At 33.0% G+C, this 124,773-nt stretch overlaps 1 protein-coding gene across 4 annotated transcripts; it reads left to right on the forward strand.

Moving 5' to 3' along the window:
• The first annotated feature begins 9,624 nt into the window (after positions 1-9,624).
• LOC140439383 (lipopolysaccharide-induced tumor necrosis factor-alpha factor-like) lies at positions 9,625-119,407 on the forward strand. Of its 4 annotated transcripts, XR_011950616.1 has the most exons (5): positions 9,626-9,787; positions 82,873-82,994; positions 89,507-89,657; positions 110,183-110,369; positions 110,459-110,646. XR_011950616.1 is itself a non-coding variant. In XM_072529247.1 (4 exons), exons 2-4 carry the CDS (start codon positions 82,874-82,876, stop codon positions 112,240-112,242), a joined length of 375 nt encoding a protein of 124 aa, XP_072385348.1. In that variant the 5' UTR covers positions 9,625-9,787; position 82,873; the 3' UTR covers positions 112,243-112,295. The 4 variants fall into 4 exon arrangements, 3 of the variants coding, with proteins under 3 accessions (XP_072385348.1, XP_072385347.1, XP_072385349.1); XM_072529247.1 differs by lacking the exons at positions 110,183-110,369; positions 110,459-110,646 and adding an exon at positions 112,140-112,295 and having other exon boundaries at positions 9,625-9,787; XM_072529246.1 differs by lacking the exons at positions 110,183-110,369; positions 110,459-110,646 and adding an exon at positions 119,038-119,407.
• The last annotated feature ends 5,366 nt before the right edge of the window (positions 119,408-124,773 follow it).

Below are 124,773 nucleotides of genomic sequence, written 5' to 3' on the forward strand. Positions count from 1 at the left end.
ATGGTTGTTATCATTATACCAATATGTATAACGTTAAAAGTAAGAGAATACGTAAATACGTAGCAAGTTTTGGAAAAACCATATAAATGAATGCCGGCCATAAAAACAGAATATTGAATTGAGAAAAATATAAATTGATATGATTTCGAAGAAATCCTTTTGACTTTTTTTTTGATACTGGGCTGTTTTTCCTCTAATTTTCCCGAAAATGTTCACCCGTCAGACAGGAAATTCGGAAAACAAGTTCCGTCAGACAATATATACTTTTAATTAAATAGCTTAAAAATTATAAGAAAAATACGAAAATAAAATTGTCTGATGATAAATACAGTAAAACTTCTGTTAACGGAAAGCTTTCCACAACGGAAATTTCTGTTGAACGGACTGTTTTTAGGTCAGGGAACATTTCATATGTGGGTAATTAGGAAAACACCTCCGAACAACAGACCCTCTTCACAACGACTCCGGACAAAATTTGCCTTCAGTTTTTCTAAGAAATTATTGTAATTTTACCTGCCAACAACGACCAGTCAGGTAAAGACGATTAAAAGATTAAAATTGGGGCTCTGGAAATCCAAATATGTATAGTTTGTTTCACGAAAAATGGTTGAGTGCTTAATGGTTACCTGAGTTGATCCTATTGTGTATACAAGAGTCTCTCAATAAACTAGCGAAGTACTTCAGAAAGTTTGTTATTTAATATATTTCATTGGTAGCTGTGTAATACACGATTATAAAAATTTATTAAATTATTTCATATGGTACTTTCAGGTTGTTCAAGTGAATATACTTGATAATTGAACAATTTTTAACATAAGGAAAGTAGTTTTTTTGTTCTACGTGAATAATTGTAGTATATGGATCTAAATTCAGATAGGTACTTTGCTTCACACTTTTAAAGGCTTAGGACTGTCAGCAAAAAACTGGCGTGTTTAAAAGTTTTTGCTCTTCCTAATCGGATATCGTTAAAAATGTACAGTAATAATAGTTCTATTTACAGTATATACATACAAACGAATACATAATGTAAAAAAAATAGATGAAATGAAAAAAAATATAGAAAAATATATACAAGTTAATATTTACAAAAAAAATACCCAAAATAACCAAAATATATTTATGAATTCCTAAATACCTAATTTTGTTTCGCTGTCGCTATCCTATTCAAGATTAATAACAATTAGTTTAATTATGTGATTCAAAGTAACATGAATTTTCTACGTTTACTACATGGCGTAGGTACTGAATTTTTCCAACTTTATGGGGAGATCATCAACACATTTCCTTATTAATTCGACTACACTACCACTTAAAGTCGGAGAAACATTTTGTGACCTAACATTTGACTTTAGTTGGTGCCACATATGCTCTATGGGATTAAATAAACAATAGTAGGGCGGAAGCCGTAACACTGTATGTCCCATGTCCTCGGCCAATGCATCACAAACATATACTTTTTAATAGAAAATTATTTTAACACTTCTAACAGTTCATTTTTTAAATAACGTTCTTCAAAATATATATCGTTTTCTAACAGGTAGTTTTGAATTTCAATTTTCGTGTTATTTGCACTTGGAGACTTATGTAATTGACGACTGTGGTAACTTGCATTGTGCATTACTATCACACTATTTTGAGGAAGGTTAGGTATAAGACATCCTTTGCAGAAAGCCATAAGGCATTTGGGACCCAACCATTTTTTGATCCTGCATGTAAAATTGTTATTCTTTTCCCTTTGTTTGATGGAGCTTTTGTTTGATACCTGTTGGAAGAATCGGACCATCCTTTGGATGGTGTTTCATGAGTGTCAAACCATGTCTCGTCCAGATAAATTATTGGTCGATCTTCTGTACGGTACTTTCTTATGGAAGTTATATATTCAGTACGCCACTTTTGTAAACGATGGGACTCCATAAGCACTGGCCTTTTGTCAATTGTACGATATCTGAAGCCCATTTTAGAAAAATCCACCAAAGACTAATGCGGCTACAGTTTATTTGTGTATCATCATTAGTAAGCCGTTGTTTTAAAGCATCTAATGTAGGTATCCGTTGCTCTTCGTACATTGTGTAAATTTTTTGTCTTATTAAGTCCTTATCACTTTCGTCAATACATTTGGTAGAACCGGTATCCTTACTCTGCCTTCTTGACTTAATGGGATTTGATGTAATTCTTTTCACTGTGGTTAAAGGTATTTTCGTTAAATCAGATATTTCACTGGCAGCAGCATTAGCAGTAAGTCCTCTCGTAAGTAAAGAACTATATATTGTTTTTACGATTTCTCTAGCGTCAGCAGATAAATGCTTTTTCTTTGCTGGAACACTGGAAGAAGCACCATCAATGTTTTTCCACGGATGCCACATAATGCTGTTTTATAGGTATAAATAGGTATAACACTGGTAACACTTGTACCACTTTCAATTAAATGAAACAAAATGTATATTTAAAAATTTCTCATCGGTTTTATATACTTTTACAAATTATACAGAATAGAGGAAACCTGTATACTTATTTCAGGAAATACTTAACGATCAACAAATTTATTGTGGTCATTAAAAGATCAACCATTGATAGTGAAACTCACTGTTAAAATGTTTACAACTTTATGAAATAAAATGTATTCTAATCGTTTTCATAATTTTATACGATTTTTTAATCGTTTTTATATTACCAGGAATTTATTATACAAACAAGATAACGACACTCCACAGTAGCTTCAATTTTACCTGAATACTTACCTGCTCAACTAATGTTGACTAAGCTGGGGTACTTGCGGTCAGGTTTTATTGCAATCATTAAGCATTCAACCATTTTTCGTGAAATAAACTACACATAACTTATTGTAGCCATAAAACTAATAATTATATAAGTAAGTACTTATGGTCATAAAACTAGATACTAGGTTTGATTTGAAAAACCCATTTTAGAATTTATTTATCATTTGTACACATTTCTAATTCTAAGGATAACAATGTCTTCGACTAAAAGAAAGTTTTTAAGTTTGGAACAAAAAATATCGGTAATAGAAGCATCTGAAAAAAATAATTATAGTGTTCGAGTTTTTGCCGAAAAGTTTCAAATTGGAAAAACTCAAGTTAGTGACATTTTAAAGAAAAGGCCGCTTTTAAAAAGCGGTATAGTGAAAGTGGAAATGTTTAACAGAAAAAAAATTAAAACTGAAGGTGTTGCCATCGATACTATAGTGTACAATTGGTTTTGTAAAGTGAGAAGTAAGAACATTTTATTATTTGGACCGATAACAAAAAAAGAGCTTTAGAGGAGGCAAAATAACTCAACTTGAATTTTAAAGCTTCCAATAGTTGGCTTGACAAGTTTTGCTTAAGACATAACATTAAATTTGGAACAATTTCTAGAGAAGCTGCAAATATTAACCTTGACGACGTTTCAGAGTTGCAAAGAAAACTGCCAAATTTATTAAGTGGCTATTTACTTGAAGATATTTATAACGCTGACGAGACTGGTCTGTATTATCGAGCCTTACCAAGTAAAACTTTTACATTTCGTTATAAAAAGTGAACTTGAGGTTACTCTGTTAAGGAACGCTGACCGTATTATTGTGTGCAAATTTAAATGGGAAAAAAGAAAAATCTTTGGTGATTGGTAAAATTAAAAATTCTCGATGTTTTAAAATTATATTGATAAACTCCAAGTCGACTGGTACTACAACAAGAAGGTCTGGATGACCAGAGATATCATGACAGATTAGCTTTACAAATTTGACAGAAAAATGCAACGTCAAAAAAAAAAGAAAATTCTCGTATTCCTAACGCTACATTCCATCCCGATATTCAGTTATCTAGCATATCGATAATATTTGTGCCACCTAATGCTACAGCACATTATCAACCGTTAGATTAAGAAATAATTAAAACCTTTAAATTCCTGTATAGAAAGTTTTTGATGAGAAGAATGTTAACATCTATAGAATGTTCTCTATCAACATTAATACCTTAATTTGGATTATGGCAGCATGGAGAGACGTTTCAATCAATACAATTGAAAAGTGTTTCGTTAGGTGTGGTTTTTTAAAAACAATAGTGCTGGAGAAGAAATTGTGGAAAATCCGGAGCTACAAGATCTGGAAGATGATTTGCCATTGTCAATCTTTTGCGAAATTCAAGGAGTTAAAAATTTTTTGAACTACCCAGGGATAGATGCAGCCCTATTGACGGAAAATCTATTACAAATTTATACCGACATCAGAAAGCCATAACACGAGTAGAACAACAAAAATCTAAAGAGATACCTATAAGAAGGAGGGTATGACAAGGATGTGTTATCTCCTCTACTTTTTAATATGTGCTCAGCAGAGATGTTTAAAGAGGCACTTCTTCTTCTGATTGCGCCGTCTCCTTTCGAAGGTTGGCGATCCAAATGGCAATTGTAGTTTTGGAAACTGCTGCGCGAAAGATCTCTGCAGATGAGCGGTCGAACCATCTCCTCAGGTCTTTCAGCCACGAGTTCTGGCGTCTTCCTACTGATCTTTTGCCCTGTACTTTTCCTTCCAGTATAACTTGAAGTAATTCATATCTTTCGACTCTCAGCACATGACCCAAGTATTGCATTTTCCTCTCTTTGATTATTCTTAGTAATTCTTTTTGTTTACACATGCGACGAAGTACCTCAACATTAGTAACTCTTTGTACCCATGGAATCCTCAACATTCGTCTGTATATATACAAAGAGGCACTAGAAGATATCAATAAAGGCATATCAATTAACGGAGCCCTAGTGAATAATCTCAGATATGCAGAAGATCCAATACTCCTTGGAGACAGTAGACAGGGGCTGCAAATTTTGGTTGATCGCACTACGCAGTACTGCGAGAGGTATGGAATGGCTCTAAACACATAAAAAAATCATGAGTGTCAGTAAGAACAAGATTGAACTACTTCTACGTTAAGGTAGAAGCTTTAGAGGAAGTATCGAGATACAATTACTTGTGATGAGAGCTAAATGAACAATAGGGCAGCAGCCTTGAAATAAAACAACCCATTGAGATAGGTAGAAGCATTTTCAATAAAATGAAAGTAGTATTATGCAATGGAAAACTAGAGAGTATTGGGATGCCACGTATTCTCTGCCCTTTTATACAATTTTAGACAATTACGGACGCAACTAAAAAAAGGCTTGCCAATTTTAAAATGTAAAACACTTAATAAACACGGAAACGTTAAAGGTGATAAAAGAAAAATGAGCTACTTTGGTCATTTACTGAGAAATGAAAAATATTGGCTAATAAGCTAATGCGATTGGTTATACAAGGAAAATTGGAAGAAAAAAGAGGACTGGGAAGACGACTCACGTCCTGGTTGAAAATTTTAAAGCAGTAGAGTGAAATAATAACAATAGATCTCTTCAGAACTGCTGCAGACAGAGTAAAATGACTAAAAAGGATAAGGCATACGAAGAAGAAAAAGATGATAACGACACCTGATATGAATAACATTGTAACTCCACTTACAATGTTTTTTAATTATTTCTGAAATGACAACTATAAAGGATATCCTTCATTTTGGTCTAACAACTTGTATCCTATCTTATGTAAATATAAAGTTATTTACCAAAATAATCTCATTGTAAACGTTGTAACCAATGTTATAATATTGTAATTTTTTATTATTGGTGAATATTTTTAAAAAAACATTGTAACATTTTATACAATGTTTTTCTCGAAAAATTTATTGAGTAACTTTTTATAACTTCATTCTAAGTTATGATGCAAGAAAGCAAGGTAGTGGAATATTACTATGAATACTATTGTAACTTCCAGTACTTAACATTTTGTGGAAAAGACGAAAACTTTACATGCACCAGGTTCATAATTAGATACGTCTTCTAAGAAAAAACAATAACCAATGAAGAAAAAACTTAATAAAGGGGAGATAAAGGGATCCAAGTGTTTGGAAAATAAATGACTTGAAGAAACTCAGGAACTCTGGCTAAAAATATACTAGCAAAACTGGAAAATTAACGAAATTAAGAGAATTGGGACCTAGAAGTAACGATAAATGTAAATCGAAATTATCTGAATATGACTGACAAATAGAGCGCATATTTATGTAGATATGTTCTCAGATAAGAGAGAAAGGTAAAGCTGGGTTTATAGTTTGACTGTAAACGTAGACGCACTGGAAAATAATCAATATAAAATTTTGTGTACTCTTATTTATAAATGAACGTAAACGCATGACGGAACGTAAGGGAAACGGACTGGAAAGGAAGAGTTAACCAATTTTCATCTTTTACAGTGCTTTACTTGCATCTGGCCAATAAAAAGGAAGAATTTTGTGCTGTCAACCAAAGTGAACTGTTTGGCCTGCACACCATTTTGTGAAGTTGTTTATCAACATATTTGAATTTTGATTTTGTTGATTATTTGTTATAATGGACGTTCAGAATTTATAAAATAATAATAATAGATAATAAAAGGATATTATAGTATCATGGTCACCAACTCTAGCCACTGATTCTACTCATGCGCAAAAATTCGACCCCGTCGTTTTATAAACTGAAATAATATTTACAGTCCGTTTGTTATGTCTCCAGTGCGTCCACGTCTACAAATCCGTCAAACTTTAAATCCAGTTTAATGGTTGCATAGTTAAGAGTCAAGAAGAAACTGGATATATGAATATAATTTGCAGTTAGCAGAACACCGACGCCAAGTTTGTAATAAAACATTTTTGGACACTTTTAACATAACAGATATGTGGTTAACTACGCTATAATATTAAAAAAATTGATGGTCAAGATGATGGGAGGGGGGCACATACCTGGAAATATGCGTGGTTACCATAAGAACAGAGCAAATGCTGTGGACGAAAAATATTAAAAATTCCATTCATACGTATATAAACTCTATTTCAGCAAAAGAATTCCACTACGTAAAGCAAAGAACAACTAAGATGTATTTTGATGAGTCTTTAACGTTTCCCAAATTGTATTCACTGTATAATGAATGGATGTTAGAGAATCACTCATGAGCTAAGCCAGCCACCAAAAGTCAATACAGACACATATTCAGAGTTTAATATCGGTATTTTGTACCGAAAAAGATTAGTGTTTTGCTTGTAATCTACATAACACAATAGAAAAGGAATATGCTTTACACATTGCAAATAAATGTGTTGCACGTGAAGACAAAAATTGCGATGAAGAGGTTCCTAAGAAAACAGCAACAGTTGTAACTGTCTGCTTTGATTTGCAAACAATATTAACTACACCCTAATCAGAGGTATCATTGTTTTATTATAAAAAGAAGTTTAAAGTGTATAATTTTACAATCTTTGATATAGGATCTGCGGCAGTTTGTTGTTGTGCATAAGATGAAATCACATTTAAAAAGAGGCCTAATGGAATAAGTAGTGCGCTATTTGATTTTATAAAGAGGAAAGTTGATGGTGGAGCATTAGAGTTTAGATTTTATCCAGATTATTTTGGAGGACAAAATTAAAATCGAATATTATTTCTAATAGTAAGCAGCTAAGATCATAAATATTAATATAACACATATGTTTTTTAAGGTGGGTCACTCTCAATCTGAGGGTGACTCAATCCATGTCCTTATTGAGCGGAGAAAAAAGAACCAAGTTTATATTACTAAAGTCACAGGAAAACCATACGATTTAAAAGATCTAAGTCAAAATAATATATTGGACTTACCCACTTGAGATTTCTTCTTTTCATGACGTCGTTTTCTTTCGAAGGTTGGCGATCCAAATGGCAATTGTAGTTTTGGAAACTGCTGCGCGAAAGATTTCTGCGGATGAGCCATCTACTTAGGTCTTTCAGCCACGAGTTCTGGCGACTTCCTACTGATCTTTTGCCCTGTAATTTTCCTTCCAGTATACCTTGAAGTAATTTGTATCTTTCGCCTCTCAACACATGACCCAAGTACTGCATTTTCCTCTCTTTGATTATTATTAGTAATTATTTTGTTTACACATGCGACGAAGTACCTCAACATTAGTAACTCTTTGTACCCATGGAATTCTCAATATTCGTCTGTATATATAAATCCCAAAGTCATCTATTCCTTTTTCTATTTCAGAGTCCATTGTCCAACTTTTACAGCTATACAGTAAGACAGAAAAGACGTAACATCTGATCATTCGGATTCTAAGCTGCAGACTAAGGTCTGATCTTATAAAAAATGTTTTTATGCTCATGAATGCTTTCCTTGCTTGTTCGATTCTTAATACACTGACTATTAATATGTGTTCCCAAATATTTTATGGAATTTACCTGTTTTATTATTTGACCCTTGGCATACACATGTACGTTTATTGGTGTCTTTGAAAATACTAAAGTTTTAGTTTTGGAAACGTTTAGATGTAAACCAAACATTTCGCTGTTGTGAACTACCGCATTTATTATATTTTGTAGTTGTTGTGCGTTGCTTGCTATTAAGACGGTATCATTAGCATATCTGATGTTGTCTATGCTGATTCCGGTAATCTTAATTCCGCCTTGGACCTTGTTTAATGCTTCTCTCAATATAGACTCTGAATACAAATTAAACAGTAGTGGTGATAACACGCAATCCTGTCTTACTTCTTGTCGGATTTATATAACTTCGGATGTTGTGTGCTCTATTTCAATTGTTGCCGTTTGGTGCCAGTATAGTTCTGAGATAATTCGCAAGTCTTGTTCGTCAACTCCAGTTGTTATCAGAATTACGATCGTCATTTGATGGTTAACGCAGTCAAATGCTTTTAGATAGTTAATAAAACATGCATTTACATCTACATTCATGTCATTGCATCGTTGCGTTAACACATTTAAAGCAAAAAAAGCCTCTCGTATTCCCAATCTGTTTCGAGTGTCGCTCATCTGGAGCTCACACTTCTTGTAAATTCGTGTATGGATAATTCTGAGAAAAGGTTTAAGGACATGAGACATCAAGCTTAATATTCGATCTTAGGTGACTTTTTGGAGTAAAAAATCACGTTTGAGTAAAATCAATAAAATAACTAATAATAATCTCTTTATTTTATTATTTTTTCATTAGTTACCATTTATATGCACCTGATCCAAAGAACATACTTTGTCAAAATATCATTGTATCAACCACTTACAATGATATTCACCTAAAATTCTTAAAAAACTTGAAAGTGTCGAAAAAGACACACGAAGAAGAAAATTCCCCATAAAATAAGAATTTTCAAATGAAAACAGTTATACTTTTTATGTTAGCGTACAAATTGTATAATTATTTGTAATAAAGTTTATACCTATCTATTAAATTTGGTTTGTTTGTTGTACAAATTTTCACCTAAAACATATTTTTACGACTACAAGAAAGAGTTGGCAACTTAGTGCTTAGATCTATATTTGTTTTCAGTGAAATCACACAGTGTGCTAAATCGTTACTACACTTTTAGATGTGGAAAAAACAATGTTAAGTACTAAGCTTTAAAAATTATGATTACGATAAGAATAATTATTCTCCTTTAAAGATTTTAATATGTGTCGATAATAAGATGGTTCTTGCAACAATGACTCATTCAGTTTATCTCAGTTTATCTCTTATCCCAACCCCAGTGTAAACTCATGTATTTTGTGATGTAATATTGTGTGCGGAATAAATGAACGTAAAATTTATACTCTTTTGAATTCATCAAGTCGCCAGGCAATTCATTCGAGGCCACCAAACGTTCAGTTCGCGTACCATCAACGTTCGAGCCGGCAACATTTTGGTGTCGACATCAGTTGGTGAAGTTTGTTAATTTTTTCAGTTCAGGGATCTAACTATATATTCAAGGTTGGTATTAATTATTTTTTTAATGCAATTATTTTTTTAAATGCGCTTTACTGCCGACATAAATTAATATTAATTATTTGATAAACTTTAGATATATTCCAAAAATCGGTCTTTTTCAATCAAAGTCTTTTTGAAATTTTATAACATTGTGAAAATTATTGTTTTTCAATATAATAGACCCACGTTATTTAAGTATTTTGAATACCATACGAGAAATATTGTGCGTATTTTTAACGCCACTCCTACCTTGTCAAGAATTTAGGATTTTAACAAAAATAGTTGACACACATTTTTCGCATCTAAAATACCAGCGCTGAATATTTTCTTTTTTCAGTTTACATGTTAAGAATAATTTATTACTATGTTATTCATTGCATTAATATTTTCTTACAATTTCGTATCGTATATGTACATTTGGAACATATTGCAATAAACGGTTTTATCTAAATATGGGTTTATAAGAATTTTAATATATTAATACAAGATACTATATTTATTTTCCTTTACTTGTTGGATTTGTTAGGTGTGATTATTAAACATTTCTTAAAAAAAATTATGGTCAGCTATCTGTACAACGTTTTGGTTTTTTTTCTCATATTTTTTAATTATTAGTAAGTTATGATCAATTTTACCAAGTTTGGTTTTTTGATCTACCCTCTTCTCCATCTCTTGCAGGTTTCGTCATTTTTTTCAGTCATTCCTTTTTGTATTTACTTGACTTGTCCGTCCTACAAGTTTATTTTTATCACAAATATATATACAAAATTTATCTTATCATTTCTCTCCACATTTATTCCTTTGATGATCCCTTTAATTGAATATACAATATTAATTATAATATAATATTCATGCTTGTTTTGGTTTTTATGGTTGGCGTACATTCTTTAGGTGAAAGGTTTCAGGATTTCTTCAACTGATATTGCTTATTGTATGTATTCTGCACTTCCATTTTCTTCATCTGCAATCTGCGTGTTCCAATTTTGTCACAAACAACCAGATTATATCCAATACAATTATAGTGGAAAAAGGCGTTCTTCTTATAAATGTCTTCCTTGCTTAATTCAAGGTCTGTTGCTTTCACGAATTTGTTTGCAGTTGCGTCTGCTTTTGAGTTGATTCAGGGTCAGGTGACTGGTTTATCCGACTCTAAATATATCTATGGGTTTACCCCAGCATGTTCGCTTTTAATACAAAACACAACTGATAAAAAATTTATAAACCGTAAGATATATTTTTTCATGTTTCGTTACCCACATTTGGATTTTACAACTTCTCTTAACCTGAATCAAAGCATCTTTCTTTATTTTTAGCAGCAGTGCTATCTTTCTTTTTTATTCGGATATCTAAATGGCTGATGATGACCTTTTAGGCATACCCTAACATTCCTTTCTCGATATATTTTTAAATTAAAAACTGCTTGGAAATCACACAGGCATAAATAACACTGGCGATCTTTTGCATGCCGCAAAAGACAGACGTCTGGCCTTAAGATAATACGCCAACTCACTATAGGTACACGGCATTATAAGAAGAAGGAAATCACACTGTTAAACAAATTTTATGGACCACTTAACTGTCAAAAAGTTCATTTATGTGTATATCTAGCACGCCCTCTCAAAAATCAACTGGTAAACTTTACTTTTCAAAATATTTCTGAATTATCTGGACATTCTAACATTGCCCTCAGAATTTCAACTCCAAAAAATGGTTATTTGCTTACGAGATTGAAGCAAAGTAAGTCAACTATCAAATCGGCTGCGGCAATTTGTAGGGACACATAATTGATTAACAATTTCTAAATTTAATATATTTTTTGAAAAGTATTTCCGGATTGGAAATCAAAACGTCAAAAAAATGTAAAATTTTTATCAAACGTGCTCATATTTTGTAATAGTAATGTCCTTATTTCGTTCCGGCGTTTAAGAACGATTCTTATCCGCTAATTGCGCATGTGTGCGCAAAAAAAATCATTCAAATTTTACTTTTTTACTTTTTCATAAAGTGCAAGAAAATTCCCTTTTTTAAAGAGAACTTTTTAAAGAACTTTTATTTTAAGATATTTTAAAGAGAATATAATTTATGTTTTTTATATTTAACTTTACAGCAGTTGCATATAGATATTTTAATTAACGTTTTGTTCTAAGAATATAATAGTGATGCTAAAGATGCTTACTATTTTTTTATTTATTGGGATATTTTTCATTCAGTTATTAAGGATAAAAAAATAAATACTTAAAATAAGAATGGTAAAACTGGATAAGGGACTTATTACTGCATTGTGTGGTAAGGTGTTTGAGGTTCATTTATTTAAACATTCTATTATTAATTTACTAGATGTGACGTGCAAATAAACATAATAATATACCTAAAATGATACAAAAACCTTAATAATAACTTAAATATTAACATTTATGTATTACATAAGGGGACAGGGAGATTAGCTTGGGACAGGGATTTTTCATTTAAAGGCGGATTACCCGAATACTCCTAATAACTTAGTAGTCTTCATTTTTATGAAAAATACTGCAATAGATTTAATTTAAATTTATTTTTCCACACACCAGATTTAAAAAATTAACTTAAACTGACTCCCAGTGAGATTGTGCCCCTCCGCCATTTTTTGGATTACGTCATTAAAACAAAAATATTAAGTGCCTTTGAACCAAAGATCTATTAATTCAGGTTTTAAGGCTCAAAAAATAGTAGGAGCGGACTTTAGACGCTACGTAGAGACATTTATTGCATAAGTATTGTTGATAATTTATTAGTTGAGATTACTACACTTCATATAATAAATATAATACTTATCTCCATATTCTTTATCAGGTCAATATTTTTATTTTTCACGGGTATTTGTGTAAATTTTCTACTACGATTACATGAACTTTTTTTTAAACTGAAGTATATATAATATATACATAAATATATATATATATATATATATATATATATATATATATATATATATATATATATATATATATATATATATATATATATATATATATATATATATATGAGAAATCAGAACTACCAACAACTGACATTTCAATCATATTTTGTTCTTAAAACGATACTGTTGATTTCTTGATAATTCATTCTACAAATTGATGATTCAAATATCCTTTCTCGAAAATTTTACTTCATCAGTAATTAATTTTTTCGCAAAATTGCTAAAATTATAGGTTACTATAATTGTAAGGTAAGGTTTACATAGGTACATTTACATATACATTATAAAAATAAAATGAAGTTTAACAAACCTCAACCTTTTACCAAAATTAAATTAAATGAAGATTAAATAAACTTAAATTAAGGCAAATACAATTAAATACAAAAAAAAATAAATCACGTTTAAGAAAATTAAATCACTTTTAACACAATTAAATCAAATTAAAAAAAAATAAATAAAATTAAACAAAATTAAATAAAATTAAACAAAATTAAATAAGACAAACAAAATTAAATAGAATTAAATAAATAAAAAAAAATGTAACACGGGTGTGGCAGTCCAGTGCTACTGCCGGTAGAAGTCATACTTTTATACACGCGTTCTCCGTTACAAATTTATATGGAAGTCAACCTGCACAATCATTACATATGTAATGCTATAGGTAAGAGAGAGCAGAAAGAGAAACAGAATTAGGTATATAGGTATATATTAGGAGTTTTGGAAGCAAATGTAAATTTGAAATACGCTTAAAAAAACGCTAAATTTAAACTTTCACATTACAAACGATCTAAAACATTTAAAACTGTTCTTTTTTAATTACACTCGTACGTTTTTCAAAACTACTAATTTCTGCTACAAATTACACTCAAAACCATCTTCTTGGAGGCATTTCCCGTGACGTGCGATCGTTTGTAATGTAAAAGTTGAAATTCTGCGTTTTTTAGTCATATTTCAAATACCTCATATTTGTTGCTACTACTCAAAATTCAAATTTCATGAAGGTTTTGAAGATTTGTTTTTATTAATCAAAATTTCACTATAAGCGGTCAATTAAAGTGATAAATTTTATTGATCTCTCGTTAAACTAATCAATTCCTATCTCTCTCACCGGATCATCAGAATCAAAGTAGCTGACCATTTATCCACCCCCTTTACTCCACAAGCTGGAGTACCTCAGGGCTCAATACGCTCCAGTATTACAACAGTGGCATCGCCCGCCCACAGCAAGGATCGGAGTCCCTCCTACTTTTCGCGGATGATACGGCCCTCCTCATATCGGGATCTTACAGAGAATGTGAACAACAACGGTCTGTATTCGAACGATCACAAAACTACCTTGACAGAGTTATTAGGTTGTGCAACAAATGAAGAGTGACTATAAATCCCTCCAAAACACAAGCCATTCTTTTCAAATCTTCAAATTGTCGCGATGCCCAGGGCCGGATAGCACTTTTGGGAGAAGACCTTATTTTCAGAAACTCGATTTCCCACTTAGGAGTTCGTTTTACAAACCGCATTCAAAGCCCGTCGGCAAACCGACGTTCGAGCAACCTTAGATAGGATGAGAAAGAGGTTTAACCTTCTGAAAGTGCTGTCTGGTAAAATGGGAGGAACATCTTCTAAAACTTTGTTGCACACCTACAAAACATTTGTTAGACGGATCGTCGAATACAAGGCATGCGTCCATGTCTCTCTGAAGCTCCACCAACTTAATGCCATAATGGCAACTGAACGTAGAATCCTCAGATACTGCATGAGGACTGACTGGTCGTATCCATCAGCTCATATATACATATGGGACAACATCACCAATCAATGATAGAATCCTATCCCTCAGCAGGAAGTATGTCCTAAAAACCGTGGCTGGCTCGAACAATAGAGCCAAACAAATACTAAAGACGCCTTGCAATCACCGAGGGCTAATACTCACCAGGCTTCCTACGAGAAAAACTTCTTCACAACACTGGACATGAACTTCTTGATGAGTATTTTGATATCTTAGAATCATTCCCCGTTAAAAACTGCGCGCCAAAACGCTGATAAAGAGCCGTTCCTACTGTGTGGCTGGTAACCCCTGAAGTACCTGAACTAGTATGCTAGGCAAAGCTCCAAACTTCCTCTTGTGCGCTCCACATTCGTCCACACACATACACCACCTTCTACTTCCCCCTGCTCCTTAGTAGTTCACTACTTCTTAAATATTCAGAAATTACAGTAATTGACGTTTATCACACCCCCACTGCTTCGACAAAAAAAGGAGTACCCGATTCCTTAAAGAGGCTCAGGCCTAAACAAGGATAAAACTCAAGTGTTGTTGTAGCAACGTTTATTTATTGAACAGGTTTATACAACACTGACTTCATTTGCAACAGGATGCAAAAATTGCACAAGAAATCTGCACTCTTCACCTATAAAACGCTTTAAAATGATTTTTGTCGATAGGACACTCTGATCAAAAGATATCGAATTTTTAACGTCTACTTGATACACATTTTGAAGTCACTTCAGTCGTTGTTTCCGAGAGAACTGTTTATTCTACAGAAAAAGTGCTAATTGACATTTTTGTTCAAAATCATCTCAGCTACATTTTTTATTTGAAATATTTGTTTCTACCGCGTACAAGTTCTTGGCAAATCGATTTTTTTGAGTTTTCTTTTGAAATTTAGGGGAAAGCGTAGGGGAAAAGTGGTAAACTTTTTTGCATCTTTTTTGGAGTCACAAAATTTATATTCTCGGCAAAATTCAGATTGTTCATATGATTTTTAGGGGTCAAATCTCTGGCGACTGGAAAAATTGTTTACACCAAAATACTGAAGTAAATAAAATTACAAGTTTTGTTTTTTATCCAAATTGTAATAAAATACCACGTTAATCTCGTAATGACATTTTCAGCTAATGCATAATGCAATCTATATTATTTATCTATTTATTAAATTCAGCTCAAGTTTCATGCGATTTAGTAATGGCTCCGATAAGAACTATAGGTATATTATTTCATCATTTTATTAGTCATACTTCAGACATTCGCTGTGGCTTCAAAATTGTTCCCTCGTAGAAATTGTAGATAAAAGTAACCCACAACTTAAGAGATTGTTGAGAAAAGAGATCTTTATGATATGCTTAATCTAGAAAACGTTTGACAATTAACAATTTTGACAGTACTAAATCAGAAAAAATACAATAACCATGAAATATTCAGTAGAAATATTCACAAGACGCTGCTTAAAAGTTAGATAAAGATAGTCAGTAAACATTAATTCTGCATCTAAAGTTTTGACCATTCTAGACAAATACATATAATTCTAGACATATTTTTAACATATCATTTCATATTATATTAAATTCCATTCACTGTAAGGGTAACTTTATATTTATTGTTCCTTTTAAACATAGTGTGAATCTTCACAATATGCCCCTAACATTACCTTGACCGTACAATCGTCAATACATTCAATTTAGTAATTTTCTTAATTTGTTTTACACGATTATCTTTTTCAATCTTATTTAGTTTAAACATTCCTATTGTTCAGAAATAGCACGGCACTCTTGAACCGTCTGTTTTTAATCAATTAGAGCTCATGTAAAGCCGTCATCCATTATATGACTTCAGTCATTGAACGCAAACAAAAACAAGGTGAACGCAATGTGAACTGAAATGTTTCACCTGTTTATTGGATAATATCGTTTTTGTCTTAGAAACTTAGTTTGAAATAATTGGTAATATATATATATATATATATATTATTATACATATTTTGGATTGGAGTTTTTTGTGTTATTGTTTATGTTAATTGTGTTAAATTATTATAGGCTTTATTACATTATTAATAATAGACGGGTATATTGTTTTTGTAATAGGCCGAAAATATATTTGAATTATTTTTAAACAACATGCAATCAAAGAGGAATTGTAAAGATTATTTTTAAGTATTTATTCTACTCCATATTCCGCCCTCCTTGATCATTAATTTCTGTAGGCTAGTTTTCTCTTATTAAACTAAAGAAACTCTAGTAAATTAAACAATTTTTTTTTCTCTTCTTCTTCTTAACATAGGCGAGGCAATACTTGTCACTGACGTAATACATATATGGTACAATACAATACAATACAATAATATGGTATTGGATTCCATCGCTTAAAATTTAATTGCTAATCTTGTGAATGTTCAGCTTATTGGCGAAGTGTGAAGTTTCTTCATTGTTAAGGTTTTGATTCATTATGTGCGTAATTATAATATTTATTTTTGTTTAACAAGATTCCAGCTAGTTCAATTCTAGCCCAGACTTCCTGTCGACCTGAACACTCTATAGTCCTTCATCTGTGGTCAACTTGGAGCCCAGGATTGATAAGCGCTACACCCTGAATCCGTTTGTTTGTTTGTTAAGTCAAGCTAATGTTAACCTTGAGTTTTATCTACTAGTCAGGCTAATGTTACCTTAAGATCCTTACTTTTGGTCTCTGAAACGTACCCGCCAGCAAACATTTGGATTTAGAAAGTTCGTTAGCTTTAACAACTTTTCACTAAGTTTTTTTCAAGAAAGTCACATACTACGTATAAGTTTTACTTCCGTAACGTTTTCGGCATTAATATTCCATCATTAGTGTTATCTGGACATACATGTTTGAAGCCACTAAATACATGGATAAAAACCCTTTAAATGTTGGTAAATTACCTTGTTAAATTAAACATGTATTTAGTGGCTTCAAACATATAGCACTGATGATAGAATATTAATCCCGAAAATGTTCTGTGATGTAGCCCGATAGGGTTTTTAATACTCTGCCTTTTATAAAGGAATTTTTAACTAATTTTTTAGTGATACATGGTATACAGCCAGCTACAGAAATTTAGTTCCATTGTGGATTTTTGTGATATGATGACCTCAATAGTAAGTAAGTAGCTTCTTGATGTTCCTGGGTTTCCTTCTTTGAGCTGCGGATAAACATTACCGAGATACTTTGCAGTTGCATGGTTTTTTCTGTAGGAGTACATAATCGTCCAATGTTGTCCTATGTTTGAGATTTAGACATCAAAGGGGATGTCTAAGAGACATAATTTTTGAGTTTTGTAGGCAGTTTTTTAATTTTATGTTTGTCTTGGAGTCGACTATTTTTTAATTGTTTTTCAAATTGGTGTACTTTGTTCCTATGGGTATGGAAAAATAAAGGATCCTTGTCTTACTTGGTATAAGATGTACTATAAAAGGAAGTGCAACCGGGTACCTACAGCAGTACACCTTTCCTTTTAGGGGTCTAGTTTAAATATGGTGAAATATTGTTTTACATTTTACGTTACTATTTCCTGTGTCCTCTGATAGCAGTATGCTCGGTTTAAGCTCTATGATCACGTCAAGGTGGTATAGTACTATGGAAGAGAAGCTTTCATTCGGGCGTTTAATGCAGCTGCAATTGTTGGCTTCACTATTTTCAGCCTATTGCGTTTAGTTTGTTTTATGTCTGAAAAGTTGCAGTCCAATTAAGGTTTTATTTTTTTTACATGAAAAGAACTATGAAACAAAACACGTGCCGTCCTATTTCAATCATTCTTTTCCGTAAACAAAAAAAAACACTATATATAAAATGAAATTTTATGAAAATTATTATTATATTTATTTTATTCTTCTCTGCTCCAGCAAATCAATAAGGCATAAAAATATTTAAAATTCGTTATTTCTCAAGCTACAAATTTTTTTCATTTTGTTGGGCTGTGTTATCCTACCTGTTTCATACCATGCAAGTTAAACGTTTACTTCGTATTCCAGTTCTTTCTTTGGTGAAATTTTCAGTGTTTTTATTGAAGCTTGTAAAATGGAAGTATTTGTTTCTTTGCGTAGTTACAGCCATCGTTGATTTAGCTGCTATTTTAGTTGTTAATTCATCTGTTGTGCTTTTATGTTGCTGTGAAAACACATTTCGACATAATGTCAGAACATTGATTAATTCTGCTATTAAATAGACTAACTCGGCTATTTTGAAACTCAAGAGAATTAAATTTTTCTCAGAAATAACTTCGAACCTTGATAATTGCCTTTTTTTCTGTTTACTGCCGAATAGGTAAGATCAATTGCGGGGAGGATTGTATTTGTAACAATATCATTCATGAACACCTATTTTTTAAACTAGATCTAATGTATTATTTTTATTATTATAAGCAGAAATATAATATTTTATTGTTACAATGTAAAGCGATCCGCAAGGAAATATATTTTCCTACGTGCCACCAATAATCGAATTAAAAATTTCCGAGAATTTAGGATTGACACGTAATTTCAACTATTTTTGACCAGCTAGAACCCTTTTTTGTTAATGGCTAATTTCATTTTTGTTTGCTAGAGTATAAATGGCAATATACTCCATTCAAATGCCAATAATATTGATACAGAAATATCATTTATCCACACTCAACATAATCGTCGTCTTTCTTCAGTATTTACTCCCTAGAGGGAGTATAGTGGTAAGTATAGGGAAATATTTTAAGTCTTTTCATCATCATCATTCTGGCTTTAAAACCATCCCGTCTTTTTTGTTTTATTATTGAACATGATTGGAAGTAACTTCCAATTTCATAAAGAGAACATATCAATATTATGCTGGAAATTTTTGAAGAAATGCTTAGTGTATGTATAACGTGGGCCATTTAATTATCCCATAAACTATTAATTTTTGTGTATTCATTTAGAATATCAACTGTAATGATGTCTTCGTTCATTTAATTAAAGATAGTGTTTAAGCATACATATTTGGGACATCAGAGTGAGGTTAAATAATTTAACATTGTCTAGTTTGTAGCTGGTAGCTAGTTTAATTAGTTGGTACCTAATCGTTTTTTCTTGATATCTCGCTTTAGTTCAATTACTGAATTACGGGAAAAATATTAAAATAAAATCCAGAATATTCATATAAAAATTTGCCTCAACCACCGACAAGAAAATATTTAAATATTAACTACATTAAATGGAGACATTGTTTAGAAATTATCATCTCTTTTTACACTACAACAAAATATACTAAGTGACTTAAAAACCCTAAAACTCATTATAAATTATTATATTTTAAAAATATTTTGTACAATGATATAAAATAGCAAAATAAAGAAACGATTAAAATTTCAATGTGATTAAAACAATTTACCGGACTAAATCGATTAATAATGTGTTGATGCACCTCGGTGGATAAAACACACTTTTGAATGTGCCTAGACTCGCTTCTAATTAGGTGATCAATATCTTCGTGGAGTATCTCGTTTTATGCTCTAAATATCTAATCTGGGGATCTTGACGGCCTGGGCAAAAGTTGACTCCAGCCTGTTCAAAGAAGTCCATGGTGATTCTCGCAATGTGTGGCCTTGCATTACCCTGCTGAAAAATTGGATACTAGAGCTTGAAGGTAGGATATGAGATAAGGTTCCAGAATTTCTTCAATGTATCGCTTAGCTGTCATATTTCCTATGTTTCCTCTGGCGAAGCTAAGAGGCGACATTGCATCATAAGCGATGGCACCACACACCATAAGTGTTGTGTGAAAGATTGTAGATGATTTGTTTTTCTTTCTTTCTTTTGTTGTTAACTTCTTCTTTTAGTATTGGCAATCAAAGACGGCTACATTCTGCTGATGGGTTTGCTACGCATTTTTCTTCGTTGAGTAGGATGAGTGGTTGCTGCTTCTTTGAATTTTCTCTTTTTCCTGTCTGCTTCTTTCATGGTTTTTGATGCATTTTCCATTGTGGTCTGATATCATTTTTTCTCGGTAATTTGTGGATAGTATTTTTATAATTCATGCATGTTTCATCATTTTAACTAACCTTTGTACTGCGTCTTTGTAGCATGTATTAACCTTTTTAAATATTATCACGTCGTCTGCACATGCCATTTATTGTTATTGTTTAGGATTTAACACTGACTTCAAAAATTTGCCGCATTATCATAAAGAGATTAATTTTATTCCCCTTTTTTATTTATACGTTTAATTACGACGTTATTCTAATTATTCGTTAGTTTTCTATCAATCTATAACATAAAATATGCTTAACAAAATATTTATGTACCCCAATATTTATTTTCATTAACCTCAGGTTATCTGTGTGTTAAATATTCATATGTAATTAAAAAACGTTGTAAATAATGATTTTTATCTTTTAATTAAAGGTTATTTATAATTTTTTTTTTATATTTTATTACATCAGATCGCGAAATAATATTTTTTTTATCTTTATCAAGTATTAGATTATCACCAGGGTTACTTTAAGTATTTTTTTAACTAAACTGATCTGAAGAGTTTTTGTGACTCAGCCATAAACTATTTGAAATTTTCCAAAAATTAATATTTTTCTATAACCTGACTGAATCTGATGTACGATATCGTAATCTATATCGGAGAGCACTATTTACGTATATGTGAGGTATTGTATGGTCAAGGTTAGTGTTGCCCAAAATCGGTCTTGGTCTTGCAGTCTTGGTCTTGTTCTTGCGTTTTCGCAAGACCAAGACCAAGACCGCCTAATTTTAGCAAGACCAAGACCAAGACTGACCGTGCAAGATTTACGCAAGAACAAGACTAAGACTGCGAGACTCTTGCGTCTTGCAGTTAGGACGGAGTGTCGTTTTAGCGAGTATTGTAGTTCGGGTATATGCTTAAATACTCTGAGACGCAAAAAAATATGTATTAAAAATTTAAAAAACTGGACTTATGCGCATTACGAACAATACCATAAACATACATCAAAATCATCAATCAAAATATTCATTAAAAACAACACATTTGACACGTGCTCAGAGATAATATGTAAAAATAAAATATTTTGTACATTCTTTTCCAGCAGACGACTTCTACGCTCTGAAATAAATTGTTCAGATTTATAGCCGCCCTCTAATCATAAAATAATCTTGCATTGATACGTCGACAGTAATATCGAATCGAAATTTTTTAAAAATATGTCACCTTAGCTATAAAAAATATAACACATTATAATTTAGTTAGGAGGAATCTAAATAAACAAATCTTATCGGCCTAAGACTAAACATTGTTTCTGCTGAGTGTGCGATGAGATCATTCGGTTAAACCAAATTTGCTGAAAGAGCGCGATAATATTCAAAAGTTTATTAATAACAGATAATGTAGCTTACTGCGTATACAAAATAGCGAAATATTTAGAATAACGAAGTAACGATATATTTCTCGGTTTGTTATTAGATATTTAGGGTATTGAATGGTAACGAACATTTATAGTAGTACCAGGTACTTTTTCGACATCACTAAACTTCATTTGACAAGTTTACATTTTGACATGGGGGACAAAGATTCAAATAGTTTTAAAATAGTCGGAGTAGTGAGCGTTGGAATTATCGATATAAAAGACCTAAAAGCAAATTTGATGAGTTTTTCGAAATAATTTATGCATCCCAAATTGCTTTGTTTGAATTGTGCCTACATAGAAAGGTTAAAATGAAAATGAAAAACAGAAACACTTCAGGTTTAAGGAAGCATCTAATATCTTTTCACTAAAAAGAATTACAAATATTTCGTCCTGAAAAACCAAAATTCTGGTTCCTAAAAAATATTCCTACTACTTTATTTTGGTAAATTAATGTATTTATTAAGTAGATATCTCCTTAATTTAAAATAACTTCTTTTGATTATCATTGCTTTCTTAACTATTCTTTATTTTTTCAAGTTAGTTTTTTATATAAAAGTAGAGCTAAGATTGTTAATAACATTTATGTTGCTTTAATAAGTGCATTATAGTTTGTTATCTTATCACCTAAAGAATATGTGCCCTTGATACCTGTATTTGGATTTTTGCCACGTACCAATCTTTTTTAAGATTTCCATTTCATATATGGTGGAGGTCTATCAATACCTTTCTAGACAGAAAATGTTCTTTAAAATACAGTCAAGTTTATGTCATTAATTTGGTTTTTTGTGTTTTAACCATGTTTGATTGACTTTCATGGGGCATGGTAGATAGCTGGGTTAGTTAGAGTATAGGCACGGATCGCTTAGATCGTGGCTTCAAACTTCCCTAGTAACGTTTAATAAATAGCAATATGCTAATGGGTAACTGCAAGACTTGCAAGACTCTTGCTGCAAGATCAAAACCAAGACCAAGACCGGGAGTGCAATACCAAGACCAAGACCAAGACCAGGTGTATTGGCGCAAGACCAAGACCAAGACTGTCTAAGTCTCGTCTTGTTCTTGCATTTGGGCAACACTAGTCATGGTAGATCGGAGTAGGGTCCATTTGTGAGCATTTTAGACACTTAGACCTCCAGTGGGTCCATTGTATCATCATTATCATACGGACTAGGCCTATAAGGATAATTTTTTGGGATCTTGGCGTTTCTGGGGCCCAGGCTGCTGCGTGCTCCCATATCTGCTATAATCAGCAGCAGGGGCTCCAAACGTGAGCTCTACCTGCCGTTCGGAACGAAAGTTGGGCTGTAAGAATTTTGGATGGCCCCGCTATGTTGAGCCTAGGCTGCCTCATACCTCCACAACTGGATCAGGAGTCCTGGAACCTTCGCAGAAGAAGCTCCTTGAGACTTTCGTTTCCTTCAACGTATACAGCAGATACAGTCAGTCCTGCCGAGCAAGCCCTATCTATTATCTCCTGAGCACATATCAGGTGATGAAACTTTGCCGTAATCTTCTCCAATTGTGGGGAAAAAGCTTACTAAATTCTTTTCCCTAGAGGGTACAGTACCAAATATTTTAGGACCATGGACTGTTAAAGATATTTCTTCTATATACGTAAGCAGACTTCATGGCGATGATTTCTTATGTGTTTGGTTTTATCGGGTTGTAGTTAGGGAAGAATAAAGCGTAATCGATCGATACTACACATTTAATAACGAGAGAATATTTATAAAACAACTATTACTACTTAAAGAGTTTGCTTTACTACATTGTTTTCCGAATACCGCACACAGCCGTGCATTTTTCTACCAACTTGAGAACACAATCACGTCTTCGATTATTTTCTTTTTGTCAATTCAAGCCAATATTTGTAAAAACGAAAAATAAACCAATATAAATACAACTTGTTGTTTTTACAACACCAGGATCTCAAAGATCTCAGTATATGTGAAGTAAATCCTTGACGGATTTTTGAGGGCTTCTGAAACAGCGATGTTGCTTCGTTCCCGTCTTAATTTGCTCTCGATTTTGTAGGCGGTTTCCTGGTGTTTGGGTAGTCTTTTTTAAAACTAGATATGTCTTTTATGCACACAAAACACTAACACTGTTGTCATTGAAATCATCTTTGTCATTGGAATCTACGACAATCATCTGATTTTCGTAGATTAAATTATATTTGTCATCCTTACTTTTTTTTGCATTATCATCAACTTTTTGTATTTTATCAAGATTTTAAAATTGGTGTTGAGCCTTTTCATATTATATTTTAACTTGTTTAGTTTTAGTCATTTTACTTTTCCATTGTTCTTTACAAAGATCATACATATTATGGATGGTCCCTAACCCCGGGATTTACTTTACTATGAAATTACATCATATACCATTTTACAATGAAACGATACGTTCGATACAGTTTTTTTTTGGTTATTGGCTTTGGCTTGGAACCTTTAGCCACGTAATTACATATGAATATTAGTTGAAGGGGTGAGTGGATGAAGGGAGTAAGTGACATTTTAAAAAAAAATGAGTTATCCGCATGTATGAAGGTGGTGCTAAATTAAATTTTCCTCTTATCCCCAGCCTTCTATGATTTAAAATAACTGAGATAGCCAGCGTATGAAGGAGGTAATTGACCATACTACTTTAAATATCTAGTGGATGAAGGAGGTAAGTAACAAGATAAAGTACTTCCTTCATCCATACCAAAGAGAATAAAAATTGTGACATACCTCCTTCATGTATTCGTCAGCTGCCATAATAAAACGGCAACATTAGTGATATCATTTTTTTCTGATTCAAATATAGCCAAAGAACATAAAAACCTACGGGAAGACCTAAGGGATGACCTACATTTCTAAAATAGGCCAAGTAAAACCCGCTAAAACCGTTAACTCTGGGATTTTGTGCAATGAAAATTGCCGCTACAAGTGTTTTGTGTATTGCTATAGTCAATAACTGTAGAAGAAAGAGAATCAATATTCTCTTCCTACTACAAACTAGATGTAAATGCAAAAAACTGCCTTCTTTTTAAGAGCATTAAAAAAAGGGAACCAATGACAAAGAAAACTGGAGCCTTAAAGCATAAAACTGCCACCTACCAATACAATGTAACTTGTAGTGGCCGGCAAACTACCGTATGCAAACGGGCTTTCATTTCCTTGTTTACAATCAGCTTAAAAAAGGTTGACCTGATTCAAACTTCAATAAAATCAGGGAAAAATGCCCCTGAACCGGACAGAAGGGGAAAACACGCAGTCAGACCTAACAAGACCCCTGCTTAAGTTGCTGCTTACGTCATTAAGCATATTTCCAGTTTCCCAGCAGAAGAGTCGCACTACTCCAGGCATTGTAATATTCACAAGAAATATCTTTCACCGCAACTTTCGATCCCTAGAAAGCATAAACTTTAAAGAAGAAATGAAAAATTTCAAATAAAAGAGGCTACATACCGATTCATTTTTAATGATGAATTTAATCTGTCTTTTGGTTATCCCAAAAGCGATACATGTAGCACATGCGATTCTGGCAAAAGTAATGAAGAGCACGCTGAAAATTACAAATCAGCGTTTGAATCTCAAAAAGCAGATCGAGAATTTGCTAGCAAATCAGAGAACACTGTGTATGTAACATTGGATCTACAGACAAATGTGGTTTTACAACTTAGGAATCTACATAATAACCAAAAATGTGGAAAAAACTGTTTTCTGCTCATGGACGGAAAATCAAGCTTCCAGAGGTAGCTCGGAAATTTTTAGTTGTTTTCTACGAACAATCGAAGTGGATCCAGCCTTCAAAGGAAAAGATCATCTAATTTTGTGGACGGACTCGTGTGCCGGGGAGAATAAAAATTTTTTTGATCGTATATCTGTTTCAGTATCTTGTGGGCCAAAGCATCTTTAAAACGGTTGAGCACAAGTTTCCAGAGGTAGGACACTCGTACTTAGACTCGGATAGAGCATTTGGACATATTAAGAAACGACTAAAGAAACATCAAAACATTTACATCTCTGATGAATATCGTGATGCGATTGTTTCTTCAACCAAGAAAAATATGGTGATAGACATGCACCATCACTTTAGACACACGGAAAATATCAAAACTGGAATCAAGTGGATTCGCGTAGATGTCTTTGGATCATACCTTTTCAAGGAGTCTTACGATTACTACACACCTTTCAAAATGGTATGTATCCTCAAGCAGAAAAATTTCCCATCCCTTCTACCTGAACAATTCAACATTCCAAGACATATCCAAAATACTGGATCCTTAAGCAAAGAAAAGGTAGACAACCTAAAAGAACAGCTTTGCTTCATTCCAGAAAGGGATAAGTGGTATTATGAAGTCATCATAGAGCAACAAACATTTTAAGAAGGTGGTACAATATCCTTAGACTGATTAAAAAGCTGCTTAGAAATTCAGTGTTTGTGATTCCTTTGTAAAACCAAAAATATAAGTGTTTACTTGACATCCATGTTATTTTTTTCCTGATTATAACGTTTATTCAAAAGAAAATGCAAATATTTATCCTAGATAAAGGAGGTAAGTCCACATACCCCCTTCATTTTGGCATAGACATAATTTCTAACACAAAAAAGTTTTTGGATAAAAGAGGTAAGTACAAATATATATTTTTCAAATAAGTTTTTAAAAATCGGGGAGATTTTTGTTTTTACAATAAAATTTATACATATCCTACCTGTGAGAATAAAAAAAAATCGGTTTAATAAATCGATTAATAAAAAAGTTCCAGCGATAAAACTTTGAAGTTAAATTTCTCAAAAACTCAGTTTTGTTACTTACTCCCTTTATCCACTCACCCCTTCAGTTATTCATTCATACAGGATTGTACAAGGAGGACAATTCACGCTCAGGGATTCATCAGAGCGACTTTATTTTAACAAATAAGACATAAACCACGGTTAGGTAGGTGGGCAACATATATGATAAATATACAAAGGAAATGTTCATGAATAAATAGTAAGGCCATTATAGACAAATTTAACAAAACGTGACATCACCATCAACGTAACGATATAATTAATATTTCATTTTAATCAGTTCCATCACGGTCTACAATGAGTTTCCTTTTTCTATCATACTCACGTAAAACAAAATATTTATACGGTTTAACAGCTAAACATTTCGCGGAGTTACTTATTGGTTAAACTGGTAAGGAAAATATTTATATTAAGGTATTTTTATCTCTATTATACGGTTGAACGTACAAGAAAACGTTTACCCAAAACTTATTATAATGATCTACTTTTAAATCAGAGAGAATTTTTAAAAGCTTGATTTACACCCAAAAAACTTACTAAAAATCTCACTAAATTCTACTTATCTACGAGTATATCGACTTTTCACTTGCTAGATACCTAAAAGTTTAGACGTTTTGGGCAAACTAATAACAGTATACTTTTATAAGCTTTAAAGGCTTTAAATGTAATATTTAAAAAAAGTATTTCTGTTTTATTTTAACTTGAATTAATATTTTTAACTTAAATGATATATTTTTGAGTGACGTTTAGGATTGCTATCGGGGGTTGCTATATAGGGACAGCACATCGCACAAATGTCTCAATATTGACAGAACTCGACATCAATACTAGGCTTACCATAATCATCAACCAAAATATATTGAGGTACTTTGGACACATTACCACACGAATGAAAAGCATGGAGAGGTTGGTGGTTGAAGGCAAGGTAGATGGTAAAAGAACTCGAGGAAGATCGCCACTCCGATGGTCAGACCAAATAAAGTGCGCTACCGGTTACTCTCTGTCTGAAGCAGCACACCGCGCCCAGGAGAGAGAAGAATGGATAGCAACTATTCGTCAAATACCATAACGTCACCTCATCCTTACGAAGGATAAAGGATAGAAGAGGAGAAGGGTTGCTATCTGGCCGGTTTTATAAATGGCATTAATAAAGCCAGCCGTCGATTTTTCTACTAAGTCTTAGTGTTGTGGATGTCTCTTTCCCCTCCAACATAACACGATGGTCAAGATTCTAAAGTGGCTAAATATGAAAGACACCAATATTTCGTCGAAGCAGGTACTAGTTCGATGTTGAAGTAAATTGTAGATTATTAAGTTTTAAACTTTATTTGTTAGTCACAAAAACACTTATTTTTACAAAACTCGTGTTCAATAAGGTACCTAATTTAAAAACTTAACTTCTTGCTATGTCTTGTTGCGTGCATAATATTGTGTGGTGAAAACTTAATGAGTACTTATACGTGAATCGCGTTGAGACTGCCCACTTGGGACTTTGAGAACAGAATCCGTATATATAACGGGATGACTGTCCCACACGGGACACGAAAACTGAATGAAATGTTACTTCCCCAAAGCGGCGACAAATTACATATAGGGAAATTGTAGCGACGGTTCGTAACTGACGCTGTAACGAACTTTTTAATGGGTTTTTTGATTGCCTTATAGCTTGTAAGCTCAAAATAATAAAACATTTTTTGTGATAGATTTTAAGAAACCTTTCAGTAAAATATAAAAACAAAAAATAGAAATGTGTCTGATTTATAGCTTACAATTACATATTAAAAGTTAATATGTGATTGTAAAAAAACGAGAGATAGATATCAAATTAATGTAGGCGTCAAGGGTCGGTTCAAATTACTTGTTTTTGTAGATTTATTTATTTTTTTATTTATCGTATGGCATACAATAAGAACACATATTTAAAAAGCAATATAAAACATTACATGGAGTATTACAAACGAACATCTAATGCATTAATATAGTCTAAAACATTTTCGGTCGCATTCAGGAACTCGTCAAAAACTCCAGGGAACCGCCTTCGGGGGCATTCTTCAACAATGTGACGGACGGTCTGTCGTTGCGCACCACAGTCACACTCCGGAGTAAGGGCTTTTCCCCATTTATGTAAGCTGTCAGCACATCTGCCGCTTCTTGTTCTTATTCTGTTTAGCGTTGTCCATGTACTCTGGGTCAGTTCAAAGCCTGGCGGTTTCTGAGTCGCGCTCCCATTGTCTTCTCCAAGCGTTGGTGAGGTCGAAATGTTCCTGATGTAAGGAGGTGGCCCTTAACATGACAGGATATCTGGAGCGCAGTCTGTTCATTTCGATATCACGCTCATCATGGTGGATGGGTAGTTGATGGTTAGACTGGATTTTTATATACCAATAGTTGGGTGTTGGTCTAATTGTACCTGAAATCATTCGCATTGTCTGGTTTAATTGGGTGTCAATAATCTTCGTGTGTTTGCTATTGAGCCATACTTTGGAAGCATATTCAGCTGTCGAGTATACAAGTTCGATAGCAGATGATCTGAGTACGGAGGCTGAGGACCCCCATGTGGTACCACATAGCTTTTGGATTATATTATTTCGCGTTTTCAGTTTTGCTGCCGTTCTTTGTAGGTGTTCTTTTAAACTTAAAGTTCTGTCAAGAGTCACTCCAAGATATTTTGGTGTTGAGTTATGAGTTAGTAGTCTGTCTTCTCGTCTCTCAAATTGAAAACAATTTGAGAGATTTATGAGACATTTAACGAACTATTTTTCAATCCATTTTTATTGTAAAATGCATTTAGAAATAAGTGAATTGCAAATAACCATGATGCAGAGACGCATTCTGTGTTATTTAATAAAGACATATATCAAAACCGTATTAAATTTGATTTCGCAAATGATTAAATTAAATTTAGATGACTTCGTATACATCGAAGAAGTGCAGAAAATCCCGCTCCATTTCGTTTAACTGGTATACATTTCCCAACAAAAATTGCCTCAAAAAACCAAAACGACTCGACAGGCAGAAAAAGATGTTTTGTCTGTAGCAAAAATAAATTGCGGAAAGAAATAGTTTACATGTGCGAACCATGTGATGTTGGGCTGTGCGTGATACCTTGTTTCGAAAAATATCATACTCTACGAAATCTATAATCTTAGATAAGTTTAAAAATATTTTATATTTGTATTTTTTGTTTTGATATTAAAATTGATTTTTGGGATATTTAGTTTTTTTTCTAGCCTACAATCCTTTATTTTTCATATTTATGGTAAAATGATTGGCAATAAATAGTTTAAATGAAATAATAAAGTAAAAAAAATGATAGAATTCAGAAAATTAAGTCAACTGTAACCTAAAAGACAAAAATATTTGCTTTACTGCGGGAGAATTCTATTTGCGCCGCAGTGACGGGATGCAAATCCTCCCAGCCGCTCCGCAGTGAAAGGGTTAAAAGAGAAATATGTTTTGGCAATATGTTACAAGGCTGTAACACACAGAATTTAAGAAATCTGCTCTGAGCAATAATGAAATAGCCCAAGCAGGAAAACCTGACACAGTCTGTCTGTGTAAGTTTCAATTTTAAGAAAAATTAGATTGACTGTTGTTAAAATAAGAAAAGCGAAACTTTGTATTAATTCCAAATTCTATCTTTCATGATCGAAGTATTATTTAACATTAAGTGGCAATGTAGACCTTATTAAAGCGGCAAAATCAAACACCAAGTACCAAATAAATAATAAATTTATTTGCACTTATTTTAAAATACGCACCCAACATTTTAAAAACTAATATTGAAATATTTTGGGTCTCATAAAAATAAATTAACAGTTTTTCGGCAAAATTTAGGCGAGATCTGAAAAAACACCCAAGGCTGCTTTTTTGTTATCGAAGGTGGCAACCCTGGTGACAACATCACATTATTTGCATATCAACGAGGGAAAACCGCAACAAGTATAAAGAAAATAAAATATTGAAATGGTATTTAGGTTATTTGCGTAGAAGCTTATGACTGATAACGATAAAGTAGTTTTTTAGTATTCCTGTTTTAAGACGCGAGACCGATTTAGTATTCTTGTATGACGTAGAAAAGATAATCTTTTCTAGTGGGGATTATCGTTTCGACCATTTACCTACACTCTTTCATTTTACATTTTAGCATCAACTGGCGTACACCTAACTCCTAGAGTACCCCTAATATCCTAATATACTAATCCTTATTTTATTATTTTTTTTTCTCCCCACTCATTCAACTATTGTTTCTTTTGTTTTTCTCGTTCTACCATACAACACAACACTTGTTTCCTTCCACTTTATACATCTCGCACTAACTCTACTGTATGCTGTACGGCCGTAGTTCAGCGCCCAAGATACTGGCCTTCTAAGCCAGAGTGCACGAGTTCGATGCTCAGCACCAACAACGATTCACTCATTTACTACGCTTAGTATACATCGACAGTACTTACCACATGAAACAGGGTTAAAGATGCAATTGGTGCTGAAACAATTCGAAAGGATCTCCCTTATAAAAAATGCAATACAATATCATTATTTTCTACTGTATGTTCATGTATGTATCTTCATGTATTTCCTCATTACGCTGTGATATCGATATTCGATATTTAAAACTATTACTTTTCACAATAATTTCACTATCCAAAGTTATCATTTTATTTGTATTATATTAATTATTATTATTATTAATATTAATGTACCAAAGGAGGCTAGCACAGAAGATACAGCTGAAACAAATAGACGACAGCGAAGATATAAACGTGAGCTGGGAGAAAATTAAAAAGAACATTGAAGAAACAGCAACAGAAGCTCTAGAAAAACGCAAAGTCATACCGAACAAAAAAAATAACAATACACCATGGTTCAGAAAAGAAATAAAAGAGAAATGTAAAGAGAAACGAGAGGCCTACACGAAGTACAAAATATCAAATACTCCAGAATCCCGAGACACCTATAGAAGAATACGAAATGAAACAAAGCAGTTAGTAAGAAGAACAAAAGAACACTGGGAACAGTTTACACAAAAGGATGGAAAGCGACTTCTACAGTACACAAAAACAAATACGGAGATTTAAGGAAGAATTGAAGGAATACAATAACATAGCAGCAAACGAATGGGAAAGATACCTGACGGAACTGTTTAAAGGAAAGGAAAATAATAATCAACACAATAACGTACCTGAATTAAGACACGACATAGAAATCAGTTTTCAGGAAGTAGAGATAGCCATAAACTCACTTAAAAATAGAAAGTCACCAGGACGAGACGGAATAACCAACCAGCTTCTAAAACACGGAGGGGAAAGTATAACCATAGAGATGACAAAACTTATACAAAAACTAATATTGCACTGCAAGATACCAGACGCATGGAGAAACAGCATAATGATACCAATGTTTAAGAAAGGAGGTAAAGAAGGAGATATAGCAATATTAGTAGGCGGGACCAACAAACAAATTCGCAAAAACGTTTTAATTAAAGATATAATTGTACACCATTTTAGTTCAAATTTATTTGTTTATGCTACTCCATTTTATGGAACAGATTTTTATTCAAAATAGAAATTAGTAATAAAAGCGGAAAAACAACAAACTGAACAAATAAAATTGCTTTTATAACCTTAAATACAAAAATGACACTATTTGAAATTTAAGTATATTTAGCTTGTGTAAATCTGGCCGTCTTTGGACCAATCACAATGAAACAGGCAGGCAACTTTAGTACATCGTAGTGTTTAGAAAGCCGGCAAACGTCATAAATTTCATCATATTGCCACATTCGAAAACAAAACACGACTATAAATAATATATATCGATCGTAAAATAAAAAATCCAAAATTATCTATACTCATCTGTGAAATGATGGATTAAGTTTCTTGTGAAATTATATTTTTAATGAAGCTGAAAATATTATTAATAATGTTTAGTCTCTATATTCAAATAATTTAATACTATCAACATGTTTTAACCTTTTGTCTCGTTTTTATTTAAATATTTAAACAATTTGAAAAACAATATCTACATTAGAACAGACCACTTTCGATATGTAATCAAGTGGTTCGTATCGAGATTTTCTTTTAAGTCACTGACGATTTTGTGTAAACTATGTAAATATGTTTAATGTTTATTATTGATAAACTTGATAAATAAAAATGTCCTTCGCCAAAGCTTTTGATACATTACCATGTCTTGAAGTTCGAAGGTAATTTACATTTTTAGAAATAGCACACTATTTTATAAAGAATATCAAAAAAGTACAACCACAAATGTAGAAATCAACAGCCTGGCGAGTATTTTTTTTAATTTGGTATCTTTGTCGTTGACACAACGAATTTCGACCACCAAGCAGTGATGACGGAAACAAGATAATGTAAAAATTTTTTAGGGGCAAGCTTATCACGTTGTGTTTAAATTATTAAATTATTCCTTATCACCGAATTTTTGAATTTTCACTAAACAATAATGATTTTACGGTCACTTTAACCACAAGCCCATTATGTGATGTTATGTTTAATCTATCCAATTCTTTCTTATCACCAAATTTTTTGAATTTTCGCTAAACGATTGTGGTTGCATGACTTACGATAACGATGGTAAAGCGCTGTAAGTACGCGCTTACACAGTTCTTCTTCTTAAAGTTCCTATCGGAGGTTGGATATCATAACGGCTATGGTCACTTTGTTGGCTGCTGCTCTGAAAAGTTGTAGTGAACTACAGTTAAACCATTCTCTAAGGTTCTTCAGCCATGAGATGCGTCTTCTTTCTATGCTTCTTCTTCCTTGGATCCTTCCTTGCATAATAATTCTCAGCAGCTCATCACAGCTCTCACAGTACTCTGGTATAAAAAACAGTTGTCCTGTTCTTGGGCTTCTCTGGGACTTCTCAAGAGACACTTTAAAAATCAACAGTGATTGACAACTGTTCAAAGAATGGAATGGAAAGAACCCACAACTAAGAGACTGATGCTTTCTATAGTTCAGAGTATACTTGAACCTGTTGGTTTTACCTGTCCTTCTTCTTCTTCTTTTTTTAGTGCATATTAGTTTCGGATGTTGGCAACCATCATGGCAATCTTTATTTTGCAAACTGCGGCTCTGAAAAGATTTGTGGTTGTTATGTTGAACCATGTACGTAGATTTTTCAGCCAGGAAATTCTTCGCCAACCTGGTCCTTGTTTTCCTTCTTCCTTTTACTTTTCCTTGAAGAATTAATTGCAGCAACCCATATCTTTCGCTGTTCCTCATGATGTGACCAAGGTATTCAATTTTGGCTGTTTTGATTGTGATTAATAACTCTCTTCCTTTTTGCATTCTAAATAAATGTCCTGGTTAGTAACGTGGTCGGTATAGGATATTTTCAGGATTTTATGATAAAGCCACATCTCGAAAGCCTCAATTTTTTTATAGGTAGCGTCTGTGAGAGTCCACGAGTCAACTCTGTACTACAGTATAGGAAAGATATAAGTAACCTAATTTTATGGGTACTGATAAATCATGGCATTTGAATAGCTTAGCCATTTTTTGAAATGCAGATATTGCTTTCTCTATCCTAGATATTATTTCTAGGGAATGTCCCAATTTTCATTGACGTTTGTACCAAGATATGTGTGTTTTTATTATTTCTATTGGTTGACCATTCACACTGATTCTTTTAATTTGCTGTTCCTTCTTAGAGATCATCATACATTTTGTTTTCTTAATGTGACAGTCCACATCTGGAGGGGTTGATAACTGTAAGCGAATACCACCGTGTCGTCCGCGTATCTGATGTTATTGATACATTCTCCGTTAATTCGAATTGCGGCTTCAACATCTTCTACTGCTACATAAAAGATTTCCTCAGAGTATATGTTGAACAGCAGGGGTGATAGTATACATCCCAGCAGGGGTGATAGTATACATGTCCAGTATCTCTATTCCTCAAACTGTTGCTACAGAAACTTTGAAAGAAGCGCCAGAGAGGGGATACTCCAGCCGAGAATGATATGGCCGGGGAATTTTGTAAATGTGTTACTCATCTTTCTGAACTGTCGAATATTGAGATTCCAGGCTGGATTCCGGCTGGACCCATGGATGTTGATCATTAGTAGTATGTTTAACCGTTGTTCGGAATGATGATTTCTCAATTTTCCTTGGGTCGTGAGGCTCCTTTGAAGAAGATTTCTATCCCAGACTTTATCAGTCAGTAAAAAAGACAATTTTCTCAATGTTGAGTCTTATTTTCGGAGTGGTTCCAATACGTTCTTTCTTGGATTTAACATAAGGATGACTGGTCTGTTTTTGTTTTTAATAGAGTTCAGGGGATTTAGCCAATGCTAAGCGTTGCAAATATGTACTTGATTCTTTTAATCCTGCCAATCTTCCATCAAGAGGCTGTTGTTACGTTTAAAAAGTCACGCAGTTTACTTTCCACGGAGTCCTCTGGATTCAAAATATTAGAAAAATAATATTCCATGTACAAAATTTACTTTCATTATTAAAATACACAAATATGTGGTTTTAAAGTTTTATTTCAATAACAAGAGAAGATAACGCCCAATTAGCAATACACAATCTAAACTAAATACGTACTCAACATCTTAAACTTTTAATAAATATGAAAGTTTAAACATTTCAACATTTATAAACAAAATTATTTATTCTCCGTTCACAAATTGTTGATAGCACGAAATGTGCCTCAAACTCATAAAACGGTCGTAAATCATAGGTGTTCCTAAGGTGTTTATTCATTAAATAATAATATAATGTTTTAATACTGTTATATATATTAATAATATTTTAATACTAATATATTTAGCAAAAAAATAATTAAAACTTTCACGGCTAATGTCGGTTATTATATTATATTAATAAAAATAAGAATTTAACCATTAACAATTTTGTAAATAAGAATACCTTATCTCTTTGGATATTTCAATACTAATCTTCGCGTTTAATCACTTTACTCGAAAACTTGGAATTCATATCCGAAGGTACTATTCGTTGCAAGATAATTAAGATGGAATTCCCCAGATTTTTAATAATATAATGGGTATAAAGATGCCGGCTCTGGCCACGTGCCTCGTCTGTTCAGTTTATATTCGAAACTTAACTTGAAAGGGTGAAGTTATTTCGAACGAAAACAATTTTTTTGTTTAGTACGTTTTTGATCGCATGTAATTTATGGCTCGTCGGTGTTTCCGCGTCTACTGCAGTAATTAGCGTCTCGAATATTTCTTTTGCGAATTATATGCAGTGCGTGAGTGATTTTTTATCCATATACCTACGAACATATACGTACCTTTCGCTCGTGCTCGTTTTGTTGGATTGCTTGTGATGGCTTCATCATCAATATCATCAAGTTTTACACCGGTACTGTTGCGTACAGTCAGTAAGTCTGTCTATTCACCAAGAGAGAAGACTATTTTCCTGAATGTTCACGATGCTCTGGTTTCTCAGAATCCCACAAACACTGTTCGCAACATAGTCGAAAGTTATGCCAACATAACTGACGTAGGAGAGTTAACTATATATAGGTTCCTATCAGAAAGAAAAAAACACGGTATAGCTAACCCAAACACAAACGAACACTTAAAGACAGGGAAAAAGCCTATTGAAATTGATGAATTTGCCAAAAATGATATTCGAAGGAAAATTCATGGATTTTTTTCAAAAAAGAAATACCAAACCTAAACAAAATTTTACAAGAAGTTAGAGACGACCCGGATTTGCCTCATATCGGACGAACTAAATTGTGATAAGTTTTAAAAGAATTAAATTTCCGGTGGGAGAAATCAGACCGAAAATCACTTTTGATTGACCGGGAGGAGGTAATATATTGGAGAAGAAATCATCTAAGATCCATACGAAAATTCCGGGCTGAAGGAAGGCCATACTCTAAAAAAAATTGGTCAGATAAAAATATATTAAGCTCCAGGCAAGCGTTTATGGAAGGTTGGTCTACTGGAATCTCCCCACCTTCTAGTTAAGGCAGTAGATTATTAATTTCTCACATTGGCAGTGAAAAAGGATTTGTTAAGCATGGTTTGTTGGAATTTCAGTCCAAAAGCACAAAAGACTATCACGAGGAGATGCCAGCTGATGTTTTCGAAGAGTATTTTGAGCAGATGATTGAACACATACCACCAAATTCAATTATAGTATTAGATAATGCACCTTATCATTCACGAGTAGTAGAAAGAGTTCCAACGACTGCGTGGAAGAAACAGGATATTCTTGACTGGCTGCGGAATAAGTATCTGTCTTACGAAGATGGATGGTAAAAGCAGAACTTTTAAAAATTACCCGGCAACACAAATCTAAGTTCAAGAAATACGTAGTTGACAAAATGGCGGAAAGGCGAAACATCACAGTTCTTAGACTTCCACCCTACCACTGCGAAATAAATCCAATTGAACTCATTTGGACACAAATGAAAAGTTATGTGGCTAGAAAAAATACGTCATATAAAATACAAGCTGTTCGTGAATTGTTATACGTGTCTTTACAACATATTACAAAACAAAACTGGAAAGATGCAGTAAGACATGTAATAGAAGAAGAACAAAAAATGTGGGATCTTGATAACATAATTGATGCGACCGTAGAGAAACAACCGCTAATTATTAACCCTCAAGACGACTCGGATTCCGAAGTTGATCCTATTTATTTTGAATTTGAATAGTTTTCTAATCGTAATTATATAAGGTAAGTCATAATAGTTGTAATCGTAAGGTATTCAATGGGAAAGGCGCAAAATGTCGCCTGTCAAAATGTTCAATGTGTTTTAAATGTATCCATTTTTTTTTCAAATCCTGAGAAAACTAAACAGCATTTTTGAAAAATTTAAAGCCAGAAGGAAATATTTATTAGAATAAATAAAAAGTTTCTTTTGCATGCAATATTTTCAATTAAAAATTATATATTTTCTCTTTTATTTTCACCCCTGTTGCATAACATATTAAAATAAACATTGTAGAAGTTTTCAGGGCCTTTCTGCCCTGAGTAATAATGTAATCTTTCATTCTGCGTTTAAATTTTTCAAAATATTTATTAGTTTTCTCCGGAGTCTAAAATAATGGATACATTTAAAACACATTGGAAATTTTGCCAGGCGACATTTGGCGCCTTTTTCCTTAATTAAATAAATGTATCTTTTACAAATGGCAAGAAACTTTTTATTTTTGAATAAAATAAATAAGTTTTATTAAAAAATACAATTTACATAAGTGCAATTTAAAAAATATATTTATTTAGTTCAAATAAATGTTTCAATCATATACTCTACGACACTGGTCGGTAATCTCTAACTATTCAAAATACTCTCGTAATAGGATTATAAGGTATTGTATTCCTTAGATACAAGGTGGGTTAGTCGAAAACATCGTAAACCGTCAGTTTCAGGTTGGTTTTTACTATTATATCGTATTACCTATTCTCTCTGTATTTCAGTTCTCTAATTAGGGTTAAATTTGTAGTGAGCTATCGACAAATTGTGAACCGATTATAGTAATATAATGACACCATAAAATACAAAAATTTTAAGCAATATGCATTAACGTTAACATACAAGAAACAATATAACAAGAATCAAGGAAAGGTGCAAACAGAAAATTCTGTAAAACTATCATTTTCTAAGTCGATCCTTTACAATAAGAACCAATGTTAACCAAATAGAATGACCAAATACGGAGCAATTTAAATTGCGTAATCCTATTATCCAATTCGCGATCAAAACATAAATAAAATGATAAATAAACGAAAAAAAAAATGGTACATACAACACTATTCTGTAACAAAACATGCCTAGACCGGATTTTATAATTCGTAACAATATGGTAGACAAAATTCAAGGTTAGTCAGTCACATACCTACTTCGATTATGTTGGTGAATACTATTTTGCAATGCAAATTTTTTGTTTTATAGGTACGCATTATACTTTTGTTTTCAGATCACGAATTAGAAACTCTATTCTTTGTAGTAAAATATATCTTCTTCTTTTGGTTAGCTATTGTAATTTTGTCGTTTCCTATTTTAGTAAGGACTATTGGGGGAAAATGAGTTGCGTTCAATTAACCGCTGAAATTAATTATTTAAATGGAATAATGAGGTTCCGTTTAAAAACCTAGTTTGCCACACCAAATGTGATGTTTTAACTTAAAAATGTAAACTATATATTGTCTACTAGAAAAATTAATTCGACAGCTGAGTTATTTATTGCCATTCATTTATGGAAAATGTATGTATTTTCCATATCATATTTAGATCAACAGCACTTTTGATTTCCTATTTCGATTTCGTATTTAAGAGCAAATCTTCAAAACGCGTTTTTTGCCAAAAATGAAACAATTGAGAATAAGGAATCATTCTTTGAGTTGTAAAAGCTCATCTGATTATCAACCCACCTCCCCCCCCTCTCCTTCGCTGTAAAGCTTTATTGTCCATGTTTTTTAATTGTTTGGGTCTTGACGGTATAGCTACAAGAACTAGCTTCTTTCGACTGGAACTGTTATTTTTTTTCTTTCTCCAGACATGAAATTGAGTAGACTATTTTCTCTTATTTTCCAATGATCCAAGAAACGAAATTTTTATTGCAGATATATTTTTTTGATTAACCAACTGTTATTTTAGTTACGTAATCGCTTTAACAAGGGGCTCATATTACAAGGTACGAATCCACATTTAGTATATCCTGCTATTTTTGCTCCAAAAAACATTATGCAATTCCGTTACTTTATTTCCACCATTTTCTCCCATTTTTTTTTCACTGCTAACACAATATTTAGACGTTTTCTGTTAATAAGCCAAATCCCTTACCACGAGCCTCGTCGAGCGTCACCGAGCCTCGACGACATGTACGACAGCTAAAAAGCATTGAAAATACCTAGAAATTTTGGTCCCAAAAATTTACATTGAAAATTACTAGGAATTCTGGGTCCAAGAATTTACATGGAAAAGTCCTAGGAATTTTGGGCCCGATTTTCTGTGCTAAGAAACTAAGAACCACTATAGCTGTACTACATACTTACAATTCTTTGCAGGCTGCTAATTATTCATCGAAATTATCGATTATTATCTGTCCACATGTAGCATAAATATTTAGATTTGTAAACCACATAATATGGCAGCAATTTTGAGAACGTTTGTCTGTTTAGGCCGTAGTAATTTTAATTAGCAAGTGCTATTCTTTTAATTTCCTCGCTAACGCTGTGATCTCCATTTAGTAACGATTCTAGGTGTATAAAGAAGCACCATCATCATCATCATCATTTCATTTATCTTAATTCTTATGGTGGGTCTGCTTATCTAATTATATTTTCCTATATGTTTGTCTTCTGGATCACCAGTCACCAATATTGAGTACCTTCAAAGACATGTCTTGGTATTCTTTTGTGTTCCTCTTCTACTCCTTTCAGAAACTTGCAACTTAGCGATTATATGGTATTAATTATTATAATAATTTCGACGTAAAACATGTCATAAATCTATTAATTTATACTCTCTCAATTTGCTGGTGTTTTAACATAGCCGGTCTTAAAACAGATCTATGGATTTCTACATGCGTCTGCTTTAGGTTTTTCTAGAGGATATATATGCTGTTTTCTTGGGTATCTGGTAAATTTGAAGATCTTTGTCAGAATTGTTTTCGTGAAAAACTTTGTATAGTACTTTTCCTTCTTTTATATAGTATCTCTAATAATACTATCTCGTAGTATTCCTCCAAATTTTGTTAGGATTTCCCTTCATGATCCAAAGTGTTTTTCTTCTATTTTTTCCATTATTACATCTTCTTTTAACAGCCACCATTGAATTTTAGGATTTCCTCTCCATTATTTATATCTCCAAACTATCGTTTTACTTTTTTTGAATGTTCAGACAAAGTTGCCTGGGCTGGTTTTTAATGTAAAAACTTATTTTGTTGCCCCAAGTCTTCTGTGTTTCATGGTTCTAAACCATTTCCATAAAATAGACCATTGGACCTCAATCAGACAATGTCCATAATAAAGAAATGCATGAAAAGTGCTCCAGTGCTCTTGTTGATCCATAAAGACAGATTTCCGAAGATTAAAATCTATGGGTACTCCTATTTTTCCTGCTTCCTCCTTAACGGTTTCATGTCTATATTTTTCATTTTGTACTAGCTGTAACCTGCGCGCGTTGCTACTCCACCAACGAAAATAAATTTGGAGGAAAGAGATTACACACATATTCAATTCATTTTGAGTCATTTTATTGGTTTTGTTCATTTTGAAAATATTAAAGTGCTGTAGGATACACAATATTTCTTGTTTTTCCTTCTGGTCTTGTAAACGAATAAATCAAAAGGTTTTCTGAAGCGTGAGCAGGTCACATAGAGCTGCCCATGTGAGAAACATGAATTTTATAAATTTAATCCATACAGTTGCAACAATTGTCCTTGTGCTTTGTTGACAGTCATTGGCACCGGGAACTGTAAACGTTTGAATTAGAATGGAATATCTGTCAGGATTATTGGGATATGTGGCAACAGTACGTCTTCACCTTTGAATTTTCCAGTCAAAATTGTTGCCTCGATAATATCGTTCATCATTTTCTTGACTGAGAGTCTGGTTCCGTTACAAAGTTGTGTAGATTTATGTTTCGAAGAAGAGTAATGGGTACGCCAATTTTCAAATTTCAATTTTCAAATTTCAAAACTTTCAAATGCGTAGTTTACGATTCTATAAAGGACATACAGACAAACATTCATTTTTATATGTATTATATTGGACACACAGTTTTGTAGAAAATTGATCGTACCAACTTAGAAACTTTCTTTGGCTAATGCACAACAAATTTGCTCAAGATCATCACATGATCAAATGCACAGTTTACGATTCTATAAAAGACATAAAGACATAAAGACATACATGTCAAACATTCATTTCTATATATATATATATATATATATATATATATATATATATGTAAATATAGATTAATGTCTTTTCCGAAATGTCTATTTTACGGTTGCATATAGTTTGTTATTTCCTCCGAACAATCCTCCCTTTGAAACAAAATATAGACATATGTTTCAGATGAAAATCATGTATGTTTATAATTTTTATTTCATAATATATTTTTTTAATATTATCTAAATTTTTCCATTTTTATTTTAGGTACGTCTACAATTTATTCTTTAAGTGTTTAACGGTAAGTGTTTTCCATAAATTATTCTATTCATAATATTTTTCATAGACAAGGTTAAACTTTTATAAATATGTATAGTAGGTACTTTTATCTGACTTTATCTTCACTTCACTTTATCTTCGATAATCTCTATTTCCAACAAGTACTAGTGAATTTTTTTAAGTGTAGAATTACCTGAAAAATATAAATAGTAGTATAGCAACAAGAAATAATATATTGATCATATTATTTATTAGATTTATACATTTTTTGACACAATCTGAAATTTTAAAAATAGAGAATATGATCTAATATTATGTATTTACCCGTTCATGACTCTACATCTTTGGAAATGTTTTTTATTACGCTTATCTACAAACGGCACGATCTGGACAGTGTAAAATTTCTACCCACTAAAAGCTGCCCACATTTAGAAGGGTATAAAAGAAAAATATGTAGTAGTATTTCACCGTGCCCATCTTCATCGTATTTAATCTATTACAATATTATATTCGATTATAAAACCACGTTTTCTAGCCTCTCTATCTATTTCATCATCATATCAACCATACCATTTACAAGGTGCCAATATTTCTCAGTACGAATTATCAACTCAACCAGCATTCCTATTGTGATTCTCTTGCCTAAGACCAGTTAACATTCCCGTCTTTATCGCATTAAGTTCTCGTATACAGAGTATCTTCTTCTTAAAGTGCCTATCCGTTCCGGATGTTGGCGATCATCACGGCTATCTTTACTTTGTTTATTGCATCGCGGAACAGTTCAGTGGTAGTCGTGTTATACCACTTTCGTAAATTTTGAAGCCAGGAAATGCGTCTTCTTCCCGGTCCTCTCTTACCATTTACTTTCCCTTGGAGAATCAGCTGGAGAAGGCCGTAACGTTCTTGATTTCTCATTACATGTCCTAGATATTCCAATTTTTTAGTTTTGACGGTCATGAGAATTTCACATTCTTTCCCCATTCTACGCAGGACCTCCACATTAGTAACTCTGTCAATCCAGGATATACGTAAGATGCGCCTATAACACCACATTTCGAAAGCTTCGAGCCGATTCATAGATTCAACAGTCAGTGTCCATATATTGAACCGAAATCAAATAGGAGCGAGCCAGAGCATATTATATAGACCCAGAGACTTTGTTCACATATGAATATACTGCACGTTTTTAGACAATATTCGATTTTACCAAATAAATAGTGGTTCACATATTATAAATACAGCACCGTTCTTTTTCTTAAAGTTCCTTCTATCTAAGTCTGGAAATCATCATGGCTATGCGGACTCTGTTGACCGCCGCTCTAAATATATAGCGTTACGAAAACACTTCGTATATTTTGGCCTAATCGAATCGCGCATAAAAATTCCATGGAGCCTCAGATGACATCATCAGGACAGCGCTGGATTGGAATCCTCAAGTAAGCAAACCTAAAACTTGGAAAAGGACAGTACTTGACAAAAGAAAAGAAACGGGAAAATCCTGTTTTGAAATCAAAACACGAGCCAGAAATAGAGTGCGCTGGAGACACTTCGGCGAAACCCTATGTTCCTCATAGGAATCTCATAAATTCCTTCTCTTATCAGGGATAATATATCATAGTTGCAATAACTTTGTTAGCTGCTGCTCTGAATTGTTGTAATGAGCTAGAGCTAAAAAACTCTCCAAGATTACTCAGCCAGAAAATGCATCTAGTTCCTATGCATCTTCTTCCGCTAATTATACCTTACATACTGCATCTTAAGCAGCTCGTATTTTTCTTCTCTAGTTATGTAACCTAAATATTTCAGTTTTTCTGTTTTTATAGTTTTTATAGTTTCTAATTCTATATTTAGGCTTTCATGGATGAAATCATCAAAAGCGTTAACAAAGAAAGAGGATACAGAATGGGAAACAAATAAATAAAAATACTCTGCTACGCAGACGACGCAGTATTGATAACCCAAGACGAAGATAGTCTGCAAAGACTGGTCGACAAATTTAACATAAGAGCAAAAGAATTTAATATGACAATCTCATCTCCGAAAACTAAAACAATAGTAGTCAGCAAAAAGCAAATAGACTGGCAGGATGCCTTAATAATACTATATAGTGAAACAGACATTGAGATTAAGTCAAGAATTTATAAAGCCAGTGTAAGACCAATAATAACATATGCCTCAGAAACAAGACCCGACACAGCCACAACACAAAGGCTACTGGAAACGGCAGAGATGAGAGTGCAGAGGAGAATTACAGGAAATACGCTGAGAGATCTAAAGAGAAGTGAAGACATTAGAAAAAAAAATGTAACATACAGTATATAAAGAAACGGACTGGAAAAAACGAATGGAATAACCACATAAGCAGATTGGAGGAGTATCGGACGACCGCGCAAAAGATGGAGTGAGAACCTCCCATAGAGGTATTAATCTGCCAATGAACAAGCAGAATTGCTTATAAAGAGGAAGAAGAAGAAGAAGAAGAAAAAGAAGAAGAAAAAGAAGAAGAAGAATATATTTAGGCTTCATAGTTCTTCAAAATTGGTAACTCTGTACCCATTCCCTGTATTTTCAAAATCATGCTGTCATACCACATTGCAACGATTTTTATTCACAGTGTAGGAAGAGTTTTGTTAGTGAATACTTTTGCATGTTTATTAATTTTGTTCCTGTATTTTAAATGGTTTCTTTTAAAATTTTCATCAAAAAAATATTTATTTTGGTTCGTTTATTTCAATCGTTGTTGCCAGATATTTGTACGCATTATCATGTTCCATTTGGGTTCTTTTGTATCGTTAGAATTTCGTCTACATTTTGTGTTTTTGAAAGAATTATTTTATACACAACAAATTAAGTTTTTTTCTTATTTATTGTGAGTACATATCTATTGCAATAATCATCAGTTCTAGGAATGGAATAAATGATCAATTACCAGCTTTCTAAAAGTTTACATAAATTACTAGGTTGATAATGAGCTAAGTTTTTCTAAAGTAGATTAAATTGTATAGATTCATTTTTCCAATAGATCGTAAATTCGAACTCAAGTAATAAAAGATAAATATTGTTCTCAAGGATAGTATTTTATGAAACGTGGTATATTAATGTTATGTTTCTCGCGATTTGCAACTTGCTAAAGGTATGTAGACAATAAATACAAGTGGGGAGCAATATGACGTAAGTTCCTTGTTTTTTTCTAATCATTGTCACATTAATTGGAAATAACGGGCTTTTGATGTAGATACAGCATTAAATAAATATTTAATTATTTCGTCTATCATGCATCATTTTCTATAAAACTTGGAAAACAGTTTTAATTAAATTTCAACCTCACTTCTTAATAAATGGACAAACAAATTCCATTAGTAGAGAACTCATATGTGAATCAATTGTGTGAATATTGGCCAGTATTAAATTTTTTTAACACTTGTTGGGAAATTAAACGTTTTACTTTGAGCTTGCAATCCTATCTACAAGTCTGTGAAAGAGGTTCTATATTATCAAAATTAGGTGCTATAGTAACACACCTATCCTATTATCGTTCTATTTTACAATAAGTATTTCTCCATTTACATCAAATCATGATCCGTGATCTTCTTTACTAAAAGTCTTTATATCTTGTATATAACACTTTGATAATCTATTTGCCCGATACGTTCCTGTTTCTCGGGATCATTTTCGTAAATGAATTAATAAATAAATGATCCAAAATACCTAGTGGATTGCAGGTTTAAAAATGCAATCTAACATATCAAGCATCTTGACCCTAAAACCAAAGTTTTACGATCATTCTTATATATTTCTTTGACAGTTTAAAAGTCAAGATTATAACAGTATCCGCTACTACCAAAAAGACTCAAAAAAAGTACAAAAAAAATTTGTAGCCAAATCGACTAGGCTTTCCACGTATAAACTGCTTCAATGAGTTATGTCCATAGTATTTTCATAATCATTTCATTACTCGACAATTATTTTTTTATAATATCTATACTAAAATCTTCTTCTTCACTTCAATAATGCCGTTCAGAAGGTACTTGATAATATCCAGTTAATACAAGATTACCAATGAATGCTTTGAGGTTATCCAGAAAAAATATAAAATTAGGAGTATTTTACTATTTGCTTACATGTTTGCATGTGTTTATCTTAAATCTTAAAAAATTTTAAAATAATTTTTTCCTGTAAGCTTTGTGTAAACTGGTAAAAATTTAATTTTTTTATTTAAATTCCTTTTCTTTAAGGTAACGTCTTTTTTTGATACTTTTCTTCAGAATATTCGATGTCCGACGTTAATTATCAATAGACTCATCGATTTCGGATTCATCTTTATCTGTTAAAGAATCATGTTCCGGTTCATTTATTCGTGAATATAGTTTGAGAAGGCGTACGACAAGCCTGTTGTTTGTACAAATACTGTTCCTAGACAAGAGCTATGGAGATGTATGAGAAATGATTCCTGAGAAGTACGGAAGGCTCTTGAAAGATATATGTGAGGGAGTGCATACCAAAGTAAAGGACGTGTCGGATTGACAGAAAGTTTGCCAGTAACGATTCGTTTGCATCAAGGCTCTTTAGTGAGTCCTTACTTGTTTAATCTTGTTATTGATATACTAACAGAAAAGCTATGGGCTTCTTAGTCAATGCTCTTCGCGGATTATATCGTGTTAGTGGAGGAGTGTAAAGAAAAGAAGTTAGAGGGTTGAAAAAGGCCTATTGAAGAGGGAGGTCTTAAGGTTAGCAGGTCGAAAACGGAGTATATCTGGTTGGATGAAACAGGAATTGTTGGAGACAACGAATTTCTTGGAAAAAAATTAGGACGAGTAGGAGAATTTAAATACCTTGCCTCCTAGACAACGGAAAATGGGACATTAGATCGATAAATTTCCCACAGCATACAGAGTGGTTAATGTAATTGAAAGCAAATGAGCGAGGAACTGTGTTATCGAAAAATCGGGGAAGGGCTGAAAGGAAAATTAACAACAAGAGTGTTTTGAGGCCTCTGTTGGTGTACGGCGGTGAGGTATGTCTTATGAAGAAGATTCGGGAAAAAAAGATGAGATAGCTGAATTAAAAATGTTACGGTGGATGTGATGTTGGCTAAGACTAGAAGGGAGAATGTAACGTTCCAACGAACATTCATTGGACGTCAATCTATGACGTGCCAACGAGTATTCATTGGGTGCCACTTTGTAACCCTTCGAGGCTCAATTTGTAACATCCCAACGTTGAGCTGCTGTTGTCAACTTGTAACCGCAAACCTTAATTTGCTGCTACAACCTGACTAACATCGCTAACAACGTTGGAGCGACAAATCGTTTCCCGTTGGGACCAATTTTTAACGTCATAACCCCTAATGTATCAATTGCAAAATTGCTACATTAGACGTTATACGAAACACTCCCTGGCTAGCTCACTCAGGACGTGAATATGGCCTACTCTGGAGCAACAAACGCAAACAAGTAAAAAGAAGAAACAATACACAGTTAAATTAACACATGTTTATTAAAATATTATAAAAAAAATGACAGAAAAATACATGTTTAAATATGATAGTGAATTTAAATAAAAATTATTCGACTTCTTGCTACAGTGTTACATTATAGTAAAGAAAAATGCTTGTCACCAAATCCTAGGTTTTATCCTGGTCTTTTCTGCTATGGTTCTTAGCAAGCCATGTTGTTAGCTGTGGATTTTCTTGCCCTGAAGTCAACTCACCTATCGGAATGATAGTGCCATTCTCAGGCCGGTTGGTCTTCTGGATGTTAATATAATTTGACCCGCACCTGAGAAATGTATCCCGGAGGTTGACTCCTAATTCAGGAGACGACACAACAATTAGTTATTGTACTTTTACAGAAGCCATGAAGAAAATCGACATTTTTAGAAATAGAAGCCATTATATCAAGTTTTGTATCGAACGGGAAGGGGGAAATGTCAACAAAAAGGAGTCTTTGACAGACAGTTAATGTCACTAGCATTAAACTAAACAGAGAATAAAGATGGCACCTCTCGTTCCAAAGTAACAGAATAAGAGATGAAAATAAAATTCATTCTTTAGAAACTTGAGTAAAAGATAAAAATGATGATTATTAAGAAAATAGGAAAGGTAGATACTGAAATATATATATATATATATAAAGAAGATAGATTTGGATGCCAACTGGTTTTTATACCAAATATCAGTAAAAATGAAAAGAGAATAATGAATCAATTAAGTAACGACATAATTCTGATACAATCTATATCTGAGAAAATATATAGAAAAATAAGAGATACAATGGAGGATATAGAAGAATATGAATTATGACAGAAGATATGGAAATTGGAGAATAGAATTAACGAAATATATTAGCATAAGAAATAAAGCAGGCAATGTAGCAGTTATAACGCTACAAGAAGATTAGGAACGACGTGATTAGAGAAAGAGCCGGGCTGACTACAGTCTCAATAAAGGTTCAAAAACAAAGATTGCAATTGTTTGGTCACGTCAGGTGTAGAAATGGAAACTGTGTAAGACGAAACCCGAAACTTTTCAGATGCCAAAGGGTACGTTCATATCGGAGACCATCGCATCGTATCCTCGCCTAGAGCATAGTATTGACAGTGAACGCTCGCATTTAAAATAATGCATTTATGTTACCTATCGATTGATTATGGTACGATCCTATGGTCGGAGCGAGGGTCGGCGCCTCGTTATGAGCGCCCACTTAGGAGAGATCGGTTTAAATGAAAAAAACACGATGGACATAAATGAGTGGCGAAGAGGAGTAAGGAATAGTGACTCCTGAAAAGGGAAAAGCTGAGGAAGAAGAAGAATTCATGAACTTAGTTTATAATAAACATTACTCAATAACAATAATCCAGTAACAGATGAAATAGTGCCGATATAACAATTGTATTATTAAATGTAAATATAAACAAAGTCAGCAAATTTGTCAGCAAAATTATTAGTGTCCTATAAATAGGGCGCTGACTTATTATGGGTTAATATCATAGACCCACGGAGGTCGTACATCTTATTATTACCATATAATATATTCTAACTAATTTCTTGAGTTTGAGTTACTTTTTCTGTCTCTAATCGTTTAAAAATTTTTGGACATTGATAACAGACGAGATAATTTCATGACAATCGAAAAGGCTGAGTGCTGTTACCAAGCAACGAGCTTGAGAAATTTGTCATGAAATTATGAGGCATTCATCAATGTCCGAGGGATATTCGGCGGATAATTTTTCGAAAAAAAAATCATAACTCAACATAACGAAACATTTATTTATTAAAAGTACAGTTAGTGAAAGTACAATTATTAAAATTTAAGTTAACATTAGATTTTGAAACGTGACATTTTGAAATTTATTTGGATGAAGTTGTCAAACTCGATCGTGTTGTCATAGGGATTGAAAATTGCACTGAATGCAATTATCAGTCTAATGTTGACATGATTGGGTGAAATTGTTCCAGATGACACAAAATGACGAAATTCAATGGTTGTTAGAACAGTCGAAAAATTATCTTGTTAATAGCATTTAGTTTTCCTTGTGAATTTGAATTTGACTGTCTTTTCTATCATCAGTCTAATTTTTACCTTTTTGTTATGTAGCATCTTCTTTGTCAACCTTAACAACTTAAGTACCTACCTATAATAGAGTAAGGGCAAAGGAATTATCTAAAAACCAATGAAATGATTCCTCCTATTACAAAACACTAAAAATAGCATTAAATATCTTAACATTTTTAATAATAAAATTTACACAAGTGGTTCCAATCGCAGCAGAAAGTTTTGTAAAAACACATCAATTGAAATCTTCAAAGATTAGAACATCGAGGCAGTTATAAACAACTTTATTGAAGGTCAACATCAAATTAGCAAAATATAAATAGTTACGTTGTCCTGTATCGGGACACCAGGTGACAAATAGATAAAAAACCGGTAAATTTCTAATGCATGATTGTACTAACCTACTGGCTAAAACTCGAACTATTAATTACGTGCGAAAAGAGTGATGTCAATTCGCACTCACTATCGGAGGGGAGGTGCTAAAACTTTAGCGCCAACCAAACAAAGATAAAATAATTAACAGACACGACTTATCTAGTAAAAAATAACGTCCGCAAAATGTATCTATCTAATCGTTGTTCTGAAACTGTTTGATGAGATCTAGTTTTTATCAAATACATTTTTGAAACCACAAAATTGATAAAATGTATTCTTTATGTATTTGACATTATGGCTTTAAGGTTATTAGGTTACGTAAAACCGTTGATTGAATAACCCAATTTGGGTTATTCAATCAACGGTAAAACGTATCTATCATTGTTCTGAAACTGTTTTATGGGGCTTCTTAGTTTTGATCATATACAGGGTGTTTCAAAAAAAAGGTAACCCCGTCTCTAAGGTAGGTAAAAAACTGAAAAATAATTGGGGTTTGCTTAGTAAAAATTTTTGTAACGCCATCCGTTTGCAAGATACAGGACGTTGAAGAAAAAAAACGCATTTTTTACGATATTGCCGAAACTACTGGCAACATTGTAATGGAGTTTTATACGAATATGTTTTGGAAGCTGATATATCCCATGTATTTGTTTTTATATCTGATTCTCATAGAGGGCGCTAGTTACACGGATCGTACTAAGTATTTAGTATTTTCAAAATTTCAAGTAAACTTAAATCATTCAATTTTACACGAAAAAGGTACTCTTGGTAAAAATCGATACTGTGTACCGTTTTCGGAATATTTTGATTTGAAAATTATGAAGTAATAATTGATGCTGAAGTTCTAATAGGTATACCTCTATTTTCTCCAAGTGTGCCATGGAAATCTGACATTTATTGATTGTTATGACGATAAATCAACAATAATTAGAGTTTTGAAACCTTGTTATTTGTAAAATCAAATCAAAATGTACTCAAATGTTGAATACACTGACATGTTATTAACCTTAGGTGATTGTTCAGGATGTTCTAGTGCAGCTGTGACACGTTATGCAGAAAAGTTTCCTAGAAGAAACTTACTAAGTAAAAAAATATTTAGAGCCGTTGAACGACGTTGTCGAGAAACTGGGAAGGTGAGACCAAATAAAATAAATTCTGGTAGACCAAGAACAACAAGAACAATTAATAAAGAAAATAATATTTTAAATTTACTTGATCAAGATTCAACAGTTAGCGTCAGGAATATAGCAAGACAAACAAATACTTCTTCTTCAAGTACTTGGCGGATACTGAAAGAACAGCAATTACATCCTTATCATTACAGACAAGTCCAAGAGCTCTTGCCAGATGATCTACCGGTTAGAGTGGATTTTTGTGAAACATTGCAACAAAGGACAGCCCACAATCCAAATTTTTTAAAATGCATTCTTTTTACGCACGAGGCCACCTTTACGCGACAAGGTATGTTTAACTCCCATAATGCACACTACTGGTGTGATGAGAATCCACGAGTCAAAAGGGTATCATATTACCAACACTCATTTAAAGTTAATGTTTGGGCAGCAACTTTAGGTAACAAATTAATAGGTTATCATGTTCTACCTGGAAATTTAAATGGTGATATGTATCTTGATTTTTTAAACAATTCCTTATTCGAGATATTAGAAGATTTAACGCTAAACGAGCGAAGATCTTTATTTTTTATGCACGATGGAGCTCCACCACACTTTGATAGAAGGTGTCGTAATTGGTTGAGTAATCATTTTCCGAATCGATGGATTGGTAGAGGAGCAGAAGCTCCGATTCATTGGCCTCCTCGGTCATGCGATTTTAACCCTTTGGACTACGCAGTTTGGTCGTATATTAAGGAAAAAGTCTATGCTACAGAGGTAAGTTCACGCCAAGAATTGGAAGAAAGAATTCAACGTCAATTTAATGACATCATAGCTGATCCCCTACCGTTTAGAAAGTTAATGGAATCTTTAGAAAAAAGAATAGACGTGTGTATTCGCGAAAAAGGAGGGCATTTTGAACACTTACTGTAATTGAATTTTATATTATGTTCTTAGTCATTAATTTAATTTTCTTCTTGTGAGTTTTGTTTAATTACTAACTATTTTATACCAGCATCAATTATTACTTCATAATTTTCAAATCAAAATATTCCGAAAGCGGTACACAGTATCGAGTTTTATCAAGAGTACCTTTTTCGTGTAAAATTGAATATTTAAGTTTACTTGAAATTTTGATTAATTATAGTCTTAAAAAAGTTATATTGACTAATACTTAGTACGATCCGCGTAACTAGCGCCCTCTATGAGAATCAGATATAAAAACAAATTCATGGGATGTATCAGCTTCCAAAACATATTCGTATCAAATTTCATTACAATGTTGCCAGTAGTTTCGGCAAAATCGTAAAAAATGCGTAAAATTTTTTTTTCTTCAACGCCCTGTATCTTGAAAACGGATGGCGTTACAAAAATTTTTTACAAAGCAAACCCCAATTATTTTTCAGTTTTTCACCTACCCTAGAGACGGGCTTACCTTTTTTTGAAACACCCTGTATGTATATTTTTGAAATCACAAAATTGATAAAATAAATTATTTATATATTTTTTGACATTATGGCTTCCAGGTGATATGGTCACGTTGCAAATCACGAGAGATCGTATAATTTTCTTTAACGTCTCAGCTGTGTTTATATCTCTGAAATCTGGTCACAGTTGACCAATTATCAAGTCTCCTTTGACTTAAATTACTAAAGAATACGTAAATTCTAAGAGCTTTACCCTATGGTGTCCTCTTATTTTATCTAACAACTGTGCACCATAGCTAACATTCTATTATAACCCAGTATTATCGAGGGGCTGGATGGCCTCGATGTTTACATGACTATGGAGCCGCTCTGGCTACGTGCCATCTTGTTTATTATTTTTTCTACAAATTCTATCTTAAGGTATTTGATAGATCGACATTTTTGATATACCAAGAAACATAAATGATGTTCCTTAATACTTTTTTCTGGAGTCTCTGGATGATCTGGATATTACATGAATAGTCTCAGCCCCAGATTTGGCAATCATACGTCCATACTGGTCTAAATATTTGTTTCTACAACAGTTGTTTGTTATGTATGGACAATGCTAAATTTCTTCCCATCAGTCAATACATTTCATTGTAACGGATACCTAGTTTTCCTTTTCTATTTAATATGGACTGCCAGCCTTTCCAGGAAAGTATTGCATTAAATGTGATACTAAGTATTTTGCGGAAGATATGGTATGTGATCATAATTTACTCGAATTTTTAGAGTTTTAGATTTTTTTATTCGTAAAATTGCAGCATTAATTAGGTTGGTGTCATTTTAATATGGTTTTACGAGGCAGGTTTTTTAGTAATTCTGTATCCTGGTGCTTTCTTCGTTGCTATCTTATGTTGTCTTTTATTATAAGCTACTTCCTTCGGGGACGTTGGTCTGATTCTCTCTTCTGTCTTATTAGACTCCAACGATATTTGATCATTAATTTGGTCTAATTTTAACAACAATTTTTATTTTAACGGCTGCTATATATCTGGACCTAACCTAACATAGCCTATGTGAATGTAGTTAGTATAGACATAAATACAAATAGACTGAACGCTGCAATACTGGTCAGTTCCCGCAGTGCGACAGTGAAAACTGACGCGAAGTAGTTCCTGCATCTCTTTTTAATGGACCGGGTTTATCGACCACGTGACCTTCCGATTGGTCATTTAGGTCATGTAGTCGATGAACCCGGCCCATTAGAAAGGAATGCAGGGACTGCTTTGCGTCAGTTTTCGCTATGGCACTGGTGAAATGGACCTGTCTTACAGCGCTCAGTCTATTTGTATTGTATGTCTATGGTAGTAAGCCAAATAAATAATTAATTTATTTTAACGATTTTCTGGTTCATTTCCAATTGAAATTGCAAAAAATGAACATAGTAATAGCAGCCAAAGATACTGTTTTTCTATTTTAAAGCAAATATTTTGTCTTATATTTATATTTATTAAGTGGACAGAATTCTTATTTTCCATACAGTCCGGATTCAAATCGCATCGTGTTGAAAATTTTAATTTTTAACAAATTAGAAACGTTCATCTTCATTTATTACTTTTAAATCTTATACTGATAAATCAACAACCCAATGATATATACTTTAATAGAGTAAAAGTGGGAAGGGCATGCGGTGAAAATAGAACGGATGGCAAGCCTACCACTAACGACCCAATTTAGGGAAAATGTCGTATCCCGTAAACACATAAATTAGCTTGGAAATGATATTTTTTGTTCGTGTGTATCAGTATTGTACAAAGGAAATAATTCATCATGTGGTGTATGACCATTACTGCTAATGACTGTTTTATTCAATGTTTTTATTGATAATGACGAAAAATTCAATGTTTGTGTTGTTGGATGTGTTCGAAAACTATTTATTTTATTTGTGATATCTCAGACATAGGGGAGAGTTGCCAATATTGTACCACTGAACGGTGTATTAGGATAAATAATAAACATTTACACATACATGAGAATTTTTGTAGCTTGATATCATTGATTTTACTGTTAAAAAAGTATGTTTTCCTGGTTGCAAGGTTGCAAGGGGTACAATTTAGAAAACTACTTACCTAGCTTTATTGTTCGATGGGTTTCCTTAATTGTACACGTAATATCCTATATAGAGGGATCAGTGTGTAGTAAAATAAATTTTAGTGTGAATACCATTAATCATGTTTTACTTAATACAACTTACTTTCCAATATCAGAAATTATTCAGTTTGAACGTACATAATATTTTTGGGTTCCAGGTTGGACTCCTGCACAAAGTTCGTAGCTCCATGAACGGCATTTGGTGCATTGGATCATGTCTTTTTTTTCCTCGCAAATTGAACAGAACCACTCATCAACACATATTTCTATAACAACGTCAGGTTGATTTGAGCTTGACGCGTCATTTAGAAAAACAGCCTCCGTAGGATTTTTACGTTACTTTTATGCTGAGTTTTTCTTGACTGCTAAGTTTCTTTGTTCCTTTTAAGACTTGTTTTCGGTTCACCCTTCCCCAATTTCATTTTTATTTGGTTTGTCTGATCTTGCACTAACTGTGGCTGTTTAGCTAATTCTAATTCATTATTATAGGGATTTCCCGTCAAAACCATTGCCTTTTGTGCTGTTCCCTTCATGGATTTTGGATGAGGCTTCGGTATCGTGGAAATTTAATCAACTGAAATGTTTTGGACTTGCTTCACAAGTTTTTTTATTAGGCCTTGTGAGTGTAGTAGTCATAGCTAAATAAACTCTTTTTAGGACTAGTTAGTTCAGGCCAGATTATTTCGTACTCTACCTTAGCTTCTGTTGTAAGTCTAAGTGCGATCAACAGGCCATATTTCACTAGTTCAGAAAACATTGACTGCAATTTCGATGCTTGCTGCTCTCCCAAAAGCTTCAAAAATCAAGCCAGCTACGTGAAGTTGTGTAACACATGATCCGGGGTTAGAACGAAGCCACTTTTCAACTGATTGAGTGTAGTAGCCTTTGAAAGGCTTAAAAAATGATCTATCCAAGGGTTGCACGTGATGGGTCGTATTCTCAGGCAATTGTAGCATTATTACACCGTGCTCTCTAGCACGTAAAATTGCTTCACGATTCTTGAAGTCCGTTGTATGCTTACCCAGTACCAAAACAACTTTTTTTTCTACTGTTGGGTTTATATAATCAATAAAATACTGGAGCAATTTTACAAAGAGATCACTAGTAATGTAGCCTGATTCTGATATTTCAACCAACCTCACTGGTGGAACGTAAATTCCTGAAGCACTTGCACAGAAAACAACTTTCGTGTTGGTTAACTTCAAGTTCTCCACTGGACACTGACCCAACTTGTCTTTTACTTTTTTGTGCGAGAACCTTTTGGCATTTGTTCTGCACAGTACTGACACTCGTTTCATCAACGTTAAAAATTCGAGTTACATTAATATTATTTTCATCAACAATTTTTTCCAGAAGGTCGAAAACACGTAAACATTTCTTTTATTGAATCCTTTTGCGCGCATTATGGACGTCGCTTGAGGTTCTCTTAGTGAGATGATGTCTTTATGACGAGCTTTAAAAGCATAAAACCATGTCTTTCCTGTCATTTAGGATTCTTTATTAAAATTATGTGGTATTTGATTTCTCTCGACGATTTGAAATGCAAGCTGTCGAACATCATTGATCGTGAGGCCAAACATCAACGCCTCCAATTTTAAAATGTAATCAACTAGCTCCTTCTCTACTGCTGTTGGTAACACACTGCCTCAGCCAAAAGTCTTTGTTCCTTCATTTTCCTTGACATTGGTCCCCTTAAGGTGACGGAGCAAGCTAGGCTTAGGGACTCCATACTACCTGCAGCATTCATTCAATCCCATGTCTCCATTACAAAATGTTTGAAGAGCCCGTCTCATATCCCGACACACATGGAGAAAATTGTTAAAGGATATATACAGATCCATCCAAATATAATATAGGAGGTTGTGCTGCTCATGTAACGCCTAACAATCAATTTCAGTTTAGACATTCCAAATATTTCAGCATTTTCTCTGCTAACTTCATACACTATTCAAAGCTAGTGAACTTTTTCTTCTTCTCGTAGCACTACAACCCGGGGTGGGTTTTGGCTGACTGCACAACTTGCTTCTATCTTGAACGGTCGTCCATAATAGTTGGTTCAGTGGGCAACCCCATTGTTCTTAGATCTGACCATATATTGTCTCTCCATCGCATTCGTAGACGTCCTAAGGGCCTTCTTCCTGTGGGGGCTTCCTCCCATATTAACTTGACAAGGCGGTTATTAGGGAGTCTATGGACATGGCCAGCCCATCTTAGACGTTGGGATTTAATCTCTTGGACTATATCGCTCGCTCTATACATCTGCTTGACTTCAGCATTTGTTCTCATGCGGTATTGGTTGCTATTAATGTCGTGATAAGGCCCAAAGATTCTTCTGAGGATTTTCCTCTCAAAACATCTAAGTTTTCTTTCAGTTTCTTTGGTCAGGGTCCACGTCTCACAGCCATACATGAGCACCGGTCTAATCACCGTTTTATATATTCTAATCTTTAATGTTCGCGTTAGGCTTTTAGATTTAATAGTATTGTGGAGACCGTACATACATCTGTTTGCTGCCTGAATTCTTGCTTTAATCTCTTTCGCGATATCGTTATCTGCAGTGATTGTTGCTCCGAGATATTTAAAACTCTCAACTCTTTCAAAGTTATATGGGTCTATTGTCACATTTTGCCCTATTCTATCTTGTCCCTTTTGTCTGTTGATGCACATGTATTTGGTTTTCTCTTCGTTTACTCTTAAACCTTTCTTTGCCTCTACCTCCAATTTATTAAAAGTCTTCTTCACATTGGTGACTGTGTTTCCCACAATGTCAATGTCATCTGCGTATGCTAGTAGTAATTTTGGTCCATTTACTGTCAGTAATTCTGTTTTAAGGTGTGCTACTCTTACTACTTTCTTCAGGATGATATTAAAGAGAATATGTGACAGCGCATCTCCTTGTTTTAGGCCACTGCTTATTTCGAAAGATTCTGAGAGTTTGTTACCTATCCGTGCTCTGGATCTACAGCTATTCACACATAACTTAACAAGCTGGATAAGTTTTTTTGGAACTGAAAGTTCTGCCATTGCATTCCACATCTGATCCCTTTTAATGCTGTCGTACGCTTGCCGAAAATCTATGAAGAGATTATGGATAGTTCTATTGAATTCCCATCCTTTTTCAAGCTGCTGTCTTAGAGTAAACATATCAATAAGTGAACATATAAGTGAACATATTAATAAATAAAAAATACCAAAAAAATTCCTTGATCCTAGGCAATTCCCTTGGTGTTTTACAAACCGTAAATCATGTTTATCCTAACAGCCTCTCAGAGAAAATGGTAAAATCTGAACTAAAACAGTCTCAAACAAATTCCAGACGCATTATCTTCATATGGATCCCGTCTAATATTGGTATTGATGGAAACGAAGCAACAGACCAGTGTGCCCGTAAATTGCTGAAACAGATGTAAGGGAGTATTTTCTCCTTTATTTTTAGCTTTTTCTTGTTTATTTTTGGACATAAGCCTCTCCCAATTCATTCCACCGATCTTTATCCTGAGCAACATACTTCTAATTTGTTTCGACTGTTCTTTTTATGTCATCTACCCATCTCATCCGTGGTCTTCCTCTTGGTCCTCTACCGTTGTAGGGTCTCCAATGTGGTATTGTAGCGTTCCAACGTTGGTCTTTTTGTCTAGCAGTGTGATCTGCGAAGCTCCGTTTGAGTTTGTGTTTTACCTGTATACCAGAGATACATTTTTTCATCTTGTTTTAATATATAATTATACACACAATCTATCAATAAAATTGCTAGGCTAATTATTTATTTGCATTTCTGGGAATCACCACTGTATCATATTATGACTTAAACATCAGGTATTTTTTTTTCAGAGAAGCGGATGTATGTAATTACTTCGTTTAATTTATTAATAAAATTTTCCAATGATAGCGATATTAAGTAGTATATAAATATTTTTTCTAGAAAACGTTAACAGTGTAACTAAAGTTTCTTAAAAAAAGATTGGAAGTAACCATTATTAAAACCAAGTATTAAAAAACTAATTTTTTGTTAAAAGCTGCATGTCAAAAATATGCTCTATTTATATTGATACAGGTTATTAGATTTTTCAACTACATTTTTCTGTTTAGCTCTTTTTTTTAGATAGTTTGAGTATTTCATATTATGTCTTATTCGCTATTGTAAGTATTAGGTGCAGTTTGTAAAATACATTTTTGTGGTAAAAATCAGTTTTAAATCTTTAGTTTCCAAGAAGTATTTAAATAATTATCTCATCATCATCATCACTGGCTTCTTCTTCTTCATTTACCATGTTCTTTCAGAACATTGGTTACCATCATAACTATCTTAATTTTATTCTCTACCATCCTAAACAGCTCACTTATATCAATATCATACCAATCTCAAGTTCTTCCTTTTGTTACATGTCTGAAGTACTTCAGCTTTCTCTTCTTGATGCCTTTTATAAACCCAGTAGTGTTGCTGACACGTTCTTGTATTGTGGGGTTTCGAATTTCTCCACCCAAGAAACTTTTAGAATTGTTCTATAGTACCACATTTCGAAAGCCTCAAGGCGATTTAGATAATTTTTATTCACAGTCCAAGAGTCGACACCATAAAGTAAGACCGAGAACACGTATCAGCAAACTAGGCGGATTTGAAATGTCAATTTTAGGTCTCTGTTACATAGTACCTTGGACATCCTTCGAAAGCGGCTCTGGCTTGCTCAATTCTGGATCTAATTTCACCAGGACTCTGTGCTTTACAGTTTAACTGATATCCAAGGTTAACAATTTGATCAACTTGCTCAAGTTTGGTATTATTTACATATATAGACGGTCTTATATTCTGTTGTTTACTTATTACGAGTATCTTGGTTTTCCATATGTTCAGATCCAGACCTGCTTTCTTACAGCTCTCAACGACACCATCAAGTAATGCTTGCAGATCTTCTTGAGTAGATGCTAAGAGTACTGTACGCATATCGCAAATTGTTGATGACTTCATCGTTCATAATTATTCAAGAGAAAACAGGCATCCTTGCCGTACTCCACTTTTAATATTAAGAGCCTGTGATTCCAAACCGCCTACTAACACTTGTTAGTAGACGGATGTTGTTTGATTCCAATACAAATTTGCAATTATACGAACGTCTCTGCCATCCAAGCCAATTCCTCTTAGAAATTCAATCAATATAGAGTGCTTAACACTATCAAATTCCTTTTGAAAGTCAACAAAACAATCAATGCATCATCACAAAAACTTCGCCTCTCTCGTTCGAAACAGGTTACGGAAACTAAACGGTGTGTCACTTAGGTACTCCTCGCAGTTATTGTAGATACGGCCATATTACCTTTAGAACAATTTTCAATAAATGGCTTAACAAACTATTGGTTCTAAAATTAGCACACGTTTTTGCTGTTGTCTTCTTAGGTAGAGCTATGAACAACGGATTGGACCAACCATTCGGTAGGTGTTTCTGCTATAAATGGTATTGAAAAACGAAGTTATAGCCTTTAAAACATTGCTATCATTTATAAGCTTGTATATTTCACTTGGAGTTTCATCAAGACCTGTCGCTTTGCCATTTTTTGATAATTTTATGGCTCGTGTTAGCATCACTGGCTGGACAATCCATTTTGGGTTTTGCCAACATCGGTAGTTGCCAATTTTTTTTTCAGCGTGTGGTCTAAGTCTTTCATGAATGACGTTAGTTTAACAGCGTGATTCCACGGGAGTTTTCACATTCCAACTGGATTTTAAAACTATCTAAAATTCTTGAAGTGGCGTTTTTTAGTTCAAATCAAAATCACGTTTTCTTCAAAATATATGTTATTTAAATAATCTATGAAATCAACTGCCTCTCGACAACGTTAAGATAATAAAGCATGAGTATATGGATATTCTGGTAAAACTATTTAACAAAGTTTATCAATTGGGTAATATATCCAACGAATGGTTGACCTCAACCATCACTTGTTAAAAAAAAAAGAAAACTAAAAAAAAGGAAACAGAAGAAAAAATAAAAAAAAAGTGTTCATTTATAGACGAATTTACCAAAAACTTAATATGGGCATTGAAGAAACCCAATTCTAATTCCGTAGAGTCGTAGGTACCTGAGAAGCTCTCTTTATATTTAATGTACTAATCCGGAGATGCTTGGATGCTAAGCAAAACTAGGAACGTCTGCTTCACAGATTACAAGTCTTTCGAAACAACTAATGGGTGTCCTCAAAAGAAAACAAATAAACAACAATGACCTTCCAATTGAAACTACTCAATGTTATAAGCAGCGGACACATATACGCAGCATGAATGAACACACTTCAAAAAGTTCGAAATTAAAAGAGGCGTACGACAGGGATGTGTATTGTCGCCATTACTGTTTAACGCATACTCTGAAGAAATTGTGAAAAGAGCTCTCGAGGGAGAAGCAGTTGAAATAAAGGTCAATGAAACACCAAATAATAAACTAAGCTATGCGGACTATACAGAGATGTGTGGTAATTTAAGGAGGCAAGCAAAAGCTAATATCGAAGAAGACATAGATCTTATGAAAGTATATGTAAGAAGTGAGAAAGAACATTAATATTTACATTTTACTAGACAAAGTGAATACGCCTAAATATATCCTGATGTTAAACTGAATTCATCATGCATCTATGATATGGACTTTAGTCCATATCAGTTTTTTTAGTTTTACTTAGACTATTAATAAAGCTCAGTTTTTTAATAGATCGAGAAACCTTATACAGTATAAATGTTATAAATTTTTAAAATAATTTATTATTTAGTCAAATATAATACAGCATGTTGATAAACAGTACGTAAATTATTCACGATCTTATCGGATATTTTTGGTTTCTAATAACTCATAAAGCATACAATAATATCTCATATATGCTTAAAAGCACACAATAATATCTCATATATGCCTAATATATCTTTTATACTGATAAATTTAAAGCAAATTTAGATAACATCAAATACCCAGAAATATTGTCTGTGTTTCCCAACATGTCACCCTCCAGAATATGTTTGAGTAATATAAAGTGTTGTTAAATACGCTATGTGTGGTGACTTAAAACAGCTTCAAAATATATGTGGATTAAGCTAGCATTAAATTATTATCGACAACAAAGTAAAATTACTAATAAAAAGCCTAGTCTTTTTTATCATCATGAAAGATAAAACTTATCAGTTAATATTTATACCTGTATATATTTGCATATATGTTCTGTCTGCATTATGTTATCAATCAATTTCTAAAACAAACAAAACAAAATTACAGGGAAGTCGGCAACAATCAACTATTGAATTCGTATTTTACGTCGGGCGATTTTTCATGTTGGTGAAACAAGGGATGAATATGTTAGCAGGCTTATCTTGAAGATGATTAAAACTATAATTCTATTGAGGTTCTCATCTTTCACATCTAAAGTTTCTGATATGCAGAATGCTTTGTTGTTCTTTTTAATTAATCAACACTTAGAAACATCATATTTGACCTACGGCAGCTTTATAGAATTTACCATCTAATTTCATTGGGATTATTCTAACACACCTTACACCACTCACTTCTCACATTATACACTTCTTTCATTTATTGCATCCTGCTTTTGATCTCCATATATTTCTTAACTGCTGTGAAATCTCAAATTTACATACCTCAGTTTTTTAAAATTATTTCACCATCCTATGTTACAATCTCACCAGATATCTTTAACTCCATATTCAAGTGAAACTTCCATTTCAAAAGATCATTCGAAATATTCTATTTTTGCCCTAATAAGTTTTAGAGATTTTATTTAAGAACTCGTCTTCTTATAAATTCGAAGGTTATAATTTAATTTATTCTTCTTCTAGTTCCATGACCGTTATCGATCGTTCGATATTATGTTGGATGCCATATTTGCTATTGTGATTTTATTGACAGCAGCTCTAAATAATGATGTAGTCAATTTTCCGTACCATTGTTTTAGATTTTTCAGCCATGATGTTTTTCTTCTACCAGAACCCCGTTTACCTTAGATCTTTCCCGGAATGATCAGATGCAAAACGTTATATTTTTCAGCATGTGTCATAATGTGACCAAAGTATTTCAACTTATGTCTCATTAATATATTGCCCAGTTATGTTGTTTGATTCGGCTTACTAAGGACCTTCGCATTTGTAACTCTGTCGATCCAGTTTATTATTAGTAATCGTTTGTATATTCACACCCGAAAGGCTTCCCAGCGTTTAAGCATAGCCTCATTTAAAGCCCACACATCCACTCCATATAAAGGGTGTTTTTTTAGAGGTATAGAAATGTAAGTTGGTAACACTTTTTTAATTGTCAGCCATTTTGACAGCTGCCAAGTGATTCATGTTAAGTTCAGTTTGGCATTTCAGCATAAATAGACTTAACACCCTAACAACACTTCCAAATTGTACAAATTTATTTTGAAAATTGTGGTTCTGTTCGAAATACGTATCGGGCACTACGTTCATTTTAAGGTCAACATAATAATCCATCAGAGCAAATAATTCGATTAACCATAGAACGTTTTTGCACCATGTTTACTCTAAATGATAATATGTATCCACAGACATGTCGTACAGTGCGTACAGACGAAGTTGTTGCTTCTGTAGAGCGTAGCGTAGAGGAAGACCCGAATCAGTCTATCTGTCATCGTGCACAGCAGTTGGACCCGTGTACATCCACTTTATGGAAGATTTTCCGGGACGATCTTGCTTTGCGTGCTTACAAAATCCAACTCATTCATTCACGCAAGAATTGAAGGTACATCATCAACGAGCAAGGAGTAGATTCGTAGATTCGATGAGTGGGTCTCAAAACGATATTGCCGTTGATTCCGATTTTCATAAGCGAATTTTGTTTAGCGATGAAGCTCACTTTTGGTTGAATGGCTACGTCAACAAACAAAACTGCCCTATTTGGAGTTTGAAGATAATCCTCAAATATATGTTAAGAAACTATTACATCCAGAAACACTGACTGTTTTGAGTGTTTTATGGTCTGGTAAAATCATTGGACCGTACTTTTTCAAAAACGATGCTGGCCAGAATGGTACAGTCAATGGTGACCACTATAAAGACCATGATTACTGCTTTTTTCATTTCCCAATTGAAAAACCATTATGTGCATGAGCTGTCGTTTCAATAAGACGGCGCAACATGTCACACAGCTCGTGCAACAATTGATTTATTAAAGAAAACTATTGGTAACCGCGTAGTTTCACTTTTAGGACCGTGAATTGGCCTCCAAGATCATGCGATTTAACACTACTAGACTATTTTATGTGGGGATATCTGAAGGTGCTAGTCTACGCCGATAAGCGTGAAATGACCACTTGGAGAACTACGTCAGCGCCAGCCATGACGGTTATATGCCAGAAATCATATTTAAATTATAATGCCAAAGGATTATCTTTCCAATAAAGTCAATTTTATGTCAATTTTTAAAAATCTTTTTGTTTTATTCTATTTTAAAGTTCTATCCTTTAAAAAAACATCCTTTATTAGCACTGGAAAGATGAAGCAATGTGTCATTTGATCGCTTTGACCACTACGACCGTGGCTGCAAAGTACCTTATAAATAGGTTTGTGAGAATCTAGTACTTTAAACTTTTATTAATTAAAAAAATAATTTAACCAATTGTTTATTTTATCTGACGAATAATAATTAATAAAAAGACTGTCATGTTTTTTGTAAACACTTATGACATCACCATCATCTGTTACAATTGTGTTCCTTGCAATCCTAGCCACTTTGATACGGCACCATTTTTTCGTATATCGTATTGTGCAGTTATTCCGTTTCAATTAATAGAATACACCTAAATTTGTGTTCATATATATTTCAGATATAGTCGTAGATCTGTTGACACCACACCCTCTTTATTTTTCTCTAGAGCCGTATTCTTCCCATCATCCTCTTATTGTCTACCTAATGATACATAATATTGTACTTGACATAACAGCGGGTTATTCTGCACTGTACTGAAAAAATACACTATGAAATCTATACATATCTAGCTATATTATACATCAATAACTGAATTCGCGATCAGGATCAACTTAATTAGTATTTGAGAGTTTTTCTTTCTTGAACTGTTAGTAAAATTGATACACAATAATTACTATTAACGATATTATAAAATATATATTGTGAGTGCACTCATCATCATCAAGGAATTTTATTTCTGACGGAATGTTTGCCGCTCTTACTTAGAGCTCGCAGATTCGGGTATTGCGGTGAATCACTCCGCATTCTTCTTAAGCATTGTCATAGTTTGTTGTATGATTTGGTTTTCGTTACAATTTTCTTCCACTCATTTCAATCTGTGCATAGTTTCCTCCAGTTTCTCACCTTCAGGAATTTTTCCATCACCCTCTGGGTCTTTCTCTTGGTCTTTCAGTTTCTGGCTTCCATTTGTTGACTTTCTTATCTTAATCAGTAGGTCGTTATGCCTTCTCTCGATGTGTTCCAGCCATCTTAATCTCTGTGCTTTAATAAATCTAGCTATATATTCTCCCTTCATTATGTCTCTTAGTTCAAGGTTCATTCTTCTTCTCATTTCTTCATTTTCCTTTTTTTGGTCCCATAATTTTTCGAATATTCTTAATCTTTTTTCATCTTTGTCATTGTCAGTGTGACAGCATTGTCTCAGCCGCGCATGTAACTACTGGTCTGATTGCGATTCAGTGTTGTATTTCTAGATAAGTTCTTGTCCTTCATTAGCCAATGGTATCTCCAGAATTGTTGCCTGCTAGTGTTTGATCTGTTACTTCTTCACTTCTGTTATTTTTACCATTCACAATTACTCCCCAATATTTAAATTGTTAAACTATTTTAAAAGTGCAATTTTTTATCTTAATTTCTCTCATATTTCTATCTTCTTTTCTAGAACATAGATGTTTTGTTTTTCTTTCGTTAATTTCTAGACTTCTTTTCCGTGCTTTATTTGCCAGGATTCTTACTACTTCTTTTAATCTTTTCTTTTCTCTTATATAACAACTATATCATCTGCCTATGCTACTATTTGTGTTGAGGAGTCTTTAATTCCGCTGGTGTGGGCGCACTAACGGTGCCGAAATTGAAATGTGCGATTTAGTTAGTAAAATTTATGTATATTAATGTAATCGAGAGAGAGAGAGAGAGAAAACGAGAATATTATAATGTACATAGGCTTTTAAGATGATAAAAAATGGTTCATAACCTTAAATAAAGAGTTCAAGAGCCACCATACTACTTCAATGTAATGAGTAAAGAGCTGTGAAGTTCTATCAAATATATAGGTAAGTTGGAATGTTGCCCAATTTACATCTCTGTTATTTTTGAACTGATTAAAAAGTCGAAAAAGTATAATATGAATATTGGCAAAGAGCCAATGCCAGGGTCTAGGTCGTCACCCGCCGGTTAGTGGAATTAGCAACTGGTATTCCTCATTCTTGAATTTATTTAAAGATGAAATTGGAACAAACAAAAGTAAAAGGAATATGGTTTACGTTAGACTTGTGTTAGATAATAAATAAAAATGTATTAGGGGGCGAGAATACTAACTTTTACAAAAGTTGTCACATATATATGAGGGGTTCCATTCCAAAACTCACCTTGTACACTTTAAGTAATATTTCACAATTCGCGAAAAACATTTTACTAGAAATACGAAAATTATATAACCTGATAATACAGTAATGGATTTTATTACAATATTGACAGTAGTAACTCAGCTCTTACTTAAATCCTGTTTAATCCATTTCGACGAAATTCAATAGATGAAGATGGACAAGACTTTTGGCATGACTGCTTGGATAAGACAATTTATGGAATGATAACATGCATCATTTAATATATTTTTATTTTTATTAATTTTAAAACATTGGTTTTATAATAAGGATACTTTTATAAAGTTTTTCATTGTTTTTGGTGGTCGCCGCAGCTCCAGTAAATCCAAAATGTTTTCTGTTATCCAAGCATTCTTTTTTAGCTTTAAACTGCCTTTTAAATTTCTTTTACAGATTTCCTTAACTGGTATGAACGTGGACTTTAATTACAAAAAATAATCTTTAACGTTCTCAATTTTATTACGCTAATGAAATAGAGTTATACAAAGTTAAGTGCACCGACCAAAAAAGTAAAGACCAGATAACAGTTTTGTATCATGCCATTGCGTCTGGCAGCCATAGACTGAAGCTGACTGTGGTTGAAAAGTTTAAAAATACGTAATCGTACTTTGAAATCACAGAATCTCAGAGTTCACTATTATAATCAGCAATCTGCTTGGACAACTTATGACATCTTCCAGGATTGGCTGCATAAAATGATCATTGCTAAAGTAAAATTTTATTTGAAGAAAAAAGTTACTACAAAAGGCTCTTCTTTTGTGCTGGTGTACATCCCAATGAGGAGGCCTTAAGAGCTGAGGATGGAAATTTCTTTTTTTTTTTCAACCAATATTACATCGATTATAGTTTACGATTTAGTGTTAGAAACTGATTACAGTTTCTAACACTAAGTTGAATAATGTAGTGGATAAAGGATCTCCCTCTCTCAAGCCTTTTGCAATCGTAAATTGATCTGATACACACGTAGAGTTATTTAGTGTCATTTTAACTAGCCCGATCAGTTTCTTTGGTATACCCAAATGTTCCATTGCTCGATACATCTTTACTCTATAGACTCTATCACAATGCTTGTCTAAAATCCACAAACAAAACATACAAGGGAACTTTATCTTCATAACAAGTCGTTTGTATCTCCTTTAATGAGTAGATTGGGTCTACAGTAGATCTGTCCTTTCTAAAGCCGGCCTGTTTCCGTATAGCAATTTAGTTTATTTCTTAATATTCTTGCCAAGATTTTGTATACCGTGTCTAGTAAGGCTAGGCCTCAATAGATGTCACACTTCAGTTTGTCCCCTTTTTTATGCAGAGGGCATATGCGGGCCTCATACCACTTTGATGGCTTTATTTCCTTTTTCCATACTTGCACTAGTAGCTGGTATATTTTTCTTTGTAGTTATTCTCCATCAAACTTAATCATTTCTATGCATATGTCATTTTTACCAGGACTTCTGTTATTTTTCATTTCTTGTATTGCTGTCACCGCCTCCTCCTTTGTAGGCTGCCTTTCAACTATCGCATCTTCTCCAACCGTCCAGCTGTCTACTGCTTCGTGCTCCACCTCACCATTTAATAATTCTTCAAAATGTTTTTTCCATTCCGTCATTATTTCTGCCGGATCGCTAATTAAATTTCCGTCTTTACCTTTCATATAACTACGGTGGCTTTGATAATCTTTTCTTATCTTTTTAACTTCTTGATTGAAGGACCTCACCTCTTTGTTTTTAAACTTCTCTTCTATCTCTTTTAAGTCCTCTCCAACTCTTTTTCCTTCTACACAGAGCTTTCAATCTTCCTCGAATTATTCTATATTCTTTTTTTTTACATTCTCTATTATGTGTTAATATTTGTTTTCTGATCTTCTTCTTTTCCTTTGCTATCTCCTGACACTCTTCGTCAAACCAATCTTTGTTTGTACTTCTCTTGGAGTCGCACTTAACTATTTTCTCGCTAGCTTCTCCTACGGCAGATTTAATTTGTTCCCAGGCTTGATCTGTCTGTAAATTTTGGTCACATTGTTGTAGAATTTTATTTATTTCTTCTTCATATTTGTTTTTTATTTCTACTTCCTTAAGTTTTTTAATATTGTACTTTTTCTTCGTTTTATTGTTCGATTTCTCTGTTTCTTCCAGCCTCCTCCCACATGTGACTTTAACGAGTCCGAGTCGTTTTCAGCTCATCTTATACTTCTTACCTTCTGAAAGATATTCATATATTTACTTTCAATCATAACATGATCTATTTGATTCACCGTCCTTCTATCTGGGGAGACCCAAGTACCTTTGTATATCTCTTTTCGTTTTAGTTGTGTGCTTCTCACCACCATGTTTTTCTCCATGGCAAATCCAATAAGTCTTTGACCATTATCGTTTGTTACTTCGTGTTTACTGTAGTTAACTAGTTACTGCAGTGTACAGAGGTTCTTTTCCCACTTTAGCATTACAATCACCCATTATTATTTTTACATCACGTTTAGGTAGGCGCTCGTATTCGTCATTTAGCTGTTCATAGTAAAGATCTTTTATTTCGTCGTCCTTGTCTTCTAACGGTGCATGAATATTGATTATACTCCAATTCCTTTTCTTACTTTTAATTCGTATTGAACACACCCTATCAGAGATAGGATTAAAAGTCCTTGATACATTCAGCTACTAAAAAACCAGTTCCAAGCATTCTATCTTTACCTCCACTTTTGAAGAGCACCATATCTTCAATATCAATTATTTCCGATCCTAATTGTTTTGTCTCTTGAAGAGCCATGAAGTCGATTTTATACTTCCTTGCCTCATTCATTAGCTCTTTTAGCGCACCTTCATTAAAGGTTCCTGTAACATTCCATGTAGCTAAATGTATCTTGTCATTCTTCGTACCTTTGTATTACTGTCTTGTTTTGTTTCGTTTTCATAGTTCGTAATCCTTTTCTTCGCATTGTTGGTCATCTTTTCTTTTCTTTTCTTGCTGGTGCTTAGATTTTTGCTTTGCTCCCAGCGCCATATTTCCTGATCGGAATATATTTCCTTATATCCTACCTTCACTTTTCTCCCTTCCTTTCTTAGTTCTTGTGCTTTCTGTCTGACATATTTTTGTACAATTCTGTCCTTCTTTGACAGGTCATTATTGATATAAACTAGACTTTCTCTTCGATTTCTTAATTTGCTTTTGTTTTGCATGACTTTTCTTTTGTCCTCTTCCTTTTCAAGCTCAACCAGACAGACTTTTTCTCCCAGCTTCACAACCTTCTCTATTTAAACATCGACTGCTAATTCTACCTGCATAAATTTTTTTATTTCATGTTTTAGAGTCTCTGGGACATTTGTATCTATGTTCAGGCATTGTATAACTATATTTTTACGTCTTTTTCCATTTTCCAAACTTTCAAGCTGTTCTTCTATTTAAAAAACCACCTTTTTTAGTTTTGAGTTGTCTTCTGGAGGACTTTTTCATTACTGGAGATAATTTTTTTCAATTATCTGTTGTATCGGTTTATTTAGATTAGTTTTTGTATGTTGTCTTTTTTGTACATCCTGTACATTATTTCTTAATTTACAATATGTAATGTTTAATCATATCTATAATTAGCGTTAATGTTATAAATTATAAAACACATTTATACAGTTAATTTTAAACAATATACATATTTGCTGTAGCAACAAGTAAGTTTCTGCAGATTTCTGCATTTTATTTTTCCCAGTTACGAAAGCAGGTTTTCCCTAGTTGTGGATAATTCTAATTACTCACACAAGACCGCCACTGAACAATGGCGTGCTATTTTAGTCGAAAGAAGGTGCAGCCTACTCATTTTAATTGATAATAGTTATTTAGGTCGCTGGACAAAAATAGCAGACCTAGGTTTTAATGTGAACAATGGTCAGTATACTCATTTCATTCTCTTCTACTCCACTTTCATCATCTTTTTTACTGTGTAGTAGAAATTATAATTCGTATTATTATTCGTAATACCGGATGTCTATACATACAAAAATGTGAAACTTCTATGATCAATGAATGTCGATTTTATATAATTTCAAAATTGACAAAATAGTTTAAAACTAAAATACAACCATTATACAACCAAAAAGGAAGCAAACAATAATAATATGTAATTCAAATCGCAATTTTCCAACGGATATTTTGGCACTTTTATAATTGGCAATTGTGGCATTGATCGTCGTGAATTTTGTTATACAGTAGAATAACTAATGATTCTATTTTTTATGAAAATGACAATAATATTATGGATCACGAAAGATACTGATCAGACAAAAGAAATGAGATACTTACCGCGTTGAAATTGCATGAACTTTTAACAGAATGAGAAAACTTTTCTGTAATCACAATATCAATTTAACGCTTATTTTCTCCACACTTTTGTATAGAGTTGAGGCCTGAACAATCCAACATTAAAAACATGGAAGCATTCAAAATGTGGTGTTATTGAGGTATTCTGAAAATTTAATGGATAGATCGCAAAACAAACGCACAAGTTCTCGAACAACTGGGAAATCAACGTAGAGTTTTAATTACAGTAATAATCAGGAAGTTGGAATTTTTGGGGCACATCATGAGAGGTGAAAATACGAACTATTAAGGAATATAATACAGGGGAACATCAAAGGCAGAAGAAGCATAGGAAGACGTAAAATCTCGTAGCTTCGCAATCTCCGTGAATGGTTTGGATGCACTTCAAATGAACTGTTCAGGCGCCTAACGAACAAAATTATAATTGCCAGCATGACTTCCAATCTCTGATAGGAACGGAACTTGAAGAACAAAAAGACATATTGCTGTTTTTGCTTATTTTGGAGCTATTATTATTCTTCTTTTACTACCGGCTCAACATCGCCATAAAATGATATTTCTTTATTTAAATATTTGAATTTCAGATTTTGATTGATAAGGGTAGTTCCTTAAATTGGCATCGACAATTATTGCAACTGTCAGCTAATATATTTTCTAGTTTTTGCATCAATCAGTGAATCTTAAAAGTTGTCATAAAATAATAAATAAATGTCATAAAATATTAAAATAAAATAAATCTTAAAATTTGTTTATGTTGTGTTCAAAACCCAAAACTCCTGGCCACGATATCATTATCTTATCGCAAAAAGATAGAAACCTCCTGTACTTTTATCTTGTTTACAAAGTTAAAGTAAGAACTTTGCTTAAAAAAATGCCAAAGTAGGTACTGATAAATAATTACGCAAATGAAGATACAACACATTCGCATATATATATTATTTATTTCGATGTAGCATGCACGTAGTTTTTTTTAAGATGTTCCTAGTATAGGAAAATATCTACGATATAGACAAAGATTTATATATATTGACTAATTCAAATTTCGGGAACTAAAAATGTGAATGGCCGGGAGGTAAAACGATATTAGTTCAGTTTGCAAAATTTTTTAGAGAGCGAAAACAAAGTTTTTTCTCTGAATCTTTAAAAATAATAAAATATATTACGCAAAAAGTTATATCAAATTTGACATTAGTTTAATGTTGTTTAAAAAAATCCAAATCCAAAACTAAATCAAGATACTGCTACCGTTGCAGAGGTACTTGTTAAAGAATTCTTTAGTCAATTTGATGTTCCCTTAAAGATTCACTCCGACCAAGGGCGAAACTTCAAGTCAACCCTTTTTCAAAACGTTTGTTAATTGATTGGGGTCAATAAGACCAGAACGACACACCTGCATCCTCACTCAGATGGAATGATCGAGAATATAAACCGAACCATAAACACCTGTCCAAAGTTGTATCAGAATATCAAAGAGATTGGGACCAGCACATTCACTTATTCCTAATGGCCTACCGCTCGGCCGTGAATGAAACTACAGGCCAGACTACAACCTACCTGATGTTAGGTCGTGAAGTTCGTTTGCCCTGCGACCTAGAGTTTGGCTGCAGATCTTCCTAAGAATATATTGCAAGCGAAAAATATGTCGACCGGCTGATGAAGAATGAACAACATTCATGAACTTACCCGACAACACATCCAGTTAGCCAGTAGCAGAATGAAAGATCAATATGATTCTCGAAACGAGAATAAAAGCTCTGAAGTAGGTGATCTTGTTTGGCTTTATAATCCACAACGTCGTCTAGGCTTGTCTCCTAAACTGCAAAAACAATGGAAAGGTCCGTATGAAATTAAAAATAAAATAAATGACGTAATATACCGAATTAAGAAGTTGCTGAAAGGTAAACCAAAAGTAGTTCACATAAATCGTCTTGCACCTTATGCTGGCTCAAATTAAACAGAAAAAGCACGAATCTTTACGAATATATATATATATATATATATATATATATATATATATATATATATATATATATATATATATATGAGATGTATGTATGTATGAAACTGTAAAGTCTTTTATTTATTTATAATTATTTATATTTGGTTGTGAATTCATTAATTTATAATGTCTTGTTCTTATCTTAATTCATTAAAAGGCACAATAATTTATATCAATTTATTTAACGAATAATACACATAATTTATATAGGCGAGCGTAACAATTAAAATCGCGGCCGCGGGTCTTCAGATATTCACTGTCCCTCCATATAAAAATGTTTTATTTATATACATAAATCGCCGTTATCTCGAAAAGTCTAAAACCTTCTTGAGTAGACTGGACGGCGAAACGGCAAGGGCAAACTGGATTTCCCATCGACTCGCCTCGAACTTTGTTTTTATAGCATCATGTGTCAGGTAGACATGACCTAGAAAATACTTGAATGAATAGCATATCAGTAATAAACATATTTACCGTTTTTGGGTCAGAATTTATCGTAACAAAACTTAATTATCTGACAAGTGAGATGCATATAATACATCTACGACAAGGGAAAATAACTTGGATGGATATTAAAAAAATGGGAAAAATATGTCATGGTTGAAATTTTGAAAATGATAGTAAAATCTTTTATCGATGATTGACTAACTGATGTGTTATGTATAATGTTCAAATAAGTTAATAACGTGTATAGAAAAATATGTTTCTATCCCCTATTTATTTTTTTTATTGGCGGTTCTGAACGCAAGTAAATATTTGCATTGCGTTACAACAGAACAATAATACCAATAAATTTTGTTATCAGCAATATAATTGCGTCATATTCTATAAAAAGTATAAAGTACAATTGGATTGGTGTCACTTATTTTTGTTTGTTAGGAGCTAATACTCGAGCTGAAAAAAATGTATGATTTTTATAAACGAGGAAAATTTCATTAGATATAAAATGTTAATGTTTATATTATATTATATGCAAACGACACCAAAAGAAGATAATTTGTTAAATGCAGTGGAAGTAAAGTGGAAGTAAAGCAGACAATAAATTTGCAAAAAGTGAAATGCTTAAAAAGGCATATAAAAATAAAATAAAATAAAGTTCAATAGATTCAGAATTATCAGCGGATAATTAAATTATCTTTCATAATATGCGTAAAAATCGATCATCGTGTCAGTCTGAGACTTTTGGGGAAACTTTCTGAACTGTCTCAGATATATAGGACACGTCTTTTGTATGACACGGTAAAATGCATGCACGCGGATCAACTGCGAAGATGACATGGGAGCTGAAGCTATGTCTCAACTTTAGATTTGTTGACATAACATGACACACTAATACATTCACACCTACTCCATGCTCAATTGTCAAATCACCAGACATCTGCACCACAACTTGTACGAATAAAATGGACACACATGAAGAAGATAAAGAAATAAAACGAAAATAGACCTAGAAATGGACTTAGAAATGCGTGACTCTTTTGATTATACGAATAGAAATATAAAAGGAATGAACAGAGAGACAATCTTGGTTGCGGACTCTGTCTCTATTCCAATTATGGATCCAATCAGTATTCTACAGATGAACCTACAAAACAGTCCGGTCCAGTCTGTAAAAAATTATTGTCGCCTTGATACACAACATTAAAGATCTTCTTCACCTGTTATATAAGAATTGTCCGACGTTAGCGATCATTTCTTGGTAACGATCTTGGTTTTATTTGAGTTTATTTTAATGCCCATTTTCTCTCCAACTTTGTGCACACGATCAAGTTCTTAAATATACTTTTTCTTCTTATTGCGCCGTCTCCTTTCGCAGGTTGGCAATCTAAATAACAATTGTAGCTTTGGAAACTACTGCACGAAACATTTCTGTGGATGAGCGGTCAAATCATCTCCTCAGGTCTTTCAGCCACGAGTTTTGGCGTCTTCCAACTGATTTTTTGCCCTGTACTTTACCGTCCAATATGATTTGGAGTAATTCATATCTTTCACCTCTCAACACATGACCCAATTATTGTATGTTTCTCTCTTTGATTAGTTATTCTTTTTGTTTACCCATGCGCCGAAGTACCTCACCATCGGTAACTTTTTGTATCCGTGGAATTCTCAGCATCCGTCTGTATATATACATTTTAAAGGCATGCATTATTTTTTCTGTTTTAGAGTCCATTGTCCAACTTTCACAGACATACAGCAAAACAGAGAAAACGTAACATCTGATCATTCGAATTTTGAGCTCTAGACTAAGGTCTGATTTAAAAAAAAAAATATTTTCATGTTTATGAGTTTTTTCCTCCCTTGTTCGATTCTTGACAAGATTTCTTTATTTGGGTTACACTGGCTGTTGATATTTCCTGCCAAATATTTTATGGAAGTTACCTGTTCTATTATTTGTCCCTTGGCGTACAAGGGACAAACAAATATACGTTTGCTGGTATCTTTAAAAATACTAGAATTTTAGTTTTGGAAACGTTTAGATGTAAACCGAACACTTCGCTATGACGGACTACCGCATTTATTATATTTTATAGTTCTTGTGCGTATGTGCCTTGCTTGGTATTAGGACGTTATGATCATCGTACCTGATGTTGTCTATGCTAGTTCCGTTAATCTTGATTCCACCTTGAACCTCGCTTAACGCTTTTTTGAATATAGATTCTGAACACAGATTAAATAATAGTGGTGATAAGACGCAATCTTGTTGCACTCCTCGTCGGATTAGTCTTATATATACTAGAGCCAAATAAAAGATTTATAGGATGCTGTAGGAGAGGCTATACATAGGTGTTGCTCCGAAGTATCGAGGACAGAAACAGCTATCGATGTTGCCTGCACCTCTCCTAAGACTAGTTGTTACCTCATTATACATTAGTTGATCCTGGTAATACCAATTCTTAATCGTTTAATCTCTTGAATCAATTTACTGAGTTTTGAAGCGAAGCTTTTATACTGGCGTTGTATTACTTTTCTCCCTGGTAAAATGGTGAAACAAGCATCACGGAAGTATCGCCACGAAATACTGCTTGTGGTCTGCAGTCACACTAAACAGTTGAAAGAGTCCATCCTATTTGACCTTTTAAGAGATATTTAAATATTTATCAAATAATGCATACTGGATTTAGTTTTACTCTGACGTCATAGAATTGAAAAATTTATCTAATTTCTAAACAGTTTAGGCAGGAAATTCACAGAACCTAACGAAAATATGAAAGTTTTTGTAACTATTTATAAAACAATTCACTAAACTAAATTTTTGTTAATGTGTTACATTAATTGTTATCGTGATGTCAGCCAATGAGCTGAATGCCAATGCAATTAAATTGTGTGTTTTTATATTTAATTGACCTCTGAGGTCAATTAAAAGTTCCAAAATTGAGGCCAAGCATGAAAACTCTCGAACTGTTACAAAACAAATAAAAACGGTATTACATATTATTACAAATATTTGATGTATTTTAATCAATAAATCCATAAATACATCTTAAACTGATATGGCTTTATCTAAAATAAATAGATATATTTACAATTATTGGCAATATTATTTTCTTGGAAATATTTAGGTTGCTACGGGGCGGGTGATTTTAGATTCATTGAACGCATATATGTTTCTAATAATTTAAAAGTGAATTGTTTTTTAACAGGTTCAGAAGTTTTTATACTCCAAAATATATTTAATTAAGCACAGAATTTGAAATTAGAAGGGGTTTGCCATAACTACGAGTGCTATAAATTTAATAAACAAAAAAAGCATCGAAGCAAGCACGAATTTTTTAAGTAATTGTATTGTAGGCCGAGATATTTTTTTTGTAAGTGTAGATCGAGTCATTAAAAAAAGCAGACAAAAACAGATTGATATTTTCGCCTTGACAAGTTTGTAACCGAAAAACATCAGAAAATGCATCATTACATAATAAAAACATGTTTATAATAATAATAATTTATTAAGTGATTACAATTTGATACCGATATTGAAAGAATAATTACCATATTTAAATAAAAAAACTATATGATGAAATAAAATGTAAAATAACATCACGATTTTTCTTATGATGGATGGTAGTACTAATAGGAGTGATTTTCTATTATAATTGGATGTGCTATTGTTGATATGCTCGTAAAAATAGCGATAACAGGTCCTGCGAAGAAAATTCTGACTAAAGAAAAACCAAAAATAAAGCAAGGGTGGATGACTGATAAGATCCTTCTCATGAACAATCGGAGAATAATGAAAGGAAAAAAACGAACAAAGGTATAAACAAATACAGAAAGAAATCAAAATAAAAATCAGAATAGCAAAAGAAGATTTTTATAAAAGAAAATGTGAAGAAATAGAGCAATTGCAGGCAAAACATGATATTTTTAATGTACATAAAAAAGTGAAAGAACTTGCAAAGTGAAAGAGGTACGCAAAAACGTAAGCAGCCAAATACCCTGTATAATGTCAACGGAAACATAATAACAGAACTAGAAGAACAGTTGAAGACATGGAAAAACTATATTGAAGACATATTGAAAACTATATAGATGATAGACAACAATCTGAGCTAAGTAACATACAAGGAGACGAAGGTCCAGAAATAACGGAAGAGGAAGTAATGTACGCACTAAAAAGAATGAAAAATGGTAAAGCCCCAGGTCCAGATGAAATACCAATGGAAATCCTTAAACTAATAGAAAAAGACTCGATTCACATTTTAGTTGAACTTTTCAATAGCTTTTATACATCAGGAAAAATACCACAAGAATGGCTTTTATCCACCTTTGTTATTATACCAAAAAAGATAAATGCCAAACAATGTAGTGATTACCGTACAATCAGTCTGATGAGCCATGTACTGAAAATATTCCTGAAAATTATACACTCTAGAGTACACATAAAACTGGAAATGGACATCAATAATACCCAGTTTGGATTCCGAAATGGACTTGGAACAAGAGAGGCGTTGTTTGCACTCAACGTTATGTCTCAAAGATGTCTTGACATAAATCAAGATGTATTCATGTGTTTCATAGATTACAACAAGGCCTTTGATAAAGTGCGGCATGATCACCTAATCAGACTCCTGACAGAAAAGAATTTAGATAAACGAGACATCCGACTAATAGCAAATGTGTACTACAATCAGAAAGCAGTAGTGAGAGTACAGAATAATACCACTGAAGAAATTGAAATAAAGCGAGGTGTGAGACAAGGGTGTATACTGTCACCAACCCTGTTTAATCTCTATTCCGAAGACGTAATGAATAGAACACTCTCTGAGCAATCCGTAGGTGTTAGATTAAACAATCTGAGATTTGCCGACGACACCGTTCTGATCGCAGAAACACTTGAAGAGCTACAGACATTGGTGAATAAGATAGCAGACTGCAGCAAAGAATATGGACTATCTTTGAACATAAAGAAAACTAAATTTATGGTAATATCGAAATCAACACAAAATGTCCAAAATTTATATTTACACAATGAAATTATCGATCGAGTTAGCAAATACAAATATTTAAGCACTTTTCTAAATGAAGACAACGATAGCTCAGCAGAAATCAAAATAAGAATAGAAAAAGCCAGATCCATATTCACTAAAATGAAGAGAGTGTTCTGCGGAAGAGATTTGAGCCTTGAAATGAAACTTCGCCTAATGAGATGTTACTTACTTTCTGTGCTGTTCTACGGAATGGAGTCATGGACGTTGAAAAAGATTGATACCAAAAAATTAGAGGCATTTGAACTGTGAATGTATCGCAGAATCCTGAGAATATCATGGACCGAGAGAGTCACAAATGTCGAGGTCTTGAGAAGAATGAAAGAAAAGGAAGTCATATTTACGATCAAAAAACGAAAACGGCAATACTTGGGACACATTACAAGAGGCGAAAGATATGAACTGCTTCGAATAATTATGCAAGGGAAAATAGCAGGAAAAAGGTCCATAGGAAGAAGACGAAACTACTGGCTAAAGAATCTACGGGAATGGTATAGCTGTAGCAACAACGAATTGTTTCGGTCAGCAGTTTCGAAAATACGTATAGCCCTGATGATCGCCAACCTTCGGAACGAAGATGGCGCTTGAAGAAGATTGTTGATATTAATACAGATGAGCGACATGCTATCATTACTTCCCAATGAAGACACTTCTTTTAAAGCACTACTACTAAAACTACACACAATCAAACTTAAATGGAATCATCTGATATTTCTTATTATTTTAATCGAATTTAAAAAAACCAACCTACGAAATCAAAGAATGTTTATTTTAAAGCAATTTAATCACCAATACATAAAAATTAAAGAAACCCATAAATTTTTAAATATTAAAAATAATTATTAGTTTTAAAGTCAATAGCATACAAAATTTCAATGTACAATGAATGATGTTTAAATTGTTTTTATTTATTTATGTTTTTTTAGCCGTTGGTGTTACTAACACTAGGCCTTAGGCAAGATTGAATTCGCGTGGGCATGCTCCTTAATAAATTGTCAAGATTTTATTGTGGTAGGTTATTTCCTTTCTTCAAGAGCAGCTTGTGCTAGCTGTACAGTGTTTTGTGAATTAGGCCGGTGAGGTCTAATTCTTTTTTTTAAGCATATCCCACAAATGCTCTATAGAGTTAAGGTTGGGTGAACAAGCAGGCCACTACAGAATAGTAATACCTTCTGATTCAAGGAAGTCTAGTGACTCTGCTGGTATGCATAAAAATTAATTTTTTTTCCACTGCACTTTTTTAAAGTCTAACTACCGGTTTTAGAACCAAAATGATCTAAATAGGCTTATCTCAAAGTCAATAGAAGATAGTAATGGCCACTTTTTTAGATATAGAAGCGGCATTTAATTATGTTACTACCAGCTCTTTGGTAGGAGATATAAGTAGACGAGGTGCGCCTGCGGTAATATGCAGATGGATAAGGGCATCCCTGGAGAATAGGATCGTAATGTCCACTCTGGGTAAAGCAACCATCAAAGCAAAAGTAGGTGGAGGCTGTTCACAAAGAAGAGTTCTGACCCCTCTACTTTGGGCAACCTTGGTAGATGATCTTCTCAGAAATCTGCCCACAGAAGGCTTTTATTGTCTAGGATACGCTGACGATATAGCAATCGTTGTCAGGGGCAGGTTTGCTCAGGTGGTGTCTGAAAGAATACAAGCAGCCCCAAATATAGTTGACGACTGGTGTAAACAAGAGAGATTGATAGTCAATGCTCAGAAAATACAAATTGTCAACTTTACCAAAAAAAAAAACAGCACTACAAGGCCTAAAACCACCAGTGGTGGGAGGAACAGAGATTTCATTTGCCAAAGAAACAAAATACCTTGGGGTATATTTTGATCATAGGCTTACATGGAATACTCACATTCTGAAAACCACACAGAAAGCTACTATGTCCCTAAGTAGATGTAGAAGAATGTGCGGTAAGAATTGGGAATTTAACCCCAAAATGACTCTATCGTTATACACAAGGGTTATTAGCTAGCATGCCTGTGTATTACGGGGACCATAAAAACAACTCCTACTGCATCGTTGGAAGTCCTGCTGAATCTACCACCACTTCATATCTTTATACAAGGCGAAGTCAGATCAGTGCTGCACATATTAATCCATAGTCAGTGACATAAAAGCCAGATGCATGGTGTTGACAACAGAAAGCTAATCGAGGAGCTAAAAGCCGATATTGTGATGGGATAAACTATCGATACAACAGCTACGAGATATAGCTTTAACAATAAGTTCACAATTAAGATATCAGGCAGGTAAGACTGGAATAAAGGTGTACCCATACTGGTACCTGCTGCTACCTGGTACACGGATGGCTCAAAAACATTGAAGGGTGTGGGAGCCAGCATAGTAGGGACAAATCAAGGCATAAGTTTCTCACTAAGTCTATTTAAGGATTAGACAATTTTCCAGGTGGAAATAACAGCAATACATTACTGCGTGAAAGAAAAAGAAAGGCAGGAAAGAACGTTCTGTTCAGTTGCCATCTTTACAGATAGTCAGGCTGCGCTTAAGGCATTCAATTCTGTAGAGGTCAATTCTAAGCTAGTATGGGATTACGTGTGTGCCCTAAATAAACTAGGAGACCGTAGCAAGGTTACGGTAGCCTGGGTACCGGGGCACGAGTGCCATAAGGGAAATGAAAAAGCAGATTAATTGGCCAAACAAGGCTCATCAACGTCATTCATTGGACCGAAACCCTTCTGTGGTGTTGCCAAGAACAGCTACAAGGAAGTGGGTAGCTCACAAGTCTCTGGAATGGTGGAGGAATTCACCAGGACAAAGACAGGCGAAACAGATCATTACAGAATATTCGCCAAAATTTACGACGGACCTAATAAGCAAAGATAGGAAAACAGTCAATGCCATAGTAGGTCTTCTAACAGGGCACTGTAAGCTGAATAGGCCCTAGAAGCTGATGAGATTATCAGATGATGACCTGTGCAGATTCTGTCACCTCGAAGAAGAAACAGCAGAGCACATTTTATGTCAGTGTGACAGTCTGGCAAATGTGCAGTTCTTTGCATTAGGAGAAGAAAATCCATACAAGCTATTAGACTTGTAGCTATTGTTGTAAAATTTATTTCGGTTGAGTAAATATATTTTTGTTTGGTAAAAAATGTAAATATGAAATATGAAATACAATTAATTGTTTGTACATAATTTTACTAGGGAAAGCGGCGCCTAGTAGCCCTCCCTCACCAGCCGCCACTGATCGAAATGCCATATGCCCAATAACACTTAATTACAGCAGTCGTTACATCTCTTAATTTTAATTAATGCATGTTAACTGCTTCAAATACAATAAAGTCTACTATTTGCAAAGTACACAATAGCAATAACAATTGTTCATATGATGCAGTTTTCTTCTAATCAGATTAGAATACTCATATAAATTATAACCTTAGATTAACTAACCTCTTTAATTATTAATTAGTATTATGTTCCACTACCGCAAGTATTGACGCAATTTTTACATTCTATAGTTTCCACGGCATTAATCTCTAATATTTTTAAATCACGCATGTACACACATGCAATACGTTTATACTTCATTGCGGGTATATTTAAACAGTTTAAAATTTAATAGAAATTTATGTACGAAAGCAATTTATATATACGGGAAACAAATCTAAAAAGAGCAAGAAACCCTAATTTTAAAGCTGTAGGAGTTGACAACATTTATTCTAAATTTATAAAACACATAGGTCCGAATACCCGCAAGTGGCTTCTTAAATTTTACAATCAAATTATGACTAACTAGAAGTTTCTAAAATGCTGCAAACAAATCATTATTGCAATATATTATAAACCTGAGAAATACCCTGCACTACCTGAGAGCTACATTCAGACTACATGCAGTACCAGACAATCCCTATTTTAAGCTATCTTTCTTTTATCTACTACTAGATATTTGGGAGGACAATCCAGACAAGACTATTTTACTTTGCAAAGCCAAATAGTTCTCAAGAACAAGCTAGATTCATGGCAAGAAAATTCTGTGGCGATAACCTCAGTGGTGGTAATCACCCTAACAACATTTATTGATTGAGAATGGATTTCAAAATAATCTTACAACAGCATAGTTTTTATAGACCTGACCTACGCCTAAGACACAGTGTGGAAGGAGTCTTTTATTTAAAATATATCAGATGGTACCATGCTGTTTATTTAACAATCTGATAAACCAAATGTTAGGTGAAATATTTTTCCAATACACCTCGATGAAAAAACTAGAAAATTCAGAAATCTTCAAAACGACCTACCACAAGGTTAGTTACGTCTATTCTTCTTTTTAATATTTATACATCAGATGTATCCACTACCATCACACACAAATGGAGTTTACAAGCAAACCCGTCCAAGACTGATCATGGTTTTCGATCACTTTGTCACGCTTTCTATCTTATAAACAATAAGGCAAATTACAGTTTGAATTTAAAATGCGAAGGAAATATTCTAAAGGACAATTTGAATCCAAAATACCTCATAATAATAATCAAAAACAAAATTTGTTTAATTCATGAATACCTCATATATAAGAATAAATATATCCCTGACACCATACACAGATGAAATCTATTATATTCCGAAGACCTTCCCATCAAACAGACGGATCTTTATAAGAGCATGCATAAAGCATACTGCTCGGGAATATTTTTGTAATCCTAGGTATCTAAGATGCGCGAATTTTTTCCTAGAGGTAGTGAGAACCACATGAACTAAATCTTACTGATGCTTGTTCTCTTCGAAACGTTCTTCTGATAATTTTATAACTAATTCTTGCTGATATTTTTGGAAAAGTCTAATATTAGCACCATTTTCATATATGAGTGGAATATTTTAATATATTATAAAGAAAATTATTTAAATTTCATGATTAGACTACCTGAAGCAAGTATAGAGTTTTCTCTAAGCTGTTTCGTGAGTTACGAAAAAATGACAGATTGGAAATAACTAATAAGGCAAATGTGTAGAGAAAATATCTGTAAGTTTATTTATTAAAAACAGTAAAAATATTCTATTGTAAAACATACATGTGCTTCTAGTTGTAGTGGTAAATCGTTTAATCGGAAATATTGATAAGATGTTATTCTATTTTTTTTGCAGCATGGAGAAACAAGGAAATCCCCCACCATATACTGGCCCATACAATGGACCCCAAGGAGGACCTCAACCTGGATTCCAAATGCCGCCACCTGGAATGCCTCAACATGATCCACAACAAACAGGTAAATAATCTTATGCTATTTTAAAATATGAGTGATAACAAAGAAGGTACCCAATATCAATTGTCTACTGGCAGTCTACTTGAAATACGTTCAATGGGACAGGTTGTTCTGAGAAAATCCGGCATTCATTGATGGATGCAGGGTCATCACCGTAAACAAGGTGATAACTCTTTCTACTTTTTATTCGAAGCTTTGCAAATATTTTCAAATAAATATTTAAATTAATATCTTCAAGACGACTTTCGTAATTTCCTTGTATAGACTTACTCGAGATCTGCTCCAACGAGAATGCGATAAAGCACCCTGCCATGACCTTACCATTTTACTTAAGGATTTTAGTGCAGAAATTGGAAAAGAAGTGCATTATAGGGTTCTACATGTACAACACAGCCTACATGATGTAACAAGCTCCAATGGAGAAAGATTATGTCAAATGTCCACTAGCCCAAGTTCAAAATCTGATAATTAGTAGCACTTATTTTCCTCATAAACGGATCAATAAGGGAACTTGGAAAATCCCAGAGGGTGCGGATTTATCATGTCATGTTTATAACATTTATCATGTCGTAATTTCATAGAGGTGGCCATTCTCCATCCAAGACGTAGTTCCTATAGAGGAATATTCCTATAGTGAAGTAAAGAATGAACAATATCCAAAAGGCTTTGATGCGGAATGGTGATGGAAACATTATACTAACAGCGATAGAGCCAATAATAGGAGAACAGGAGAAGCATTGAAAAACAGAAAGTTTAATGCTGAATGTAGATTAATTATAAGACAAAAGGCCAATGCAAAATAAAATATTTACAACTAGAAACAATAGGTAACAAGGAAGAGTACCACGTCAAATGAAGAGAGACAACTAAAGTGTGTAGAAGAAAGAAATGAGAGATTTAAAAATAAAAGAGATAAACATAAGTGATTAAAAAAAAACAATACAGAAAATTCTATAGAGATATGAGACAACTAACAAGAGTTTAAACTTAGGAAAAGTTTTTGTAACGATAAAAGAGGCAATACACTAACTGATGATAAAGGCATTCTAAAAAGGCAATAAGAATCTTTTTATGAGCTACGAAATCATGAAAATGTTGCAGAGGTGTACAATGCACCTGTAGCTCTATCAGTTAGCGAAAGAAATTCATGAACATTCCGAAAATAAAATTTTAAGGACAATAATAGCTGAATTAATAAAAAATGGAGGACCAGCACTATGGAAACAAATACATGGCTTAACCCAAATATGGAATGGTGAAACAATTCTTGAAGAGTGGAAATGGCGCCTTATACACCTCATTTAGAAGATGATAAGCCAGAATGCTTTAACTACAGAGAAATTTTGTGGTTAAAGATATCATACAACGTGTATTCTTCCCTACTATATAACAAACTGACGCCCTTTGTGGAAGAGATTATTTTTGACTACCAATCCGGATTATATGAGAGCCTGATGCTTACGGGTATACCCAAAAAAGTAGTCAGATTGGTACGCTTATTCTCATTGACATCAAAGCAGAAGTAGTAATACAAAATATGAAGACTGACAACTTTCGAGATCAGTAACGGTGTAAGGAAAGGAGACGTCCTTTCAGCGCTATTGTTTAACCTATTTGGGATCCGAGGGAACCTTACAGCTAAGAGCAAACAAATATCTTTAAAGAAATAGAGATGTAGGTTTGAGGATAAATCAGAATAAAACTAAATATGTTTAAAAATAAAAGTGAAACTGGAACAAACCATCAAGTGGAAATATCCAGGAGTGGCTAGTATACCTGTTGAATACAAAGCACGTGGTGTATTAAGGTATAAAAAATGCTTATTAAAAGCTTAAAATTTTTTTTATTGTAAAGAAGATCTTTTCGGAATTAAATCATTCCATCATCAGTTTAATAGAAAGTTGTTAAAAAACATTGTATGGCCACATCAAAACATCATCAGTTAGCCCAAGACTCCAGCACAGATCAGAGGTAATGTAAGTCTATAAAACCTCACCAACTAGAGGGGGTCATGTAAGATGCCCCCATTTTCAGTTTTTAATAATCAAGTTAACAGTCTATTGCATTTACCTTGATAAATACCATGAGGATTTTTTAATACGGATGTCCTTCCAATGATTTTATGTGGCCATACAATGTTTTTTAACAACTTTTTATTAAACTGATGATGGAATGATTTAATTCCGAAAAGATCTTCTTTACAATAAAAATTTTAAGCTTTTAATAAGCATTTTTTATACCTTAATACACACGAACACCACCTGCTAAATATGTTTACGTTAAGGGCAAGACGAAACCATAGAAACTTCTTCCAATCAGAACTGCACAACTTTGAAAAGGTAGCAGATATCATGTACCTACGATCCCTAGTAACCAAAAGTAATGATGTAGGTGCAGAATTAAAGACCAGTATAAACAAAGAAAATAGAACATATTACGCAAATAAAAAAATGGTAACTTCTAAAATACTAGGTTAGAATTGGAAGATGCATTGTCATCATCATCAGTTGGCGCTACAGCCCTTAGTAAACCCTGTCCTACTTCAAATCAATTTTCCGCCCTTTTGATGTTTTCAGCGGCGTTTTTGATACGTGTAAAAACTTTAACTGCTTTATTTTGAGTTCTTCCAATGATCAAGAATCATCAGCATATCCCATAAGTTTATTCCTCAATCTCTCATAACTTTTTCTAACGTAAGGTTAAACAACCTGTATGATATCGCATCTAACTGGCGCAGTCCGCCATGTTACATGTAGATACAATTGTACAAAACATTAATAAAACCCATTGTGAAATGTTCACATGTTCACAACCCTATGGTTGTGAAACCTACTGAAGAAAGAGGAAAATGGCCTGAAAAGTTTTAAAAGGAAAGTGCTTAGGAACATTTTGGAGCCCAACCGGTAACAGTATGGAGGCTAAAGAATCCTCATGAAGTTTGAGGTGAGTCTATATAGTAAAGTTTGTTAAATCTCATAGAATTCTTTGGCTTGGTCACTTGTTCCCAATGAGCAATCAAAAAAATACAAAAAATATCACAGAATAAAGACCGGCTGAAAATAGACCACAAGGCAACCATAGAAATCGTTGGTTAGAGAGTTTCGAGAATGATCTAAGGATTATGGGAGTTCGGATTTCGAGAACAGTCGCCAATGGTAGAAGGGAATGGAATGAAATTCTTGAATAGGCCAAAACCCACTGAGGGTTGTAGCGCTAGAGGAGGAAGGATACGATTAAATCATATCACAATATTCTAGCAGAAAAACTTTACTACAGACAACCTTCAAAAAGTATAATTATCTTTATGGTTAAAGAAACAATTAATACAAACGAACAATTAAGTCATTCGTTCATAAATATATTATTGATATGTGTTTTTATACATAGTATCAAACAATGAAAATGATTAAATGAAGGTTAGATACTTGTCGGCACAGTCACGTTTATAATGTAACACGTAACATGAAAACCGTTTTTACTGACATTTTAACAGGACAGTATTGATCTACTTACTTTGTATGTAAAGATACAATTGATACAATGAATGTAAAGACACAATTTTCTGTTATATTTTAATATTTATTTTATTCCTATTATACACTCATAAAAATAATTGTTTTTGGGCTTCGCAACAATTACATTCTATTTTTATAGCCAAATTTCAGAATTTTATAGGATGGGAGACCAACAAATCAAAATCCGCCGCGAAAGTTATATATGTGAAAAAAAATCAAAAAAACTAAAATGGAGGGTTAAATTTATCTACAAACTAACTTGGAGAAAGTATAAAAGATACAATAAAAACGGAAGAGACCAAGAGGATAAGAAGCACGGAAATTATAACTCTAGAGATCCGGATAGCTTTATATATATATATATATATATATATATATATATATATATATATACGTTCAAATTATCGGGTAAAGTGGTCTATAATAAAAATCTTTCTTTTTTCTAAATTACTCAATATTTCGCCATTTATTTAAAAGCTTCCTCAGGAGTAAACTAAAAACAATACATTACAAAAAATGGCGTACAAATACATTTTAAAATACTCACAGAATTTAAAAGATGTCGCAAATAAAAACTGACATTGAAGTATTTGAAATATTGAATGTCAAGATTAAATTGTCTTAAGCACGTTCGTTACAGCTATACGATAAAAAATTAAAATTATTTCAAATGTAAAAATAAAAATAACAATAAAAGAAAAGTTAGAAGAATAATATTTATTTGATGAATTATTAAGGTTAGTTGTTATTAAGATGAATGTTTGCTATTTTTAATATTTATAAATTTTGTTCAATATGTTACAATATATGTTACTTAACTGTCCAGTGTCCGTTTTATAATTTAAAGTGTTTTTATTTTTGTTAATGTAATACATTTCAAGAAATAATCTACTTTTGTAGTTATCAGTCTGTGCCAAAATGTGAGCTTTGTTATAGTCTAGCATATGACCAGTGTTTTCATAGTGCTCAACCACTGCGCAAGTATTTTTTCTCAAGCGGCAATCACTTTTATGTCACTCGTTACTAGTATTAGAAGTGTTTAAAGTTAAATATAAATATCTTATTGAAAAAACAGTATCGTTGTACTTCGAAAATAAAGTAAAAATTCTTCAAAATTAAAAGAACGTTTAAAGAATGTTTAAATAAGTAAAAATTCTACAAAAATAAACTGTACAGAGAACAGAGAACTGTAAATCTACCTGTAAAGAGGAATTGATATTAACACTGAGATTTACCGGATTATTTGGAATTCACAACTGAAGAGTGTAAAACTGGAATTGAATTTCAATTATTTTGTATTTCTATTTTATAACATTGAAATAAGAATAAATTGTAAATAATGAGTTTTTCGAAAACTTGTTACCTAATATGTATCACATTTTCTATTATTTTTTGATTAAGTTAAACAAAAATTTTATCCTTGGTGTGAATTGAACCCCAATCTTCTTGTCAATAAACCACGTCTCTAACTATTACACCAATTCCACATACAATAATTGTTTTCGGACAGAACATAATTACCTTTAATTTAGTCAAATATTTCAGTTGAGTTATTTTTATTATCAAATAAACTTAAAGATTTATAATTTAAAATCGCTACTAATTAATGTTTTTTACTATAATATATCTTAATTTATTCAATCATTTATTCTAACATCAAAAATTATTAAAATAAAATATTTTCGAGGTCATCCGTATAATTATGACTGAAGTAAAATAGCCACGTCTAAAAATTAACTTTATCTCGTACTATCTCACAACTTAATCTGTCTTCTATCCTTTCCGCTATTTTGCCGGGTGGTAAGATACTCATCACTGTATTTTGCGTAGTAGGCATCAGTGTCCGTATCTAAATTCAGAATAGAACATAATAGTCCAGTCGCCAGAGGGTTGACCCCTAAAAATCATACGAACAAGCTGAGTTTTGCCGAAAATATTAATTTTGAGACCTAAAAAAAGGTGAAAAAAGCTTACCACTTTTACCCCCGGGTTTCCCCCTAAAACCCCCCAATATGCATTTTGATTTTTGTCGTTATGACAGTTTAATCAAAAGATTTCGAATTTTTACCATCGAGCTGATAAAAATTTTTAATGAACATTTATTTCGCGCGGGTAACTGACATTCAAAATCGACGGTCATTTCAAGCGTTGTTTGTGAAAGAACGGTTCATTCTACACAAAAAGTGTTACTGTTGCGTGGCGTTAGAAAGTTTATCTTTCAAACGCAACTAAACACGCAAACGAAAAAGAATTAGGATAGATTAGGATACGTTTGTCTTTCTTGTATTAAAAACTAGAGGAGACTGATTATCTGTTATCTATTTCGTTATTTTTCGAATAGTTAATACAACAGTTTCTGTTTAAAATTATCTCCGCTTCATTTTTTATTTAAAACATTTTTTTCTACGGTGTACAGATTCTTGGTAAATCGATTTTTTTGCATTTTTGTCCCTCTTATGGGGGTTTTAGGGGGAAGCCCGGAGGTAAAAGTGGTAAACTTACAACAAAATTAATATTCTCGGCAAAATTTAGCTTGTTCGTATTATTTTAAGAGGTTTAAGTGGCATTTTTATCTCTGACTACTGGAGTATACGAACAATGTTCAAGTATCAAACGGACAGAAATGGAGTCATTGACCAAAAATATTGTTAGATAGAATATACAAAGGCGTAGGCGACCATTAACACGATCATAAAAGAAAATAAAAACAACAGTACAAATTCAGATAGGAGTAGATTGAATTTGTGTATTTTATCAATGTGAAATGATTGTAACGAGCTAATAATCTATGTGCTTTATTTTAGTACGACGAAAAAACGTCTAAAGTGAAGTTTTCTCGCAATATAATTACAAACCGGTTACAAAAAGTCACCATAATGATAATATTATCAGAGTGTTCATTACTTGAATAAATGAATTGGAAATCTTTTTTATACGCTTGGGTTTTATTTTCACAAACGTTCATGACTCGTTTTAATATATTACATTTTTTTGTTTTAGTAATTGTTACTCACACCGTGGCCCAGGTTCCTGTAGGCCCTTCTCCAACATCGACAACATGTCCATCATGTCATGCTCAGATAGTTACTTCGGTGGAAACTGAAACAACAACAAAGACGCACTTGTTCGCCTTATTACTGTGCCTTTTCGGGTAAGTGTTGATTACAACTTATAACCCTGCTGTGAAATAAAGAAATGCATAATAGGCTTTCTTGCCCTATATATTAATTAAATCAAGGCTAAGCATAATTTCAATCGAAAAGAATCGCGCTTATTGGCTTTTACATATACCCTGCTTGTTGTATAATGTATACAGGTACAACTTTAAATTATTGGTTTCGACAATTAGAAATCTTCGACTTTCGTTTCGTGATTTATCATCAGATGTCGCTATTGCGTCCATATCGAAGCCATTTTAGTGTTGCTTATACTACAACAGGAAAGATTACTTTCACGTTCAGAGCGTTTCTGAATAGCCGCTTCGAAGATTCCTTTTGGGATAAAATACGTGTAAGCTGATACACAAACGCACTGTACGTGAAATCAAATCTTAACTGTCTTTCCTTTTCTTTAAATTAAGTTTAAACGCTTGGATCTACCTGATTAATACTGAGACATTTTGTTGATTCACATATGACATGATTCACGGTGTATTATGTTCCATAAGGCACTAAATACCTGCGTTTTCTGTGTAAAGGTTTATTCCCATTTACCTTACAGGTTTTAGCTTGATACTAATCAGGCAGTGCCAGATAGACGCGGAGTGAGAAAAGCAGGATTTTCAGCAAACTTAATACAAGTTATACCTTAATAAAAGTCTTCTCAGTAGTACAATAGTTAAGTTGAGTCTCATTTATGATTTAGGAATGAATGAATGAAAGAATACATTAATGAATTGTTCTTTTTATCTGACTGGTGTTTACGTGATTTAGTGTTTGAGTTTTTTTATACTGCTTTTAAGTTCCTTTTTCTTATATTCCTTAAGGCAGTGAATTCTAAAAATCAATCCTAATATATTATATTATGATATGACACTTTACTTTTTAAAAAGAGCATGTGACATTTTTTACGGCAGTAGCTAACAAGCTTTTCACCTCCTCCATATTAAAACTCAAGTTTTCTCTTTCCACTATTAAGAAGGGAGGCGATGTACAATTATGTTATTTTCACGAGCCAATTCGTCGACAGCATATTTCTTGAATTCGGGTACAAGTATCCTCACGAGGTTTAATAATTGTACTTTAAACATGTCATTGAATGGAATATTTTTTAAGAGAGCCATTTGATGATGTCACATTTTCGCCAGACAGTTGTTGGTGTTGGCTTCAACCGTCGACTGTGGTATGACGCATTGTCCATAACAACGACAGAATTTGCTTCAATATTTGGTAGAATCTTTGAAAACCAACCTTCTAATCTTTGAGCATTTTTAAATCTGTTGAAAACCCTTCAATGAAGGTTTTTGTCGATTACTTTTAATTTTAAAATCTTACCACACCTTTGAGACAGTATGACCTTGATTTAGCCAAGTTTCATCCAAATAGTACACTTTTCGCCCTTCACGACGATACTCTCGGATTTTTGAAAGTAATGTCTCAGTCACAAGATAATTTCATCTTTTTCGATAAAAACAATATTCCTGCTTCTTTTCATATATTTGATGTTCATTTGCCCTAATGTTTGCAATAAAACAAGTGGTGATATTTCGTCAACCATATCCACGCCACCTTTTGCGTTATTATAAAAGTCTATAATCTCAGATTTATTTGATTTTTGCTCAAACTCTGTATCATGATAAAGTGAAGAAGCAACTATGTCTAAGAACACTATTTTATATTTCTTCAGGACAAAGGACACCAAAGAAATGTTTTTTAAATCCGAAAATTGCGCAATTTTCAGCTCTGTTTTTGGAATTCAAAAAGATTGTCGATATTTTCCTCATGTTTTTACGAATCGTTCCAACAGATGTTAACCGATGTTTACTAAACAAATGTTCCATTAGATGTATGCTGGTAAACCAGTTGTCAAATGTAATGTTGCGGTTAGTATTGAATTTACAAGGTCCCTTAAGCTAGCGGGGACACATGAGCGGAATCCAATTTAACCTACGTAATATTTTTTCACCAATTTTTCACTAATTTATTACCACCCTAATAATTTTTCACCACCAAACCAACCTTAAGGGGAGCGATTCTGCTGGCTTAAGGTTCAAGCTAGCAGAATTCAAAAAAAAAACTTTTTGTTGATGGCATATTTTTTCACCAATTTTTCAATAATTTATTACCACCCTAATAATTTTTCACCACCAAACCACCCTTAATGGGAGCGATTCTGCTGGCTTAAGGTTTAAGCTAGCAGAATTAAAAAAAAACTTTTTGTTGACGGCATATTTTTTCACCCATTTTTCACTAATTTATTACCACCCTAATATTTTTTCACCATCAAACCACCCTTAAGGGAAGCGATTCTGCTGGCTTACGGTTCAAGCTAGCAGAATTAAAAAAAATATTTATGATCTACCACAGTGTTCTGCTAGGTTTTTACGAATTTATTACAACTTTAGTAATTTTTCACCCCTTACTACCCCTTTAACAAAAATTAAATAAATTTGTTTTTTCAAAAATACTTGAATACATTTACACGGTGTGTGTGTGCGAGTGTGTGTGTGTGTGTGTGTGTGTGTGTGTGTGTGTGTGTGTGTGTGTGTGTGTGTGTGTGTGTGTGTGTGTGTGTGTGTGTGTGAAAAACACTTCTGTTGTAATAATTAGTATATTTAATTAAAAATTACTACTTACCTATTACTTATTAATTACTTACTAAAAGTACTACAAATTTCACTGGACTGATAAGTCCGAAAACGTTTTGAACTTAATCCTTTAGGATTTTTAAAATTTAATTAAATATACCAATCACAACAGTGTTTTACTTCAATGTTCGAGTTTTTTAACTATATGATATACAGCCAACTCACGGGAATGATCCCTTTTTAAGTTGTAAAATTTTGTTAAAAAATAGGTAGTGTACAAAACAACAATATTGCAATGTTTAGCATATAAAAAAGTTGGTGAAGTTGGTGTTTGTGTAAATTCTAGCATTTAAAGATGTAAACTACTTTCCTTATTTGAATTTCTAGTATTTATGGGAATTATCTTCCACACTGACACATACGGATTTCAAGATTGGAGGGTTATTGGAAAACAGATCCACTATTCAGCTTAAAATCTTTTTTGCAGAACATCGGAAGAGATCTTTTTCTTATAATTTTAAGGTGCTTAATCTTCATCCATAATCCAATGGGACCGAATGTTATTCCTGAAGATCGGTTTTATAGAATAAGAACAGTTATAGACTTTTTAATAATAAAATGACTGCTCTGCGTTATCCAGTAAAATAATTATCGCTAGATGAATCGATGGTACCGTGCAAAGTTAGACTTAGTTTTAAACAATATACTAAACAAAAGACATAAAAGATGATATCAAGGTTAGAATTAATTCGTAAATTAATTTATAAAAAAGCAAAGAAAGACGGAATATCGCACGCGAACATTTACCTATAAATAATTGCTAATAAATCGGACAAACGCGAAACGAAAACGAAAAGATGCAGAGTATGTCCTATCCTAAAAATAAGAAAAAACCCAATTTATGAGTGTGTGGATTGTGCCGAGAAACCAGATCTCTCCGTGGGCGATTCTTTCAAACATTTTCATAAACAAAATAAATAAGTTAATATTTTTTTGTAATAACCTTTAATTTTTACCTATATTCAACTGACAATGAATGAAAAATCGACAAAGAATTAAAATACAAATATCTTTAAATTTTTAAAATGCTGCTAATATAAATTTATTTTACTACGCAAATAATCTATATCAGCTGTTCTGACCAACCGGTAATTTCGGTCTCATTTGAATATACCTACTTAAAATGTTTTGCAATATAAATTCTTTATGTTATACACCTAATCTTAAAATTATGTTTTGACCAATCGTTAATACCCTTCTTATTTAAATATTATTAAAATATTAAATACCTAAATTATTTTTCAAATTTTCATCTACCTAATGAATGCAAATCTTTTAACAATAGGCTGCAATAGGTGCGCACGATCCCGACGACCCTCCTTTACAATCAGATAAATAATGTAATAGACGTAATAAAATTATTTCAATTTGAATATTTCTTACCTGGTAATTTATTCTGTGAAATATAAAAATTCCATTGTATTTACTAAAACGCATCTTGATTTCAGTTATTTTATATTCATAAAAAGGACTAACGATTCGATTTCGCTTAGCCATGTAATACAACTCGAATCAGAGTCAATTTTTTAAAACGGGTAAAATTTATAGTTTTTGGAATAAAGTGTTTTCATATTTTGAATATTTAAACATTGAAAAAATAAATATTAGTTAGTATAGAATAACATTTGAAAATGTTTTTCAATTAGGCTAGTTGAGAAAAACATGACTAGGCTGGTAAAAATATAGTAAAATTCTAGCAGAGCACTCTTGTGTTTTCAAAAAGATTTTTTATTCACCTAGCGTCAATGTGTATCGTGTTGAATGTTTCCCATTATCCGAAGCTTAGGGGGTCAAAAATTATAAGGGTGGATCAAATTTAGTAAAAACCAGGCAAGCAATTTATATTTTCAGTTACAAGTAGAATACAGTAAAATTATAAAAAGAGATTTTTTATCACCTTAAATTTTAAGGTAGTAGAATTATTGACTCCTCATAGAGGGTAATTGAAGGGTGAAAAATTACTAGGATGGTAATGTATTAGTACAAATCTAGCATAATACTGTAGTATCTCATATTTCCAAAAAGATTTGCTTTGCATTCAACCAGCGTAAATGTGTAGATGGTGGAATTGGTGAAGTTCGTTAACATTTAGTAAAAACTAACCAGAGAGTTTCTTATTTTACTTATAAATAGTATTTAGTAAAATCATAAAACAAATCTTTTTCACCTATAATTTAAACATAGCAGAACTATTGACTTTTACTAAGGGTTAGTCGAGGGATAGAAAATTACGAAGTTGGTAATAAATTCGTAAAAACCACAGCAAAATACTGTGGTATATCATAAATAATTTTTTTTAATTACGCTGGCTCGAATATTAAGCTAGCAGGAATGTTTTCAAATAAGATTGGTTTAGAGATGGAAACTTATCAGGGTAAAAATACTTTTTTATGTCAGTTATAAGTAGAGGATAGTGAAATTGTAAAAAAAGATTTTTTTCACGTTAAATTTTAACCTAACAGAATTATCGACTTATCACAAGGGGTAGTTTAGGTGTGAAAAATTACTAGGGTGGTAATAAATTAGTAAAAACTTAGCAGAATACTGAGGTATTTCAAAAATACGTTTTTTTCTTATTTTGCTGGTTCACATATTCAGCTAGTAGGAAAGTTTTCGAATAGGTTTATGGGAGCAAAATTATCAGGATGGTCAAAGTTTAGTATAAACTTAAAAAAAACACTTTTTTATTTCAGTTATAAGTAGTGGACAGTAAATTTGAAAAAAAAATTCTCCTTAAATTTTAATCTAACACAATTATTGACTTTTCACAAGGGGTAGTTAAGGGGTGAAAAATTACTAGAATAGTTATAAATTCGTAAAAACCTAGCAAAACACTGTGGTATATTATAAATATGTTTTTTAATTCTGCTGGCTTGAACCGCAAGCCAGCAGAACCGCAAGCCAGCAGAATGGCTCCCCTTAAGGGTGGTTTAATGGTGAAACAATATTAGGGTGGTAATAAATTAGTGAAAAATGAGTGAAAAATATGCCATCAACAAAACTTTTTTTTTTAATTCTGCCATCTTGAACCTTAAGCCAGAAGAACCGCTCCCATTAAGGGTGGTTTGGTGGTGAAAAATTATTAGGGTGGTAATAAATTAGTGAAAAATGGGTGAAACTATATGTCATCAACAAAAAGTTTTTTTTTTGAATTCTGCTAGCTTGAACCTTAAGCCAGCAGAATCGCTCCCATTAAGGGGGGTTTGGTGGTGAAAAATTATTAGGGTGGTAATAAATTAGTGAAAAATTGGTGAAAAAATATGCCATCAACAAAAAGTTTTTTTTTTGAATTCTGCTAGCTTAAACCTTAAGCCAGCAGAATCGCTCCCATTAAGGGTGGTTTGGTGGTGAAAAATTATTAGGGTGGTAATAAATTAGTGAAAAATGGGTGAAAAAATATGTCATCAACAAAAAGTTTTTTTTTTTTGAATTCTGCTAGCTTGAACCTTAAGCCAGCAGAATCGCTCCCATTAAGGGGGGTTTGGTGGTGAAAAATTATTAGGGTGGTAATAAATTAGTGAAAAATTGGTGAAAAAATATGCCATCAACAAAAAGTTTTTTTTTTTGAATTCTGCTAGCTTGAACCTTAAGCCAGCAGAATCGCTCCCCTTAAGGTTGGTTTGGTGGTGAAAAATTATTAGGGTGGTAATAAATTAGTGAAAAATTGGTGAAAAAATATGCCATTAACAAAAAGATTTTTTATTTTATTATTCTGCTAGCTTGAACCTTAAGCCAGCAGAATCGCTCCCATTAAGGGTGGTTTGGTGGTGAAAAATTATTAGGGTGGTAATAAATTAGTGAAAAATGGGTGAAAAAATATGCCATCACCAAAAAGTTTCTTTTTTGAATTCTGCTAGCTTGAATCTTAAGCCAGCAGAATCGCTCCCCTTAAGGTTGGTTTGGTGGTGAAAAATTATTAGGGTGGTAATAAATTAGTGAAAAATGGGTGAAAAAATATTACGTAGGTTAAATTGGATTCCGCTCATGTGTCCCCGCTAGCTTAAGGGTCCTGAATTTACAAGCCTGTTTATTACATCAAACGGTCGATTACTGAATTGAAAAGGTCCTTCAGGCTTTTAGCCAACATATACCTCTAAATTTAAAATGTCGAATGTTTTGTCATCCACTAAGGCAAATATTTTAATGCCATATTTGGACGGCTTATTGGGGATATATGGCCGAAAGGAACGACGGCTCCGAAAAGATTCTAATTTTTCGTCGATAGTCAAGAATCGACTAGGAATAAAATATTGTTGACAATTGGATATCAATCGATCAAAAACAACTCATATAGCTGTCAGTTATCTACTCTTTTTCGTTCTTTTCTATTTTCGATATTATCGAATCGTAGGCATTTTACAAGTATTATGAATCTTTGCAGTGTTATTGTTAGCCTGAAAATATCAATTCCTGCTCCATTTCTAGATGGATATAGCACAAAGATCCTTCAGATTTAACCTATTTGTTTTATAAAGGCCTGATGGATATAGTAATCCGAAAACTGTACGCATTTCTTCTGCATCCGTATGGAAGTAGAATAATTAAATTTTCTTGTTAACCGATTTATTAGGACACTTCTTTGCCCATTTTGTTTTCCCATCCCGTCCGATAAAAACTTGGATTGTCTTACTCTATCACCTTCAAACGTATTGTTGTCTTGAGAAGATTCTTATAACGATGATTGACTTTCCTGATTAGAAGTTCCTGATTGAAGTTGGTTTTCTAAAATATTCTCACTGGGACGAAGGCAAACCTGCTGACTTTCATTTTCAGATTCGCATTCTGATCCTAACTCTGATCCAGTTAATTCATCCTGCGAAAGCTTCAAGAGGGTTTCTTGTTCTTTCTCCCAACTACACATGTTTCTGTATGTCTGAAATTAATAATATCTAATTAATTTTCAATATTCCTACCAATACAATTATGTTTCTGTTAAAAAATCAAAATTTACCTTCAAAAAATCAATCATTAAATTGTGGTAGTATAAGAACTTACCTGTTAAACATGAACCGATGCTGTGGGGTGAAAATTACTAAAAATTAACTAATACTGAACGTCAACTTGTGGAAAGGTCAAAATCACCCATAAGTCCAAAGAAAGCAACACCACTCATTTAAATCTTATTTATATACTGAAATTTATGATACAATAGGCAATATAAGGTCTGTTACTTGTATATCATGGGGCGGTACTCGTGGCGCCAGACGAATCTGGCGATGTTGCCACTATTTTAACAAGCGCTAATGAACGACGTGGGTGATTTTCACCCCACAACACAGTTGCCGGGTTAAATTCATTGCATTTAATTTTTCCTTGGTGATTATTTTATTTCTCGAACCTCTTCTTCTTTGTCAACCATTTTCCATCCACTCCTGAATGTAGGTCTCTCCCAATTGCTTCCATCATTCTCTATTTTGCGCCAATCTAATCCACTGTTTGCCTGCCACTGTTCTTATGTCATCTACCCATCTTTTTTGAGGTCTTCCCATGCTTCTTGTTGTCGTCCTTGGTCTCCATTCTAGAATTCTCCGTGTCCACCTGTTGTCATTATATCGGGCTACGTGACCTGCCCAGCGCCATTTCATTTTTGTAGTTTCTTCCATAATATCCCTAATCTTCGTTCTACGTCTTATCTCGGTGTTTCTAATCTTGTCTTTTAGTGATATTCCAAGCATGATTCGTTCCATTGCTCTTTGCGTTGTTTCTAATTTTTTAGCAGATTTTTTGGTAAGGGCTACTGTCTCCAAGCCGTAAGTACAAAAGTAGTAGTAATGCTAATTTGCCGAAAGCGCCCCATGCCAGTTGTGTTCTTCTTTTAATTTCAGCATCTTGATTTGGTTTTCCTAGTTTGATAACATGACCTAGATATACATAATGTTCAACATTTTCTATGGTATGATTTTGTATTGTTATATTTGTCTGGTTTCGGCTCAGTATTTTTGTTTGCTGTAGTTCATTTTTAAGCCTACCGAAACTGCATTTAATTGTTGTAACATATCATTTAGTTCTTGGATATTATCGACTATTAAAACTGTGTCATCTGCGAATCGCAAGTGGTTTAAGTATGATCCGTCGACGTTGATACCCTTTTTGTTCCATTCTAGTTTCTTAAAAATGTCTTCTAGAGCAAGGGTAAATAGTTTGGGAGAGATGTTGTCTCCTTGTCTTACTCCCCGTTGTAGTCTTATGGGATTAGTTTTTGTGCTTTCGTCCAGCTTTATCTGCATGATGGCATTTTCATATATGTTTTTAATTATGTTAGTGTATCTTGAATCTATACGTGCATTTTCTAGAGATTTAAGCACTGCCCATAATTCGATGGAATCGAATGCTTTATGGAAATTGACGAACGCCATATGAATTGGTACATTATACTCGGTGCATTTTTCTATCAGTGTTTTTACGGTGTGCCAGTGGTCTATAGTACTAAAATGTTTTCTGAATTCCTCATTGTATGTTCATGTATCCTTAAATTTTACCTTACAATGTTTGTAAATTCTTATCACTTTTCCACGATCATAAAGATCTTAATTTGAAATAAATTCAGCGAAAACTTCTAGTTGAAAGAAAAATATGTGACCAGACAATATCAGAAATTAGTTCGACAGTTTGAATTCTAAAGCCTTTTAAATATATGATTGTCACAATAATTCTAGCCTTTGATGCTGAGGTGACATTTAAAAAAGTATGAGAGTATCAACATATGATTAAAATATAATCAAAATGTAAGTTTGAAACCTTGGACAAAATGATAACTCAATATCCTATTTTTAGCAGATTTATACTATTTACGCCATTTCTAATATATTTTGTATTAAAAATTTATAAATGATATTAACAACAAAATCGTTATTGTAAATATAATCCGATATAATAACGAATCTCATTTATTCTAGTATGTAGTTGAAGGTTTAAAAACATGCCTGAAATAATAGTGTATTTCAAGGTTCAGTCGTGCTTCCTGTCTAAGTGGAATCCAATATTTAATACGCAAACACATGAAGTCATTATAAAAATAAATAATCAGAACAAATATTTGCTAAATTTATGCGAAAAATGACTAAAAACAGTGCTATATTTTAGCTTGTTTATCTGGAAAACCGTACGAAAGTTAATGATAACAATAAAATATTCAGAATGATGATATAAGTCCAAGTAAATAAAGTCTTAAAAACAAAATGAATTCTGTTAAAACGCATAACACAATTTTATTATTTAACGAGTATTTGTTTAGACGAAACTGATAAGAGGTACAATAAGCAATTGGGATTAGTGGCACCACATCGACACTAGCTACTGTTTTTTACGTCTATGATACAGCCTACAGTCTACAGCTCGATCGGATAGCCAAGCGGGCTGGGCGGCTGGCTTCTCCTTCGCTTCACTGCGAGAGATGTCAGTTCAATCCCCAGCTCGGTGTACAGAAAACAAAAAGGCTAACGCAGCAGTTTAAAATTCTAAATGAATCTGCGGCTTAGTCTAGAATATGCTGGTATCTGATCGGCCTATGGTGGAGCAGTACGGCAAGAGATAAGGGCTTGCGGCTCGGTGATACTCCTCCGTAGATCCCTACCGGAAGGGCGTGTGCCGCCTAAATACCGGGTATATATATATATATATATATATATATATATATATATATATATATATATATATATATATATATCCTACAGCTGAGGTAGAAAACCATAGAAAGAAGCTTAAAATATGTGATTAAAAGATAGAAGTCTTTATCTTAGTCGTTTCTTTATAACTCATAATTAATGTTCTTAGTCAATGAATAAGAGAGAACAGTGCAAGCCCACTGTGACTTTTTAGGACAGAAGTACTTATTAAATAGACATTGATGATGAAAAGTGATTATTAAGTCTAAAATTATGAAAAAAAAAACACTTCAGTCGTGCCATCACTATAATATTATATGCCCTTCTCTCAAATTTTATTCTAAGCTTCTAAAATATTTATATTAAAAAAGTAAAACTAGATTCGAGAAAAAAAAGGAGAAAAAGGAGACAAAGCAAACATCGAGAATTACCGATCAATATCCTTGCTCTCACATCTGTATAAATTACTAACTAAAATCATAACCAACCGCCTAACACATAAGTTCGATTTCTATCAACCTATCGACCAGGCTGAATTAATGAATAGTTCGTTCCTAGGAAATAATTACTTAAATATGTCTACAAAACCAGAATTCGTCGCTGTTATATTCGGTGCTCCATTATATCGTAGTAATGTTTAAATTATTGGACAAAGCTCCTTTCAAAGTGGCGATAGTTTGCATGCAAGCTAATACTTCAGGAACAGAAAAGTTGTCATCAATACCTCTTATAAATATCAGTACCTGACCTGAACTTCTTATCGATTACTTCAATTCTAGAAGTAGGTACTTGTTTTTTGAGACAAACTTACTACCTCAAAATCGTTTTTTGTGAGGACATAAAATGTCACATACTTGAAGTATATAAGTTTTTATAAATTCGCCAATAGATAATGCTTTGCTACTTTTTGCTATATTATATAACTATTCTTCTAACATATTTCTTTATGAATACTGCTCTGTGTATATTTATTTGTCGACAAAAATATTTCTCCTTCCATTACTCGCTGCAATTTTCTGTGATCAAATACTCGCGAACGGTCCAGAAGACCGGGTCAGAAAATATGGGTCAGTAATTATTTTTGCAAAATGGTGTACAATTATATTATTTAATGAATACATGATCATATAATTTTGTAGATATGCTAAAAAAATGATTAAATATTATTAAATTTGTTTACTAGGAACTTAACGAAATTAATTTAATACACTACAAAAATCAAAAATAAAGAGAAATTGCAACAAAAAAAAACAAGAAAAATTAATTAACATGTTTATAACATGAATTACAGAATGGTGTAACATGTTCCGAACAAATATTTTATACATATTTGGTAGTAATATTTTGTTTTCCTATTTTTGTGCCAATCACAAACACCATAGCGACTTTGAGTTCCGTGTGTTACGACTAGTACTTGTTCCGCTGGTGAGCCACATATCTCCCTAAGCCTCATTCTGATGTTTCTGGGTAACTTGGTAGACATAGCTCGTGGTGTTTTAGATTCTTCATTTAGACTAATATTAACTACAAAAGAGTATATTCTTGCTACATTCAACAACTCTTTGCTACAAAAGAGGGACCATGGGCTATCATCTTGTGACACAGGAGTAATTAAATTGCGGGAATAACTTATCCACCACATCTACTCCGCTTTTCATCTCATTATATGTAATTATTATCTCAGGTTTATTTGTGTAGGATCATTATCATCTTCATGGTGCTCCCATCCCTCTATAGTTAATATGATTGGGTTTTGGTTTCCACTTCCCTCTGTTACTGGTTGTATGTCATAGAGCATTTCTGGTTTGTGCAGAATTGCTATGCCCAGGTGTGCTGGAAGTACGTCTAATCCGGGAAAGAAGTTTGGTTCTCCCGGTCCTATTACTATTCTGTTGCATTTACCTTCTAGATAGTGACATAGGATTCTTCAGTTCCTATCTGTTGTTCTGTCGTACTAGTTTTGAGTTTCTTGCGTTTAGGTCTTCTGTGTCCATGTCAGCATTTAAATCTTCATTTTGGATTGGAACGTATGGTCTTACGTAGGCTCATACTATTTCGATTGGTTTTCTTTCTGTTTCCATTTTTAATATTGCTCCTTCCATTTTTTCCAATTTATCTGGAGTGGGCATTCTGTTGTTTTATTTTTTGACTAAGATTGCTATGTCTCCTGAGTTCATTCTGAAAGTGCTGCTAAAGTTATTATATTCCGGAATTTTCATTTTTCTGTTTTCCGTCATTTTCTTTTCTTGTATTGCCATTACAATTCTTCCAGAATGTTAATATTTGTTTTTATTTGAAAATGTATAATATCTACAATGTTTACGATGTCAGTATATTGACGGATCGTTATAAATTAAATTCTGATAAGTAAAAATTAGAACGTTTCAAATGTAACAGAAAAGGATTCATAGATCTTAACTGTAGTCTAGGCGGGATCTGTTTTGGATTGAACATTTTCCATAGGAAGCTATTTTTTGCTGGAATCACGTCAGGATGTGCCCAATATCGATAATCACGATATGCGCCAGTCGCAAACCCTGTGCTAAATTTTTTATTTAACAAAATCTGAAAACAATTGAAAATTTCTCATTTTTTTGCTCCTATTTGTATTTATAATTCGGAAAATAAAAATTATAAGAAGTTAAAAGTTTATAATTCGGAAAATATTGATCCTAGAGAAAAAATTATAAGAAATTAAAAGTTTCTTTATTTAATTTTACACAATATTTCGTTAGCTGGAAATTGAAAATTTAATGTTTATTGTTGAAAAAATAGCAATAATTGGAAAAAAAGTACAAAAAAATGAAGTTAATCCTTTAAATGTTTTTGACTTTCCAAACTTGACATACAAGCTCCATATTCCGCCTATAAAAACCTTTTAATATGTTTAAAAGGTGTGCTAAATTTTGTTAAGATCCGTCGGATAGGTTTTGCATAATAATTTTGCAACCCAGCCTACTGGAAAAAAATTGCAAATTTTCAAATTTATAGTAGGCTCTAAACAAAGCCCTCAGATAGTTGCAAATATTTTTTTACACATAAAGGAAGGCTCAAACTTTCAAACGCTTTTTGTAAAATTCAAATCGGTTCACTAGGAGAGCCTAGAAATTTTTTTAAAGTTTTAAACATTTTTTATATATATTAGGCTTATAAACAAATTGAATAACTTTAAGAGCTTTAAACATATCAATTTCAAAATTTATATACTTAAAGAATATTAAAAGACGCTTTTTAAAAAAAAGATACATTCGGCTTACTGGTTGTAAAAATAATGAAGGTTAAAGTTGGCATACATTTGCCGTGTAAGCATAAGTGATAGAGGGCTCGTTTTTAAACAAATACCCTCGTCTTGTCAAGTACTTTTTATATGAAAAGTTTTACGTAATGCGCTTTATGGCCACATCCATAAAAAAGACAAACAAAAACAATTTTTTTCATAAATAAGCTTTATTTTGACGAAATTTAGAAAGTCGAAAACATTTAAAGGATTAACTTCATTTTTTGTACTTTTTTTTCCAATTATTGATATTTTTTCAACAATAAACATTAAATTTTCAATTTCTAGCTAACGAAATACTGTGTAAAATTGAATAACGAAACTTTTACCTTCTTATAATTTTTTCTCTAGGATCAATATTTTCCGAATTATAAACGAAAATAGGAGCAGTTTTCAGATTTTGTTAAATAAAAAATTTAGCACAGGGTTTGCGACTGGCGCATATCGTGATTATCGATATTGGGCACATCCTGAAGGGATTCTAGCAAAAAAATAGCTTCCTATGGAAAATGTCCATTATGGTATGAATTTCTACAGATCCCGCCTAGTCTACTGCTCAAACAACGACTTCTAGACATTCTAGTTATTTATTATATTTTGTAATCAGTTGTATATAATTATGTTTTACTACATTTTATATTATAGTTCTATTCCCATCTAACGTTTTATCTTAATGATCACTCTCTGATTCAGAGTTATTCGTAAATTCTAATTAGTCATTACGAGTTTATTCACTGATTAACACGTTGCAAACTGCACAAAACCACAATGAATCATACATGCAATTTCCTTCGATATCTACCAGACTTTGTAGGCACATTTTTGCTTCTAATTTATAATATCATATTTTCATTGTATGTAGGTTTCCAGTTTCTGATAATCATTTGTAGATGACAACAAGAAATATTTCGCTAATACTAGAACTACATAGTCTGATTTATTATTTAGTACATTTAAAATAACTGTTTAGTCCTATATATAGAAGTTTTTTGTAAACCCATGTATGGTTTCATATTAAAAAAACTACAAACTGGAAGATTTTTTGAAAATCCATATGTGGTTTCGCATGCATTATACGAGCATATTTTAATAAAATGTTAACAGACAAAAATACATTAGTTATGAAATTGTGATAGACAACTCCTTTTTTCATTATAACATAAGAATACTTTACACTTTAAAAATATGGTGTAAGTTTTTTTTGTACATATTTGACACTGTTGGCGATATTTTTTCCATTCTGGCATATGTCCAATGTTATCCACACGCACAGAATTTAACGGTATCTCTTGATGTCTCGCAGGAGTTTTTCTTGTTCTTTTTGTTGGTGTTGGGGTTGTTCCATTGGTTAACACAGGTGGAGTTCTTTGACGACTAGACGTTGGAGTTTCTTGATGACTAGACGTTGGAGTCACATTTTGTAATTTCACCAATGACATATGTTTGATTGTTCAACAATCATGGATATTAATTGTTTTGGAAACTAAAACAAGAAAAAATTTACAGGAGTTTCTAACCCAAGGATACATTCTGGTAGCTCTACAACGCCTTTAAATGCATAATCACTTTTATTAAAATGCTTCCAATGGCCTGATTCCCATAAACATTTTTCAGGTTTTTTTTTGTTGATAATTCTATTTATACCAGAGCAAATAGGTATATTTTCATCCTAAATCCTTTGTTCATTGCTATCACTATCAACAGACTGAGACTGACGACATCGAGGAATATACTGAATCGGAACCTCATTCGTCCTCATTTAGTTCTCCATTAAAAGGAATATACTCACTGTGTGAATCTGAACCTAAATCGTCTTCACTTAGTTCTCCATCACCAGGAATACAGTTAACGTATTTAGATGAGCCATACAACTTCCAAGAATCCATTCTGAAAACAAAAACCAAATGATAATTTTTCTAAAAATGGTATAACTTAAATAAGATTGAATGCATTCGAAACCATTTATGGATTTTAGGGATTTATACCAATTTAGACGGAATTCATAATAATATACAATAAAAAATAATACTTACTTTCTCCAAAAATTTTTTTCCAGCAAATGAATTCACAAATTCGATACAAATATTGCTTCAAATTGGAGTCATACATAAGGTACCGTTCATTCACTACACGTGTACAAAAGAATGAGGTTATAACGATCTTTCTCTTGACTGGTAGGCAACCAAACATACAGATGCGTAGTATTATGAGTAAAGTTTGTTTAGCAGAAAATGGTTGACTTCAATTAGTGCGGTCGCCAATATTATTAAATTTATCTGACTTGGCCTTTTATTAAGACCTTGTACCTCAGGTAAACCATTGTTACCTGAAACCGGGCCTTGTATACTATTATCGGTTAACCCAGGATGTTTATAGTCGATACTAATTGAAGTCAACCATTTACTGCTGAACAAACTTTACTAGCTATGATGTAGTCAGAATTTTCGATGAGTGGTAGATATTATGCATACTACAACACTTTGAAATTTTGAAACCATAAAAGGTTTCGTATGCGGTAGAGGGTTAAAAACATGTTTTCTTCTTCTCATGGCGGCGTCTCCTTTCGAAGGTTGGCGATCCAAATGGCAATTGTAGTTTTGGAAACTGCTGCGCGAAAGATTTCTGCGGATGAGCGGTCGAACCATCTGCTCAAGTCTTTCAGCCACGAGTTCTGGCGTCTTCCTACTGATCTTTTGCCCTGTACTTTTCCTTCCAGTATATTTGAAGTAATTCGTATCTTTCGCCTCTCAACACATGACCCAAGTATTGCATTTTCCTCTCTTTGATTATACTTAGTAATTCTTTTTGTTTACACATGCGAAGAAGTACCTCAACATTAGTAACTCTTTGTACCCATGGAATTCTCAACATGTTTAAACATGTTTAAACACGTTTAAACAAAAACATGTTTAAACACTAAAAACTGTTGTTTATTTTGGTCTTAATAACTCATTTAGATTATGATTATATTATATCATAGTGAACATTATATCCGAAGGTTATTTTCTACCGGCATTATAGTATCTGTGTCTCAGTATAGTTTGTTTAGAATAGGAATAAACCTTCCTGTTTATTCTGCGTGCATTATTTCTTCTTTATATTTTTTAATTATTAGTTTGTAGATTCTTCTTTACTTCGTCTTATTAGTTCGTTTGGAAATTCATTTGGAACTGTTGCTTTTTTTGTTTCAGATTTCGAGGTCACGTTTCGAAATAAATTATCTAGCTAGTTTAAACATTTTAAATAGTTTTAGGAGATGTATTTATGAATAAATTATTTGCGTCAGAAATTATATTAAAATAAAAAAAAAACCGATGCAGTGGAGTTTAAAGAAACCGACAACCAAGAAAGCGCGGGACAACCTGTTTTAACTTGCAAAATAACCGCAATTTACAGGTCTGTGAATTTGATGCACAGTATAGGATATCTATTTTAATAAATTATGTACTCTTTAGCCTTAAATTTAATATAATGTTTACTTAAGTCCTAAAGAACATATTAGTAAGCTTTAATAATAATCAAGAGGAAACTAAATATCAAATTTAAAGACTTCAGGACTTTTCCTTTAAGAGGTATCGCATAGATAAACAGATAGGAGCATAAACGATACAATTTAAAGAACAATCTGTAGGGCCCTCTAAAGTTATGTTAAATCACTTTAGGTCAAATTTATTTATTGGTATTTATTAGTTTTATTAATTTTCCTGTCATTTTCTTTAACTACCTGTACATTAAATGCTACATGTTGCCTTATACCTATAAAAGTTATTTTCTTCACACCGCTGTTTAATATATTTTAAGATTTTATTCGCGATTTTTATTTTTAGATATTCCTTTGGCTTGTTAAATCAAAGATCATCCAAAGACTTAAAAAATATTTCATTATGATTCACGTACTCTTCTTTGCAATGCTTAATTTTTTTTTATCATTTCTTCAACGTGTCCGTTCTTAACAGAGAATGTGTTTGATTTCCGAACCAGTCAACCACACTATTTAAATTAACAGTTAAGCATATGTTTTTAATTTGTTTTTAAAATGATGTCAGGGTACATACCACAAGCGTTCTGTAAATAGAACTCAAGGAACCTTAGAGACCTTGGAGTAAACATTTTTCTAGTGGATTGTTTATAACATAACACTTTGCACGAAAACTTTTGTACAGCACGGAACTTTCAAATATTTTATTTGCATGAGATTTCCTTAAGTTGTATGTAGATCAGTGATGGAGAGCCTTTTGAGCTCAGTGTGTGAACATTTGAAAAATCGAAACATAATTTTCGTGCATGTCACACATCACTAAATGTAAAGACTAAAAATACAGAAATATTTATATATTTTTTTAAGTTAATTATTAGTTAAATGCCCTTTAAAATACAAAAACCCAAAACTTTGAAACCAATGATTCACATTTAGAGACTTGTTTTACATATTCCATTGACACAACATAGAAAACAAGTAATCTAAGAAAAACTGTCCCAACAAACTCCTAGGATGAAGTAAACTTAGTGTTGAAAAAAAAGCACACATCAGACTTTTTGATGTAAGTACAGCTTTTGGCAGATATCCCATTTATGCCATTCATGCTGACAGGTATGCTATTCAAAAATAAAAAATATTTACCAATCAGTTGGTAAATACTATAAAAACCTGGTCCTCCACAAGGAATTATCCTTGGACCATTTACTATATCTACTAGAACGAAAATGCAGTCACTGTAACTTTTGCCATTGATGATACCAACATTGAGTCGCAAAGTCCTATCTCTTGCCGTACTGCCCATCCATTGGTATATCCGATACACCAGCGTATCGGATAAATAGATCTGATTAATATGATCACTAGATCATTCACATTGATTCATTACTAATTAGTTGAATGATAATCCAACAATGAAAATTAATTTGTATTCTGAGATTTAAATGTATTGTTATCGTACCTAGCATCTTTGACATACATATAGTCAATTCAGTCTTAACAGTTTTTTGATAAATAATAAATTGCAGCAGGCAATATATCCTTTCATTTGAGCCTAAATTAATTCAATTGGATTTAACTCGCAATGGTAGGATGGAAGTCTCAAATCAGTAATACCAGGAAGTCTAGCCAGTGAGTCAACAGCATATTGATGATATCTACCAAGTTGGTCCTTATTATTGACATTAGTTCTACTTTGATCTATCCTCTGTAAATGAAATACATTTTTCTCGTAGTCAGCTCTGAATGACCGATTTTCTATCAGTCATCGTTGGAATGCGTTCAACAAGGTGGCTGTGATGAGATGTATTATCCACTACACTTTCCCTTATTGAAAAGATTTTTCGCATCTACATTAGTCCCGTCTTTGAAAGAAGGATCTGGAATCTTATTTTCGTTAGAGGTTTGGTCATCACATCTGCAACTTGTTCTTCAGTGGAAATTTGTGTGAAGATTTTTAGTTTGATCACGATTTCCTAAGTTATAACTTCCTGTTTCTTCGTATTCATCTACAGACTCTTCATCGTCATCTTTTTCACCATTCTGTCAGATTACTTCATCATCGATTTAATTTTGTTCTAATTGAGAAATAGCTATATAATCATTGTTATTTTTAAAATTTTCTGGGATATATAGGGAGATATTATCTGTAGTGGCAATTGAACTCGTTTCTGACAATCAGTTAGTCTTTCCAAAAATATAACATACATTGCCAATATTACCTTATTCTTTTCCTTAACCCAAATTTCGTATATTTCTTCTCGGTCATAACCTACCAAACAACCTTTGATTGCCATTTTGTTCATTTTCTTTATTGTTGGCACTGAAACTTGTGCATAACAGGTTGTAGCTATGATTGTTAGGTGATTTATTCTAGGTCTCTTATCTATCCATAGCTCATGTGGACTTAGGAAGGAAAACCTTATTAATACTAAATCCTATCAACATAAACTAAATACTTCCTTTCCAAGATTTAATAGGTTTTTGGGATAGGTAAATAAAAAATAGAATACATTGAATAAAACACTGTTTATTAGCTTTAAACAACTATGTATTTATTATGTTGTATTTGCAAACCCGGTGAAATACTTTTAGTCGACGTCAAAACATATCGATGGTTGAAAGGTGAAAAAAGTCATAAGCAATAAATTTGATAAAATTAGATTTAAACACTAATAAGCATACTTCTTTCTTTTGCGTCTAATACATTGCTATTATAGGTTTTTTTGTCGTTTATAATCTTCTTTGGTGAAATGGTTAAAACAAATATGAGCAGTATTTAAATCGGCATCTTTGCTGCTAAACACTTTGACTAGTTGTTCACATTACAAACTGCCACAGCACACCTAATTTTGCACCAATATTTTTAAATTGAAAAATAATATTTAGAACAATCGTCGAAAGCTTACAACCTATATGTAAATAGTTGAAACAAATATTGGAATCGTCACGTATTGACGTCACTTGACGTTTAATAGCCCGCCCACACCTGAGCGGTGTTATATCTTTGCTTTTATGTATCATGCAATAATCCTAAAGCCGCGCTAGCGGTATAAAGGAAGATATTATTAAATTCACATTAGGTAGTCTAGAATTTATATTTCTTTTTAACTTTTCGTCTTATGAAAAACGATGCAAGAGTAGATGATCGATCACTAAGAACTATCTGATCAGTCAGGAAAAAACATAAATTCCAGAAAACTGCATATAATATGTACACACAGAATATAATGTACCATTACAAAACACCGCTAGAATCAACCTATACTCCACAAATTAACAAATTTTAACTAACTTTCATTCACACTATTTGCGAATGCTAGACTAATGACATACAGTATGAAAAAGTTAAATGATCGCATACTAGTAATTGCTGGCTTTTATTGCTGTCCTTTTTTAGCCGAAGGAAGCACCCCCTAAGGCTTCGCCAATGTGCTTTGCTTACATTTCACTATTACATACTGTACATATACCGCACTGTTCATACCATACTAAAAATGGGGCTTCTTTTCAGATGTTGGCCATGTTGCTTAATTCCATATTGTGTGGATTCGTGCCAAGCTAAAACTCATTACTGTCCCAATTGCAGAGCTTACATTGGAAGATTCGAGAACTAAGAATTTATTCTAAGATTCTTAAAAAGTTACCAACTGAAGATGCTAAAATGACTTTTCAATCCGTTTTATAAGAATCAACGTCAAATATATATATATATATATATATATATATATATATATATATATATATATTATATATATATATATATATATATATATATATATATATATATATATATATATATTAGTTTTACATCAGTTTATTTTATATTTTAATGTTTTTTAACTTTACAATATATGTATGTTTAAATGTTTTATTAATATTTTTAATCTATACATAAATATTAAGTAAGTATTAAGCATGTCAAGATTTTGAATATGTTATTATATATCCTTTATTTTATTAAATATGTAAATTCTATTCACCTTTATAGCTGTTTTAATTGTCATCAAGTGCCACCAATCACGCACTTCGATGTTCATCGCCCTTCCTTCTGGAACATATTATAATTAAATTTAATTGGTTGAGAAATGAAAAGGTTTCATATAAAAGTTAATTTATCTTTAAATATGGGACATTTTCGGATCTCAGGTCAGTTGTGATAGTAGTGTCTAACTCATGGTTTTACCCGTGTAGGGTAGCTCCCTAGAGCACTTTGCTCGAAGGGCTCTGTTTCTTTCTAAGACTCTGAAGCTGAGTTTTTTCTTCTTAGAAAGAATGTGTTTTATTTCCACCACCTAATAAAACCATAATGGCATTGTCTCTTCAAGATAATGCCACAATAAGAGCGTACCGGCCAACTACGCAATATTACACCATATTGCGCAATAGTTGGACAAATTAATAAACATGGAAACTTGCACCAAGTTGCAATCAGTTTTTCATACGTTTATTAATTACACCGGAGACGACATAATGTTATATGTGTGTTTATTTAAAACTACAAACACAGCATGCAGGTAAACATGACTTCTTCATGACGTCCTCTTGTCATTACAACAATTAATGAACTGGGGATTCGATTTTTTTTTTAATTTTCTTCTGTTTTTATGTTTCTGTAAAGTATTTCATTCATCATTTATTATTTGGATCGCTATCTCCATTGCAGATTTCATGATCGTTCTCCAAAAAATATAAAACATTATAGTCGGACAATTTTCAATTAAAGGTAACAATAGGCAGTCGGAAATTTATGTTTCTTTTTAACGTTTTATCTTATGAAAAACGATGCAAGAGCAGATGATCGATCACTATGAACGACCTGATCAATCAGAAAGAAACATAAATTTCAGAAAACTGCATATACACTCAGAATATAATGTATCGTTACAAAACATCGCTAGAATCAACCTAGACACCATAAATTAACAAATTTTAACTAACTTTCATGGATAGAAAACTAACACATGGATAAGACAGAAAACCAAAGTCACCGATGTGGTGCAAAAATCATTAAAGTTGAAATGGGAATACGCTGGACATGTAGTTAGGAGCGATCTAAACAAATGGCACAGATCAATTTTAACCTGGAGACCATACCAACACAAAAGACCCAGAGGCAGACCTCCTATGAGATGGACAGATGATCTGAAAAGGACTGCCCGGAAAAATTGGCTACAAGTAGCGTACAATAAAAAACAATGGAAAGGAAGACTTGAAGAGGCTTATGTTCAGATGTGGACGTGAATGGCTAGACGAAGAAGAAGAAGAAGAACTAACTTTCATGCACACGATTTGCGATTGTTAGACTAATGACATACAGTATGAAAAAGTTAAATGATCGCGTACTAGTAATTGCCTTTGCAGAAGCACCTCCTAAGGCTTCGCCAATGTGCTTTGCTTACATTTCACTATTCCATACTGTAAATACACTGCACTGTTCATACCATACTACAAATGAGGTTTCGTTTCAGATGTTGGCCATGTTGCTTTATTCCATATTGTGTGGATTCATGCCAAGCTAAAACTCATTACTGTCCCAATTGCAGAGCTTACGTCGGAAGATTCGAGAACTAAGAATTTATTCCAAGATTCTTAAAAAGTTACCAACTGAAGATGATAAAATGGACCTTTCGATCCGTTTTATAAGAATATATATATATATATATATATATATATATATATATATATATATATATATATATATATATATATATATATATATATATATATATATATATATATATATATATAAATTTTACATCAGTTTATTTTATATTTTAATATTTTTTAACTTTGCAATATATGTTTAAATGTTTTATTAATATTTTTAATCTACATTATATAAATATAAGTAAGTATTAAACATGTCAAGATTATGAATATGTTATTATATATCCTTTATTTTATTAAATATGTAAATTCTATTCACCTTTATAGTTGTTTTAATGTTTATGTGTCTTCATTTAAAACTACACAGAATGCAGGTAAACATGACTTCTTCATGACGTCCTCTTGTCATTACAACAATAATTGAACTGGGGATTCGAATTTTTTTAAAATTTCCTCCTGTTTTTATGTTTCTATAAAGTATTCCATTCATCATTTATTATTTGGATTGTTATCTCCATTGCAGATTTCATTATCGGTCTCAAAATATAAAACATTAATGTTTCGTATTTTGGGAACGATTTCCGAAGTGGAAATCGAAACTTATTTTAAAGTAAAATTGCATTAAGATGTCCCAAGAAAATAGCTTCTGAACAATATTATATCTAGCAAGTTCACTGCTATGAGTTTAAAGAGAAAAAGGTTAACAGTTCTAATATTTCAGAATTACTATGCATTCAGACAAAAATTGCTAATAACTAATCGATTGATTAGATTAGATTGCCAACAAGCAAAAAAATTTTTATGTGAATATTTTATAGTAGTTATCAAATTTTAGAACTTTAAATCTATTTTTTGTTAAAAACTCACAATTGTGAACTTGATTTTTGTTGTTGTGACCCTTCCCTATAATCTTTTTATAGTCTGTACAAAATTTTTAGGACCAGTAGTTTATCTTCCTGGGCCTATTTTGACATTTAATTTTCTGGATCTTGCTGTGTATTGGATATTATTCTAATTATATTTGTTTACGTTTGTTATATGTATGTTGGCAAAGAATATGGTTTATGGCAACATATAACACCAGAACATTGATGGAGGACGAAAAACTTGAGGAACTTGAAAACGAGCTGAAGCATGGGATATACTTTGATTATCTGAAGTACGGCGAAAAGGCGAAGAACAAATGATACTTTCGTCGGATTTATGATAAATAAAAAACACACGAAGAATATACTTACATTTAAAAGCATAAGTGATAGAATTATTTATCTTATCCACAAAATAAACGAAAAAATTTGATTAAAGATCATCCAGGTATACGCCAGTACCCACACAGACGAAGAAGTTGAATGGTTCTACGATGACGTTAACACTGCGCTAGAAGAGGTAACCACCAACTATACCATACTGATGGAAGACCTAAACGCAAAAATAGACCACAAGCAGGATGGTTCGGAGTTTGTACTTGGACCTCACGGATATGGCGACAGGAACGAAATTCTTCTGCAACACAGACTATATGTCATGAACACCCATTTAAAAAAAATCCCAAAGAAAGTGGACTTGGCAATCACCAAATGGCTTGAACAAGAACGAAATTGACTTTATTTTTAATAACAAAAAAGACGCTGTTCAAGACGTAACTGTATTAAATTAATTTTCAACCGGAAGTGACCATAGAATGGTTAGAGCGAAGGAAGTCTTGAACGTAAAGAAGGAACGAAGAAATATGGTAACAAGGACTAAAAATGTTACGTTCACTGCGATTACTAACAAAAGGGCATACCAGGAAGAAATAGATAGAAACCTTCAGAATGACGTGCAAGATAAAACCGATATTGAACAATTTAACGAAAGGTTGGTGGACGCTCTAAGGAAGGTACAGAAGAACTGTCAAGTTAAGCAAACAAGGAGAAATGAAAAACTTACAGAAGGCACAAGGAACATAATGCAAAAAAGAAGGGAAATGAAAGATAAGCACACAGTGAACATCGCAGAACTGAAGAATTTAAATAAAACCATTTCAAAAGCTGTTAGGAAAGACATAAGGGATTTTAACACTAAAGAAACAACTAATACCATAGAACAAAATAAAAGCCTTAAAGTTCTAAAACGAAAGTTGAAGACAGAAACTAGGAACATTTATAAACTAAAAAATAGACAAGGACATGCTGTATATGAACAAAAAGAAATTATGAAAATTATCGAAGAGTACTATAGAACATTATATCGTCGAGATGCTCACATTCCAGAGGTGGAAATCCTAGCCATACAAAATCAAGGATCAGAGAAACTTCCAGATATAACCGAAGAGAAAATCGAATCAGCGTTGAAAGGTATGAAGAACAGCAAATCACCTGTAGAAGATCGCATTGTAAGTGAAATGCTAAAATTAGGAGGCGAATGCTTCATAAAAGCTTTAAAAACCCTCTATAATGCCTGCCTCTTTGAAGGAGTTACACGAGAAAAATGGAATAGTGCCATTATGATAATATTGCACAAAAAAGGAGATGTAACAGAAATTAGAAACTACAGATCTATCAGCTTGTTATCTCATTTATATAAGCTCTTTATAAGAATAATTACTAACAGACTGGAACCTAAGCTGGATTTTCACCAACCATTAGAGCAGGCCGGATTTAGGAGTGGCTTTGGAACGAATGATCACCTACAAGTAATAAAATCCTTAATCGAGAAAGTTACAGAATACAAGCCATTGATATTAATATTTGTAGACATGTATATATATATATATATATATATATATATATATATATATATATATATATAATATACAATAGCATAACAGCTGCAGTTAGAATGTATTATGGCAACACAAATACATTTCCCTTCGAGAGAGGGATATTAGGCAAGGAGATACCATATCTCCTAAGCTATTCACCGCTTTGTTGCAGAGTGCTATGAGAAACAATAATTGGGAGAATATTGAAGTCAACATAAATGGAGAATTTCTGAACAACTTGAGATTTACAGACGACATAGTCCTTATTGCAGACCGGGTAGATTTCTGAACAACTTGAGATTTGCAGACGACATAGTCCTTATTGCAGACCGGGTAGATCATGCCTGCCAGCTTCTTCAAGACCTTCAGAACTCGTGTACATGAGTTGGACTTAAAATTAATTTCTCCAAAACACAATATATGACCAACCTAGTACTGGCGAAAAACATCTCAACTAACGGCACTCGGATTGAACAGGTGTATAGCTATAAAGATCTGGGCCACGAGATTAAGTTAGCAATAGACAATCAAACAACGGAGCTAAACAGGAGAATAGGACTGGCATGGGTGGCTTACGGAAAACTGAGAGAAGTCTTTAGATCAGATATTCCCATGTGCTTGAAAAGGAAGGTCTTAGATCAATGTGTACTCCCAGTTCTAACGTATGGAGCCGAAACATTAACGAACCTAAGATAAGTCCACAGTGTCCACACGATCGTTACAATCTTTCACTTCACCCTTCACAGCAATTGTTTGATAGTCTTTGGGTGTGGATGCTCCGTACGTTTAAAAAAATATTTACGTTTTTGTGTCACTGTTGCGTGTTGGTCCAATGTAAGTACCATATGTTTCGTTATATATTTATGCCATCGTAGCATTTCTTATCATGATTTATTTTAGAGATAAAAAGGGTGTTACTAATCTTTACCTTAGGATATTACAACTACTCTTAGTTTATATTTTAACCGACCATGTTTTCATGTTATGATCACACTCGCTAGCAGGCAAGTTGAGATATAGCTGTGTCATCTTTCCCTCTAAATGATGGATCTATGAAATATTTCTGGAGGAGGGTAAAAAAACTCTGGGTCCAACTTTTACCAAAAACTCCTTTAAAATAAAATTCTCAACTAATATTTTGGATACTTACTATTAATATAGAAGTAAAAACATGGGTACTATATATACTTTTTTTAGTATATTTTTAAGCTCTTACCTATAAGTATTTTTATCCAGTTTTTTCTATTTATTTAAATTATGGTGGGACCTGTCTAGGGGGAGTAATTATTCCTATTGCTCCCCCTGTCCCCCCATAGATCCGCCCTTGGCCTTCATGACCTAAAATGTGCAACTAATGTTTTAATTTAGAGATAGTTTCTAATTATAAAAGAAAAACCAATAGAGGGGCATGGAATGAGAAGAACATGAAGCGAGCGTTGCAGGCTGTAGCGGAAAAGCGCATGGTTTGGTTAAAGGCTAGCAGGCATTACCAAGTGCCCCGGGCAACACTTCGCCGCCGTGCCATGAATCGAAATAAAATAGCAATTGGTACAAGAAAGCATCTTGGCAGACATGAAACAACCTTAAGAACTAGAAGAGGCTCTAGTTGAGCATATGCTAGCACTAAAAGCCAGATTTTTTGGCTTAACGACCGTAGATGTCCGCATTTTGGCATATGAATTTGCAGTGAGAATGAAGTTAAAACATCAATTCAATAACACGAAAAACATTGCAGGCAGAGGTTGGCTACGCTCTTTTTGACTAAGGCATCCAAATATATCTTTACGTCAGCCAGAGGCAACATCAATGGCACGCGCTAAAAGTTTTAACAAACCACAAGTAAAGACCTTCTTTAAAAATCTACGTAACATAATAACTAATGAAGAAATCGACAAAATTATGATTTTTAACATGGACGAGTCAGGGTTGACAACTGTACATTCAACTGTAGTAGCGTGCATGACTTCAGAGGGAACTTATATTCCACCTTTTATAATTTTTCCTCGGAAGAAATTCAATCCAACATTACACGACGGAGCGCCCCTTGGGACTTTATGTTTGTACAATGAATCAGGTTACATGATCGGGGAACTATTTTTAAAATGGATGGAACACTTTATTAAACATGTTCGACCGAACACCAAACACAATGCCGTGTTAATTTTAGACGGGCATGTCAGCCATAAAAATTTAGAAGCACTGGAACTTGCAAAAAACAATTCAGTTGTGCTATTTTGCTTGCCTTTACATTGCACACATCGTCTCCAACCTCTCGATGTGTGCTTTTTCGGGTCACTAAGTAAGTACTACGATGCAGCAGCAACTCAATAATTAAGGAAAATCCAAGTCGTGTCATCACTCTTTACCAGGTCGCGTCGCTTTTTTCTTCCGCCTACAATTAAACCGCAATACCAACGATAGCTTTAAGCGGATTCAAAGCAACAGGAATATCACCTTTCGACTCGGATATATTTCCAGAACACATGTATTTGCCCAGCACAGTAACTAACGTACCACTTAACTAACTTAACCCATAGTACTTAACATGTAGAGTCTTCAGCTAATAACGTCACAAACGTTTTGTTGCAAATTTTACCTCTTCCTCAGGGAAATGCAAGAAAGTCCAGAATAAGAAAGGCCAATAGTTACCAAGGTGTTCTTACCACGAGTCCATACCTCCAGAGTCTTCGCGAACAACAAAATATTAAGAAAGCGAGAGAGGTAAGAGGGAATAAGCAAAACTCACTAAAGAAAAATGTGTTTGATGATACCTTAGAATGTGGAGATAAAGACACACAAAAATATTGTCGAGATAAGGGAACCGAAAAATTAAGAAAAAGTGAACGAGGTGCGGCAATTAAAATCTATGAAAAAAAAATCAGAGTGTGAAGAGCCCTTTAATGAGGACGACGACGATGATTGCGCATGCCTCTATTGCAATTAGTTATATAGCCTATCCAAATCTCAAGAAGGCTGGTTACGTTGCCAAAAGTGTCAAATATAGGCTCATGCAGAGTGTGCAGGACTATCAATGAAGGCTAAGAACTTTATTTGTGAATTATGTTTTGATAGTTGATCACTTTATGTATAAATCCACGTATATGCCGTCTTGCCCTCTAGGGTAGGGCAAGATGACATTTTGACTCTTTTTTTGTTTTACATTTACAGTTTTAAAATGGAGTTCTGTTTTTGTTTTTCACTTGATATGTATTAAAAAAGAATGTTCTGTTTCTATTATAGTGCTTTTTAATTCATGATACCTTTTACATTTTTCAAAATAAATCGATTTTACCTTCGAGTATGTCGACTTGCCCACCCTTCCCCTGCTTATCTAATACCAGATGAATTATGCTCTAGGTTATTTATCACATATATGTAGTAAATAAAGCTATAGTTCATCCCAAACCCTTCTTTCAGTGCGTCATAGTTCATCGAATTCTCTCTAACACATTAAGCTAGAAGTGACAGAAAAAAACGTGAGTCTGTGATTATTATACATAGAACTTAGAAAATTATTTATCGTAAAGCTAATTCTACTTACGGGTGTATAATTGGTTGGAGTTTAGAATACGCTAAATAGATATCCAATCGATAATGCGCATAAATATAAGTTGACGCAGAAGGTCTCGATCTTGACAGTATTTTCACAACGTCAACTGATAAAATAATTGTCATTCCAGGTTAGTATTATCAGACATTTTACAGTGAAAATTTAATTTTGTATTTATTGTCATAAAAATATTTTAAATATGCCGAGATATACCGAGAAAGAACAAAGACTAATATTAAAATTATTAAATTATTTTCAATTAGAAAAAGAGGGATTACGATCCTGCAACTGCCAAATTTAACTAAAATGACATGCAATAATTCTCGACATTCTTAAAATCCTATATTATGTCAAAATTAGTGACGCACTGAAAGAAGGGTTTGGGACAGACTGTATGTCTTATCTACCGCTATTTTACATTCAATTTATATTGTTAATTTAACATATTGTATTTTGCTATTTTCAGATGCTGCCTTTGCTCTTGCATTCCGTACTGCGTGGATTCGTGCCAAGCCAAAACACATTACTGCCCCAACTGTAGAGCATACATTGGAAGATTCGAAAATTAAGAAGAATACAATTTCAGAGATGGCTTAAACACAAATAGAATTCTTTATATATAAACTTATAAACAACCCACATATATTTTATATATATATATATATATATATATATATATATATATATATATATGTATATATATATATATATATATATATATATATATATATATATATATATATACTATATACTATGTTATATTTTTATTGTACTTCTTTTATTTTTATAATTTTTATTGGATTGTATCTATTAAAATAAATCCTAATATATAAGGACATGTAATTTATGTTTAATTATAATACAAAGCTACAAAATTGAAACAAACGATATTATTGCTAGACAATTATTGAAAGCATAGGTGTACCAACTGAGATTATTAATTTAACTAAAATATCTTTTGAGCATTCAATGGCAAGTAGAGTAACATACTATGGAAAGTTTGTCTATCTGACTAACAGACTATCACCACGCCTTTTTATTAGTATGTTAGATATTGCCATCAAAGAAGCTACCATAAAGTTGGGGGTGTTCCAACCAGAGCCCCTACATGATTGTGTTATAAGCTTTTTAAGCCAATCAAAAGGACGGAAGGTTATTAATGCACAACTGAGATGAGAATTGGTTGGCAAAAAAGTTGACTGCAATGCAGAAAAACTATGAATAATACCAGGTTAAATCAAATAACTCAAAATATAAGCAGAGCAATTAAAAATATTAAACACGAATCAATAAAAAAGTTCTTAATGAAGCTTACAATAAGACAAAATCCACCCACTAAAAAATCTGATCATACATGGGCTAAAAGTAACCAAGAGAATATTTGCTGATCATTTGGAAAATACTTTTATAACCGCATGACACGGGCGTAACCAGGGGATGTTTTGGGGGTTCAACCCCCCGCCCACAAAGTTATTACTATTAATAAAATTAAAAGACCCAACAGTCTTTTTCAGTCCATGAGCAGTTGTCTCCTGAAACAAAGAGACAGCAACAAAGGAACCGAAAGAAACTAGTCCTTAACTAATTCCGACGGATCCACATTACATCGGAGTCTGAACAAACACCTCAGAATGATGGTAATTTTAGAGCACTGTTGCGGTACGTAGCCGAATCTGAGGATAAAGATATCTTTACATAAGCCCTAAAATCCAAAATAAAATAATTTATATTTTGTGGCAAAATTCAGCAAAATATCATTGATGAAGTAACGAAAGCTAAATTTTTTGAGATTCTCGCTAATGAGACACGTATGGAGCAAGTCTCGCTATGCTTGCTATATGTTGATTTAGAAGATGTTAATCAATATAAAGCTAAGGAGATGTTCTTAGAGAATATTGCAAATTTGACCTGACAAGATTCAGTCTTCTCTATCCCCTCTCTCTCCCTCCCTACTTCGCTCCCTCTCTCACACCCTTTTTCTTTTTGTCTAATGACAGTCGTCGGCCAAAGTTGGGCCCAGGCCTCTCCAGCATCCGCCTCCAAGGATCCACCCTCAATATCTCTTTAGCATTAGGTCTCACTCTGTCTATCCACCTCTTCCTTGGTCTTCCTACTGGCCGACGTCCCACCATAGTCCAGCTAAGCGATCTACTAGGTGTTCTGTTAATATACATTCTTATAAGGTCACCTGCCCAGCGCAACCTTTGTATTGCATAATTTGCTATAGATGGTTCTTTTTAATATTGATATAACTCGTGGTTGAACCTGCTTCTTCACATACCATTATCGCAGATGAGTCCCAATATCCTTATCAATATTTTGTAATAACCTTTTAAAAGTAATAACAAGGTTTATTATTTTTTTGTCACGATCCCTAGGTCATGAGCTCATAATAAGCGCTCTGAAAACAGCGTCGACATGTTCTCATGTGATTGGTCAAGGTTACGATGGGGCTGTAGCCGTGGATATTTGCACGATGTCCAAGCGTATATTCTTCACAAATGTCCTCTTGCTCTTTATGTACATTGTAGTGCACACTCCCTCAACCTTGCTATTACTGACGAATATATGCCGTTCTGAAAGAAAAATATCGGAATTTGTTACCGACTGCGAAACACGGTGGGTTCAAGAATGAAGCCGTTATAAGATTCAAGATAATTTATTCAGCAATTGTGCATGTTCTTGAAGAATCTAGCCACAAAAGAGAAACATACCAACAAGTCATCCAAATGCTTAACACACTTCTATCTTCGGATTTTTTTATATGTCTAGTGATTCTTTAGAAAGTCATGAGTTATACATTGCACACAACGCAATAAAAAGGTCGCCGCCGAATCACCGGAACGGGCAATCAAGAAATTTCAAAATATAAGATTCAGGAAAACGTCAAGACAAGATTTTTAAAAATTTCTTAATTTTTTCTCAAGACAAGACTAAAAGTTGTTATCAAGACAAGAATTCTTGTCTTTTCTAGGAGCCCTAGTGCAGACATAAGTTGAACAATTTCTTTATGTTCTCTAAAAGTCTGTCTCCTAAAGTATTTGCGGCTTCTATAAAGATATTATCTTCTCCTTGAGCTTTATTTATTTCCATTTTCTTCAGTACGTTCTTTATTACATCTGCTCTTATTTATATCAGGCATTAATTCCGATCCTTGGTTGACTAATCTTTTTCCTGAATTTTTTTACTTTTGTGCTAGTTTCTCATCATGATTTAGTTGACTTCTGTATAATTCTATATAGAAATCTTCTATTATCTACTACCCTTAGTATTTTTTCTCTGATCGTGATGATATTTCCATCTTTATCCTTTAGTTTCATTATTTCTTTTTTGTCATTTGTCAATTTTCTCCTTAGAACTTTGAGACTCTTATTACCTTCAATCGTTTGTTGGATTTGCTCACTTTTATGCTTTCGGTTGTGCATCCTAATAGATTTTTGTATTCTTTTACGTATCTCCCTTAGTTCGAGGTGTTCTTTGCTTCTATTACTTGTGTTTTCCTCTTTTACATTAATGCTTGTGTCCGTGAACTTATTCCTTCGTTATATAATTTCTTTTGGCAGTGTATCGTCTGGTTTTCCTCTATAGCTTCTATTATAATGACGTTAAGGGTGTTGACATTTAGGTCTCTATTCATATTGCTTTCGAGAATGCTGTTGAACTGTTCTTCAAATGCAATTATATTATTAGGCTCTGCTTAGGTCTATTAGACCTCATAAAACAAGGCATTTTTCAGGCTTTCCCCTCCTTGTTTTACCTCGCTTACACCTATCACATCCCATTTAGTTTTCGACATTTCTTCTTCCATCTATTTAATTCTTTCTTCTGTTTGCTAGGGATCTAGCATTATGTGTAGCGACGTTGAGTTTGAAGGGTTTTCTAAGTTTGGTATGTTTACTTCTCAGAAACTTGTCCCCCAGAATCTGGTCCCCCAGAATCTGGTCCCCCAGAATCTGCGGGACAAACTAGCAGTTTGGTGTGAGATTTTTGAAATCTTTTCCTACTCGCCTGGGGTAATACATTTTGAGATAATGACATTTTCATTTAATTTTAGGGGGTGTTTGGCGTTCATAGTTTGGGAAAAGACAGTAAAGAGTGTAAAAGGACCTGATTCCCTCATAATCGGAAGGAGGGGCGTCAGCGGGTAGCATAAGACAGGGTCACTAAGCCCTATAGTAACATATATCCCCTACCGGGATCTTAGATGAGTGCTACCTGCTACCTTAATAAAATTAAATAGTTATAAAATGAGTACCTTGGGTAAAACCAGAGATAATAATAGGCGGCTTAAGCGTAGCACTGGCTCTGTTACCTTCTTTGTATACCGTAGGCCCAAGAAAAAGCGATGTTATAATCCCAACCTGCACTGGCCATATGACGATATACTATTTATTATCATCTTATATATCATAAAGCAGGTGTTATGGTTAAAGTTGCTAGAATATTCAAGTGGATAGTTGGATATAGTTATTATTAAAAATTATTACAAATTCCATATAATTATAGATAGGTACCTACCTACTGACAGCGTTTGATAACGCGACTAAACGCTAAGTCTATTGTATGCTTGACGTGGAGGTGGCTTTAGGCGTTAATTAATCTGCTTTGATTCTTAAATTCTACCAGTTATCATTCGCAATAGAAGTTGTAATTCGCAATACCCGTATAAACGTAGTAATTTTATTCTTACATCTATATCCGGACTTGTACAATTCTTACACAATGTCATTTCTTTAAATTACAATTTTTTTCTATAATAATTTCTCCTGTACCTATATATTTTTGTTAATCAATAATTATCAGTGCAACAGCGAAATGGATATAATTGTGTACCTACCTACGCATATCATCAAAACAGCTGATAAAAATAAATTCAAACATAACATTTATAGACTGCATTTTAAAATTCAATAAAAAAACAAATAAAAAAAATTAGTTTTATTACAAGTCATTTTGGTCCCACAATTAACATCTATTCTAATTATGTAGTTACAGAACCATACATACAGTCCATCTAATTTACTTACCGTCGCACGTCATTATCATTGACAGTGATTGAAGTTGACACATTTGAACAAAACAAATTAATATTTAATGTAAATAAATAGAAACAAAACAAGAGTTAAAAAATAATCTTGTTAAAAACAATTTAAGCCGCTTTTATGCGTCGTATAAAGATGTAAAATGGAATACATAGATATTTATTTTATTTTATGTAAAATGTAAAATAAAAAGTGTCAACACCGCAACTGTCAAATAAGTGTTACCAATTTATGGCAAAATATCACCTTCGTTCGATTACAGTTACAGTGTGTTCCGAACAAATGTTCTTCATAAAAACGCTTTATAACGCATTTATACAAATTAAATGAAACATATTATTGTGTATTTCTTTAAGTTTATTGTGTGTTTCTTTAAGTAACATTAATAGAAATCTTTAAATATTATTTCTACGCGTGTATAATAAAATATGTCTAGTGGCTGTAATGCCAGTGTACTCGGCAAAGTGATTTTAAAAAAGAACACACCTATCGGCTAAATATTTAGTGTTGGTATCATGCGACCTCACAGGCTATGACGCGGATGACGTGCAACGGTATGTAAATTAGATGAAGTATATAGCATTTTTCATATAAAAATGCTTGCACTTCATTCAAGATTTATGACGTCAGAACCCCACAGCGTTGCCAAAACATCAGAATAGTTAGTAAGTAAGGAATTTTTAAAATATCAACTATTTGTCAAACTATTGTATTAACAGTACATACACTTAGTTTTAAGACTACTGCAACACACTAAAATACATAAGAAAACATTTTAATACAAAATTATATATTCTAAATTTTAAACTTATCTCTTTTATGGCTTTAATAGTAAAAACGTGCCCTCATTATTTCTTGTTCAAAATAATCTATCTTATATGAAAGCTTAACAGCTTTCTAAAGACTATTTATTTGTTTTGGCATAGCACAATCACAATACACAAGAATAATTAGTTTGATCAAATATTATGATCAAATTGTGTAAGAAATCAAAACGTAAACAGAATTCTTACTCTAAAAAAGCGGCAACACTTTATACACTTTTGCCACACGCTGAACTGTCAATAAATTTTGAAGTATTCCCGTATCAGTTGCGTACAATTGTCTAATCTATTTAATTAAAATTATTATTTTGTGGAATATTAGACTTAAAGAGTTAT

The sequence above is a fragment of the Diabrotica undecimpunctata genome, chromosome 4 (assembly GCF_040954645.1).
Source record: "Diabrotica undecimpunctata isolate CICGRU chromosome 4, icDiaUnde3, whole genome shotgun sequence".
Classification (NCBI taxonomy): domain Eukaryota; kingdom Metazoa; phylum Arthropoda; class Insecta; order Coleoptera; family Chrysomelidae; genus Diabrotica; species Diabrotica undecimpunctata.

Excerpts from the sequence above, each read along its gene's own strand:
- LOC140439383 (XM_072529247.1), top strand. The coding sequence starts at position 82,874 with ATGGAGAAACAAGGAAATCCCCCACCATATACTGGCCCATACAATGGA. Across the intron at positions 82,995-89,506 it reads ACATGATCCACAACAAACAG|TAATTGTTACTCACACCGTG; the intron begins GTAAATAATCTT and ends TTTTTGTTTTAG. Across the intron at positions 89,658-112,139 it reads TTATTACTGTGCCTTTTCGG|ATGTTGGCCATGTTGCTTTA; the intron begins GTAAGTGTTGAT and ends GTTTCGTTTCAG.